The sequence below is a fragment of the Bombus impatiens genome, unplaced genomic scaffold (assembly GCF_000188095.3).
Source record: "Bombus impatiens unplaced genomic scaffold, BIMP_2.2 scf_0252, whole genome shotgun sequence".
NCBI classification, from domain to species: domain Eukaryota; kingdom Metazoa; phylum Arthropoda; class Insecta; order Hymenoptera; family Apidae; genus Bombus; species Bombus impatiens.
Window position 1 is genome coordinate 8,321 of NT_176671.1, and position 132,594 is coordinate 140,914.

The 132,594-nt window shown below is 32.7% G+C and overlaps 1 protein-coding gene across 2 annotated transcripts; it reads left to right on the forward strand.

Annotated features, from left to right (window-relative positions):
- Positions 1-20,711: 20,711 nt before the first annotated feature.
- LOC100740982 (mucin-5AC) lies at positions 20,712-118,341 on the forward strand. Of its 2 annotated transcripts, XM_012384340.3 has the most exons (12): positions 20,712-20,815; positions 67,612-67,862; positions 80,411-80,577; positions 81,393-81,593; positions 81,719-81,946; positions 82,016-82,282; positions 83,288-83,735; positions 85,045-85,891; positions 86,498-86,785; positions 109,536-110,178; positions 111,506-111,983; positions 113,871-118,341. In XM_012384340.3, the coding sequence occupies exons 2-12, from the start codon at positions 67,788-67,790 to the stop codon at positions 114,747-114,749; spliced, it is 4,521 nt and encodes a 1,506-aa protein (XP_012239763.1). In that variant the 5' UTR covers positions 20,712-20,815; positions 67,612-67,787; the 3' UTR covers positions 114,750-118,341. The 2 variants fall into 2 exon arrangements, with proteins under 2 accessions (XP_012239763.1, XP_012239764.1); XM_012384341.3 differs by having other exon boundaries at positions 81,719-82,282.
- The last annotated feature ends 14,253 nt before the right edge of the window (positions 118,342-132,594 follow it).

A 132,594-nucleotide genomic window follows, 5' to 3' on the forward strand; every position in this document is an offset into this window, starting at 1 on the left:
AATTTCTATACGTCCAATTGCTAATGGTCTGGCGACTCGCTGGGACAGACCTCGGCCTAGTATGAGATTGCCTTATGAGCGATTTTTCGGGAATCTAGGAATGCATAACTTTTCTTCTCCACAACCCTACTCCTTCATACCTCCATCAGCTGATTGCCACGCTACTATTTCTGCTTGACAACCGTCAGTTTATAAACTTGTTACGATCATAGACTTATACAGATAGACTGCACATACCTGTAAGAGGTAGTGAAGAGAATACAAGAGTAAGGGAGTAATCGTGGTACCCCTTCTACTCTGAAATGTATGTATGGGGGTAAGAGGGGAAAAGCTTGTTATTGTTGATAGTATATGTACCGCAAATCGCCCTTCTATTCGTGTTCTCCCCACTTTTTGCGCAATTCGAGAGAGAGCACGATAACCCGGTCCTAGTACTATCTTTGTCCTTCAATATAGTCTTCAGCTCGTCCGTAAGAACGCGCAGTCTATGTATAAGTTTGTATTTCGATTAGCAATCAAAATTTATTCGAATGACGAATAACAAAAAATACTAAACAATAAGTATAGAATTAATATTAAACACTTCATATTACAGTGATGAAAAAATTCATGCATTTGGTTGTTAACATTTGACATAAACACAAAATTTAATGACTTTATTTACGTTCTTCAATCATTCAATAATTAAAAGAATCGTGTTATGTTCTGTTGATTTTAAATAGCTTATATCCACTTAACCATTAAACATTTTAATTTTAAACAATTTTATTCGAATGACGAATAACAAGTATAGATAAATAAAACATTTGTTATTCATGAGTGACGAATATTTTATTTACTCGCAAAATTTATCCTTTTTCACCACTTTAAGAATATGAATACAAAGGGGATTCACTATCTATACGTTACTAAAACACAAATCTATACGTCACTAATAGTAACATAAATATTTACATATTGTTTCACGGAGCGTATTGTCTTCTACAAGAGACGATGTATATGATCCGAATATCTGGGCGTGATACTCCGCATTTTTAAGGAGTATCTTACAAACTCGTTTCACAGAAAATCGTACTTAATTTAAAACATAGTTTATTATGAGACGAGAGAAAGCAAAAGTAGAAAATTTGGAAATACATGCTGTTTATCGAAATCACTCCAAAGTCATCTACTATTTGAACATTGAACACTGAACACTGAACTCAAAACACTTGAAACTCACTTGTCAGAAAATAGAAGCGTTGCTGTCCATGGTTATCAGCACAGTCGTCTGTGGTACGTGTATCGCTGTGGATGAAACGAAGATGAGACGTTCTCCGATGAATCATCAACAGAGAATCAGTGTAAATTCGGCTTTACTTGTTACTTGAGTAAATTACTGGCTGTGTCTAAAACGATCTTTTAAGGTCATTCACTCTTTCCATGTTTGTAACGACGGACGATGTCACTTTGGAACCAGTGTCTTCGACTATCATATGAATGATCACGTTGAGAATTCCTCCTTCATTAACACTAATACGGTTACTGAAAAATTGGATGCGGTGTGCAATTTGCAATTCATTTAGAATTTAAAGGAAATTTGTGCAGCACCGTCCAAAGCTGTTGAGTGAGAGGTTCGTTTACCTCTCACTAATGTATACATTTCGAGGAATATAAAAATTATTTAAAAAGTATAATATACATTTACATATATTTATAGAAAAATAAGTTACTCTTTAATATATATATTAAATAATTAATTAATATATATATATTAAAGAGTAACTTATATATATATAATCATTATAATAATATATAAGTTAATATAATAATATATATAATAATATGCTTTATTATCCAATTTAATACTTCTTTCTATCACCAAATAAATGCATATGTATTCTCATAAACAAGAGGTTATTAAATAAGAGGTTTAATTTTCAGTAATACTTCTTCAAACATTATTGTCAATGGCTGTCCTTGATTCCTTTTCTAATGAAAAATTAGCAGTCTTGAATTTTGCATCATTGATCTGTCCTAACATTTATATAATCTTGTTTGAATATTAAATTTACGTTTGCAGTAACTTTAGTGGTATTTTCTCCAAATTTAAACTTATACAAGAAGGTCATACAAATATTATCAATACACTCGTATATTACATAAAATTCTTTCTTTAATGTAATTAGAATTAATAGTACGCAAATACGCTATAAAATGAATTTATGTCCTGAAGAAACATTTTATTTATATCCACTAACTTAATATATAACATAAAGAAGATTTATTTTAGGTGACTTTCTTAAGAATATGTTACTATTCATATGTATATTTTACTACATGCTATGATTTATAAAATATTTGATTATATTTTATCTGTTAAATATGTTAAAGATTATTTTTAGTCTGTAGATATTTAATTGAATATGTGTATTTTGAAGGTAATAATTTATATGCCACGGAGACCTAGACGAATAATTTGAAAATTCCATCTCACCGTTTTGTTATTTTTAACTTGGATTTTTAACTCCTTTATGATACGCTCACAGCAGCAAAAGGCTAGTTATTAGAAAACGTAATAGCTACGAATGGCACTAATATTCAGACAATCTAGTTATGGTGATGAATAAATAATGACAATACATAATGGTAATGAAGGCAAGAAATCATTTATTTGAGTCAAATATAACATTTATTTGCTTATACTTACTTTAAACTCTCGTAGTATAAATATGTTTGCGCAATAGTAGTATGGAGTATTCTGTGTCTATTATACCTATGAAGAAATATAATACTTAGATATGTTACCAAATGGCAATACTACATATTTAACAGAAATTTATTTGTTTTATATTTATAGCTGTTGCGTTATATTCATTTATGTAGAATATACATATATTATACAAAATTAAATTTTTTATTCGCTAAATTAACATTCTTTGCAACTTCCTTCGCATAATTACTAATTTGAGTGCATTAGAAAGAAACTTGCCAAGCTACATTGTTATAATAGCAGTGCTTAATTAACATTACCTTTCCAGGGTAGTGAAAGCGAAAGAATACGAATTATTCCGTAGTTCGAGAAATGATAAGTATAGAGGAATTTTATGGGAAAGCTGCTTTATCCATGGATACAAGTGTCGAGGTTAATGATGTCCGCGTTCTCAAAATTCAAAACAAGTAAAACTGGTTTTGACGAATGACCTGAAGGTTTAATTATCATTCCTGTAACACTTTTGGTAGGTTGATTAATCGGAGGATTTCGAAAAATCTATGTGTGAAAAATTTTATTTAAATATTTTAAATAAGTTGAAATAATTCTATTTGTTATTTTGATTTAACATATTTAATTATGTAAATTCATAAACTATGTAAAATTAATAAATTATGTAAAGCTCAAGATTTTATGATTAGTGAAAATTTCTGAATATTTATTTTGGTTTTCTTAAATGTTAAGAAATATGTATTTAGATTCTTTAGTAACTTAAATGTTCTAATTTTCTAGTAAATCAATTAATTATATTATATTCGTTATGTGCACACGCAGGTATAATAAAGCTTTTTTCCAAGAGAACATCTCTCTCTTATTTACAATATAATCAAATATTTAAATCTCCTTGTATATTTACATCAAATTATTAACGTAACTACGTAACAATAGATTCTCAACACTAGAAATAAGACATTTTATGAAATGTTATTCTACACAACTGATATTTTCCTAAGACTTGAATTGCTTCAGAAAAGAATAAATAAGTGTTTTACATCAGAATGTCTTACGTGGTTGCATAAACTTTTTTCTTTTTAAGACCTTTGCCATAAACGATTCTTATAACAATATGCATCAATTTTATTTCTTTCACATAATTTGTAATCCGATCGAGCGCAAGAATAGCTAATTGAAAGTGTGCGTTAATCATGAAAGTGCTTAGAGTAATATAACTAGCAATGTATTTTCGCGGACGTATTATAAAGTGTAGCTCTATTTCGAGTTTGGTAGTGACTGGGTCCGAAGTGCCACCCCTACAGTTATATTTAACATCCAAGAGGACTTTAAACACCGGAGTCCTCATGGTAACTGGACGAACATCGCTGTTAAATGTTTCAAGCTTTGTCTTAGAAACCGTCGACCGCGTATCTAAATGCGGTCGAATGCTTATGCTCGCTTATAGCTTGACGACGCGATGTCAAGGGCCGCTTAATATAGGTAAGCTTACGAGTTCGATGCACCTTTCGCGTATGCACGAATAAACGCTGTCTGGATTCAGGTATTCGGAAGATTATGCAAACACATATGAGCCAGTCTGTCTGGCTTCTCGGATAAATGAAATCTCTTGATCAACCACGGGTGCGTCTCGTACATTACGCGTGTTTCTTTATGTACAGAGCCAGAATTGTAGGTTTTTGTATGTAAGAGATGTTCACGAAGTTTTCGTTTTTAATGTACTTATTGATTTATTAATACGCTGTATATAGTGAAACGTAAATTTTAAATAAATTTTTTAACAAATTTTACTTTAATTAACATTAATTTAACATTAATAATTTGGTACATAAACTGTATTCAAAATTAACATCTTTGTTGTTGAAAATGGTTTAATAATAAAAATATTTAAATACTTCCACGTTATTGCAAATATATAAAAAATATATGTACTTAAAATGAAACTCTTTACTCTAGTTTTGTTTTCTAACCGCCTAATCTTGTAGTCTTACATTTTAGTTAATTGACTTAGTTAATTTAATGATTTAGTTAGTTCATTGATATTAATGAAGGGAATAGTATATATTAGTATAAACAAAAGAATAATAACAGAAGTTATTAAATACATGTTATCGGGTCCAATAATAGCTATTTAAACAACAGAAAGTTATATGCTGTTTCACTTAAAAAAATGAGCGTGGGGACATTTTGGGCTTGAAAGATTAACGCAAGAGAAGAAAAAGAACTAATGAATGTTCCCATGCAATAATTTCGAAATGATATTAATTTTTTCAACTGAAAATGAAAGTTGCGGTATTAATAAATACGTATTTTATTCAATCCCAATTCAATTTTTTATTTTATTAATTTCATTAATTTTTAATACTATTAAATTTTTTAATATAATATTTGCAAAAATTTATTATCGAATTTAGTTTTTCTTTAATTTAAGTTTTAATATTATTTTCGGACAATAAATATTGTAGACCGGAATAATTGTTATTCATCAATAGATCTATATTAAATTAACTATATTAATTTTTATCTATGAATTTATATTATAAATACAAGCGTTATATTAATTGTCAATAAACGATCATGATGAAACATTCATAGAGAATCAGAGATTCCTTCTAACATTGCATAATGGAGCATAGAATTTTTAACACGCACAACGGCTCGTAAAATCAGGTAAAAAAGAAAATTATTCTCGAAAAATAAAATTAACGAACATCTCACGTGAAATTTACTGAGGGGTTGTGACACAAGGTGTGAAGGCTACTAGCATCATTACATGAAATATAAAGAAATGTCGTTCCAAAATATACTACAGAGTCATTACATTTTCCAAGGTGTAAAAAGTTTTTGTCGTAACTTAAATGTAATTACATATAAAGACATTTTACATTAAATTTACTAAATTACAAGAGATATTAAACATTTAAGAAATTGTGCTTTTGAATAATTTACGTAATACAGAAGAAGCTACACCATGTATAAACATAAATCAAATATACAGAATATATAACCAAAGGTTACTAATGGATTTGAGAAGTACGGTTAAGTAGAACTATAGCTTATTTGTAATATGAATAGAATAACATCTGTGCGAGTACATACAATTTATATGTAAAATACTATCTGATAAATAATAGTAAAATAGCAATAAGTACTAATTACAAGTAAATAATGATAATTAACATAACGTAAAATAGAAATAATTATAATTACCATCATATATTCACCTAAAAAATGCATTTCAATCGTTATTGGACGGAACATAAACAAATTCATTCCTAGGTATATAAAGTATATAGAATAAAATAAAATATTAATAATAACTTCATAATATGTGTAAAAACAGAGATATTTTTCTACAATCTAATATCTACGCTTTTACAATAAAATGTACTAAATTTTGTGGATCACTTCTTACTTAATCCAAATTCTTTAAGGTACAGAATTAAAATTTTACATAAACGAAGTTAAACCAATTTCAACTCTAATAAATAAATATTAGAAATAATAAATAGCTACCATAATGAAATATTATGTAATATAAAATAGCTAGAGCATAAGCATATATGAATTTTTTTTGTAGTATTTGATATATTGTTCTTTCCTTGTTTATTTTAACATTACATAGTTAGATTCGTTATGAGCACGAGTCTCAAACTGAAATTTCTGTGTAATGTAACGTGACCCGCGGTGTTTTCGATGTTATCACTTTATAATTCATGACGGTTGCTGTGCCGCCGGCAGGAGACTCAATTTCGTCGTGCTAACGATTTACGATTGCACGTACAGGTAAAGTCGAAAGTACCAAGATGCCGGAACACTACGAATATATCCTTATACTTCATAACCAGAGAGCCATCTCTCAAAGAACACAATATTTTGAAACAGGACTTTTTCTGAATAATCATATACGTATCTCTAATGGCTCACGATCAGATCTGTTGATCTTTTTTAGTTTGAAATGATAAATGTCGATTTTGAGATTTTTGTTGGAGATACCTTAGATTTATACAGGTACATGTAACTAAAAATGATCGTGTTGAATTTGAGATTTTTAGTAACTCTAGTTTGTGACATTTTGTTTAGATTACTAAAACTTCTTCACATTCAACAAAGATGCCTGTATGTGAAAAAGATATAGTAATTTATTATACTTATGTACAATTTCCTTCATTCGACGTTTTGTTATATTTAGTTCTATTAGTTTTGTTCCCTTACTTTTGGGATGCAAGATCATAAATAAAAACTATTCGCACGATGTAATTAGTTTAGAAACTATAATTTTTAATACATACATGTTGCTACTTATATTCACATTACGTGGAAGTTCATAATTCGGAAAGTGAAACATGAAACATATCATCAGAAGAAGGTTGCACGCACCCTAGAAACTGACTTATGCCGGGTCAATCACTGTCAACACGCATTAATGTATTTTTCGTGATCTGTAAAGTAATGTGATTTATGAAGTAGAAGATATTTCATTTAATATAGAGGTATTAATTATGTTACTTTACTGTGTAGAATATGAAAAATTTTTTCATATACGTACTAAATGATTTTATGAAGTAAAATTCGCCATCTTCGTCAAATAATGAAAGAACGAAATTTCTATTGTTATACCGTACTTCATTTTGGATGAATCTTCATTCGCAGAATATTTCGATGACTAACTTTTTATTTTTAATTCATTACGTCAATGACATTCACGATTTTAAAGAGAATAAAATAAAAGACATAAGTTTATCAAAATAAAAGAAGTGATTCAGTTTACAAGAAGTTATTATTTCATTATGAGATCACTATTTAACATATTACAGGGGGCGGCGGAGACTTTATAAAATTTAAATGAAATTTATCTACTGACGAAATTGTAAATTATTGAATTGAACAACAATCAAGACTGTTTGTTCTTTATTATTATATCGCTGGTAATTAATTTATATATTTATATCTATTATACGTAGTATATATAAGTGCTGTGATCAAATAAATATCATTTGCCTTATTGGTATAATTACATAATTAAAGAGCATAACCACAATACGTAATTGGAACACAGGAACATTGCACAGTTAATGTTGGTAATTATTTAGAACGTTACCGCTATCTTAGATTTCGATGATCTTTTAATATGTTACGAGGGACATGAATCTGAACAACTTTTTTTTATACACGTTACCGCACTTCGGCCTTAGCTTCCAAAATACGTACGTATTTGCAAAGAGCTGTCGGTACCAGTACAGTGAATTCCATTTACGACTGTGCGTCCGTGACAGTATATGAGTTAATATCGGTTGCCGGCCGGATAAAATGCCACCTTTCCTAAACCTACTTTTTATCTGTTGTCTATAGTTTATATAGTTTTATATTTATTTATAATTATTTATGTAGTTTTGAATTAGGTGGCATTTTATCCCACCATCGCGCCATGACGCGGCTAACAACCAATACTAACGCATACATTATCACAAATGCACAATTATAGGCAAAGTTCACTGTAGCGATACCGAATGGTTTTGGCAAATTTCTCGAATATTAAAAGGATCCAGCAGTAACATACAAAGGAAGAAGTTCAAAATGTTAATTTCTACAACGTATTAAAAAAAGAATCATCGAAATGCAAGATGACGGCAGCTTTTTAAATAATTAGCCGAATTTGTTGTGTTCTAATAATCTATAATAGTATTTTAATTCTATACATACAAAATGTTCCTCTTTGCTTAGAAATATTCCTATACATATATATATTTTCTTAAAAACATTTTGTAATCTATCTTGCTAGACATCTGAGATTTTCAGTTCATAATGCGAGGACTCTTGTGGTATTTGGTTACATTAAATAGAAATATAAACGCTTAATGCAAATTGTCGGTGCAATCAACGCGCGCTCAGGAAACCTGTTATTTCTGTTGAAGATACAAGGAGACAGCAAAGGCTTCACAGGCTTCGTAAGCGATACGAAAGAACGAAACCGAGACTTTGCTTGAGTAAGCCTGAATAAACCTTGAGACAACCGGCCAAAACCCTTCTCTCGTTTTCTGTTTCCTCTCCTCTTTCTCCCGTACCTGCCTTTCGTTCCGAGTGTCGTCGTCTCTCTTCATCTGGTCAAACCTCCTCGAGTCTGACACGGATCAACCATGGTGTTCTGGATTTCGTTTCCTGCTTACGCCAGATTCTCGGATAAATCGGAGATTACTTGAACGACACAAATTGCTGCGAATCGTTAAACGCGTATTTTACTTAAATAAAAGCAACATAAAAGGATATTTCGCCTATCTTATACCTGTACTTATGCTTTGCACTTGCAGAGGATTGCTTGATTGTTCTAAAATCTAGAAAAAGAAATACAGCAGAATCCTGATTATTATAATACCGATTAAACATTTCACAATTAATATTGTGCATACACAATATGCATACATACGCATATTGTATACGCATATATAACATACTTTATATTTTACTAATTAACTAAATAAATGTATTTGTTTTCTGTTAAACTTCAAATGTTAGTACGTTACGTTTTTATGTGTACAGAAGTATTGGAAAAACTTGTGTTTTTATCGCTAATAGTTAACAAAAGATCATTTTTCCCAGAAGCTAACAAAATTGATTAATTCAAAATTTCTTTTGTCTTTTGTAAGAAAGATAGGAAACAAGGATAAAAACTAAAAGAACAAGAATCTTCTATAACAAAGGTTTTGTTTCTGTTTAACACTAATAATAATGAAATAGTTTAAAATAAATGATCGTCCCTTATGTGAAAAAGTTGAATTATATGAAAGTTATTGGATTATTCTAACGTTTATCATGATTAGTTGAAATAATCAAAAGTCCACTGTAAAGAGATTTTGTATTAGGATGTTTATTAAAAACAAACTTTGATTTACTTTTGAAACTGAAAAAGAATAATTTTGAATAAATTGAAAATTTTGTTTCGTTTTTTCGGCTAAAAAGAATTATAGTGTTTTTATAGTTATTACGAGAGATACTATTGAATTTGGAATTAATATCTTCTGTATATGCTTTTTGCTTTTATTAAGAAATAGACATTTTTATAATTTTTAGTGAGAAAAAGAACATTTTTCTTTGAATTATAAAATACTCAATGTGGTATGCCTGTTATACTATTCAATTTGGAGTATAATAGATGTTTCTATTAAAACTACCTCAAAAAACTTTAGAGTTGAAAACACAAATTAGTGTATTGTATTAGTGTAGTGTACAGAGCTTCCGGAATATTAATTGAAGTGAATATCACTCTTTAACTTAGGATTTCAATTTTGGAGATTTTAATTTTTATAACATCCCTTTCTATTAAAATATATTATATAATATACATATGACGATTTACTTTATGGGGATTTCCTTATTAATTTGCTTATAATTGTTCTTTATTTAAATGTACGATATATTACCATATTAAAAATAAACAATCTGCTGATGATTATTGCCGATTTCAAACGACGTAAAAACATCTGATAGACAAATTCCAATATGAAACTGTTCTTTTTGAATATAATATTGATCAGTTACTGCTTTCTCGTTTTCTTTCAATTGATATTTTGTTAATCTCGTTAAAAAAATTTGTTTTACAACTGCGTTACAATATTCATATACACAACTCAATTTACTTTCCAAAAAATGATTACATAGTCTTTTTTCTACCATCTACAAGGAGGAACCTACCTACGTAAAAAACGGAACAATATATCAATGTTCTTTTACTATAAGTTACAAATCATTACCAGTATTGATTAGAATATTAACAATTAACAATTATATTAACAAGTAACAATTTTATAAATTTTGGTCTCTGTTTTTCACAAATGTTACATGAACAACTTTCTAACCAAATATGCCAACAGAAACCAAGAATACATGGCAATTAATACACAGACACCTACTATACAGAAAGTCACATAAATTAGAAAATACAAATAATTTAATGTACTGTACTATCAGTTAGATTAGAATAGAAACATCGATTAAGACAGCAATCCTAGACAGTGCGAAGACAAAGAAGTGCGCATGCTGCGATACAGCATTTTATCTAAAATTCGCGATACAGGCACGCCAGCCGTTAATTGGGTGAAAGCGATGCGAACGACCGGACGACGAAATTAATTAAGCGATTAACTTAGGTAGGTCGCGAGACTTCGTTAAGAGGTTAAGTTTCGAAATTGGGGACAACCGAACCGAGGTCAGAGTTCCTAGCTCGAAAGTGACATATAACAATGTATCGTACGCCCACGCCTGATATTATAATTTAAGACGCGAAAGATACATTTGGTGGGATGCTGTGTTGCAATTGTGTGTGCTCATATTGATCAGCGAGCGATGCGAGAAAAAAATTAGCACAAGGACGCTGTGATTTATCGGCATTTAGTGGCGGGACCGATACGTTCGCGAATAGAGATGACATAAATAAGAATTATCAGGGTAACTTTGATCAAGTGAATCCTACTTTGGGATTGCTTAGTGTATTAGTTGAAGGGGTTTTATAAATATTTTAATTTTTTTTAAATATGTACTCACTTATGTTATATACAGATAATTAAAATTATTTCAATAAAAGTAAATACTAATATTATTAAATATTTTTGCATATTTCGCATATAATGTGCATTTTGTGTATTTTTACTTTTTTAAATTTCACATAAATTTCACATAAGTATCTGCAGTGTCGTAATTATAAAAAATTTGATATCACAGTCATATTGACTTGTTTGGTAGTCATTTTGTTAATTAAACGAATGAAGGTAATTTTCATATTTCAACCCAATCCAAAGGAGAAATAACAAAAAGCTGATCATTATATTTCATGTCCCCTTTGATTTCATACACCTTTTATTTCTAACGAACATTTTTTTGAATAGCAAGTATTCGAGCAATTTGAAGTTGTCAAACTCAATGATTATGACAAGTTTGGCTTAGAGGGAGATTATCATTATAGTATATCTTATACTATAGAAGCCATTAATCAGCTTTATCGTATAAATTAGAAATCCGAAATTATAATTAAATATGGTATGTATAAAACTAAGTAATCTTGTTGAAATTGTTATAGTAAAAAATACTATAATATTGAAATATTGATAGATGCTATAATATTTGAAAGCTCTTGGGGTAGTATAAACGTTCCAATGCAATAAATTTACTAAAATTTCCTAATTTCAAAACGTATAAAACACAGGAAGAAAAAAAATCATTTGCTTTGTTATTAATTAGTTTACATCTGATCCACAACTTTCTTTCGTATCGTATTATTGACTTTATAACTTTTTAAAATATATTTGTGACATAAATTGAAGTAATAGTATGAATAATAAGGTATAAATATCATAAACACACACACACAGAATCTTTTATTCAGAGTTATATGTATATGAATTTACTATTGTAGAATGATATCTAGTCTCGGTCTTTCGAAATACATTTTGTTGTAACAACTGATATACATAAAAAAATTCCGGGCCTATGTAACATTGCAAGCCATTAATCGTTCAACACGTCAACGCAAATATGTCCTCGACCAACAGTCGAGTAAAAGTAGCCATTTATACAATCTCTCACATGGCAAAAAAGTGAGTAAACGGTCAGTTTCCCTTTTAAGATTATTGATTGAAATATTTGTTTATAATTGGAACTTTAAAATAATTATAATATACTATGCGTAATATTTGCCTATGAAGTAGACTTCAAAATTCTTTTAAACAGTTCCTTCGTTTGATTGCAGTACTTTACTTGCGTTTCAAAATATTAATATTTTATATAGCCTATAATTTTAAATTTCGTCGTATATTTGTTAAAATATATTAAGCGAAAATTATTGTCATGTTAATAGTATTGATGGAGAATGAAAATACATACTCGTATTACGCTCATTATAGCAAATTAAAATTAATGTGTAATTGATTGATTAAAATATTATAATCCACAACAAATCGTATATTTTATTGTATCATATATTAATCGTATATTTATTTATTATTATATAAAAATTTGCGGGTATCTATAATATAAAATTATATTCAACTTATATTACATATATTTTTCGATAACAACTCATAATTTGCAGAATAATACTAAAGTTTAACATATGATACTATACAATTTTCTATTTAATATTCATGTTTATATTTGATTATATTATATTTATATTATATTTATATTTATCATATACATAGTTGGTAATACAGTTATTAATAAATAATATAGTTTTTAAGAATGAATATTTTTCACAGCAAAAAACTTAAACTTATTATAGTTTTCTGTTCAACGAATATACGAACACTACAATCTATCATTTGCAATAAATTAGTTTTTTATTACATTCATTTTTGCATTGATTTACACTGAATTTCTTCTAATGTAATCTACATACATATTGTATAAAATAACAACCAAAAGAGAGTTAGTTGTAGCTGTTACTTAATGGCCAACTTTATGACCCAATTTATTGCTAGTACACGTATAAGAATGGTTATGATATTTTATGCCTTGGAAACAAGGAAACAGTTTGTAAAAATAAAAAGTCGAACAGCTCGACTTTCCTCAACTCCTTTTATTATTGAGATAAATTTAATCATTTTTCGCGCAAAGAAGCCCCTTTCTTTCGAAAGCACGTAGTCCCTTTGACACTAGATATTTTCTTTAACAGCGTTGTATGGTTTCCTACCGTACCTGAACCCTTGTAACGGTGAAACAATCAGTCTGATAATCGAATATTACTTTTTAACTGTTCTATGACTCTCTATGTTCATGTACTGTAAAAAAGCAATACAATTCTTAATTCTGCTGCGTTCTTTCGTTCATATTCGACCCAACTGCATATTTCTAACTTTAATATCTCCAGCATGAAATATAAAAAATATATTATCGATATATGTATATATCTCAATCTTATGATAAAATTTTTTCTAATACAATAAAAAGTTATTCTTGTTTGCTAAAGTGTTAAAAGCAATATTGAAATATAAAAATTTGAGAATCGAGACAGGGTTTTTAGTGAAAATTTTAATAAAGTTCAAGAACTATGACAATTTTTTGGTATATAAGTTTAACTAATTGGAAATGAAGTTATCCAAAAAATGTTCATTTGGTATATAGGGAGTTGGGTATTATACAGTGCAAATAATTTGTTTGTAGGTGTAGTGACGGAAGAGATATCATAGTCCAGTTAATTTTATGATACCGTTTGTTGAAACGGGCACAATCGCAATCAACAGAATCAAAGATTAACGCAAATCGCTAGCTGAAGGTTACGTAACTGCACCGATTAGCTGTATCAAATGATGACAATTAGGCTGTGAAATATAAATAAAGACCGAGCTTCTTATTTACCCTTATGCTTCTTATGTATATGTACCTTTTCCATAACAGTGCTACATATGCATGTATTTATATTCGTACCAGGTCGATTCTTCCATTTTTGACCAAATATTCCTTCTGTGAAAATAATGCAAATATAGCTTAAAATTACACAGAAATGGATTTTAATTTTCACTTGCCACTATTTATCATGTTATGTAATTATCTTTCAAGGTGTGCATCATCATTAAAAGAACTCGTGTTTATCCATTTCAAAAATGTTCTTTTATCACTTTTTAGTAAGTTGTCCGTTTAAACTCTACTATCGTAATAGTAAGCATAAAATTAAAATGAAATTTGATAATTATTTACAACGTGAGCGACCTCACTAATTTCCATGACCTTAAAATATGTTGCTAAGGTCAACATTCTGAACAACCTTTCTCTATACATATTACGGTCGTTTGGCGTTAATTTTCGAGATATTCTTTCTCAAAAATCTTCTGTTCAATTTTCGTTACGATTACATTTCATTCTGGCATAAACGAACGCTTCACGACGTCCGTACATTTGTGTAACTCAACTGATATTTATATAATCCAATTCACGTTCGATAATCATTTTCAACTTACATAAGAAAGAAAAAAAATGGATTAGGTTTCTGTTAGATAATTATTCGGCTGTCAGGAAGCGTTCGATAACGCTACTGTGAAATAAGTTATGATATTAGATAATAAGCCAGATCAATTCATATTAATTCAATTATAATACAATAATGTGCAACTTTATTATTATAATGCATTTCATATTAAACTTTATATTGTATAATTGTTACTTGAAATTGTAAACATTACATTGGAAAAACGGACGACTAATCGATTATCAAAATCAGACATACTGTCTTTGAAACAGAAACTTTTGCGAATATCTCGGAAACTAAAGCCGGCCGACCGTAATATGTATAAGAAAAAGTTGTCCAAGATGTTGACCTTGAACAACATGTTTCAACGTCATTGAAATCGGTAAGATCGTCCCCTTTGTAAATAATTATCTGAAATTATTTTGAAATAAATTATTATTTTTATAGTTCGAATATTGTATTATTGCTTTTGTCAACAATTTAATGAAACGTATTAAATAAAAGAACAAATTTTCTATTTTATTATGCTGTAGAATACGACCTACTAACATGTTTTTGTATGATCCATAGTATCCATAATGTGTATCTATGCACGTGAAATGGTCGCATTGTTTTATTTGTTATTTGGTTTCAAATATAATCATGACATTCGTCTCTTATTAGAGTGTTAGTGAAATTTCAAGATGTTTCGTATACCACAAATAACATAGTTTATAAAAGACTTTTACAAATGTTCGAATATTTTCTTAAGGCACTGTACGTACTAGCGAATATCACCAAGATAACCATTAACCATTTCTTTTATCCTATATTATACCATAAAACATAACTACTAAATATCAATATAACTCTAACAGACAAGTAATAATCGATAAAAGAAATTTTAAAAACCATTAGAAGAAACAAGTTACATGCTTTCTATCAACGAAAGATCAAACAAAGTCAGGGTTTGATATAGAAAGCGCTATTGTCTCTGTGAAACGAATGGATAGTGCATTTAACCTATAGTGTTTCCGTTATTTGAAAATTGGTTTATCCTCCATCGCTATTCGTAGGCGTTTGCACCTATCTGGGCTACACCTACATTGACAATGGATGAACGTTGGTGAAAAACGAAATAGATAATGGTAGAACGGCCGACATTTCCTGTGCGCCGGTCGTCGCACTGAATTTTTATTTCAACGAGTTTTCGTACGTACGCCTTGCCACATCGCTGCATCGGCGGAAACAATGTTTGTCATGGTAGCAACGACTTCCTTCCGCGATTTATTTCACTCCTGGTAACAAAGCAAACCGTTGATCTGGAAGGCACGGTACATCCATAGTTGCTTACAAACTATCTCGACATATTTATAGATGCTGTTCAGTCTTGAAAATATGGCAGCCATGATGAGTGTGCATACTTGATTGGGATTGTTTGTTGTGTAGTTGTATGTAGAGTGTAGGATGGAATGGTATGATATCACGGTATGACTAAAAATCTAATTGTTTAGAAAGAATATAATTAAGTTATTCGTTTTTTGGAAGCTGCTTTCACTTTGTTTTCTTGAGAATATTAGATTTTTTTTTTAAACGTTACGATTTATAATTGTTAAAAGTCTTAAAATAAATCAATCTTTTTCGAAAATTCAAAAACTTAATCTACGATTTCAATTAATTGCTTAATAATCTATTTTACTGGCTAATGTGATTATAAATATCAATTTAAACAGAAACGAAAAGCATAGAGTAAAATTATTACTACTAATAATCGTAACGATTTACAAACATTTAAATAAACTGTATATGAACTTCACAGATAGCTTGCTACTAATCTATCTAATCGTGGACAAAAATTTTTTGATACTTTTTATTATCTGAGAAACTCTGAAAACGTATTTACGTAATCATGAGCATATTTTAAATTTTCAAAATATTTGTTATAATTATTTCAAAAGCTTAATCACATGGTAAATGATACTATATGAAAAAGTTAATCGATTTCTACTAGAAAATTCAGAATAAAGAAATTGGATAATGTTTATTCATAATACAACCTTATTTTATTAAAAGACATGATTTACTGTAGTTCCGAATTGCAAATGAAAAGACAAAATTGCATAATGTAAAAGGGACAATTATTATAAATATACATAAACATGAAATAGTATCGCATTGTTTAAGCAAACTATTGGTACATTTGGTTTCAGTGGAAAAAGCCGCAAATTTACCATATTCAGGAATAAAATTTCATTCTCTCCATAGGCGTGTTTAAATTCAATAAATGCATGCTATTGCAAAAGCTAGAAATTCCAGAGTTACAATTCAATTATTTTCCAATTCTGGCAATTGGTCCTGTGTATCGATTTTTCGCGGATATATACGCGATTACAAACGTGTACAGTTCATCCTGTAACAAGTCAGGGAAACAAGGAACGGAAAGGAAATGTAAATTGTCCGAGTTCAGGCTGTTGTGATGTAAATAATATAAATCAACGTTTTGACTGCATTCGTTGAAATAGCTTGGATCAAGCGGTATGAAACGACAGCGTATGGAAATCGGATTTATTGCGAATTTATCGCACCGGTTGTTTTGATTCAGTCTCAAGTTGTATTAATATTGACTTTTGATTACTCTTGTTAATTAGAAGAACAAATTATGTGCTCACAAATTTCAGAAATTTATACATTGAAAAATTTATTTTTCCAAACTGTGTACATTTTCAAACTTTCTATATTTTTAAAATACACGTCTCTGAGATTCCACTCATAATAAAATTTATGTATATTTTTTAATAAATATTACTCTTAATTGTTTTATTCTAATGTCATAAATTTGGACAGATTACATGGTAAATACTTTATAAACGTACACTGTTAAATTTTACTTAAGGTTCTGTACTTTTTAAGCCAAATCACTAATATTCGTATCCTGTTCTAAATATACCAATTATTTTCATATCTTTTGCTCGTTCATATTTTTAATTATAAATGATCTTGTCTTTATTTATTCTTGTCAATTTATCCAACCATCCATAATGCCAGATCTGCTTATGAAATCTGTATTGTAGTCAATTGTCATACCCTCAGTCATATTCGACAATCCATCAATTCTGATAATTTTCTAACGGTTTCGTTTTCAAAGATATTCTAACTTCAAAATTAACAGTATCTTTCAATATTTCTACCTTGTACATGAAATTACTTGAACTTGTACTTCTACCTTGTACATGAAATTACTTGAACACTTACCACTGGAAAATTTTATATCCATACTGTGTATATACGTATATGTGTTTTATATAAAATATTTTGAAATAGTATTATGATGAGACACTACTGTCATGATTATATTAGTAAAATTTAAGAGCGATTTGAAGATATATCTAAAAAATACAACATATTTATTGCAAACATTTATTTAGTAAAGTGGTAGAATACGGAATAAATAACCATTTTAGGTATGTAAATGTTAAAAATGGTTTTACTGAATATTGAGGTTTATTGATCTAATGGATAATTAGCTGATCAAATGTTTTGTGATCTCAGCGAAATACGTACTTGATCTAAATATTTTGTAGTTTCTATGCACATTTTCAGATTTGTTTTATATTTTATCGATATGTCCATGATAATCGAGTATCATGACAGCGCTAATGAAATCTCAAAATATTTCGTATAATACACATAACATATTGCACACAATACAAGTTCGAATACTTTCGTCAGTCTGTATATTTATACCTGACTAAATTTCCTCAAACATTGTAAAACTCTACATTAACGTTCCCTATTGCCAAATGGCTACGCTAATAACCAAAATAGGAGAACGAGAGAAGAAAGAGAAAGGGAAAAAAGGATAAGATCTGCCCGTTGACTAAGCAACGATTGACAGTTTCTTCTACTCTTGGGCGAAAGTTCAGCAAAGCGAGGTGAAGGCACGAAGGAAGAATTGCCATGAGTGAACAAGCAGGCCCCAAGCTCCGTCTGCCCACGTATTCGACGTGTACTCGTATATGTACATCGCATACATAGACCGCGTTCACGGGTACCTGCATGTATGGAACCGCGGTAACCCATGAATGATATTATGCCTTGCGGTTGCTTCACACCAAGCTGGATCTCATCGTATTATCGTCACCTTCTGAAAACCGGACCGGAGTACCGGTGACCCGTCCTTCTCTTTTCCCTTTTAGGCTGAGAGATTGGGTAATACATATAGTAATCGAAATCGTTTTCTTCGAGAACGCCATGACTTTATCCGGAATTCCTTCCTTTGACCTCCTTGAACGAAACTCGAGACTTTTATCATCAAGTGGAAGGCGTGGTAATATTGCCAACGAGTTAAGGCGGATTTGACAAATTGAATGCTTTCTGAGTTGTGTATCTTGAATTAATGTTTCCTCCTGTTAACGCGAATGGTAATTTAGACAAACTTGACGATTACTTGATGATTAATTCAATGTTTTAATATAAGATTGTCAGAGAAAGGACGTATATTAAAATCTAAGTGTTAACGCTGCAATTGTGTTGGGTTTTATATGTTAATTTTTAAGTTTTGATAGTTATTACTAATAACTTATTAGTAGGCTGTGAATGTTTATGTAAATTTGCACTTTTATATAGAATCTAAATAGAGATTCGTATTCTATTTTATTTTGTATATTTTACATATTTCTTTCTATATTATGTATATCTCATATATTTTCTAACATTTGAATTTCCCATAAATACGTAAATATTATTAGACTGCGGATATTTATGCAAATTTTTATAAACACGACTAACTAAGTTACTAAATGTGAATTATTTTTACCTTTTTTTGTGTATTATATGTTTTGCATCTTTAAATTTTGTATAAATGTATAAAAGTCCGAAATCTAGTTACTGTAGTTTGTTTCTGTTGTGTATGTCTTGCAAAGGAATATTTTAGTTAAAAATAAATAATAAAGTATGATACATACTTAAATTAGTTAGTATTAGTTAGATTAGTAGAAAATAGCGGTAAATCAGAGATATTATTTATGATAGAATGGATGATTTTTAAATCTTACTAGATCCTATATTTATGTCATATTTGAACTTTCTTAATGAGTAGTTTCATGTTATCCATTGTATATTAGTATTTATTTCATTAATTGTTGAAACAAAAATTGACTGACATTTTAACTGGTTGATTTTGAAATGTTACGATCCACATTATAGAATTCTTTGCCTGTCTTATTCAGTACTTCGAAGCTAGTGAAATATAACCGAAATTCATGAAATACAAAATAAGGACCAGGTTTGTGTACATTACGACCCACGAAATCGTTCCTGTAGTAAAGAAAGACTCGGTTATCAGAGTATTAATATTACTAAAAGTAAACCACGATAAAAAAGTTTATCAAAGTTCTTTCACTGATGAGAGCGGTATGCAGGAACTAGGGTTAAGATCAATGATGACTTTTACAGTTCCTCGGTAAATGAGAAATATAATTGATTGAAATTATTTACATCTCATCGGCCTCGTTCTCCAAATTACTAGTGTTCTCTCGCTACAAATCACAGATCACAATGTTTAGAGTAATCAAAACAAAAGTTTTTAACAGTGTTTCGTGGGATATAATTATACAAAGTTAATTATGAAAAGCATAATTGTGCAAATAAATAAATGAAGGGACTAATTAATGAGAGTAATGAAGATTCGAATACTAAAGGCAGCGAAGTGACCAACGATAATGTAAAGGAGAGAAAACATTCAAACTCTCCAGATACTTACTAAATAGAACAAAATTTTGGTGTTATCTATTGTATGCGCAGAATGTTGTATGTGTAGAAATGTTGTTGTTTATATGACAAAAGGAAAAAAAAGAAGAAGAAAAGGTCTGCTACGTATACAACGCTCTTAATGCCTGGTGCAAACGAGCAGTATTCTAAAACGCAGTGGCAAATTATCGCGGCGATGACGCTGCAGCAAACTGCTCGTCTGTGCCCTGCCTAAGACATATGCATAATAGAGATTAGTTACATCATACAGACGTTCGCATGATACTATGTAAATTTAGTAAAATAAAGCAAGTCAGTTATACTCTATTCAGCGAGAAAAGTCAGTAGACGTAGGCAGACAAACGCTACCAGAACAGGAGCGTATTCACAACTTTCAGATACCGTAACACTTTCTACACGAAATTCTTAAAGTGAGTATAATTGACAGAAAAGTTTTATTAACTCCTTTTATATGTAAAACAAATAATACAATGAATAATATATTTTCAACCATTTTGAGCAACTTTTCGTGAGAAATGGGTGTTTAGTATTACTTGATTAATTTTTTGTTACAATGATAAGAAAAAGATAAGCTACGTTTCAGTTCACATCATTATAGAGGAATTATATAATCATAATTTATTAATATTTTTCTGACAGTGTATTTAGACATCATTACATTACTATTTGTTTCACATCGTTTGATGTTTTTATTATTGAGTTAATGTTTCTTACCATTTACTAAAATAATGTAAAGTAATGCAAAGATTTGTTGTATATCCCTAACAAAAATAAAAAAGGATGTTACGGTTGTTTCAAAGTAAGCTTTAGAAACAGATTTTTTTATATGAATAGATGTACAGTGTCTATAAAAACTATTTAATCAAAATTGAATACTATGAATATAAAATGTAGAACCTGATAAGAAAATACTTCATTAAGAGATAAAGGCAAGTACGAATACTTTTTGTAGCCTCTGCATAACGAAATTAAAATCTTCATATCGCACCATAATCCGGGCTACGGTAATTGGAATATCAATCCGAGGTCCTTAATACCTAATTATTTCAACATCAAGCATTTTTCATTTTTCACGGAAGCGGATGTTCGATCTGTTTATTATCTATTGTGAATTACTTCTAGTGTGATTAATTTATGCAATTATGGGAAGAGTTTGAGTTAATACAAAACGAGGCAACCTTGTAAGTCAATGTCTATCATGGAGTAGCGGTTGCCCTGCAATTTACAAGGCTGATCATGATTTGCAGTGTAAATACATTTAGTTGCACTAAATAATTACAAGTAAAAACTACATCAAAACAATTTTAAAAGTTACTTTAATACTTTCAGTAAAGAAAAGCTTTAATGTCTTCAAGTTTTCCTGGAACAATGAGCGAAAAAATATATGTAGTACCAAATGCAATACTACTTAAAGAAAACTTCCTGAATAGAAACTTGATTATCAATCTTGATCGGAAAGAAATAATAGTATTAAATAGAACCAGAATACACCACATGAAATTTAATATGTAAAATGGATTCTCCAATTTGTAACATATATATATAACATATATATAGTGTATCTTAGCAAAATAAGATCACCCAAATATTTGACTTATTTACTATCATAGGAAAAAACTTCTTCGGATAAAGTTAAGCTGTTTGAGGGGGAACATGTAATGGTGAACAAAATTTTTTGTCAAGATCATTTTTTTATCAGATTTCAAGATTATCGGTATGTTTTAAGATAGAACTCTATATTTTTTTATTCATCAATTGACGCGTTTTTTATTTTATCTATACAAAGGATCAAGGTGCTTGTGTCTGCAAATGCTTAGTCTAAAAAATATTTCAACTTCAATTTTGTAAAACTTGACCTATGAAAGACAAGGAAAGACGCGAAGGACGTTCTTGTGCTTATATCTTTTAAACTATGCATTTTCCGAAATAAGTACCTTAATACTTTTGTATAGAGAATAAAACTTACAACCATTGATGTAAAAGAATACATAGAGTTCTATTTAAAAATATATCAATGACCTTGAAATTTCCTAAAGAAAATGAACTTGAATTTCTTTCCATCATTGCATGTTTAACTTTGTCCTGAAAAGTCTTCTCATACAATCGTAAATAAGACAGATATTTAGGTGATGAAATCATCTAGCTGAGGCACCCTATATAAAAACCAATTATAAATTAAAAGTATCCTCCTTACAAAATTTAATACTCTATAATAAAATTTAATTTTCCAAAGTAAATTCATCGTATTTATTGTAAAACGGAATTAAAAAGAAGATTAATTTTTATTTATTTCAATTATTAATTATTTAATTCAATTTTGATACAATAACGTTTTAAATTACTAAAGTTACTCGTGCAAAATCTGATGTCAACTAATCGTTTATTGGTACTTACATTAATCGGTAGGTACTTGATTATGGAAAAACGATGATCGGTATGAATTGGAATGTATTGGAAACTAAGTTTAATAGGCTTTAACGGGATGCCAGGAGGCCGCCGTCGAGCACTTTAAATATGCTGTCAGAGCAATTGGGCTTAATCTCATTTGAGTTTAACGACTAAATGTCCTCGGCTTTTAGCCCTTTGTCTGCCGTGCAGACAAGTGGCATTCACGGGCGCCAGAACTTTATTCGGTATGATCGATCGACGGATCAAGCAATGAAACGGTTACTGTATGGTGTCACACAAAATGACTGCGTGAATAGTTGCTTTGACCGGTTGATGACCAAGAAGCTATTCAAGAAAGTATGAACAAACTACTAATATCGAGATTTTTTTCTTTAAATACGAATGTATCTGGCAATCAATGGATTGCTGTGGGGAAGAAACTCATCTGACTCCAACTGTTATGTAAGGATAGCTTGTGTAGGATATATGTGCTATGTTTAAGAAATGATGATTCCAGAAGGAGTTAAAATACTTCTTAAAGTTTCAATGTTTCTAATTTCTTTTGTCCTTATGAAAATGATAAGACCTTTTAAATTTTCAATACTCTGACTTATAAATTTATAAACACAAAAATATAGATACGAGATGCTTTCTTTTACGTATATTAAACAATATGATTACAGAATATTGTTTACCAAGAAAAACGTTAATCAATTTGTACGGTTGATAAAATACAGTATTTTCGAAGAAGGAAAGATTCCGGTATAGGCGGTGTCACTGATATAACTTCTTTGAATTATAAGAAAAAACAATCAGTATAGAAAAAAAAGGATTTAATAAAAATTAACAACACATTTTGAATGAAACAAATTATTGTGAATTTTTATAAAAATAATGGAATTATAGTGAAATTCATATTAAGAATTCTAAAGAGAATTTTGAACTGTGTATTTAAAAAAAATATGTAAATTTAACCAACCATTAAGTAGTTTACTATTTCATAAAGATTTTAAATAGTGAAAGATCACAGTAGATTAAACTTTTGCAGTCGGAGCATTGGATACCTAATCTAAACTAATTCATTATTAATATGATATTTTTATAAGTGTTTTAAAATTTCAGAATATATTTTTATATGTATGCAATCAATAACTCATCTACTCCGACATACCTCTATTAAATTAGTATATAATATAAAATGTGTTTTATACATATATTGAAACTGAAAATGATTTAATATATAAAGGACCACAGAGAATTAATGATACTTAAATATAATAATGCGAAAAACTTAAACTACCTATAGATAGTAAAATGTATCTACAGGTATGTATGTAGTATCTCTTTTTAAAATAGTAATAATGATTTTTAAATTCGATGTATTTCATTCAAAAAGAAAAAGATTCTATTTCTCTAATCGAAGAATTTCAACAGAAATACCGTTGTTCAAAAATAGTAGTATAATTAAGTTATAAAGTAAAAGCACTTTGTAAACTTTGATAACAAGAGCAAATGAAACTTTCTGTCGATATTTCGAAATAGGTGAATAGTCGAGTACCAGTTGCGGTTCACCTAAGTAAGCATTAAAGCGTGTCGTGTACGTTACAGTAGTCTTGCGTGCCTGGAATTGTTGCTCGGTGTAACGCTTTGATCGGTGGTTAATGCGAATACGTATAAAGCTTGCAAGCAGAATTGGTACGGTTGCGCGTGCCGTATCTTTGCTGAATCCGTTCAGCCATCAGCTTATCAATCAGCCAGTAATCGATAAAATTGTGACTGAGAACAAGTTTTATAGATTCGTCAAACTTTCCGTGATAAACTATTGTTAGATTTCTACGCATCTCGTTTGCTCTTACAATTGAAATATTTCATTCGAAGCATGGCTTGTGCAAACGAAGATAATTCAGAGATGCAAATTACCAATAAGGAAATTATTTCAATTGAAATACAGCAATAAGGCTCATGCAAATTATTTTACATCTTAATTATTACTTTGGAAAGAAAAACTCCATTTTCTTCTAATAAAGTGATTTCTAGACGAATTTGTTATTATTGTACATTGATGTATATATAATTCATTAATAGAAGTCATACTGTACTGCTTCTGTATATATATACGAAAAATTTATGTATTGTTCATATGCATTTCTTAATAATACCTATTACTTAACATGAAAATTAGGAATTTTATACTGAATGATTAGATATGGTAATTAAGATAGAGTACTTTATTGCAACATTTATTAAAAGGATAAAAAAATGTTGACGTATATTATATTTGCAAAATTACAAGTGTTAGTATTATTTTATATAAAGACATATAATATATAACAGAGTTAGTATTATTTTATATAAAGTATAAATCGGTTGCTAGCTAAAGAATCGTTCTCCTGAAATTTAGGTCAGTATCACAGTATGATAATGATCATTAAGTTTATCTGTTGTGATTAAGTTTCAAAACTTCGTTTGGCCATAATATCAATGGATATTTCCAATAATGTTACCTATTGTTTTCCGATAATATTATCAATAATTATCTATGACCCTAATAGATCACATGGAATAAAACTAACGAACATTGAAATTTATAAAACACATTACTTTACAAAATATTTCATACATGTATCTTTGAATTAGTTGAAGAATTGATAGTAAAATATAATACACAACTTTGTTTTCTTATTTCAATTAAAAATAATATTTTAATGGAAAACTAAATTTTGGTTTTTTAAACTTACTGTGTATTTCAAATTGTTAAAAAAGAAATAAAACAAAAATATTGAAACAAATTTCCTACGTATATTGCGTTAAAAAAAATGACATTAGTATATAAATACTGGTTGATAGTATAATGTTTATGCGATAATGAGCCTTATTTTATGATTCACCAAGTTCGTTCGAGTGATATCTTACCAGTTATTTTCCAAAACTATGGATTTGCTATCGAGCTCATTTTCAACTTCAAAGTCTAATTCTGTAATTTAGTAAATAAGATATAAGATTATTTAGCTTTACTGCAAGTCTGTTTGCGTTCTTAGTACTTACAATTATTTAATGCCGCAAATTTCTGAACTCGAATTAGTCCTTGATTTCTACTGTGATAATACTCTATTTCATACGAAGCAATTGCCAGGTATAATACTCTTTATTGTTCAAGTTGCTACTCAGATGCAATTAATATTTATGGGATAAATAGGTAAGTAAATAAAGACAGGCAGGTTTAATATAATTGTTTTGAAAACTTATAATAAAAAAAGTATTATTAACTTTTGAAAGCAAATAATAGAAAAATATAACTTTCATATATTACACACATGTATATATTAATGATTCAAATAAAGAAAATAAAATTATAGCTTATTATTAGTAATATTGCAGGAATTAAAATTTATCGCATTTTTATCTACAAGAAATTTTTAAATAATATTAAAAATGTACAATATTTGACAAAATCATGGTCATTATTGCATTCAGAATTTTATTATTGGGCATATCCATAGGGACCGATAATTGATTGTAAACTAATATTTGTTGATGTACCAATTAACTATCTTTGTCGCATTTCTCTCTATCATAATCAAATTTTCATAATCATTGATGACACTATTCAGGATCTACGTTTCTTGAATCTTTGATGAAAGGCCACTTTTGCTCTTATAATCTGCTCTGGGATTATTCAGTTATTTCAGTTTTTTGGAAAAAGTAGAAAGCGTGAGTCTAATAACGAAATTTATTGATATTATACTGCGTATACACTTATGTATATATATTTTTATAATTTTCTCATTGTCTCGATTACAACTTTCTGGTATCAGGTGTTCATGCGATTTTTTGTATACAAGCAAAGCGCGATTTTTTTTTAAATAAAAGGAAATATCTTTATTTCAATAATGTATTGCCCATTTTGATTTATAATCTTTTCCCATCTTTCGGACAGTTTTATGATCGCATGTTTATAAAAATGTCCATCTTCCCCCCAAAAAAGCATTATACCTAAGTGCTGTTTCAATTGCATTATCTTATTGGCCAACTGGCCAATTTAATACATTGGTGTATCATGTATTTTATGTTCTCATTATTTCTCAAGTATCTAAATTTTTCTAAATATCTTCAACAAATTATAATACCTTATTTTTATGAATGTGACTTTGCAATTTAACAATTGCAATAATCTAAAACGTAATTGTCTAAATCTTCTAAACAAAAGTAGATACTTGTTAGAAAAAATGGTTTTTTGAAAAATCTACCTGATTGACAAGAGTAAACAAACGGAAATCGTGATTCCGTCGAGACCCTTGATCGAATCGGTATCGGTACTAAAATGAAATAGCGGCGTTCAACGTAAAACCAGTTTGACGACTTCAAACCTTTCGTCGGTCAGAAGGGGGAGAGGCACGTTTTGTCGCTTCGTAATACGATTTTTCCGCATGAAAGAAACAGGGCAAACGGAAAAAGGCACTTACTGGTTTAACAAGGCGCTCGTAAATTATGAATTATTCAATGATCCACAACCCAAGATGGAAAAGACGATGAACCGAAGCAGTTGCTGACAAGTTTACGTGAACATCGTGTTCTTTGCATCGACTCTGATCGTGAGAACGACGTTAAAACTTCCCGAAGGTGTACATGCCACTTTAATTAACATTACTTAAGACCGGCAATCGGATTTCGAAGATTAATCGAGCGTACTACGAATGGTGCATTTGCGATTTCAAGCAAAACATGAATCCCATTATATGATTTATTACAAATCGAATTGTTTACATTACCGAATTATTAACATTACCGAATTGTTGTGACAATACATTGCTTATTGCTTGTAATAAAGCGATATTTAATCTTCCTAACATTAAACAGTATTATATAAATGTAGTAACTTCTAAATCCAATGCAATTTTATTTTGAATTATGGTGCTGTAATAGGCTTTAATGTATTGTGATATATTACAAATCAAATATTGTTTAATTAATTCTTGAAATAAGAATAAAAGATTAGAATCATGCAGATTTAATGTGAGCTATAAAAATATAGCAGCAAAAAGTAACTTCTATACGAGGTAAGTTGGGAAATGTGAATGAATCTTCGAAATATGTATTGGAATTATGTCGAATTGTTTAATTGTTTACCGGTTAATAGTAACTGTTTTATAATATTGTCGCAGCTACAAGGGCTCATTTACGTTTCTTATGAAAATTCTTGATGAATACTCTAAACAGTATCAAATCTTTCTTGTTTTTTAACGCTGTGTATTCTAGTCAGAACTCGATTTAATAAGCTATTAATAAAATACTCACGTATTTCGTCTTTTCATCCCAGAATGACCCATTTATAAATTTACATACAACAAATTCAACAGAAAATTGAGGCCGCCTAATTCTGTCAATAAATAGATATTCTTACGGCTGATGCGGTGCTTGTGGCGAGACCGCAAGGTACATGATCATAATGAAGTTTCCTTTAATTAATTTCTTTTGCTCCTATATATGTATCTCGTTTCAGCGATATCGTAAAAGTAATCAGTCTTGTCTGATGCGGTTCTCATTATGAGCTAGAAATAACGTAGTCTTCGTACTTTAGTTCTTGCTAAAATCATTACACCCGGGACTCACTCAGTATTAAACTTCATAAAAATCAGCCACCAACCATATCGATAGAATTTTTGTTTCTTCGGCAGTTCCGTCATTTTGTTTCAAAATTATCTTGCGTTGGAACTATCATATCGTATTAAGACGAAAAAAAAATTATATAAATCCTTGTATACATAAAAAATTTGTAAACAATTAAATTACAAATGTCTATACATCCTTTCAATTTGAAATATTATAACAATGAGGTTCGGTTCAGTAAATTTTTTGACATATGTTTTGATTGAATCTAGACTCATATTTAGACAAATAATATAATTTATTATATTTTTATAAAGAAGAAATAAAAGAATACAATATACGATATCATAGAAGCATATGTACAACTGGTATAACAATATGAAATCATAAAAAAATTGACTTATATTGATATTTCATGGGTCCTGCGTATTAATAACGGCCTGCTATCTTTTTGACAATACTGGATTTTGTTAATTAATGGTCCAATCTTCAAGTATTTATCGTCTACCAATTTCTGTTTGAAAACTGTTAATTGTATTTAGCAAATTCAAGATCCTTTCATTCTGATATGTAAGTAAAAGATTTTGTGACAATGTATTTTTAGTATCTTTTGATAAATCATTTAATAACATTTAATGACTGTATGCTTATTTTTATGACTGACTGTATACATACGTATATATGCATGTGCGTGCGTGCGTGCGTGCGTGCGTGCGCGCGCGCGCGTGTGTGTGTGTGTGTGTGTGTGTGTGTGTGTGCGCGTGTGCGCGCGTGTATTGTATGTATGTATGTATGTATGTATGTAGGTAGGTAGATATGTATGTATATATGTATGTATGTATGAGTGTGTATTGTATGTATGTATGTATGTATGTATGTATGTATCTATGTACAGGTACGTCATGCGTTGCTTGCAGTCACGGTAATAACTAATTAGAAAAATCTCATATTATAAATATTACATTACATCCAGAAATGAATAAAAACATCAGATTCTTAACACAGTGGAGTTTCCCTTATCTATTATCTCTGTATTATATAAAATCATGCAAGTTGTGTCATTAAATTATTTTTAAATTACTTTTGTATCAATAAAGACATTATTGAATTTTTTTCATTCCATGATGTTTAGCTGGTGATAGATTTCATTGATTTTTACATAGGACAATCAGTAAACAATGTGTTACTGAATACTTATATTTATTTAATTCAAAGATATATAATTATAAATTCTGTATGTTTGATTCCTTCTGATTATTTTTCTCATTAAGGAATGATTTGATGATGATTAAAGAATGATTGTGTTACATAAAGTAACAAATTTCAATTCAATATTAAAGTTCATATAACAATTCATATGTCAAAATATAGAAAGTGACGTATGCTTAATATAAGACAATTTAATGTCGAAATTCTACAACGTAGAAAGATTAGAAATCAACGTTATTTTATTACAAGAGTATCAAAAATTATATATAAAGAATTTTTCTATTACATCGAATCAAACTGACTCGTCGAGTCCACAAAGATATACAAAATCCAACCTACTTTTATCAAAGTAAGTTACACGTAGTTCTCTCCTTACCATTACCAGTCATTACGCTAGGACTACACGGACATTTTATGCACCACATGTTGCACGTTGCGTTTTTTCCGCCGAAGTAGGATCTCGACTGGATGAGCGTTTTATATGCTGCGTGTTACACATCGACACTAAGTATTGTGTCGCATTGCCAGCGTGTTTTGTCTTCTGCGTGCAACACACGACAGACAGCGCGGCGACACGCGGTGTTTCGAGAGCGTTTCAGAGAGTGGTTTATATAGGCAGTTGCACTAAGGTATACAGTGCCTATTTCGGCGGAGAAAACGCGACGTGTAATACACGGTGTATAAAACGCCTGTGTAGTCCTAATCTTATAAAATAACTTAGTTTGAAAAAGCATGTTTGCCATAAGAAGCAAAAACTATATTTGAACATAACTAAATCAAATTAACGAACGAGGAGAATAATGCTCATAAAACACATTCAAGTGTATCTTTTTTCCATTTTTAGTTCTTTACGCTTTACGCATTTATAGAATACAGCACAGTGCCACATTAATTAGCAAAAACGAGGTAACTGCTCTCTATAACCCGAATTATCAAGATAAGTGAACGAGATTTTCATAATTGGTCGGGGAATGTCTCCGTAACGTTTTCATAGTGGCAACTCGGAAATCGTGTTTTTGAGTTGTGTCACTTTCGTCGCAAGTGTGCAATATGATAGGAGCATATCCCTATATGCTATTCCATAAAAAAGGAACGTATTTCTCATTTTATTTTGTATACAAGTGACAGAAATTTAACTGAACTAACTCAAGAACTCAAGAAGCCACGCATTCTCTTGAAACACCGCTGACAGTTTCCGATTCAGCTCTAAACGAAGCGTAAATATTTATGTAGCAGCATACGAAAGACGAAATAGAAACGAACGTTGACATGACGGAAAATTTATTTCATAATTTCCGGTCGAAAGATGCATCCGTTTCCACCGATGCTTACGCGACCTAATTTTCCATTCTGCAACGTGTCTTGAGATTTGTGAGATAAGGATATCCTTCTTTTGCGTCCGGCTCTCGCAGCGCGTTCACGCCTAAAGGCAGGAAACTTGAAAAATCGCGCGTAGTCATTATAAACTGAGGGAACCTATTGAACCTGTTTCACTATTATAAATGGCCGACTAACGAAGCATTCTGGCGTTACGTAAAATACGTTTCTCTAGCCGTGTGTCGGAGTTCGGTCGAAAGCTACTTAAGCCGTCAAAGAGACATTTTCCTCGAACTGCTCGTTAATCGTGATGGTCTTAAGGCATCGGCAAAGAGGGGCAGGGAGAGTCTAAATGAAGGAGAGAGAGACTCCTTTCTTGAATGCGATTCCTCTCGTACTGAATACACGATACCATGTGCACTGTACTCGGTTGCATCAAGGGTCAGTGTACTGTGTGGGCTGGAACTAAAAGTCACGATATACGTATACACTGGCATAATACGTCGAAGATTGTATGTCATCGGAAAAAGGAGAGTTAAGAAGAACGCCGGTATATGCAAGTAACGTTCTCCGTCGTGGAATGTCGTCTGTGGCGTTGCTTTCTCACTCTGGTCAACACGTATCAGCATATAGGTACCGTAACATTCGAACATTGTTGAAAATGGGCTTTGGATTTGAACAGTGTCGTTTATCCGTTAGCATTGTCGCGATCCAGGCTGCTATAATGATGTTACACGTGGAAGAAGTCCCTGGGATTCTTTTCCATGTAAACGCGTCTCGAATAATGCTAAGAATTGAGTTTTTCGCTATTAAGATCAAATATAGTAAGGATTATTTGAGCCACTTGAGCTCCAACACCTTACAATTCAATCTTCATTTTGTATAAAGTAATCAAACTTGTTGAAAAAATGAGGAAAGTTCCGTCAAAAGAAAATATCAAAAACAAGAGAATGACCCTATAATATTAACATTAAACGAACTTCTTTTCTTTTGATGAGTAAAAATTGTATCCTCGTGAAAAACTACTATGTACTATGGCCATTGAGTTGTTAATATAAATACACGATGCATTTCATTATTTATTAATAACGAGTCAAATAATTCATTGCTACATGTAGATCACTTGAAAGCTATTCAGAACCTAATTTGGCGAATTGCACTGCATTTCACTATTTATTAATAACGAGTCAAATAATCCATTGCTACATGTAGGTCACTTGAAAGCTATTCAGGACCTAATTTGGCCAATTGCACTGCATTTCACTATTTATTAATAACGAGTCAAATAATCCATTACTACATGTAGATCACTTGAAAGCTATTCAGGACCTAATTTGGCCAATTATATACAAGGCAAAAAATTGACATAAATAACCATATTTCCTAATAATTTTTCGTATTTGTGTAAAGGAATTTCGAAACAGACCAAAGCTATCCGGTGTAGTCAAAGACTAAGGCTTTCTTTATTTTATTTTTCAGTTTAATACTTATGTAATTAGTATAAAAAAATAAAACAGTGCATTATCTTTTCACGTTAAAAATTTCTATAAAATTTACAAAATCTATTTTGTTTGTATTTTTTGTTATTAAGATCCTCCACTTGACTATGGTTGGATCATTTAAAACCTAAAATCTTTGAATGAAATAAAAAGTGAATTTCACAGAAGATATATTAATAATACAATTGATTTTTGTTATCAGAGGATGCTTTAAATTATTAGTTAATAATAAAAGCGATAATAATGGTAGTAAGAATAAATATATTCTTTAAATCAACCTTATGAGTATAGTTTTTTGTTTTATAAGGTTTCTTGTTTTCCTCAAATGAAATTTCTTTAATTAGAAATGACCTTATCAAAGCTATTTATGATCTACTCTCGTTTCTCTCTTATAATCTTTGTCATTTTAATGGCCCATACATTCTCCCTTTTATCGTATTTTAATATGGTTGAATTATGTAATATGAGTAAATGATTACAAAGCGATTAACATAAAAAATGGTCCAATGGAAATGTAAAGAATTTCTATCTCTATTGTCTGTAAAGGCACTAACATGGTGCAAATTACAGTCGAAGATTAAGATTATTATAATAATAATTTATGAATAAATTGTATATATATTATTAGTTCTTATGAATATAATTGATAAATATTTCCTAATTCATACAAATCTGAGTGGTAAAGAAATCTATTTAGAAAACCAAAAAATGTATTTTTTCATTTTTGTCCAAAGTTTATTTATTGTTTTCACGAAATTTCTTACTGTAATATGTATATTAGTAATGTGTTTTCAGTCCTGCTTCTATCATAATATATCTTACAATTTCTAATTTCTCATGGAATATGATTTCATGGAAAATGAGGTCTTACTTTACTAAATCCGAGAATATTTTACGAAATTTCTCAAAATCGATTTTCTTAATAAAACAAATATATATCTTGCTCAATTATCTTATTCTTAAAATTTATGCTTGTCGTTCTACAAACTAATACCTTCTAAAATTTTACCTGTTGAATATTGGAGTTCGAGTCTCTTGGCCATTAAAAGAAGCGAATTTGAAAATAAAAGAACTATTCGCATGAATGAAAAAAGTTTCGGAAATATGATCATAGAAAAGTTTGAATAAGGAAACCGCCAAATAAAGTGCTAATTTCCCATCTTAAGTTCACATCATACGTATCACAATTACTAATATTTATTTCCCATAAAAAGTTAAATATCAAAAATGCAGAAAATCTTGATGATAAAGAGATAAGTATCTTCGAAGTAGTTCACTATTGAAACATTCTACATTGTTAAAAAATTAAACTACATTTAAACTTTATTCAGCTCCAGCATTACTACTTCCACGCAAATAAACTGAATATTCAAGTGCATCGCCTAGCAGAAGATAATCTATGTGTATCCTTTAACATGAAATTTTTTCCTACTACAAGTTGCAATGTAAAAATCGTATACTTGACTCGTTCATGGGTAGGAGAAGGGTTGAGGGAAAAAACGCAAATGAAAAGAAGAAGCCATTGCAGATGTGCATTACGTTAACGGTGTTAACAATGCTTACGCAGGTTGGCTCGTGCACGCATGTATGACTCAGTACACGCGCGCTGCGGTTACAACGAAGAAGAAGCTAGTCCCTGACTTTGTCTGCAATTAACCGAAGTCTAAACAGAGTTAATAGTACAATGCACTTCCTGTTTGCCAGTTGTTGCTGCTGGTTGTAACAATCAACGACGCGTAGCGTCTTCAAAGAGACTTCTTTGTAGTTTTTCTACTGGTACCGCCCTCGAACGGCCAATCGCCGCCGGCATTAATTATCGTTTCGATCGTATGTGCTTCCTATCGGTCAGTTAGACACGAGTTGTTAATCTTCGACGCTATAGCCGACCAATTTTCCGCGAGATACGTCATTTCGTTGCGAAACGCTGTGGGCTCTGTTCGCTTGTTTCGCGGTCAGACAAGGCCGATCGGGAACGTGGTCACTGTTTATTTAATGCACTAAGGAAATTAATCTTCCACGAAACACGGCTGAATAACATGTTACTCGCATGTATACATCGTTTCTTGTTTAATTAATGATTGATTTTTCTAGTTTTGAATTGATGAACATAGTACTGAAACTTCGTGTTACATGTTACAATATAAGAGTTTCGCTAAGTGGAGTTGATTGTTGTATCTGTGTATTCCGGAAGAGTATTTCAAAATGTTGAGCGAGATAGATGATGAATCTTTTATTTGAATTTATCAATATTAGTCGAGTTGTGAAAAATCGACGTTCAAGACATGAAACTTCTCGTTCTTACGAGACAGAGAGAGATGCGACTGTTCGTCTCTGTTTGAGACATTCATAGCATGTAACACGTGTATAGAACGCGAACCCTCTTGCCTTCCATTTTGATTTTTTACGATTCTATTTTTTCGAGCGGTTTCTTCTATGGTTTCGGTACGTGAGTGTCGAGACCTGTTTATATGATCGTAGTTTGGATCACGGTGGCAGATCTTTCCTCACTTGTAGCTTCCTCATTCACCAGATCAAATACCAGTGGATCCGACCTGCCCTTTGGAGAGTCGTAAAAGAAGTTGTTTATAATTCGGGTGGACGGATTATATGCATTGAACAATTGAAACTTCACACTAAATATGGTTTTCATCATCTAAAGGAAATACGTAATTTTTGGGAGTAGCTTGACCGGAATGAAGGAGGGCTAATCTGTAGCTGCTTCAAAAATGAGAAAGAAAGGAAAAAAGAGAGGAAGATATGGAATATACTATGAAGGTTGGAGTATGTATCTGGATTCATTTCGATTATTGCGAAAATAATGTTAGTGAAAAATAAAATGAAAAATAAAAAGATAAAAGTTGAATGATTCTAAAGGAAGGATACGATATGAAGGTCAAATTTGTTTCTTTAAATGGAGTCATAATTAAATATAAAATTGAAGTTTTAATTAGAGACAGTAAGTGAAACTATTTTAACTAGTAATAATTTTACAAAGTAGAACTGCTAAAATAGCTATTATTCATATGATAAAAAGTATCTAATACAAAAGTTACTAATACTAATATACATAAGTATCAATTCCACAATCAGTAGAAGAATGGGACAAGTGTACTTTCTTTCGAAAACGTAGCAAACAGTGTAGTAAACATAGGATGCCTAGAATTCGCATTCATTTTATTGAATTCATATCTATACAAGGTCATGCACCTAAATTGCATACATCAAATAACTTTAAAATTATGCGTTCGATGAAAAATTATTATCTACAAAAGTGGTATACCTTTAAAAGGACAGTAGATGTTAGTATCAACTTTCTTGTATGTGAAAGGATTTAAAAATTTTCAATATCAACTTTGTTTTTTTTTTTTTTAAGAAATTATGCATTTTCATGTTATACTTTGAAAGAATATTAGATTCCACGTAAAAAGATATTAGCTTAATACAATCTTAAATCTAATGGTTAACGAGTTATTCTACGCTGCTTCTCGAAAACTTTGGCGATGAAGACTGCATAACATCGTCGGAGAATTCAGTAAGTGTGGGTATATTAAAAAATAAGTACAATGAATAACGAGCGATTGTAAAAAATGTTTGTGTAAAATTAACCTTAAGTACGATTTTCAAGGTAAAAATTGTTGTATTGCAAAGTATTCTATTTATCACAAAGAACGAATGTCACAAAAAAACCATGGCTGGCAAATGAGTTCTTCTGTCAGAAAAAAATGTTAAAGTTTTACTAATTCTTAAACTGGTTTTATTCATGTGTTATATATAATATGTTATATACATTATGTTATATATTTATTTTATTTATACATATAATTATGTTATACACATAATTTAAAAGTTATTTGGGACATGCAAGTTAGGCGAATCACCCAGTATATTACAATGTATATTAATTAATGTAGGGCAGGCGTGACCTTTCGCGGGGCCGGGCTCAAAAATTTTGCGGGGCCTGAATACATATTCAAATCCTACACTTAAATTTTACAACGAGGAATCATTTATTTACAAATGCTGTTACATATATATTTTTTATACGATGAATATTAAATAATAATACAATCCAATAATAATATTAAATAATTTTTCTCGCGTTTTTCGACGCCAAATCTTTGATAACATCATCAAAATCGATTGAATTTGCTACTTCACTTTCTATTGACAGAATAGCTAGAGATGAAAATCTCTCTTGACTTATCGATGATCGCAGATAATTTTTTATTAGTTTCAATCGTGAGAAACTACGTTCTGTTGAAGCCACTAGCGTTACTAGCGTTACTAGCGTTGGTAACATAATTTGTAATGCGATTAATAAATTTGGATATGATTCCGAGAGATTGTTCTTTACAATGTAATTCATCGAATCTAAAGCCAAATAATTGGTTTGCGTTATTTACCGGAACATCTTAATTTCTTCAAACATTTCAGTTCCGTCGAAATCTCCTCCCAAATGTAAGTGAAGATATTGACAACAATTTAACAAATATTCATCATCTAAATTCCCAATCTCATTCATGTATAGAAAACCAAAAATATTTTGCATATAATTCGAATCTACTTTTAAAGGATACTAACGCGGTATCTATTATTTCTAAAAAGTAATGTACTTTGTCGCTGATCGTCGATGATTCATCCTGCCCTTCATAATCGAATAATTTCCGCTTTTTTCCTCTGTATGATGATTTGAAATTTGGTGTTATGTCCATTTCCTTTGCAACTTCATTTGCTGCGATCATACTAGCTTTGCTAAATCCTTCATTTACTGTTCCTTAATCCTTCCTTTACTGTTTAATGTAATCGTCTCGTTGCTTCTTCCGTTTCAGTCTTTCAGCTCCACTTAATTATTTCCATCCGCGATCTCTACCCCTGTTAGCCATAGTGGTTCTTAAAAAAACATATTTCTGTGTATAAAATTTTGTCTGTTACAAAAATAAATAGAATCGCGTGCCAAAAAACATTTATTGCAAGATAGGATAAACTACATGTTTCATTAATTTGTATATAGTTGAGACATTTCTCTGTTCTTGCCCGCTTTATCGAAATTTTAACATTTGGGGCGAAATTAATTTAGTAATAACGAATTCAAATTCTCAACTAGTTATATGTATCGGATTTCATTTGTATGAATGCCATACGTTTTTTCTGCGACGCGATTTCAGTTAGGGTTGATTTTAACTTAAAAGAGGGGAAATAATTGAAAAAAAATACTTACCAGAAATCAAACGTTTTGAAAATGTATATGTCACGGTTTATACCACAATATAACTTTCAAAAATATTCGTCATCTTAAATTTACCGAAATATAACGATCACAGTCCTTGCCACGCGTCGAGAGATTGACTAACGCTCAGCATCGAAGAGCGTAGCAATGAAATAACCTGATGCATTTTTGTTTAAAACATATGAATAGCAAGACGGCAACTGACACACAACTCCTAATAAATGTTAGACGTTGCTATGTCCAGTTCGTATGCAAGTTCGCAGGACCCGAGCTGCGACCCGTCGACAAACTTCCAAAAATTCGAGAGTCTTATCTCTATCTTTTGAAGCAGTTTTTTAAACCAATTGTTCCTCCGACGTATATATTTAATCATATTCTATTGCCCAAGGACCGATTGTTTAGCTGTGATTATTTGCATATGAAACGTTCCAACGTTCATTTATAATGTAAATCTCCTAGTATCATTAACAAAAATTGTTAAAATCAAGAGAATGGTTTTCCTATGAGACCTTTAATTAAGGGCTCGACAATTTCGCGTTTAGTAAGCTGGAACAAAAAGCGATTCATTCCACGTTACTGGTCGCGTTTCTTTTTCTTCTTTTGGGCGATGGCCCGCGCGTTTCTTAACCCTACGCTTCATTGTGATGTTATCGGTTGATCTTGGATTTCCAGTCATGTCAACCAGCCAAGCCAGACAATCTGATAGAACCGTATTGTCTCTCTGCTGTTCTCGCTTCGTATAGTTGCACGGTTTGCCTTTTTTAGGTCGTAATAAAACCAGACAGAGTGTAATCAAGATTTATGATACGAAGCATGGCACGGCCACGAGGGATCCAATGATATTGAACTTTTAAGAATGTACTTCTTGGGTAATTATCCGTGGAAATTAATCCTCTACATGTAATCGTTTGTTTAGTAAAATAAAATTCATAGAATTTTTGGAAACAATATTTAACGAGAGCCATAACGACGTACATTAATGGATAAGTATAGTTAAAAAGCCTAGGATTCTATATTTGCTTTTACTGGATTTCGTTATATTCAATCCTATACTTAATGTGTATAACTAGATTGGAGATTTTCATGCATTTAATCTCGTTCAGATGCGTCCAATAATTTAATCGAGTAGCAAGTACTCGTAGCTACTTACTAATGGACGGTTTGAGGTTCTTTGGGATACGTCTGGTAGTTTAGCAAAATAGTTTAGTCGAATACATTCAAATATCTAGACCTTTTGCTCTAGTAGGAAAACAAATGCCTCCCCCCCTTCCCCATTCACTGTTAACCAACCAAACATATCCGGACGCATTTCTTTAGTCGAGTTCATTAATAGCTTGTTACATTTGCGCTAGAATCGGAGCGCTTCCCAAACTTACAATCCGAGAGCCAACGACAGATGTGTTTAACGTATTTCATTAACTTTCTAAAACGGTTTTTCGTAGAATATGTATCCCAGTTTACAGATGGCAAGTCTGTCATGCGAGTAGCAGGACATGATGCGAGCGGAGTGTTTAAAAAATCTACTTTGAAAAGTTTTCAGAAAGAACCAAATGACAATGACAAATTTGATCAGTATGTAGATATCTCTAAAGCTTAAATCATTAAAATCAAATTGTAATAAAAGCCGATTAAAGGATGAGATTAGAAAAATAATCGCCTATATTGCGGACGATGATATGTACGCAAACTTTCAATGTTTTTCGTCTTCTACGCCTGTGCTATCTCCTGGAAATTTCCAATTGGCAAGAGATTTAAATACAACATGTGACATAAATGGACTATATTCATATATGTAATGTACAATTTTATAATAAAACACTAAACTTTTATTTTTATATAATACAATTTAAATTTATATAATCTGCTAGACGTTTTCGTAAAACTATACTTTACTTTCCTTACGACAGTGATATTCAGCCAAGTAATCATACTTTCTAGATATTATCGACGATCGTTGATCCTGAAAGCTGCGATAGTTTTTCTAAATTATAAGGAAATGTACTAGCTTTAGCAAAATATTACTACACTTCATTGCGAAGAAGCCAAAATGTCTAAGCAAACGGTGAATGATCACAACGTCATTTACAGAGCATCTATTCGTTCTTGGCAGTTCTGGCATTAGAGCATCACTAAAACCGTGAAACTTCGAAAATAAGAATATTTTATTCTTTTTACGCATAACATTGTAACAGATTTAAAGCTTTAAACATTTCTTTTGACGGTATTGACTGGAAGTATTACCTCAATTAATAGTATTTCTTGAAGCGTTAAGTAGGATTTTGCTAAAAAAATGGAAATTTCTAATACGTTTCTAACCTACGTTTCAGAGTGTGTAGCAAGTTGCAACCCAGTAATACAGGGCATACTTTAATTTTATAATTTTTATCAGATGTATCATACAATTAGTAGTTTAGTGCATCTTAAAATTCGAAACAAGGTAAATAAAAGTGATGATGTTATAAACCCCATTTTCCAAGATTTATCATGGAATTTAAGATTATCCGCATCTCTTTCCAATATATAAAATTACTGAAATAGGTTGTTTATTTCTTGAACAATTAAATATAGTATTATATGTATAATTGAACCAATATTATTAATATAATTTTATAGTTCACAACTTGCAACTTACTAGTACTAATAAATGCATAGAAACACATAAGAACAAGCAACTTGGTAACGAAAGAAATTAAATTTTACAAGTAAATTCTATAAGTTATAAGTTATCTGATTATTCTATTTAACGAGAAATCTATGATTTATAACGTTTACTAATATTATTCATTGGTAAATTATTACGCAAAGAAATCCAAGTAATGGAATTGGGAAATTTAAACAGGTAAAATTAATCAGTTCTGTTTCTGTTTACACTTATCAGCTTGAACATTCAAAATATTTTTATGATTATAATCGAGTACATTTTTTACCATTTGCTGTGATTATTCAAGTGATAGACAAATAATATACCACAAAATACTAAATTTAAGAAAAGTCCTATTTAATATTAACTATATTATTTTAATACTATATTATACCTTTTACTTACTCCGAATCGCTATATTTTTATACACATTAAAAGTATTAGTATTATTAGTGATAGCAACAATAAGCGCGTGAAGAAAAAAGAAAAGAGACACGTGAAACAAAGAAAGAAACAATCATCACGCGCAATTTCTAGGCACCATCTTTTTGTTTCAAGCAATTCATTTTTCTTGGTCATCTGAGCGATTCAAGAAACGATTAAGATTCCATCGAGCTGAATGTTGAGGCGGAGGCAAGGTCACGAAACAGAAGAAAGAATGGTGGAATAGAAAGGACGTAAGGGCGAATGGTTCGTATGCCTAGAAGAGGGTCAGGTGAAACGTCTACCTGTATCTGACAGTTGTATGTACAGGTTGGTCTTCGAAAACGATAGAAATCCATTCGGCCAACAGCGGTAAGTCATTGGTGAATGGCGCGAACAGATCCTCATCATGGAGCGTGCGCTCGCGTGCACGCGTAGTGGGGCCGCGCGGTTTTCGTTTTGCTCGTTTTCGTGGTCCCTGTCGGGCCTTGCAGGACCTGTACGGGGACTGGTCCGCGATCTACCGTAACCGCATTCCTCCTTACCTCACTTTGCTCCTCGCAACATCCCTTCCTCGGTTCGCCTCAGCCGCTTCAGGTGACTCCGTGTTTTCTTTTATTTCTTTCCTTTTTCCGTCTTCTTTCTTCTCTCACGGCTCTACACGCTGCTCTTTTGCTCGTCCCCTCCTCTCCTTTTTCACGAAACCACTTTTCTCGTCGCTTTTATTCAACCGATCGCGATGTTAACTCTTTCTCTCTTCATCAACTTTCTCTTCCAGTCCTCCTCTCCCCTTCTTTATCCCTTTTCCTTGATGCTTCTCTCTTTTTCAACAAACGCTTCGGACAAAAGAGTTCCGAAGCGTACTTACTGTGAAACTTCCCTGGAGAGACTCACACCGAACTTGTTTTACTCGCAATTACACGGAGCTCCAAAGCCGTACAGCGTGCTGTTTACCTGACTACGAAACTTGGATTGTGCAATGTCTATCACGGAGCATGTATACGTGCTCTTACTATTCGTCAGCATTTTATATCTCGCCATCGGGCGGACGCTTGTTGTTAGTTCTATCTCCGAGACTCTCACGTCGTGCACGTTCCATTTTCATAGATGGTTTGATGTTAAAACGAGTGTTTGATGACGGAGTATTGCTGGAAATTGCAGGTACCACGTTTGAAACTATTAGGTAATGAATTGAGGCGATTTATTCGCATATGCACCTATTTCACAATTTGAATAATTTTTTGGAACGATGTAAAAAGCTATTTAAAAGTATGTTACGTATGGAAAAGTTAGTTAAGGAACAATTTTCCATTTTTAACTTTGGAAATCCTTATTTGAATGTCACGATAGTTTCTTAACACTGGATTGAATTATTTTTAGTTGTATTAGGTTGCTGTATATAAAATGGTCGACTTCACAGGCGTGAAAGATTATTCAGAACGTAGTAACTAAAAGTACCGTTGAGTAAATATTTGTTAGATCTCAATTTAAGGCTTGTAACTATCCAAGTAGATATAATATGATTAATGTTTCATTTTTAAAAATGCAAGTTTTTTTTATCGGAAAGAACTATGTGTTAACAGTGAATTCAAATGTAGTTTTATGCAATTTCAAACTTTGATCTAACAACAAAAGTGGCTCGTAATGTTTAATAGAGTTTTCCAAAAAGCTACATTAATAATGAGAAAAATTTAAATCGTATTTGTGGGAGATATAAATATCAAAAATAGATCAAACAGTCATTACCTAACAATGATCAAATACAGGTTTTAATTGCAATAATTGTATTTGTAATAACTATAAATATAACTTTGTTTCATAATGGTCAAAACGTATTGAATCTGTTAAATTATAATTTAAGCAATATTATTATGAAGAAAGTTGTATGTATACGTTGAAAGTTTTTTTTATTAAGAATTCGAATACTTCGTTTGTATTGAGCTAAATTATTTCACTTTGTTATACATCTACTATTATAGGTAACATACTACGAATATACCATATATAAGTAATAAACTACCTATAATAGTAGATGTAGAGCAAAGCGCAAATTTCAAGATATTAAGAAAACCACCCCGACTGTTTGGAAAAACCAAATTTATTTTTTCGAATTCTCATATATTTCGAAGTATGTAGAATACCAACTCGTGACAAACTAATTTATCTACATTTAAAAACCTGTTATATTATAAGGATACGTATGCAAGAAATTTACTACAGAAGATTATATTAAAACTTCCTTTATATTTTTCTTGTAGGAACACATTTGATATTTTTCAAATTTTGAAGAAATATTCTGTACCTATAATGTATTCTACAATGTAGCATAAGACCTTTTTGGTATTGCAATTATTTAATTTTTTTAGAAACAATCATGGTTGATCCTTTTTTTTGATAAAAAAATGTCTTCTTTTCATCTGTTACTATTTTCACAATAAAATTATTAAAATTTTTGAAAATATTTACGCTTAATTTTAAATAATAGATTCTAATTTATGAATTAGAAAAAAATTTTCATTTCAGATAGACAACTGACTATATGAATAACTTCAACATTTTGTAACATATTTCATTAAACAAAAAATTGGAAAGTAAAGATAAAAGCTACAATAATAGCACATTTAAAATCTTAACTGACTATAAGCTCATCATAAATAATTCAGTGATAAACCAAGGATACTACTTAATTTTGATTATCATATCCGTGCTATGGAATTAATTGAGTTATTACTATATTTATAAGTATCATATAACATTATTTACGATCATCTTATGACAATCATGTATATTTTAGGATCGACTTGTAATTCTCGATTGCTGGTTAATTGACGAGACTTAAACGGTAATTGATTGTTGGTAAATGATTTTGCTTTTTATTGTACTAAAATAACAAAATACAAAATAATGAGCTTTGAATAGTTTTCGTTGTTAGGAAATATTACACTAATAACATGAAAAGAAATTCAATATGATAAGTTGCGCATTACAACAGTATTCGATATTAGAACATTATTATTTCATTAAGTTTATTATATTGTGAATTATATTTATATATAATGAGTCTATTTATATGCATGCAAATATGTGCTATAATTTCATATCTAAAATCATGTTTAGTATAAACATTGTTATCCTAAATTATATATTTCATTATTAATTTATATTTGTTTACTTATAAAATTAATACTACTGAATCGTAAAAAGAATAAAAGATAAGATGTGTTAAAAAATTGTTCAGAATTTTAATAACTTTTCATATTGTTTATTAAAATTTATTATTTTTTGACTGCTTACTTGTCTCACTAGCATATTCCGTTAATTTATAATTAATTTTGAATCACATAATTGAAAATATGCACTGTTAGTCTCTTTCAATATACAATAAAATTAAAGATAGAAGTATTCACATAACGAGTTTTACGAAACTGGGGTAATAAAAATTCGACTACGTTACAGATTAATACTAACCTCAATAAAGAACCGAAAGGGTCATGCACAAAGTCAATTGGACCATCACTCATTTCACGATCCACTGTAGATCTTCATCAAAAGTGTAAAAAAAATGAATAAAGTAAAAAATACATAGTACTTAGTACAATTATATACCTTGATCGGCTCATAACCAAAACGGAGTGAAAATTTATGCAATTCTATCTACAAAATATCGCTATTAATCTTCAAATTATCAAAGGTACCCCAGTTCAGCGATTGAAATTCTAAGAAATTATCGATATTCGTGTCGAAATTAGTTGCGTGGAATGATTTACGCTCTTCGCGGACCATAAGCGATATCGCTGATTGTAACCGCTCGATCGTTCCAAGTCTGTGATTAACCAGCTCGTTTAAACGCCACAAGCGGACTATGTATGTACAAATTTTGGATCGTTTAGTTCGACTACTTCCGACAGCTCGCAGAAACAAGCTGGGTATGTTTACACTAGCGAGGTGTAATTCCATGTTAACAAAATCCATTCAAAATCTTTAAACGATCGCATTGAAAAGTGCAACTGGCCGGCCGATAAATTTATGACTGCAAATAATAGGTGCCCGCTGTATCACTTTTCTTTCATCGTCGTTTTGTGTTAACATTGCTTTTATATTACGGTCATTTGCACCGCAAATGTCCAACTTTTGCATTACATTACATTATTCATATATTACATTATTTACTTACATCATACCATGATGCAATGGTGCAACGATGCAAATGCAACTGCATATATTCATTCATTCAAGAAACATTTTATCGTTACCTTAAAGATTCGATTCACGAATGCATATTTATTCTTTTATTTCTTTCCTTTAACATACATTTAAATCTTTAATTTCTTTTTTTATGCACTAAGTGTATGAAAAATAAGCGTCAAAACCATCGTGATTCCACACCTCTGTAAAAAAAAGTTTGTGCACAATTGACCTTGAGAATGACTTTCAAGGTCAATATTTTTTTTTATTATAACACATTCTATTGATCACGTGGAACAATAATTTCAGGAGAACGATAGGTTGCAAATAATACGTTTTTCTAGAACAAAAATGTCAAAGTTTCGATAATTCTTAAACTGGCTTTATTCACAATATGTTTACATTGTGCAGTCAAATGCAGGGAAAATAGTAGCTATTATTCTACCTAATAACAAAATCCGCAACCATTTAGTTGTCAACCCAATAGATGCTCCAGTTCCACGATTATATATCCTATATTTTCTTTCTATCTTGTTCTTTTTCTGTTTATTGAAGCAACCCAGAAATCGCATTTCTATATTTCCACCAAGTTGCTCCTCACGATTATGTATTGATTCTATACGGTAAAAACCACATTGAATCGGATATTGTAATTGTTTGAGGAATGTAATCTGTTTACTTAAATTATGAACAATTCCTTCTCTCAAAAAAAAAAAAAAAAAAAAAAAAAAAAAGATATATCCTATATTTTCTTTCTATCTTGTTCTTTTTCTGTTTATTGAAGCAACCCAGAAATCGCATTTCTATATTTCCACCAAGTTGCTCCTCACGATTATGTATTGATTCTATACGGTAAAAACCACATTGAATCGGATATTGTAATTGTTTGAGGAATGTAATCTGTTTACTTAAATTATGAACAATTCCTTCTCTCAAAAAAAAAAAAAAAAAAAAAAAAAAAAAAAAAGGAAGAGGGAAAGGAAGTTTACTACCGTCAAATCTCATGAACAAAGAGATCGCATGTGAGAAGCAGGTCTGCATGCTATCCACAATGACCCAAACTTCTTATTAAAAAATTAGACACCCGTTTCGTCCAAAGAATTTAAGCATCTTCTAAGCAAACATTCGCAAATATGTTGCACTTTTTATTGATGTAGACAAAAAAATAGGACTAATGATATGATTTTCAATAATTCCTGCCCACACGTTTATGGTGAATCGTCCTTGATTAAATCTTTCAATCGTTGCATGCGGATTTCTGTAAGTCCAGATGCTGGCATTTTACAACTGGCGTGTTACAACTTCAAAAACTGCTTTACAAATGAAAGCAAAAGCTTCGTCGAGTAGCATAGTCATTTTATCGAAGAATTTGAACGCGGCGAATCTTGTAGAGTCGTGAACCTTCTTCTCGAATGATTCATCGCATTGTCATATGATAGATTCTCATTCAACGAACTATTTTATGTAAGTTCAATAGTGAATAAGTACGAGATAAGCAAAAACAATAATTAACCTTCTTATTCACGTGCTTTTTCTTTATTCCAATTGATACGGGGACGACTTGCATTCAGATGTTGTAGTATGAATACTTAATAACCAAATTGTTAATATAGCCGCTGAAAATCGAATTGTCACGGAATGTCTTCTGCATAAAAAGATCTTCCATTAGTCACGAGCTAATCTCTAATCTCTTGTTGCTTTGTAAATAACACGTTAATTTTTCATTAAATGTCAATATAAATGTAAACACATTGTGAATAAAGCCAATTTAGGAATTATTAAAACTAACGTTTTCTTTCAGGAGAAGAAATGATTCGCTACTCTTGGTTGCCATCAGACTTCTGTTCCTCGTGAAGAGTAGAATGTATTGACCTGGAAAATCATGTTCAAGGTCAATTTGCCACGAATTCTTTTTACAAATCTCCTTAGATCTTGAGGTGTAAAATCAGGCTATGGTGCTTTTCTCACTTGTTATACACCCTGTACGCTGATTAATATCTCCTTTCTCCTATTCGCGGTAACAATAATGACATATGTACATTATCGTTAACAAACACGTTTAAAAAGTAATTCCAGAAAGTTTTTAAAGAAAATTTTGTTTTCAAGTTAGAATATCCGGAAATAAAATCTTGGTGATTATCAGGAGAATAAGAATAACCAAGTCAAAACAGTTAAAAAACGGTTAAAAAACAGTAAAAGAAACGTAAGAAACGTGCCATTCATATTAACATTTCTAAAATGTTTAGGTTAGGAAACTAAGGGAGAGCTTACACACAATTTTGCTTCGAACATACAATATTATATGACTATCTCAACATGATCACAAACTTCCGATCTATTAGTTATATTTTTTTCATATGTTAACTTATCTGTCATATTTCGTATCATACCAACAAGTAATTTACAAGCTATGAAAAGTATATGAGTAATCGTACATAAATCACAAGATACGTAGTTCACTTAGTATAGACACATACATATTAGTATAGACATATATAAAAAAGAAGTCGAAAATATAGAATAAAAATTTTTTTTTAATTCTTTTTTTTTTTAAATTTTTCCATCGAAACAACGATCTACAGTGAGATCCGTTATAACGTACCGCACGCGTACCGAGCGAAAATTCAAAGTCGATTTTCTCGAAAACAAAGCCTCAAACGAAAAATTGTTATTCTATATTTTCGACTTCTTTTTTCGCGTAAAATCACCCCCTTTCCGCTTATACCACCAGTTACCAGCCACCCTGTGTATAAATCATAAAAAAGTTAAGTTAATATGTGCTTGTTATGTAATTAATAATTAATAATACAAGTCTATCTCATTAAAGTTTATGTTTAGAATTTGAAAGTATGTCTTCTGTGACATATAGATGTGTCTGTACTTATGAATCCGTTTCACATACGACGATATGTGTAAGATAATTCCTTATATTCTATTTTGACTGTGTACGCGTGCGTGCCATTTTATGTTTTACGTAATCTCTAATTCAACCCATATAGTACGAGTTACCGTTTATCATATTATCACTAGCTGCAATCGAACACATTCACAAGCGCGTATCGTCTTCGATCGCGAATTTCGTTCAAAAATCGGAGTTTAACGCGCGTTTCTATCAATGCGACTTGCGCAAGCGTGCGATCGAAGGTACGACTGGTTTCTCTAGCCATCGTAGTCGCAGCAACTCGATAGAATTTTCCTTTCGCGCATCAATGACATAGATCAATGCGCTGTCATGCTAATCGCCAATCCAGATCCCAACGGGAAGTGCGAATCAGCACATTTGACATTGATACAAAAGAATCGATTTTGCGTAGTTAGACAATTTCAGTTAATTCAGTAAATCTCCATGTCCACAGAGCCGCTTGGGTAATCATGAATTACGAGTATTCTGATATCTTGGTTTGAGCAGTTTCAGCTGAAGGCAGCCGAAGCAACCGGTGAACCGGCTGTCGTTCTCTGTGAAGGCTCGCGCGAGCGACCCTTCGGGGCACTTTACATAGCCAAGGCTCATCGGTTACGCTGGACCTCCCACAGGCCGGCCAGCTCTTTATCATTGGATATCTACCTTCTATACCACATTCACCTTTTGAGTTTATTCTTCTCTTCGCTTACTAGCTAGTCTCCTTGTCCCCGTTTCATGTTTATTTGACCTATACATATTTTGTAATTTTGTTTAGGAAAGTTGAGATGAGAAGAGTTTTTCTGTTTTAGTCCTTGCCATCCAATGGTTGAGTCATATTAGATCCGGATATTTTTAAAACAATTGACAGGAAAATGATCGATCGTATAAATAAGCATGATCTTAAGAATCATAGAATAACTTATCATAAGCATGTTATCAGCGTCATAGAAACGAGCATGAGAATAATTATAAAAATAATCCTTGAAAAAGAACCCGAATGTGATGCGGATGATATATATGCATTGTAAATGGTAATAATTATCACACATTATGTAATAATTGTAATAAATGTATTTATTTGTAAAATTTGAAATTTTGCCCATTTTCATGGAAATGGACTGCGTTTCGCCTGTTAACTGCGAAATTTCAAACATCCCTTACGGGGTGCGTATTTAAAATCAAGCAATGACGAGTATACACACCGAACACAGAGCAAGTTCTATTATATTACATTAGAACGATTACATTTTTATTCGATAAAAAATTAATAATTCACTGTTGAAAAAGGTATCGTTATTAAAAACTTAAAAATTGCCAAAAAATAATAAAGTAAAGCACACAAAACAATTTGGGGAATAGCCGATATACGCAGTAAAGTACACAAATGGGGATGCATTGGGGAAAATAATCAACTCAATTTATAAAAAGGAGTACATCATACAGAACATAACCGATATACCAAAGGGAATAATCAAACTTTTTTTTATAAAATACGTAATAAGTTTACTGGGAAAATATTTCCCATTTTTTAAATATTAATATTTTAAATATTAATATTTCATATAAAGGAATTTTATTACGATTTTGAGTTTTTATAGTAAATGGTAAATTTTTATTTCACACGACGAGTATACATGTCAACCGCACCGAAATACAGTTTTGGATTCACGTATATACACGTTGAACGCAGTTAAATGGTTAAGGGAAAATATTTATTAATATTAATTAATCATTAATTAATTATTAACTTCTTATTAATAAATACTAAATTACGACATAAAAATTCCTAAGTGCCATTAAAATTACAAAATTACAAAATTCAAAGATTCATATTTCTTAAACTGAAACTAGTAAAATGATGACTTAAACCATTTCCAAAATTACGTGGAATACATCATATGTACCTTATTTTACAAAAATTCAGGACACCGATTATCAAATGATCGATCTGACATTTAGTGGCGCTATATATTCATTTGTCAATTATTTTGTTTTCCTGAATAAATTCAGGCAACTTATAAATTTTATTGTTCCTAAATTTTGTCTGCTCGCTCTTTTATTGAGTTTAGATATTTTGTATATTGTTTAGTAGTCGTTTGAAGGTTTGCAGTGGAAATGATGTTAACGAATGTAATGGAGGAGGAAAGTGGTTGCGTGGGTGAAAGGCCAAAGTAATAGAAGTCACTATTGGAATTTATGTATGTTTAAATATAGTACATAGAGCGTGTGTATATTAAGTATAGAACGAAATTAAGGGCGTACATTGCAAATCGATGAAGTTCAGAATGTAGCTGTATTATTTAGATTACAGTATTGAGAATATTAAATAATGAAATGCAGTTGCAACAAAACTTGTATATATGTTTTAAAATATCAGTATTTAATAAATATTTAACATATTTAATAAAATATCTAGTATTTCATTCTGCTTGATGATTGATACTGATTGAACATGAATTGCTCTGTAATTAAATTATATTAGATTACTTATATAGCTGAATGAGATCATCTAAATATGTGTCTTCTTTATGATTGTATGAAAAAGCTTTTGAGAACAGAGTTAAGCTATTTCAAGGGATACATGTAATAGTGGTAAGAAGTTGGTTTTCACAACTTCATTTTTTAAGAGATTTCATGGTCATCGGCCCATTTTTGAATAAAATTCTACACATTTTTTTACACAAGTAGATGCGAATTTTTATTCTTTGAGCAGAAATATTAAAATTGAAGTATTTATATCGGAAAATGCATAGTTTAAAAGATATTCCGATTTTAACTTTATCAAATGTAATATATGAAAGGCAAGGAAATCATAAGAGTATCATTTTTTGTCCTTTGTCTTTCATATGCTAAGTTTTACAAAATTAAAATTAAGATATCTTTTAAACTAAACCTTTTCAGATACAAGTCCTTTAATACTTCGGTACAGAGAATAAAAATCACATCCACTGGCGCAAAAAATACATAGATTTCTATTTAAAAAAATACCAATGGTCCTAAAATCTCCTAAATAAAATGTACTTGAGAAAAAGTTCAATATCTTTATATAGAAAATAAAAAACGCATCAATTGATGAATAAAACAATATAAGATTACATTAAAAAATGTCAATAACCTTGAAATCTCGTAAAAATACGATCTTCAGAACAAATTCTTTCCACCATTACATGTACCCCTGGAAAATGTTTAACTTCCTTTTGATAAGCTTTTTTCTACAATTGTAAATAAAGCCGATATTAAGGTGATCTCATATTGCTGAGACACTCTGTGTATATTTATAAGTTACAAATCGGTAACGGTAAAATGTAGTCTATTCTGAATCTATTTAATTATCAATTTAGAATACTGTATGTTAGAAATATCTTTTTTCCTAATATCAAATTTAGTATTGTAATAAAATTAATATAACATCAAATTTTGCAGAAATCAATTAATTTAAAAGTAATATATTGATGAATTCAATGACATAAGAATGTGATACTGTTTTCTTTTGTAACAAAAAAATAATTTTCCGATAGAAACAAATTCATGCCATCATTCGATTTGTTTAATATAAATCAAACTTTATGTTTTAGGTAATAATTATCGAGCATTCTGACGACCTTTATCTTGTGAACTATTAAATGTGCTAATAAATATAAACAATAAACATAGTTAATAGAATTAACAATAGAAACGATGGAAACTTAGATTATAAACTTTTGTTAAAAATATTAATCACTTAACATTCTGATATTAATATTTTATATTTTTTTTACTAGAAGTTTTCACTGTACTCTATATCATCGAAAAGTAAAAATGATTAAAAATCTTATCAGAATTTCTAATCCTCTGATAATTATCAATAATCCTCAATAATTCAAACCTTTGTCAACATCGTACTTGCTCTCATTTTCTCAATAAAATCAACAGGGTCTCAAGCATGCAGCCGAAGTTACTGAAACAGTAATACCAATCAATATTATTCGCTGATTTCAATTCTTCATAACAAAGGGAAAAATTCTTTTTAAACCCAAATCGTTAAAAAAATCTCGATGTGAACGGTAACGATAACTTTACACATAATCCTTTTTGATACTGGTATCAGTTGCTCACAGTATGATCGGATAATCATTTAGAATGCATTGATCCAGTTCAGCGGAAATATTGCGTCAAATATCCAATTCGAGATCTATTATTCAATTGTAGACGCGATTTGTGGCTACTAGCGTGTGCAACTATCACCGGTAGATATATCTACCAGCATTTCCAGTCATATTTCTATTCTCATGACTGAACAACCTGCGCAGCCGACCTTGACTCGTAACTCGCTCTCTTCTGGCGTCTGTAAAAAGTACCATTGCCCAGCCCTCTTTTGCTAACAGCCGTACGCGCTTAATGCTGTTCCTCGCGCATTTATCGAACCAAGTACCTAGATTTAATGCTATAGAACCAACTATATAGTAATCCCTTGACGTAAACAATATTGAATCGTTAAACACTTATATGAGATAGTTCGTGCAATTTAAGAAAGAATAGTATAGTTGTCTTATTTGTCTTGCCGATCACGGACTGTAATTTTTAATTTGTAAAACCTATCCCATGAAAGATGTAAGGTAGCAATGTTATACGGAAGTAGTTCTGTATTTGTTTTTGTTTTTTCTTTTGTTGTAACAAAATAAAAGTTAAAATATCTGTTAAACCACTGGTTTCTCAACATAAATAGGTCCATAACATTATATAGTAAATACAAAGAGAGAATTTAATGTATTAAAAAGATATGACTCTGTGAAACCAAATTAAGCTGACCTTTATAAGATTTTTACGGCTCCTAATTACAAAAAATTACTAATATCAAATTATGTTCTCCTGAAAACCATTTAACTTTTGTTCGAAAGATATTTCAATGTTATGAATAATCTTGGTTGTGTTCCCAGGGATCGATATTGTACAACACAGACTATAATATATGTATAAAGATTCATATGCATAATATCCAGTACTCGGAGAGTTAAAACTACGTACATATTTTTATTTGATTTCCTTGTTACACAATGAACTCTAGCAATTATGCAGCTAAGAATATCGTATAGCCGTACTAATAACCGTATACCTTCGTTTGTTAAAGACAATAATTAGAGCGCTCATATATAGTACATAAAAAAAGTTATTCTGTACTATCCTGTATAAAAAAGTAACGTACCTATCATCCTTTGCAATACTTTCTCTCCTCGTGTTTATTCTTATTAACTCAAATAATTTTTTTTTTCGTCTCTATTCACGAATTTCGGGTTTACCCGAAATACGTAAATTGTAATTCGTGAGCTTAAACGTGTACAACTCCTAAAGTTACGGACTATTAGGAATTCTTTACGGACGATTGTATCAAATCAGATTGGATCGGAGGACGGTATTGGAGCCCTTGGAGCCGAACGTGTATCTATTACGTATGAGTTACAAAGCGTGACACGAACGCCCAAAGCGATCGTGCAATATTACCGTTTTTCCATGGCAAACGTTAACAGAACTCTTAATTCATTGAAATGCGATAGAAGCCTGTTACCGTATGTAAGATCGCCAATAATAATGGCTAATGAAACTTGTTCTCATACTCGTTCTGATCGCTTCGTGTATATCTTCATGTATATATCAAATATCGAATAACCATGTTGTTTATTAAGACTGAGACGTAATAAATTTACTGATTGCAAATGATAGATAAATTATATCTAGTATTATTTCAAATTTTTACTGCATATAATCTCTAGAAATTATAGATATTTAGTGTATTTCCTACTTTTTCGATCATTATAATTTAATACTTTTTAAAGAATTTATTTATTAACATATTTAAGTTGAGAATAAGAATTTATAAAAATGTATTAAAAGATTCGAATCTATATTACGGAGTTTAAAAGAGTAGGATAATTCGATGTAAGTGGTAGTAAATGAAAAAAGATTCTAAACAATAAACATGTAAAAGGCACCTAATATAAAGGTAACGATATACCTAAATAAATGTATTTTAATTGGTTATAAAGTACACTGAGAAAAATATTTATTTATGTACGAAAACTCTTCGGGAAAAGGCCTTGAAATAAAACTCTTTTGCAGTGTATTGCTCTCTACGTTGTATATAACATTATAGTTTTTGCTATTACAATTGGAAAATGTATATGAGCCGTTCAGAAGACATTGATCAACTTCACAAATTGAAAAATAGAAAAAAGTGATGATATAAACGTTATTTTTTAAAATGATGTTGACATTTACTGTTATTCACGCGATTTCCTTATGGAAAATGGAATTATTGTTTCTTGAGAATTGACGATTAGTTATATTAACCATGTAATGAAATTGAAAAATTTACAAAAAGTGCAGCTTATCACTATGGCTTGTGATCACTTGCAACTAAATAATTTGTTTCCTTTCATTATTTATAGCCACATCAAGAGAATGAAAAGTTACGATTAAAGACCTGATTTTGTAAGTTTATCTAAATTAACATTTTTAGGTATTATATTTCAAGTTACTTTATTTGTGTCTTTCAATGAAATTGAATTTACATTTTAGAAACTACTTCACTTTACTTCACTGTTTGATTTTTAATAAGCTAACAAAATGCTAATTTTATAAAAATTCATTACCTTCAAGTTTTTTTCAATTTCACTATCAACTTTTGAAATAATCCAATACATACACAAGATTATGAAAGCATTTCAATAAAGCCGGTATGTTGAGCACGTGACAAGAATGGTGATAGTGGTGTTTACACTGATAATTCGCATGATTGCAAACTAGCGGTACTTTCCTGTACGAGTGTTGAGTATGAAATATGAATACTTTCATGATACTTGTGAATACTTTCACGATGAGACGATAGGGAAATGGTATTTAAAAAGAAGAACTACAAAAAAGTGAAAAACCGGTCACTGACTTGTTTGGTTACGCAACGGTTTCTGATATGCAAGGACGAAAAGTCGATCGGACAGAAATGTATCGATAGATGAGCGACCAATAATCGATAATTTGCGAAAATTAGCGTAGATGCTGTATAACGCTTACATTTGTAATACATGCGTGTTAGACGAAGTTGTCATTACCAGCAGGGTTGCATCGAGGTGTGAAGGCACCCTGTTCTTCTTTTTTTAATAATTTACACGCGATTTCGGGACATGGATATAAAAGTTTTCTATGATAAGTGTTTAGTTTTCGACAAACAAGGCAACAAATAAAATGTTTTGATACAGAAAAGCGACCTTATGTGACGCGAACATCGGATTTAACAACCGATTCCAACCGAAATCCGTGTTCCCGCGGATTCATCTGCGACGCAAGGGAGAGATTGAATGCTGCATTTGTCAAAAGAGTGCGCGACCCTATCGCGTGGCTGGAACAATGGCGATTGATCCTTCGCGTTATTGTGCAAAACAAAACGGAAAAGGAACAACAAGAAGCACACAATACTATAATGGGCACAATCCATCGTGGCACGAAGGAACACGCCTCATTGCCCGGGTGCACGAATCGTTAATCGGCCGACTTCAAAAGAGTCAGCAATTAAACATATAACGAACCTAATCGTGACAGAACGTTGTTTACGTTCGTGCATTGTTTAATTACAATAATCTCCCATGGGCTTATGCGAATGATGAATGATGAAAGCAACAAAGAATGATTCACCTCACGTGAGATTTGATGGAGAAAAATTATCTAATGACACGATTCTTCCATGGATTTCATTGTTGTTGGAAGGACAGAAGTACTGATGGTGATAATATTTTCAAACACATTAACGATGTACAATTGATCCAGAAACTTAAGTGCAGCTTATGATGAAACTTATTTGATTATAACAAGGCTCTATAGAATTTCATAGCAAAATTAATGTATTCTACGTCAAGAAGAGTAATTAAGAGTTATTTCAGAGCTCAAACAGAATTCTCACAAAATATTAATATAATCTACAACTAATGATAAGACTGCGCGAATACTGTTCTTCTTTCTTCTTATCTGGTTAAACAATTGAACTAATATTATTAGTGAAATTTTACAAGTTGCAAGTCACAAGTTATTAATATTAACCGATTATGTTACATAGCAGCAACGAATTTTATAACAAAGAAAATAACATTTTACAAATAAGTTTTATCAATTACAAACCATTTGATTATCTTTTTTGATGTAAAATTGTGAAATTATAAGACTTAGAATTTGTCAATTGGCTAATAGTATCAATTGGCAAATTATTGTGTAAAAATGTTTCTGTAAAATAATATGTTATGAAATAAATATAATATTACATGAAAATTTGATTTACTTGACGAAGATTTCTGTACACAACAGTATGTCAATTACAACTAAGAAGTAATCATGTACTACTTATATCATGAACTTTTTTGTGATATAGTAGAGTAAGAACTATATGAATACCTACTTACAATAATATTTTAACGTCACTAAATTAGTAACTTCTTGGAAAGGTACAGAGAAGTATGTATTAAATAATATGTTGCAATTACGTGTTATACACATGTATAACGAAATATATCAATATTCTTTATTGTACTGAATATGTATTTGTGAGGACTATAAATACTTGGTCTCAAGTTTCTTTTTCCAAACTCTATGCTTACATATTGCTTGAACTGTTTTCTTTGAGATAAGAGAAATTAGAGTCGTTACACTGTATCATGTTTCAATTCGATGACAGTTCTGGGTGTGTTTATTAAACGGCTTAGCTTTTAGTTTGAGGTGTGTCATGGTCGAAAGCACCGGAAACGTCGAATGAAACGTAACCCCAAGGAAAATAAAACATGAGATATGTTCTTTTGATTTAATTACTACGACACCTAGATGATCTAAAATTATGGGTAACGTTTGATGCAACATATATTAATAAGGATTATTTAAATTTTAAGCGATACATAAGCTTAGATAATCTTTCCGACACGCCAAAGATAAAAAAATATTATTCCTATGTAATAATAAGTAGAAAAAATATAACGTTACTTAGGCCTTATATATTGGACAATTAACTTATTACGATTTTATAGTATTGTATATATTTAAAATAATTCTTATTATTTGTTACAAACTTTCAGTTTTGGAAGTTTTCATCTTCTTTCTAGCAATTTGTACTCCTCATTAGAGCCTATGTGTATTTAAAATATCACAAATAAAATATAAATATAGTGTTTGTACGATATATACGAGTATTTTAACGATATTTTTCATTCCAATTAAATTGTACAAAAAATCTAGTTATTAAAAGTATGAAAAGAATTTATGCAATAAGTTTACACCAGAACTTCAGAAATTTTATTAGTTTTATCATATACTGTTGCCTAGAAAGTAAATTAACGCGTCTGCTAAATATTTAAATGTAAGACTGTTAATTTACTTTCTGAGGCGACTGTAGCTTAAGTCATGTTCAATAATTTAATAATTTCTTTTGCTATTTTCGTAATTAACAAGTTTATGCTTTATTAAAATATAACACAAAAATATAAAGAACAATCAATCAATTACTTTTATATGTAATAATCTTTACAGAAAGTTGATTGAAGATTAGACTGCAATTATAAATGTATTTTATTTAAAATTCTGCAATATAAACATATGATGAACTGACTAATATACAATTACAAAGAAATAACAAATTTGGATTGATGCAGAGAGAATTTATTTTAATAAAAGTCATAAGTGAATTGTTTTCTTTTATTTACATACTCTCTCACTTTAAAGAAATTAAAATTCATATATAAGCAATTGCGAATATTTTCATATTCATATTATATAATTATCATATGTTCTTAAGAAACACAATATAATAACAACTTTTGTACCTTATACAACGTTTCCGGTTTACCTCGAAACGCTGAAATATTTCGAAAAATAAACACCACGAAAAAATGTTTAAGACAAAAATTGTATGTCGAGAGTGATATACTATACTCTTGCCTATTTGGCTTTGCACTTATCAGGCAATGATCTGTGAACGTTGTATTAAAATGTTTAAATGGGAACCTGATTTTTTAAGCCTCTCGACCAGTTATTTCAAATTGAATTAAGTAGCTCGAAGATGGCCCAAGTATCTCGATCAGGCTCTCTTGAGCAAAACCATAACTGCACCGCTCTACTTCCTCCGTGGCAAAAGGACAATATATCCCTCCTTCCAACAACACTAACAAAATAAAAAAAACGTAAGCTAGAAACAGTTAAAATAAATGCAAACACTAGCCAGAACGACCATAACTGCACCGCTCTACCTCCTCCGTGGCAAAAGGACAATATATCCCTCCTTCCAACAACACTAACAAAATAAAAAAAACGTAAGCTAGAAACAGTTAAAATAAATGCAAACACTAGCCAGAACGAATCGTCAACAGGCCGTATAACCATTTACAATAGATTCGCAATATTAGAATCCACAAATGACTCCATGGACGTGGCTGAAACACTAACTAATCAACATACACAAAAAATCCCCCTCCCCCGCCTATCTTCATTGATGATGTCATCGACATTCAAAAAATGATAAAGTCCATTGAGGAAGATATCGACAAAGAAGATACAAACAACAAGAGGATACAAACTAAAAATAAATAATAACCAAGTTAAAATTCTACCGACTAACCCAGACTCCTATAGAAAACTAACAAAGTTACTAAAAACCTTGAACGCAAACTTCCACACATATCAACTCAAACGAGAAAGACCTTTTCGTGTGGTACTACGCAACATCCACCAGTCAGCTAACTTAGACGAACTGAAGTTCGAACTTCTAAATCATGGCCATGAAGTAACAAACATTAACAACATAAGGCATAGAATCTCGAAAAACCCGCTATCCTTATTCCTCATTGACCTAAAATAAAAGCCAAACAATAAACAAATTTACAACATCAATCGACTAATGAACTCAGTAGTAAAATTCGAACCTCCTTTTATAAAAAAAGAGATTGTGCAATGTAAAAGGTGCCAAAGGTACGGTCACACGCAGAAATATTGCAACCATAATTTCCGCTGCGTTAAATGTGCAGGTATTTACCCTACTGATCAGTGCACTAAATTTCCAGAAACTTCTGCGAAGTGCATCCTCTGTCGAGGAGAGCATCCTGCGAACTATAAAGGTTGCTCAGCCGAGAAGACCTTGTACAAAAATAAGTATCCTAAACTCAGAGTCAAGGAGATAACCAACCAAGTACTCGGTCCTCAGAAATTCTCTACTCCTTCAATCTTCTATGCCCAGGCAGTTCAAGGAAATCAAAACAATCCGAAAATCCATATTGACCATTCTCAAAATAGTGTTCCCAGTTCACAAAACACGGATAACTTCTCTAGACTCGAAAAATTAATCGAGAAACAATCAGAACAAATTAACAACTTACTATCATTATTAACACTCATTATAGGTAAATTAATACGCCCCGACGCAAAATAAAACCAATTCGCATAGCTCTTTGGAATGCCAACGTTTTAGCTCAACACAAATACGAACTAGGACTCTTCATAAAACAAAAGCAAATTAACGTAATGCTCATATCTGAAACTCTCTTCACTGACAAAAATTATCTGAAAATAAACGGTTATAACTTCTACCATACTTCTACCATACGTGGAAAGGCCCACGGCGGCATCGAAATTATTATCAAAACCAGCATTGAGCATTATGAGCTTCCATCGTTTCAGAAGTACTACCTCCAAGCTATAAACGTAGAGATAAAAGATTGCCATGGTACAATCACCACTTCAACAGTATATTGTCCTCCTAGACGCTCCATTTTTAAAGAAGACTGTGATAACTTCCTTGATGCTCTGAGCAATAGATTCATAGCTGGAGGAAACTATAGCGTCAAACATCCCCAATGGGGCAGCAGACTTATCACAGTAAACACCAATAGACTCAGCTACCTCACCACATATGAACCAACATACTGGTCCACTGACACTAACAAAATACCTAATTTACTTGACTTCTTTGTAACTAAAAATATCTCGCCAAGATATGTCCAAATCAACTCCTCGACGAAACTCTCTTCAGATCATTCCCCCGTTATTGCAACAATTAGCTCAACAATTATTGAAAATCCACATAATGGCTTTATTCATAACCAACTCACCAACAGGCAACTCTTTAGAGAAGTCTTCAATCATTCAACATCAGCCTTAATTTCCCTAAAAACAAATGAAGGTATTGAAACAGCCACGGAATACTTAAACACCAGCATAATAAACGCTATCCGCTCTTGCACACTTACTAAGACTTCTATCAATAAACATGAATAACTCCATCACATATTAAAAAAAATCGCAGAAAAACGTAGACTTAGAAGAGTATGGCAGAGTCATAGAACACCCGACGACAAACGCAAACTAAATAACGCAACTGGGAATTTAATCAAAATTATTAGAAACTATAAAAATGACTGTTTCCAAAAATGTCTCGCCAATCTGTCTCCCACAGATAAAGCCAACTACTCACTATGGAAAGCTTCCAGGAAACTCACGTGTCCCCTGCAAATAATCCCTCCAATTCGCTGTCCGCAAGGTGGATGTGCGTGTAGCCCTATAGAAAAAGCCAACCTGTTTGGTAATCACCTATCTAACGTATTTAAACCTCATTCCTCCAAAACTGCCGCGGAAATAACTGAATGCCTGCACTCGCACTTTCAAATGTCTCCTCTTATTGAACCTTTCACTTCTCTAGAAGTTACAGAATTAATCCGTCGCCTAAATCGCAGGAAAGCATCGGGGCATGACCAAATATGTATTAAAGCAATCAAGGAACTTCCCATAAAAGGTAATGCACTCATCACATCAATTTTTAATGCAATTCTTCACCTTGAATACTATCCTAAGTCCGGGAAAATATCACTCATTACTCTCATCCCTAAACCGGGAAAACCAATACACGAAACTAGCTCCTATCGCCCAATTAGTCCTCTACCTACTTTGTCAAAACTATTCGAGAAGATGCTAACGGACTGCTTCTACTCTTAGAGGATTTGAAAACATTGCCAGATCATCAATTCGGTTTTCGGAAGCAACATTCTACGATAGAGCAAATTCATCGAATAACACATAATATCAGCCAAAACTTAGAAAAGAAAAAAAATACTGCTCTGCGGTATTCCTAGACATTCAACAGGCATTCGACAAAATGTGGCATGAAGGACTTTTGTTCAAACTAAAGAAAATCCTATCACACACCTACTACTCCATCCTAAAGTCCTATCTAATCAATAGACAATTCATGGTTAAATACTTAGACGCTATAACCGCAACATTTCCAATAGAAGCTGGCATCCCCTAAGGTAGTGTCCTCGAACCCCTGCTGTTCTCCATCTGCATTGCCGATTTACCAATTTTAACAGAGATAAATATAGTGGCATTTGCTAATGACACAGCGCTATTAGCATCCCACGCAGACCCGATAATTACATCCTCCACTCTCCAGCGAGGTCTCGACTCTATGGAAAAGTGGTTCCACAATTGAGACTTAAAAATTAACGAAAATAAATCCACACATGTAACCTTCACGTTGCGAAAGTAAACCTGCCCTCGGGTGACCATTAACAATATAACAATTCCTAACAAGGATTCAATCAGATATCTGGGCATGACCCTGGACAGGAGAATGACATGGAAACAACACATCATAGACAAATCGAAGCAACTCAAGGCTAAACTTAAAAAATTCTATTGGCTCATTGGCCGACGTTCCAACTTAAGCACGCAGAGCAAAATTACGCTCTATAAGACTATAATAAAACCTGTCTGGACCTACGGAGTTCAACTATGGGGAACAGCAAGTAATTCTAACATTGAAATACTTCAACGCTTCCAATCGAAAACTCTAAGATCCCTAATACATGCACCCTAGTATGTTACCAACGAAGCAATACATCGCGACCTCAAGATACCCACAGTCAAAGAAGAAATAACAAAATGTAGTAATAGATATATCATAAGAGTTAACAACCATCGAAACCCCTATTACTAAATTACTTAATACGTCGGATCAGATCCACAGGCTAATAAAACAATATCCTTTAGACCTAAACACTAGAATATAAATAATTAGTCATGTCACTGCGCCACGCTAGAGAAACTTACTCAAAATTCTCAATGCGAGAATTGATTGTAAAGTACTTGTAAATAAAAAAAAAAAATCTTCTCCGCTGTGTGTAGTGTCACGTAAACTTGAAAGTTGGATGATAAAATAAAATAGCTGAGTCGTAACACAACTATCTATTTTGCCTTTATTAATCTTTATTATGAATTTAGCAATCACAATGAAATACACATTGAATTAACACACATAAATCACAATTCATTCCAACAACTTTATGTAAAACCTAGTTACACTGATACGTTAAGTAGAACTAGGGTTATACGTTACGTACGGATACGTTAAGTAGGGTAGAAACTCGGTAAAAAAGATGTTGACTACTTTAGAAACTGAGTTATGTTTAGTGACGATGTTGTAGCGGAGGAAAGCTAGGGATGGGTGTGTCTGAGGCCACGAGATGAGCTGATTCGTTAAGGACAATTTTGGTTAGTAAAGCAAGGGCGATGGACATTGCTTTTAATTGCAGCACACGAACCCTGGTGGACTAGGAAGGATCTTAGCCACCCTTGAGAAAAAGTTGCTAACGGAAAATGCCGAATGTGAGAAAACTAACTTTCCCGTATCTTCTCGTAGTAAACAAAAATGTAAAGAACACTGGAAATAGAAGATGTTTGTTTTTGGTCTGAAGGACCTTAACTATGAAAATGCCAAGATTTATTGGTGAGTCCTTAAGACTATTGGGGGTACGTAGTAAGGATGCATAGACATCTGGATGTCATCTTGCTCTCGGCTTGGTCTCTGTTGTGGATTGAGATTTAGTTGATGTTACAGTAGCCTGGTCAATGCAGAGAGTCGCCAAACGTAACAATGTACTTTCACATTCGACGGAACAATGGAAGAAACTAACTATATTGACTGATTGTTTTGGAAACATCGGAAACCTATTACTTTGTGTTCAAGTAATGTAATACCATTAGTGCAATCCCGGACAAAATGATAATACATGTGTGCTATTTTTATATTCTCAGAGACAACTTAAGATGTTTGTAAATGTAACAAATATTGCAATTTAAATATGACGACGTAGGAAAAAGGAATCTGTTACGAAATATGTAGTTGTTCTCTCCAATATTCAAATGATAGCACATTAACAAAATCTATTTGTCTATTTAAATGTATTTATTTTTATACTTTTCCCGAAAAGAGAATTTACATCATGATTAACATAAAATGAATAACGTGTGGTCAGAATATGTATAATTTTTAAATGATATTCTGGGACAAATCATTATTTTTATATTTTTATTCTACTGTAATAGATTCCTTTAATTATTGAATATTATCGTATTGTTTTCCATTCTTTCCCCAACAATTTTCAATTATATTCAAATCTGGAAAGCGTGTAGACTGATATATTTTCTCTTGCAAGAAATGTTTCTACAACCTTAGCTCGATGAACGACAGTATTGTCACACTGGAAAATAAACTTGTGTTTGATAATACATAGAACGCATTTATTCATGATTTGTTCTAAGATCAAATTTATTTATGTATCATTTTCTTTGGCCATTCATTTTCTCTTTGAATCGATTCGGCATCATGTCACTGCTGTCCATTTGTCGTCGCTTTTTTACCATTCTTCCTTTTTCTATGTCACGGTAATAGAATTAAAATCCATCAAGGATACCCATATTAAATTTTTTTCCTCAGTAACTAAAATACGTTTTCATTTCTTCTTCCAGTGAACACGTACATTTGTGAATGTTAACCGTTGACATTTATGTTGTTTTGTTGGCGCAGGCTTTTGCTTCATTTTTAATCGTTAAATAAACTTACACTTCTGAAGGACGCGGAGGACACTTTTGATATTTGGAATAACACATGCATTGCGAGCAATTTCATGTGATATTAATGTCGAATTTGAAGCAACAAGTATAATGAACCGTTTCTTCTGCTCTGTTACTATTGGCGGTCTTCACGATCTTTTTTCTTCTCATAATTTGTATTCTTTTAATAAATTATGCATTACTTTGAGATTTTACTTAACGATCTTTAACAGTAAACCTACCAGCGGCGGTTAAATTGACCGCTCTCGAACTTCTACACAAAGTTAACCATATTTAAACTTTATCATATCGTTTCATAATTTCTGACTTTTCCTAAAACATACATACAATATATTTTTCGGTATTTACTTTTAGTTTGCTCTTTCATTTTCTGAGAAAAATTTGTACTCTTCCTTGCCTACCATGACGGGTCATTTTGACTGCCCGAGAAAATATTTTAGTTATTTTTAAAGTAAATGCAATCAGTACAAAGAAAAGGCTATCTCAAAGTCAAATGACAAACAAAATCAATAATAACAAATAACAACAGCTGTTACACCCGTGATCTTGTTATAAAACATAATCCATCCCTCGATCAAGATGGCCACCAGCTGCCAAGACATATCAACTCCGGCCCATAATAATCTTAGGAACCACCATAACATTTAGCATTTTTTACAGTCCATTGCTACAAACATTTTAAAAGTCGAGAAGTTTCTCAGGGTTATTGGTCATTGAGATAAAACACGGGAAAGCTTTCCCAACTCCACCCTCGAGTAACCCTTAGTGGAGAACGGCCAGCACCCATCAATATTTTCGTATAAATATCGCCGTCACAGACCATATTCTTACTTGCTATCGTCCTTTCGACCAGAATACATCTCAGTTTGTTAGTCAATTAGTCGACATCTAAACTTGTTATCTTTAAAACTCAGACAGAGAGACATCTCAGAGCGTTTTGCGTAAAGTTGTTATAGAAGAAAAAGTAAAGCATATCAAATTTGACAATAATTTTGTATTCCATACATGGTATTATTCTGTGATAAATATTTAGCCTAGAAATGTCAAAAGTTTCCGAAAAAAAAAAATTATAAAAAGAAAATAACTGACGTAGAAGAAAATTATTCAGTGTGCGATGAACAAGAAACTTCAGCAACTGAAAACGGCGTGAGAGCACGTGAAAAACTATTTACAACCGAATCAGAGTTGAATATTATAAATAAGCATTTACGTAAGGGCAAAAAGGAAAGAAATTATCGTTGACAGCAAAGGGTCAAATTGATGTAGAGAACGAACGTATCGAAACTGGGCCCAATGGGACAGTTTGGAGCGAAATAAATGCAAGTCCCAAACATCAGGCAGGACATCAGTTCATAATATTTTTAGAGATATGCTAAACGGCATATAATGAAAGGACAAGTAAAGATGGCATTTTATCTTATCATTGATAACCGTATAAGGGATCATGTAATGAAATGTACGGAAAAAGAAGCATTTAGAGCATTGGGGACTAACAGCTAGATGCAACAAAACTAGATGCATTTATTGCTCTGCTATATGCCCGCGGTGCATATCAGGCAACAAGTTTAGATATCTCATATTTGTGGAATAAAATTTGGAGACCTGCATTTTTTTCAAAAACGATGAGCAGGGATGACTTTGCAGAGATTATGAGGTTTATACGATTTGATAACAAGAGCGAAAAAAGCCAACGTTTACGAACCAATAAATTTGCAATGGTATCTACAGTATAGGGCCAATTTACAGAGAATTCACAAAATTGCTAGTTATAAACCTAGTGCATACATTACTTTTATATAAAGAATCGCGGGAAAATCAGATTCATTACTACAAAATACTTGTCAAGTAAAAAATTGCAAAGATTACAAAATTATGAAAATTTGTCTAAAATGCGGGAAATATTTATGCGGCAAATGTTCATTTGATAATAAGATAATTTGTACAAAATGCAGCGAATTTGAATAAGATATATCTCTATATAAATAAAAGTGTAATTCTATTTAAGTCTATAATTAATATTAAACAAAAATAAATTTGAACGAAATTTTATGATAGTTCATTATTTTATATACATTTAGTTATAAATTAACCATTATCTAAGTTAAATCATAAAAACTATTACTTCTTTAATCACCAGTTATCTTGACAGCACACGGTAGGAATAGGTATACACGAAGTGTTAGTAGATTTAGTGTAAAAATTTTGGAAGCAATTAGGTTTTCAACTTCTGGTTTAACAATTCTTGATATCGCGGTTTCTCTGTCTGCGGCTCACATATCGGCACTTACATGGTTGTGATACATAGTACTTAACATAGTACTTAACATAGTACTTAATAACAGATTCCTTCTTCTTGGGTGGTGGCATTTACGTTTTACTTTACTGCAAAAATTTATGTTGTCTCTGAGAAATTAAAGACAGGACACATGTATTATTATTTTGTTCGGGACTGTGGCATTATAAGCAGTATCTCATTATGTGATCCCGTGGCGCACCTATATCGGGTAACACTGATGCCGTGATGCCGGCAGCATATCGAACTCGAAAGTTTATATCTTGATAGTTGATGATGTGACAAACATATGATTAATGCTAGTTAAAAGAATATGCAAAAAATACAGGTTTCCATTAAAAAATGTTAATATGATCTTTATAGGATGTTTCAAGATTATCGCAAACAAATAAAAGTACATTCTCTTTAATGTATAGTATACATTAATCCCAAAATCTCAAGACATATCGTATATTCTCCCCACTTTGATACAACTTTGTCTGAAACATTTTTTCGTATAATTCATATTTGTAAGATATTTGAACGCTTCAAGTTAAACCGGACGCACTATATATACATCTCAACGAAAATGTGAGAAATAGTTGCCCAAATGATCCTTTTCAAAATTTTACTGTTATATTGTATAAATTGACGTATTTTAATAACATTAACCTGACTTGTCCTAATTACCAAAGTTATTATTATCTTGATAAAAAATACTCGATTATAATAGATAATTAAAATATTAATAGATAGTATTTTATTATGTTATGAGGGTACACCATTTTGTTGGTTCAGTAATTCAAAATAGCTCTTGAGTCTTTTTTTTAAGTATAATTTAATTATTTGATTAAACCATTAAATTCATTAATTATTGAAAACAATTGCACGTGAGATCAGATAAATTGTTAACTTAAAACTTTTCAATCTATCCTATTCTTTTCTATTCCGTTCTATTCTACTCTATTCTACTCTATTCTACTCTATTCTACTCTATTCTACTCTATTCTACTCTATTCTACTCTATTCTATTCTATCGTACATATAATCGGGATAAAGATAAGTGAACAGATAGTGGAAAATATTAATCTCAGTTGTAAATAATCTATATACTATGAAAATATATGCATAATAAATGAAACTTAAATAAATAAAACTTTTATTAAATTTCATTGATACCTATGTTTACTATCTGTCCGATATCTGATTTTTTCTATATGTTAATTTTAATTAATTCTTATTATTAAAAGAATAAATCTTTTACTTGCACAAACCTTATTTCCATTTTTTTGAATTCATTACAAAATATATTCAGACGAGATAACAATTTTTTAATTTCTTTGTCTTGATTGTTTACTAGACGCGAAGTAATCAAATTTTAACAAACACGATAATAAACAATGTTGTATAACTTCATAATCTTAGATAATAAACAATGTATAAAAATAAAGCGAATAATGCACAATAAACCATTAAAAAAAAGAACGTTATTTCGCAGAATAATTACGTACATCCAATAAGAAAATTTTTATTAAATGTACTATTATAGTGTATCCTTAGTTATCTGATATTATATAATAAAATCTTGCATCATCGAATCAAATATTTTAAACGAATTTACATAATGTTATAGCGGAATCGGATATTTGCACGTTTGCGACAAGAACGGAGCATTTTCACATCGTTAACAAACCATCGACGGCGCTGTTCACATCAAACACCAGGCCAAAACCATTGCGGGAATTATACGAGGCTGCTGGTATAGTCGCTGTCAGAAGTTTGGATAGTCTAAGAAGGGATGGAAGCTCTATGGATATGTTCCTCTGCACGCCCGTCCTTGGGAAGAGAAGGCGAGACCAAAGTCTCGACATCGAATCCAGGATCGTAAGTATACATGTGTATTCTCGAGTATGTGGATTTGTGTATACCTTGCGTATGTTCGAGCATGCTTATTATTAACTATTTTAAAAATACTACTTAAAAAATATACTATTTGAAACGAATCTAATCCTATAGTATTTTCAGCATTTATCATCATTGCTAATAGCCACATACGTGCAGCTGATGCAATGTTAAACACCATTTTAAAAATACTATTTAAAAAATATATTGTTTGAAACAAATAGCTTTTAATATTGCATCAGCTGCACATATGTGATTATTAGCAACGATGATAAAGACTGAAAATACTGTAGGATTAGATTTTATTATACCACATCTTGTAAAATCGTCGCAGCTTTACCCCTTCTTTATTTTTAAAGTGTGCATTTTTAGTGTTTATTAAAAAGAAAAAAATCCTTTTTAAAAACTGTACTAATAATTTAAAGCAAGTAGCTTTATTTCTGTATATCTTCACAGAGTAAGAAATTCTTTATAAGATACTTTTTGACTTCTTGCAATGAAATGACGCTAATATAATTATAATCTTTTTTATAATGCATAATTTACACATAAATGTGTTTTTTGACTCTCACATTAAGGAGAATATTCAATAATTTCTAACACCATATCAAATATATGACACGCGAAATTAAAAAGCATGGATCAACATTTAATTGTATGTAAATCTAGTCCAAGCAATAGAAATTCTTAATTCTTGAAATTTTAGGTAAAGAATTCAAAGCATTCAAATAAACATTTCATATGTATCATAACATAGTACATATATGACGAGTTAATTGAAGGTTTCTATATAATTACAAATATATTATACGAAATTAAATGGTTAAAATATTTGTCCTCACAGAAATATGAGAACTTTCGTCTGAAACAAATTCTCATATGTAACAGTAGTGTTATTGAATCATAATGATCGTTGAAACTTTGTAATTTCGTGATACAAGTTCGGTTGCGGAAAGCTGCCTATCTATTCACTTACGGTTTATAATTTTCATATTTATATTTTAGATGTATTTATTTGATTTCGAGTGGAAAGATTGTTTTTCTTAAAAAACGATATATATTAAAAATTATGTTTGACGAATTTAATATGCGATGCGATGAAATATATATGAAACGCTTTATAATTATTCAATAATTACTACTTGTGTTGGTAACTTTTATTTCAAGCTATTTTCCTGTGTTTTAGGAATATGAAACCTCAAAATTATTAACCACAACCAGTATACATTTTACTATTAGGAGTTGTAACAATATTTATATCTAAATTCCGTAGTGCTTTATAAATTATCACGAAACTTTCGGCCGAGATATTGTTTCCACTATTTGCATATTTCTTATACGTATACTAATTTTCTTTTTCGCCGGATTACTACTGCAACAATAACATTATTTCATTTCACAAATACAATTGAATAAATATCTATTTGTTTATTTATTTAATGTCACACTCACCGTAGAGTTATTAGTAAGTACATTGCAATACATAATTACATCACATTATACCATAATAAATGCATTCTGTGATGTAGATTATATTATATAGAGCAATAATAATATAAAGATAAAAATATGTAATACATGTACATGCATATAGCATATATATACAGTATATCTGTATGATGATCTTGGAACATAATGGTCAGTTATTTAATGACGCTAGACTTAATTAATTATGTTATAATCCATTACATATATGTATGTATATATTTTGTCCCTTCAATTAAAGTAAAAGTTTTTAAAGACAAACATAAAACCCTTATTCGTAAAAAAATGTTCTACAATTAAGTAGAGATGGATAATTAAAAAAATATAATAATCGTATAAATAATGTTATTGAAGTTATATAATAAATTAAACAATATTGTACACGGTAAACCTTTACAAACAATCCAAGACCATTTCTAACGAATTTTTTCTTAAATAATATCATAATAATGTCTGCAAAGGATAACAGCGATAGTTTCATAACGCAACGAAACACCTGTGCGAATCACGAACATGATTAGAATGTAGTGGTCAGAAAGGATTGGACTTAACTAGACTAAGAGTTTCGTATCTATAGGACTTGGTATATGATCTTGTTGGTATGATCACATTATGATAGGATGGCCCAGCATAAGCAGGGCTGCCGTTGCTAGGCAGACCCGCGTAGAGCTGACATTGCTCCTGCCCGGGGTTTGATTGTTAATACAACGTGTGTCCCACAATATTGGCACTTCTTTGTTAGGTAAAAACGTTCATCCCGTGACCGTGGCTACGTTCGGCGACTAGTTGCGTCACCTCGAGCCCAAGCCCACCGTCACAGATCTCGGGCAAACATAATAGGATTGAATCATAACAACTATTTCTAAGTTTTATCATTTAAGTACAGCTATAATAAATAGTCTAGACTAAAGTATTGGTGATCTTTTCAAAAATTCCAAAAGAAGGGCCTCGATGTCTCGTCATCTCCGACACGGCCATCCTGACAATCACCCGTCCTCGGGTGTATCTAAAATATTGGGTTTTCTAAACATTAGACTCAAAACAGCTGACGTTATTTACAATTTAACCAAATTCCCCAATCATCATTTTACCACACTGGGCGTGTGTGAAGATACTGAATGTTAGTGTATTGTTCCAGTAGGCGTGTATGGAGACACTGAATGCTAGTGCACTGTCGCACTAGGCTTGTGTGCTAATGCATTATCGCACTAGGCTTGTGTGTAGAAATACTGAATTCTAGTGCACTGTCGCACTAGGCTTGTGTGCTAGTGCATTATCGCACTAGGGTTGTGTGCTAGTGTATTATCGCACTTGGCTTGCGTGTAAAAATACTGAATGCTAGTGCACTGTCGCACTAGGCTTGTGTGTGGAAATACTGAATGCTAGCCGTTGTAGTCATAGTGCTAATGATACTCTGGGATCGGTGTACTCATATTCTCATTGTCACTGTCATCGTCATCGCTACAGACATCCAAATCAGCAGGAATGCAACTATCTGGTATTTTTCTCAATCTATCATGACTATATTTGTATGATCGTTTAGCATCTAATGTTTTTAAAATGTACCTACATGTCTCCTTCCAAAATCTCTGCTATTACAAATGGACCCCTGAATTTTGGATCTAATTTGGTTTAATTTCTCTCCTCATTTTTGCGCAATACAAAATCACCAAGATTAAATCTAACTACTTTAGCTTTAGTTTTGTCGAATCTTTCTTTATCATACTTAGCGTTAATCTCTATGTTCTGTACAGCCTGCTGTTTTACATCGGAGATATCTATTTCTCTTTCTTCAATATTGTCGGGTAATAATAAACCGTAGGGTCTTGCTGTTTTACCGATTAGTAATTCTAACGAACTCAATTTAGTCACACGATTGGGGGTGCAATTCAAAGCCAATTGTATTTCGCCAATCGCGCCTTGCCATGACCGCCCGGTCGTTTCTACTGTTGTAAACATATTTTTCAACGTACCCATAATACCTTCTACCTGCCCATTAGCTTTATTAGCACCGGTTGCTATTAAGTGAAGCTTAACTTGTTGACCTTATCAGAAATCTTAGAATTCTTTACCTGTAAAACATCTTTCTGGATCCGCTATTATCCGGCAAGGACCCCCGAATAAAAATATAGCAGACTTAAGCGCTTTAATTGTATTAAGGGAATCTATTTTACGCGTATGATGCAGGTATACAAATATAGTGAAAGCATTGACCAAGACAACAACATATTCTTTCAGGTCACTCTTACCACTTAACTTGCCTATTATGTCTATGTGAACGGTATGCCAAGATATGCTGGTCTTAGGTATAGGATGTAGTCCGGCTTGTATTTTACCTGAACTTGCCTTAGAAACTTGACAAGTATGACAGTTCTCTACGAATTTACGAACATATTTCGCTATTCCTTCGAACCAGTAATACTCGTACAGCTTCTCAAGCGTTTTATCCCAACCTAAGTGCGTAATTGACTGGTGCACATGATTAATAACAGACCATCTAAAACTCCTAGGGACAATAGGCAAACAGAGAGTTCTGCCTTTTCTTTGTACTCTACGGTAAAGGGCACCAGATCGTAATTCGTATGTATTTGCGATATCTTCCGCGAGCTCATCATTTTGCAATTTAATAACGATTTCCGAAATTTGAGGATCACGACGTTGTTCCGCTAATAGCCAATCTTCTGAGATTTCTGCCAGATTAATTTCTTTTTCTTTAATTTTGTTAATTTCCGTATAATCAATATCTATGAGATTCCGCGAAAAGAAATCTACGTGAGCCATTCGTTTACTTTCTCGATACATAGTGTTAAAATTAAAGGTTTGTAGGTAAGCCCATCACCTTTGAACCTTATTACTGGATGCCTTCAAGGAATTTCAACCAGTAACAACAAGGAATTCTCATCCATGCAAATAGTGACGAAAATATTTAACAGCGTTTAGAACTGCTAACGTCTCTAATTCATACGAATGGTATCTGGAATAGTTCTTTTAATATAGTATTCTACTACTCTGTTTTTACCTTCAACTTTCTGCATTAAAATAGCCCCATATCCATTCGAACTAGCATCAGTATGCAACTCTATAGGATAATTAGGATCAAATATCATTAATACCGGCGCATCAGTCAGGACGGAAATTAGCTTTTGCCTTATCTTTTCATGTTTATGTGTTCAAGTTATGTTTTTGTTACCGGAAGTAAGTGCATACAGAAATTTCATTACTTGCGAAAATTTAGGAACGAATTTTCGGAAGTAAGAAGCTAAACCTATGAACCGTTTAAGCTGTGTGACGGTCGTTGACGCAAGTAACGAACTCAAGACCTGTATTTTACCCTGTATCGAGACCTGTATCGAGTCGGCAATAATTTGAATATCGTCCAAATAAACAACAACGCACGAATAAGCGAGGCCGCCTAAAGCCTTGAGAATGGCTCTCTGAAATATGGATAGTGCATTTTTCAACCCAAACGGCATCGTTACGTATTGGTATTGTCCGTCGACGGCAACAAACGCTGTATACTCTGTGGAATTAGGATGAATAGGGATTTGTTGAAACCCACTGGCCATGTCCAGGCTAACAAAATATCTCGCCTTTTGCAATCTCGCGATTTGATCCGCAATAAGGGATAGGGAATACCGATCCGCGACCGTATTTTTATTTAATTCTCGAAAATCTACGCATAGTCTATCTGAGCCGTCTTTCTTCTTCACGAGTAACATAGAGCTCACGAATTACTAGGTCTTATATTGCTTGCTTCAATTAATTTGTTTATTCTCTCATGTACGATTCTTCGCTCTTCTTCGCTAAGTCTATAAGGATTTCTTTGTACAGTGACGTTAGGATCAATTAACCGTATTGCTAACTGACCTGTATTTACGCGAGCACGTGGGAAACCCGTAATGAATGAATCTTTGAATTTTTCGAGAACAGAAATCATTCAGCTTTTATCATTACCAATTACATCAGTATCGACCTCATTAATATTGACTTCGTTTTCGGCAGCTTTTATTACATGTTACAGTTTATTACATGCATTAATTATTTTTGTTTTACAAATAGCGATGCTGTTCTGTGTGATATCTACGTCAAAATCTTGGCTTAAAATTTCACGACCAATCATTATATCATATTTTAAAGAAGTATCAGCAAGGACATGAAAAATTATCTCCAATGTATAACCATCAATACGTAGAACGGACAAAATTTGTGATGTACATTTAATACAAATATTTCCTATTCCCCGCATTATTATTATATCAATCGTTCTTTTGCCGGAAAATTTCAAGGCTACGGATTCTTTAATCAACGAACACTCTGCTCCAGAATCGAAGTAAGATGGAGACGACTTATCCAGATGACTTAATCTACCAGTTGGAGCTTCCACTACGCAGGAGTCGACTCTATGTTCGTTATTGGAATTATAGTTTCTTTCCCGCAATAACGGACAATTAGGCGCAACATGACCCTCCTCATGACACTTGAAACAAGACACCTTTGACAATGCGGCAGGTCGATTTCCTTCTGGGTTTCGTATATTCTTCTGTTTCTCGAATTTTATTCTCTTACGGCACTTCGCTATTTTATGTCCGTGGTTACCACAATAGAGGCACTTAATTCGGTAGTCAGAAGGCTTATGTCGTTTAGCTTCAGAACCCGCTGATGAATTGTCTGACGAAGACGCCGGCCTCTTCTTCGCGTAAGAGAAAGCTCTCATTTCATTTAGAAATTGATCCTCGGTCTTGATATCTCTCGTAAGTGCTATTCGTTCAATACGCTGATCTTGTGAAGCCAATTGAAAAAGGACGGAGGCGTTGATTACCTCAGCCATAGTTAAATTTTCCCTCCTCGCCTTCAGGAAGGAACGGAGACGAATGCCGAAAGCTCCCGCGGTTTCGTCTCTCAGTGGTTTTTTATTGGACATCTTCATTAGCGCTGAGGTTGCTGTCTCTTTGCCACCAAAACGCGCGATAAAAAGTTCTTTAAATTTTGACCACGTGATATCTCCACCAACAAGCACTTGCGTAAGCCATTGCGCTGCAGAACCTTCTAGAGCACAAATTAAAGCAGAAAGTAACGCACTGCCTTGTAAAGGATTTTCCTTCATAATCATACTAACAACTGCACACCATGCAGCTGAGTCGGAGCCCGCGATTTCAGGGTTAAAACGCGGTAGCGATAAATTTTTAGGTTCCGCACTCGGTTTTTGCTCTAGCGTCTGAATTAACTCGCGCATGATAGCCATATGCTCTTGCATTGTTATAACCGGCACTGATCCCACTTCTGACGTCGGATTATCATTAGGTTTATGGTCGTGTAACGAATCTTCATTCGGACTAGCCATCATTGTTGTACAATAGAGATTATATGTACTGGTATAAGTATTGATTTTTACAAAGTTTGACGAATAACCGTGATGATTAAACACTCGAGATATTAGTGATAATGTTCTTAGGTTCAATAACGAATCCACGGTCAACGGGGTAGCTCTTTGTTAAACGTAGAATATATTTTGAAGCACAAAGTAACGTTTGCTGCGACGCCCGGTATAATACTGCCCGTAAAGACGATGACCAAACTCCCCAAGATGATCGCAAGAATAAAAGACTGATGGAAATTTTCCTCTCCTTACGATCGCGTTTGTTCGTTGCATATTGGCCGGGGATATCAACAAAATTCCAGCTGTCGTTGCTAGACAGACCCGCGTAGAGCTGACATTGCTCCTGCCTGGGGTTTGATTGTTAATACAACGTGTGTCCCACAATATTGGTACTTCTCTGTTAAGTAAAAACGTTCATCCCGTAACCGTCGCTACGTTCGGTGATCAGTTGTGTCACCTCGAGCCCAAGCCCATCATCACAAATCTCGGGCAAACATAATAGGATTGAATCATAACAACTATTTCTAAGTTTTATCATTTAAGTACAGCTACAATAAATAGTCTAGACTAAAGTATTGGGGATCTTCCCACAAATTCCAAAAGAAACGCCTCGATGTCCCGTCATCTCCGATATATACAGGGTGGTTGGTAACTGGTGGTACAAGCGGAAAGGGGGTGATTCTACGCGAAAAAAGAAGTCGAAAATATAGAATAAAAATTCTTTTTTAAAATTTTTTTTTGTAATTTTTTTAAAAATCTACAGTGAGATCCGTTATAACGAGACGTGATGAAGTGCACGCGTACCGAGCGAAACTTCAAAGTCGATTTTCTCGAAAACAAAGCCTCAAATGAAAAATTTTTATTGTATATTTTCGACTTCTTTTTTCGTGTAGAATCACCCCCCTTCCGCTTGTACCACCAGTTATCAACCACCCTGTATATATTGGTGATAGAACGAAACCTTCTCTTCTTAGAATAAGATCACCGAACCATGAAAGTACAAGTTAAATTTGTCATACACGTATATCAGGTCACGTTTTCGTATTTTCGTTTCTGTTACTATAAGTTCCAAGTGGATTTTACGAAATGATATTGTAATTTGTTTCATTACCTTGTATTAAACGGTTAAATCATTCTGTGCAACTGGGGCCATAAATCCGCTACTCGCATTACAGCTCTCTACTTCGATATGCAGGATTATTAACAATGAACTATTAACAATCGACCATTATCGGAAATTAATCAACCCTTGCGGCTTCAAAGATTTCCAAGCCCGAATTTCGGTCGAGATCCTCTTTGTCTTATTTTTTCCGTTTCCTCTTATATTTTGTAGTCAATTACAAACAGGTACAATTTATAATTGAATCAAACTTCGGTTGGCAAAACCGAAATTCTCTGTCCAGATCGAAGTTTTATTAATTATGTATATAAAATGTGGCACAACTTGTGGATTTCAATGATTTTGAATTATGTTGACAAGATCAATGTGTTGAATAATTTCGCCATACAGGGTGTTAAACAATTTGGCTCAAACATTAGTATCACGTACTATATTGGCAATTAAGTGATGTTGTCATTACCGCAATCACTTAGTTGCCAGCCCAATATAATGGCATTCATCAAAGAAGCAAAAAAATCCTTAGCGAACAAGCAAAAAAGCTACCATATTATAACTCTGAAACTTATGACATTTTTGGACTTATGTTTATTAAAACCTGTTTGTTTCTTATGATAAGTACTAGAGTATATAAGTTTGATCCTGAGATTTCATCCCAGCTTTTCAAAACACTGTATATGTAACTGCTATTCAATCTTAGTTTCAAAGGCATGTAATGTACACACATGTATTTTGATGTTAAATTTTGTATGTCTAATATTTTGATGTTACATTTTGTATTTCTAATATTTTGGATGGATTTTGGATAGGCTTTGGTTACATGTATATATTTGGTATACTGTCCCATTATATAGAGATAGGTGATAGATTTTAAAGAACCAATTTGTAGCAAATCGATATAAATTTTCAATCTTCACCCATTAACGCTTTAGACAATAATACTTTATAATATTAATACTTTTCTTGTTTACGTTTGTGTAACAGAATATTAAACTTTATTACATACGTATATTCATGAAATTACTTAAGACTTAAATTTGATAATACATATCTCAGGGTCATTGAAATCAGTGAAATGTGCCTTATTTAATATAAATATCGAGGTTTCTTTGCAAAAATCTTGGGATCCATGATTTCTCGAAGCTAAACTTTTCAAAGCTCGATTCGAACACGAATCAGCTCAGATACTTTTCTTCTCTTTCTTCTTTTTTCTTTTCCTCTTCGCTTTATACTAATTTTAACCGCCTTTTATTTAAAGGCTGAAATCAACACGGATTACATTCCCTTGTATAATCAGACTGATATCAGACATATAGAATATGTGATCCATATAAGAAACACTGAGTACGTGGCCGTACTGGCTTGATCTTTTATTGAATTGTGATATGTAAATAAGGAAATAAATAAGCCATCTGTTTCTTCTGTTCCTAAAGAGATATGTAAGTGGTATTAGGTGACTACATATATGGAATATTGTTATTAATGGTGTATAGAAAATATTAATTTGCTTTGGATCAGCTAATTGTATGCTAAGAAAAAATTCGTTGTATAAATTTCAACGATAACTATAGAGACATGCATCTTACAGTATAGACTCATCACTATATGATCTTTATGTCTTTGCCTAAATGAAGAAAGATGAGTTGAAAAATATGGTGTTATAATAGGATGATGTTAGAAAGTTGAATGCAAATTCTTTGAAAACGCACTTTATGAATTACTTGTTGCTAAAGATTTTTGTAGATGCCAAGGAATGATATTCAGAAGCGATAGTTGAATGTCAATTTACATGAGCTATAAAATATACTTTCCCGTACTACATTACGTGCTCGAACTCATAAACATACTTGAACGAAACGATTTTTCCATCGCACGAAAGTCGACCGAAAGAAAAGAAGAAATTTTTCGATATATGGGCTCGGATAATTCTCTTCTTCGCTTCGATACAAATTACGTAGTGCAAATACTCCGTAAAATATTGTCTTTCTCTTTCACGTTCGGCGAATCGGTTATCAACATTACGCTCCACAAGTAAGTGACGGCCTTAACGAGTCCTTGATTAATCCAGTCGAATTCAGTTGAAAAAAGGTGAATCCAGAAAGAAATTGATAATAGAATAATAGAAATTATTTGCATTATATGATTCGAAACGATATTTAGAATAAAATAAGCGACTTTCAAATAATTTTCCTCTTATAAACAAAACACGTGCCTTATAAACAAAATATTGTTCAAGCAAAAAACACGATATTTTTTTACATTTCGCTTCATATCTGAAAAACTCTTTGTCATACGTGAAAAAGTTGCAGTAAAAAGTTATAGATTATAAGATTATCTGTAAAATAAGACCTGTTACGTTACAATAAATCCAACTCTCAGGGTAAAAAGTACGAGATAGTTAATAAAAAGTTATAAGAAGTTATAAAAAGTTAATAAAAATAGTTACGAAAACGTCCATTTCTGTAGCGATTTCGGAAAAGAGGGAAGGTATCTATATTTGATATGCATATTTCTTTTTGTATTCATGTATATATTCGCCGATTACTCCAAAATGGCTTTTCTAAGACTAATCGGAATTATTCCTTTTACAGGTTGTGTTTTTATCCGTTAAAAACTTTCTTGGTCATAGTAAACTATTTTTGTTTAGAGAAAATTAATATTTTTGCGCCAACTTTGTATATGTTCATCAAAGTCTCCGGAATGCTTTGACTAACTGAGATGATTCCTTTGTATCTCGTAGGGCATGTTTTACCGCTGGTTCAGTTACAAAATCTTTTTGCCCTTGTTTTTTATAAACTATTCTTTTGCAAAAATCCACTTTTTTTTTATGTATGTTCATCGATTAATCAGGATTGAGTTGAGCTACCGGAATGAAACCTTCTGTATCTCTTAGGGGTAGTCCACCGATCAGTTCTGTTGTAAAATCTTTCTAGTTTGTTCATTATTAACTATTGTTATTGTAAAGAATTTGTTGTTCACCAATTTCATTTACGCGTGTTCAGTGCTCGCTCTGCAATTGTTGGACTGATATCGACATGATCCCAAAGCAGAGGCCTGGGTGAGTGCTTTAAAATTGCTTTTTATAATATAGGGTTCTACTCGTTTTCTCTTCGCAGGAAACATTGTTCTGCGGATTCGTTTTCCCACATAAGTATGGTGTCATTGCGAACTGATATATGATACAATATCAAGTTATGGAAATACCCTTATCTATCACTGTTCAAAGTATAATATCGGTAGCAGTGTACAGCTGGTTTATTCCTTATTCGCATGCGAAACTTTAATCATTAATAAGAATTAAAACTTGATATAAATAATAAATTTTAAATAATAAAATAGGAATAAATTGCCTTATTAGTGACAACGAAAACTATTTTACATTGGCTCTGTAATAGTGATATTTAGTATGCTGTTTAGTAAGTAAATGGTTAATCTAGCCGTTGTTACACATATGTGTAAATAAAATACAAATAAATATAAATTATTTCATATTTTCTAACGCTTTTTGAAGTCAGTAGTATTTTGTGGACAAGAAATCTTTTCCATTTATTACCTTAGTTAAACATGCCATACAATATCAAGGCTCTGTGATAAGTATATACTAGTCATACCAAAATAGACGATCTGTTTATTAGCTTTGTATAATTAATTTGCCTACTTACGAAACGGAAAATTTCATATTTGCATTAAAAGCGTATAACGTTATCGTAGTTTATCCTTCGAAATTGTACGCTATCTGAAAGACCTAGAATGCGCGAATTATATGTTGCCGTAAAAATGTTTCACCCAAAAGTTGCATAATTTTGCAGGAATCATTGTATAGTATAAATATTATGTTGCATAAGGTTAACAAGATAAAAAGGTTAACTTTGTTTGTTTGTTGTGTACAGATACCCTGTATAAGTATCTACTCTGAGAATGATGGTATTTTGAATATTTCAAGATCACCTTTATTTTTTAGAATAGAGCTATAAATTTTATACATGAATTAGCAGATTTTTATATTATCTGTAAAGAAGTATTGAGACACTTAAATTGAAAAATACTTTAACTTTAATTTTGTAAACCTTGTTATATATGCACTCTGTGCACTTAAACAATAATCCATAATTTTTTGGAAAACCAACACATCGACACGTCAGTACATAAAGGGTTGAAGCAATTGAATTTCGTTGGTGAGCCACAAACCTGTTTGGGAGAATCGAGAACGTGAAAAATACTCAATCCACTTTTAGTTGGTAAGGAATACATCTCACTAGAGTAGAGAAGGGCCAAACTGAAACGCAATCCGTTCCGTATTCCGTGCGTGAAAGCCGCTTGGTCACGAGGTGACATCCGACAATGCTTGCGCCCACGCAGTGCTGTAGAGCATAAAACATGTTAGTTGCTTTTCTCCACGGCATCAAATTTCTTAGAAACAGAAGCGACATAATAGCAGTAGTAGTTTCCTTGTCTTCGCGCATTCGTTCGTTCGCTTATATTCTCTTCCTTAACTGTAAGATCGAAAAGGAAATCCGGTGATTCTGTCTCACATATAATTCGTCATTACAGCCAGCTGCTATCGAGGATCTACGAAGATGGACATCTACGGAAGCGCTCGGAGACGTTACTGTACCACCGGATTGCATGTCCAGAATCCTTGGAGATACAACGACTGACGATGCCGTTGATCACAAGCTCCCTAGCCCCGAAGAACAGGTTCAAGCAATCGCTCTCAAGTAAGCAGGAAATTTACGCCACCGTAAAAGTGTAATGAATACGAGCGAGTCAATTTTTGTCGATCTTCCCGACTGTAAATCTTCTATAGCTTCACGGAACTATGAAGAACATCGAGTTCATTAAAGACTCGTTACGATAACTCCTTTTAGTGACGTTTAATTTGGTTGAACTTCGTTTTAGGGTATCCCGGATTTGTGACTCTTTTTATAGCACATATTAACTTTTAACGAATAGAATCAAAATACTAATTCTAAGGCGCTATTTTGAGTCGTTATTTTGGAAATCATGTATATATTGTATAAAGTTTATGTGTATCGTGCAGTTTACTTGAACACACATACATATTTTATGACTTATGTGTATTATTTTAACACAATTAACAGAATGAATTGGTATGGATCTAGGTTTGGAACAAGGTTAATTAATATTATTTAAAAATATGTTATCAACGAATAGACACAAGGGAATTCGCGTTCTTCGAGATACTGCTTGCGCAAAAGAGGTCGCTATCATGACGATGATCTAAGTTTGTCAACCAGAGTTTATTGTGCGGTATGCATAAACTTTATATAGGAGTAACTTTTGAAATAATGATCTCCGTGTCACGTGAAATTAATATTTTTCGATTCTACTTATTAAAGTCACATATGTTATAAGAGACTTCGCAAATTTCGTGTGCTCCAAAATTAAGTGTGTGCCTTCAATTTCATTATCTGCGACATCTTTCATGTTTGACCATCGTTAACATCTACATTGACTTTCGAATTTTGGTTTCTGGTCCCGTTTAGTAACGATGACACAATGTGTGTTGTAGATTTCCAGCGGAAATCGTGGCGGTAGATATCAGCGGAAGAGGATTCGAAAGAATGTCGATGAGAAGAAGATCTCTGCTGTCTAGTCAAGAAAATCAAGAGACAGCGGTGAAACGACGATCGAGGCCTCGCAGGCCCAGAGGAAAAAGACGAAATACGATCGCTGGTACCGATCAGAAGGAAATTCGACAGGCTATCGGAGAGTGAGTTTATACGTATATTATCTCTACCGTGTTTGATTTTGGCTATTCAGGGGTAGTGAAATTATACGCGATAGCAATTGACTAGATTCAAACACGACAGTGCAAATCTTTGGCTTTATTTATAGAGAAACGACTGGAGAAGAAGCGGAAGAGACAATGACAAACATAGCGTCAAGGGCTCATCGATCAGCGAGTACGGATATATTGGGTTCGTCGAAGAAAGACTCGCCGACGGAAAAAAAATCTCACTTCAATACGTTGAAAGCGTGGGGTATGTCCAGATTGAAACTAATCAGTCCGAAATCCAGTCAACAGTCGGAGCAACAGGAGACAAGCGCTTCGGGTACAGAGAGGTCAGAACAGGATCAAGGTCAGTCGAGAACAGCCGAAGAAACAAATATTTACGAAATGGTAATAACCAGGCGCAGGAAGGACAAATCTCACGAAAGGAAGCCGAGTTCCTCGAGCTCGAGCGGGAAGAGCACCTCGAGTATACCGGTATCCGTCCCGAGCACCGACAGACAACCGAGCGTGAAATTGCGTGAAAGCGCAGCCCAAAGAAGAGAAAGACGAAAGGGAAGCAATCGCGACGAGCCGCCTCATTCCAGCTCTGGAAACTGGAGTGCATCCTCTGAAAGCGGAAGGGCGAGTATCGGAAGCGAAACCACCACTACCACACATCAACCGAGGTATGGCTGTTGCTCGTTTCGAGATTACGACGCGAGCTAATGCGTTACGAGAAAAACGAAATGATACTTTGGTATTGAATGAGAACTTAGTATTAAAGCTCGTATATCGCAGGAAAATCGTTCTTTTAATAGCATAACAGGAAATTGAAAATGGATAATGAAATATACGTATATGTTTTTATTCTTTACTTATTTAAAGTAAAACAAGTTCTAAATTACACTAAATACTTTTTTTTTATTATGCTATCAGAAGAAGGTTTCATATTTGTTTGCATTAATAAATATAAGATGTAACTTTTGTGTTCTTTAAAATATATATTAATAATTATGGTTAAATTTGTATTAATAGAAACTGATATTAATTTCATAATTATTTTTATAGAGCGCGTATATAAACAGAGCAGAACGATTATAATTTACAATTAATTGCATTTTTATTAGTAGTATGAAATATACATGCAGAATGCATGATTTGATCTCCATAATTTCTGAATATCTTAATTTGTATGAACGAAATAAGTAGGTTAGTAATTTTTTGTAGAAGCTACCGAGCTGCATCGACTGATCCATTAAGAAGCATATGATTCTATTAAAAAAAAAACAAATTAATCTATACCTACAAAAAAGTCCAAAAAATTGAATACATTTTTTTTCATATAACCCTTCGTTTTTGAAACAACAATTGAGTTTGAAAATTTGTTAAGCATATGTGGTAGTATGTATATAATTTGGTATAAGTATAATTTACTATTTAAAAATATAACCGTGGTCTTCATAGAGCTTTTCAAGGATTTTTCGTTGCATAATAAAATAAATATCGCTGCGACATGTCCCCTTCGAGCCTTTGACATTGTATAATTGCTTGAAACCGTTAATTGTTTTAAACATTTTTCCATATCATCTATAGTTTTGAAGCCATTTACACGTTTCCAGATATATAGGACACACTGCATATGTATATTCATATACATATATTAACAATACATATTATCACAATATGTATAGATCGACGACAACAGCTTCAATTGGAACATCATCGACATCTTTGAGTCACGCAAGGCGGTTTAAAGGACGAGATACATCAACATCATCCTCGGTAACGTCAGAGGGTACATTAACTCCAGATATTATACAAGATATTACCGTGATACCTTTCTCGGACGATGGTGAAACATCATCTGTGTATTCTTGTGATACGGAGGGTTATTACACCTCCTTCCACGTGGACTCTGGCTTAAAAACTCTAAGGGAAGAGGATCCAGCTCCGCAGTGTCCATTGATGAAATCTAACGATGTCAGCTCCGATCCTACTTCACCGGTTGTCGAAAATGAATACGAACTGTTTGGAAGGGGTTCAACATCAACAACGACGAGCTCAGCGGGCACAGTCTGCACCGCTTTAATGGCACCGCCGCCGCCAGAAAGGAAATCTAGCCTAACTGTTGTCGCTATGGTATAAAGAAATTTTTGTCTTTATTTTGTAATTTTTTACTTATTGGCCTTCGCTCGGGGAAGGCTAGATCAAATCTGACACGCGCAGGTGTTTCATCTCTATTTCTTTTTAAATTACATACTAATATTCTAGCAAGCTATATTGAGCTGTCATATAGAACAAAAATTTTCTTAATTAGTTCTTTGCTATGCTCTTATAAAATAAAATATTCAATGCTTGCGAAAACAATGATCGAGTTTATCGAGGATAGTTGCATTAGAATCTATGTACACATATTATAATATTCATTTGATAATTCATTACATTTCTTTGTAAATTTGTCCTAAAGTTTATGTAACACCAGAACAATTTTTTTTTTAAATTAGAAGCTGTGATTCACTAATGGATGGAAAAATTGGAATAGTAAGTTGAGATGATTGAGAATGGTTGCTTATAAGATAAAAATATATAATGTACCTGTTTTTATATGTGCTTTAAGTAACGATAACTAAATGGTCAGTGAATAATATTTTTGGTACTTTAGTGTTATTATTTTTCTAATATTTATATTGAGTAATGGCGTAAAATTCCTGGTACAGTTCCTGCAATAGATCGTAGTTCGAAAGGTTAAAAAGGATAATAGCCTGTATCAATAACAAATTAATGTACTCATTAAGTCACTTTTTAAGTATGACCCATTTGTGTATGTATAATTAAAAGTCAGCTCTTAAACAAATTAATTCGTCTTGGCCTATGATGTCATTTTCACGTATATGAGAAACATAAATATTATAATAAAAAATTGAGGCATTTAGATAATTAATTAACAAAGAATTTACTGAAACAATATTCTGTTTGATAATATGAGTTTTCATTTTATACATTATTTTATACATTTTATAAAAATAGATTATGTATATAGAAATAGAATCTTTTATATGTTATAAAAATTTTAGATATAAAATATACAAAAGGGTCAATAAAATTGTTACAGAAAAATTAAATTGCTAATTGTAATTGTAATTAATTGTATTCTAATTCAAAAATATATTATACAAATATATATGTACACATATTATTTAACACAAAGGAGAAAAACTGTTTTGTCCTTTATAAGATATTGTTGCATATATACGAATAATATACTCTATTTGTAAATATATAATTAATGAATTTTGACGAATTACGTAGTCATTTTATAGTAGCTAAAATGATTCATTCTCAATTTTCTCTTTCATTCTTCTTTCTGTGAACTCTATTTCTTTCAAAATTCATTCAAAAACAATTAATTAAATAATTTAATTTTCATAATTTAAATAATTTTCAATAGGTTCACGGACCGAACCAGAACGGCGGCGAATCTCCAGACAGCGGTCATAATACCTCGTCATCGCCTGTGGAATCAGCCTCGAGTCCAGCATGCACAGGAAGGTCATGCTCGGAGTTCGAATACTCTGAATCGAGCGATCTCGAAGGCTGTGAGAGGATCGAAAGGATCCGTTCGAAAACTGCGATCAATACGAGCCGCATACCGTCCATGTGCGTGATTACGCCACCAGGTTCAGACGACGAACATGCAAGAGATTCGGATCAGGCAAGCAAAAATGCCGAGGACGAAAAGATCGATCTGCAAACGGGAAGTTCGGTACTCATGTCTGCCACGGTTGGCACTTCCAAGATGGAAGTGATTAATGGACAGGACAAGAACCTCTATGCCACGATTCAGGTATTATCTTTGCCTACAAACGAGAAATCCACGGTTGGACCGAATCAAGTGGGCAAGATCAATCCGCTAAGCGGAGTTCTAGGCAAACTTCGAGGCGTACTTCCGGGCAGGAAACAAGTGCCAAAGAGTACGATGCAAGACCAAGCGAACGCAGACTCCGGCGACTATGTCACCATAGCCGACGTGAGAAATAACAATGACAAACGTCAAGATTCGGCTTCTTGCTCGACTAGCGCGACTCCTGTTCGGTCACCTGTTACTTATGCGAACTCAGATATTTTTAAGAGAGATGCTGAATATGTTAGCCTAAGCGAGTTGCCAAAGAAGCCTGATTCGTCTTTGGAAAGAAAAAGACAAGGTGCCAGGGTTATGTTGGATTCGGAAGGCAAAGTCGTTTATTCATCCGATAGCTTGAAGAGGAGGAAAGGCGCACATACTACGTTTAATCCAGGTTTAATCTATGTTTAATCACATGTTTCATCGTTTGCTGGACATAACAAACTCATTAATATGCTAAAAAATCATAACATTGTTGATTAGTAATAGAAATCTAAAAGATAGTCTTTGGTATATTTCAAACACAAGAACAGCTTCTGTAGAGATAGATATTCCTTCTTGACAATTTGGAAAATATGTTGTATTTCATTATGTATGAATTAAATATAATATGCATATACAATCTAATATACAGGGTGTTTTGGAACGGGTATAGCTGGATTCCTTATGAAAAAGTAAATCGAAGATATAGAATAACGATATTTCGTTTGCAGCTTTGTTTTCGAGAAAATTCAATTTGAAATTTTGTCGTGTACTTCGCACACAAAGAATTTTCAAACATAACTTTCTCAAAAACTAAACCTTCAACAAAAAATTGTTATTCCATATTTTCGATTTAATTTTGTATAAGAATCCATGTTCGTTTGCACTACCTGTTCCAAAACATGTTTTAATATAAAACATGTATTCAACTTTACAATCTCGTTGTATTTCTTCTATCAACTACATCTTCAAATATATTTAATTAAATGACTTCCCTCTCCTCTGTATAAAAATCCAGGTCCATTTGTAAGAGAAGGAGTGTCACCAAGTCCATCACCATTATTGCACCGTGCAACGCCGAACGTTCGAGCAGTGACGAAGATCAGCGACACGGTGGATGGTTCAAGCAAATCCACGCCACCTACTTCGCCCCAATTAGGCAAGGTGATCATCAGAGCGGCGAAAAGTCCCGATCGCGCGGCCAGCCCGGATTATGTACGAACCCCTACGACGGTGGTTGGTCCAACGAGTCCGACTCCTCATCGACAAGTTCGCGGGGCTTACGTCAACGTGCAAGACGACGAAGGTAAGGCGGCTTCTGATACGAGCACTGACGAACGCGACTGCACTTGCTGTGCTGGTAGATTAGAAGCGCAATGTACACTCGCGATGAATCCTCAGCCTAACAAGTTGAACGCACCACTGACCACCAACGGAACTTCGTTGCTTTCGGCCAAGAGCACCTGTCGAACGGCATCTGGGGCAATAGCACTGGCACCGAGTAACAAGTTGTTAGATCTGAATAAGTCCAAACTCTGCTTTAACAAAACGTTCACAGAGAATGTAATAGTTAGGTCCACAGATGTAATTAATTGCGATGAGAATCACCCACCGGTGTTCGCTACTGATAGTTTGATTCAAAACGCTCAGAAAGATTATCAAATCTTGAATAAAGTAAGCGCGCCTGAGTTGGCTTCTAAGGCTACAAATTTACGCCTCGACTTTGAGAAATCGGCTCTCTGTCCGAAAAATTTGAGGTCGACTGGAAATACTCCGAAGTCGAGTAGGAAGTTGCTAGTGTCTGACTTGGACACGCCAAACTTTCATAGAAAAATTGCGAAATTAAACTCTCAGTGTGATAGCCAAGAGATAGATGTTAAAGAGAATCATAGTCATTTGAGAAATGAAGATAAGTTGTTTTCTACTACATCTGTTATTAGCGAGTTTAGGTTAAACGAAAGAGACGCGGTTGTAGATTCAGATATTGGCGATATATCTGACAATAACAGTTGTACGAAAAGAACTCCGATATTTAGCGGTAATGATAGAATCGAACGTAAAGTGAAACGAAGTGAAAGTTATCGAATGGCGAATAGTCCCATAATGTTTATTAAAAAGTTTTCTATTAACGGGGAAAAGTCTTCGAAGATTTGTAGAACACCGTCGGAAGAATTGCAAGAGGAATTGTTAAAGGAAAGGATCAATTATCCTGACACAATTTCTAGTCCTGAACCTCCGAACGTAAATTTTGATATGAACGTAACGATCTCGATTCCCGTTACGACTGTTTCAAAAAGCCCTAGGCCCAGACCCATGGACATTGAACCTGCTAGAGTTCTTAAATATTCTGGCAATGACACTGAAATTTGGTAATCAATGAAATTTTTTATTAACTGTTGACATCTGTTTTTATCAGTTACAATTAAACAAATCAATTTCAGGTATATCGGCTTCTATTCTTATAAGGGCAAATATGACATAATGCGTATAAAGATAGGATAAAGAAATTATGCCTATGAAATTAACAATAGAATAATGAGCGGAATCGTTTTGTAAAATTAATAGGTTAAATGGTATTAGTGAAATTATATTATTAAGTATAATAATTGTAACATTTCTTGATTTTTAATAATCCAATGATTTTGCAATTATGTATCAAACAGCCGTGTTATGTGTTTTATATTCAGAAGGTCATCATTTTTTAAATTTTCAAACATCTTGTTGGTAATTCTGATTATAAATAAAATTTCTAATCTATATAAATATCAGAACATATACAATTCAATAGTTCCAGTACTTTGTATCTGTGATACTATGCAGTAATACATATTGTTAAAAGTAATTGCAATAATAATTTTGGTTTCATTTTGTCACAATCAACGATTTAGGAAGGCTTTTACATTAATAGTGTTTCATCAATTTAAGTTTGCTACTCCAATACAGAAATTTGTATGTACTTGAAAAATCTTTACTAATATTCTTATGAAAATATTTTTAAAAAATTGGATATTCAAATTGTATGATAAATTGGTTTACAATTTTCTTTATACAAGTTTCATGATGAAGAAAAATATTTTAAAATAAATGACAGACAAGTACAGTTAGAAACTTTTGATCTGATAAGTTCTATTATCGTAAAATATGTGTTATTAGGTATTTTTTGTGCTACGAGTTACTTTAAATGTTACTTTATTAAATTGTCGATGTTATTTAATTATTCTAAATATATAGGGTGATTACACGTAAATGCCTAGCATCAAATAGGAATTAACACTAAACCTACCAGCGGCAGTCAAATTGACCGCTCTCGAACTTCTACACAAAGTTAACCATATTTAAATTTTATCATATCGTTTCATAATTTCTGACTTTTCCTAAAACATACATACAATATATTTTTCGGTATTTACTTTTAGTTTGCTCTTTCATTTTCTGAGAAAAATTTGTACTCTGCCTTGCCTACCATGACCGGTCATTTTGACCGCCCGACAAAATATTTTCGTTATTCTTAAAATAAATACAATCAGTACAAAGAAAAGGCTATCTCATGGTCAAATGACAAAACAAAATCAGTAATAACAAATAATAACAGCCGTTACACCCGTAATCTTGTCATAAAACATGATCCATTCCTCGATCAAGATGGCCATCACCTATCAAGACATATCAACTCAGGCCCATAATAATCCTAAGGAACCGCCATAAAATTTAGCATTTTCTACAGTCCATTGTTACAAACATTATAAAAGTCGTGAAGTTTCTTAGGGTTATTGCTCATTGCGATAAAACACGGGAAAAGCTTTCCCAATTCCACCCTGGAGTAACCGTTGATGGAGAACGGCCAATACTCATCAATATTTTTGTATAAATATCGCCGTCACAGGCCATATTCTTATTTGCTATTGTCCTTTCGACTAGAATACATCTCAGTTTGTTAGTCAATTAGTCGACATCTAAACTTGTTATCTCTAAAACTCAGGCAGAAAGCATCGCAGAGCGTTTTGCGTAAAGCATATCAAATTTGACAATAATTTTGTATTCCATACATGGTATTATTCTGTGATAAATATTTACCCTAGAAATGTCAAGAGTATTTGAAAAAAGAAATTATAAAAAGAAAATAACTGACGTAGAAGAAAACTGTTTAGTGTACGATGAACAAGAAACTTCAGCGTCTGAAAACAGCATGGAAACACATGAAAAGCTATTTACAACAGAATCAGAGTTGAATATTATAAATAAGTACAGGGCAAAAAGGAAAGAAATTATCGTTAACAACAAAGGGTGAGACTGATGTAGAGAACCAACGTATCGAAACTGGACCCGATGGGACAGTTTGGAGAGAAATAGATCCCAAATATCCCAAGTCCTAAACATCAGGCAGGACATCAGTTCATAATATTTTTAAGGATATGCTAAACGGCATATTATGAAAGGACAAGTAAAGACGGCATTTTATGATTGAACTTCGTATAAGGGATCATATAATAAAATGTATGGAAGAAGAAGAATTTAGAGTATTGGGGACTAAGAGGGAGCTAGATGCAACAAAACTAGATGCATTTATTGCTCTGCTATATGCTATATGCTATAGAAAAAATTTAGATGTCTCATATTTGTGGAATAATATTTGGAGACTTGCATTTTTTTCAAAAACAATGAGCAGAAATGACTTTGCTGAAATTATAAGGTTTATACGGTTTGATAAGTGGAGCGAAAGAAGTTAACGTTTACGAATCAATAAGTTTGCAATGGTATCTACAGTATGGGGCTAATTTACAGAGAATTCACAAAATTGCTAGTTATAAACCTGGTGCATACATTACTTTTATATAAAGAATCGCGGGAAAAAATCCATGCAATAAAACTATCAACAAGTTCAGATTCATCACTACAAAAAACTTGGCAAGTAAAAAGTTGTAAAGGTTACAAAATTACGAAAATTTGTTTAAGATGCGGCAAATGTACATTTAATAATTTGTAAAAAATGCAGCAAAGTTGAATAAGATATATCTCTATATAAATAAAAGTGTAATTCTATTTAAATCTATAATTAATATCAAACAAAAATATATTTGGACGAAATTTTACGAAAGTTCATCATTTTATATATATTTAGTTTTAAATTAACCATTATCTAAGTAAAATCATAAAAATTATTACTTCTTTAATCACCGGTCATTTTGACACCGGTGAAAATCATTTTGATTTTACCGCACACAGTAGGAATATGTATTAACGAAGTGTCGGTAGGTTTAGTATTAAGAGATTTTTTAAAGTATAATCTAGTTAAAAGGATATAAGGAAAATTATAACAGTTTTAAAAAGTATCAGGCACATAACAGACACTTTCTGTTTATAGATATCATATCTTCCAGTCATTTTTGAACAGAAGATTTAAAATATTTTCTAACTAGCAACAAACCTGAAAATAGAAAATAAATTATTTTGGTTAATCTAATTCTAAATTCAAAACAGTAAAACGAGAGAGAGAGGGGGGGGGGAGAAAGAGAGAAAACTATTTGCCATTACCCAATAACAAAATAAAAAATGACATTTGTGATATCTATTCATTCTTTTAATTTTATCCTCGTTATATGTATAATACGACTAATTGTTAATAAAAGGTATTTTAAGATTTACCAAAATAGGATAAAATTATATACTTGACAATATTTTGATAAGTTCATTGTTCGATATGAAATAGAAGAAAAAACTATACCTATGAAATAAAATTATTTTAATTAATTCCGAACTGCTTCACGTTAATAAACTTATAAAAATTAATCTGTACTTCTCGTACACATAAATATTCTTCAATAGACATTTAATTTACAGTTCATAGACAAAAATACTTTATATAAAGAAATTAATATTTTTTTGATAGAAATTCTTAAATATAAAAATATCGAAATACTTCATAACTAATGAAATTTCTAGAGTATATAACCAATACAATTCCATTTTACAAATTCACTGGCAAAAAAACTCGTATTTGGTATCTTTCTGATACATTAAGAATCAGTCCTGTTGCACAAGTATCTTAGAAGATCCTCCATTCCTTGTTGTTCGAACAGTTATGTAAATCGCGCATTAGATAATTGCTGAAGCCAGGGCATCAGAGCAGTAAATAGATCGATCAGCGGGAGATCTCATCAAGGACCAGCTGGAGCGGGAAAGAATAAAAGAACGAAATACAAGAAAGTACGTCGATGTGGAAGTTATCAGTATATACACGTATTCTAGCTCTTGATTCTACGAAAGGAGAGTACAGGCTAACGGGAGAGTGTCATTTGCTTGGAGATTAATGAGGGCAAACGGCAAATGATCCGTTCGACGGTCGCGATAACGAGATCGAACAATGTTTTTCCGCGTTAGCGTAGACACGATAGAAAAGTCACGTTTCCTGTATCTACCGACTCATTCGTTCGATTTATCGGCAGCTGCCCCTAACTTAACATTGCGAAACGATAAATACGAATTCTCTCCTTTTGTCGTCTTTTATGACGTACGGAATATTTCAGAGTTCAATAGTTTCGATGATAAAATCCTATCGAACCAGTCCCAACCGATGTATGTACATAAGTGCATGCTTTTCGCAAGGTTAATAGATAACATTACATGCGCATTTCCATTAGTTTCTTTACTTTTAACACGCCACGGATTTCTTATTTTTCGTCCATAAGCGACCACCTGATTACAAGTATTGATATCATCAGATAAAGAATGTATTTTCTCCTTGTCGTCTATAGACTCCTCTTTCGTAGTCTTTCCTTCTTCAGTTATACATAGTTATATATAGTCTTCACTTATACATGTGTATACACTTCATGCGAATAGAGTGAGTTGATTTTTCTGCAGAGTTTTCTATCTGCTTTCCAACACTTCTACGATTTTACGCACGTTTAACCCTACTTCTCCTAATTTCTTGATAGTTAAATGAGTGTAAATTATTGCATTCTGTAATACCACGTTGGATGCAAAATGTGATATTATGCAAGTACAATGCAACTGGTAATACAATACAGGATGGAGTGATTCATCATGGAAAAATAAGTAAAGGACATAGATTTTCGTATGTAACTTCGTTTCAGAAAAATGTAAAGATTTGTTTAGAGTAGAGAGATGCTTTACTTTGGATATTTTTCATATTTTTATATGTGATGTACATTTTATATAAACTATATACATAGAGTGATCGATAACATGTGGTAGAGCCGGAAGTGTATGTAACAAATAAACAAGCGGTACAAGCGGAAAGGGGGTGATTCTACGCGAAAACAGAAGTCGAAAATATAGAATAAAAATTCTTTTTTATTTTTTTTTTTTTAATTTTTCCATCGAAACAACGATCTACAGTGAGATCCGTTATAACGAGACGTGATAAAGTGCACGTGTACCGAGCAAAAATTCAAAGTCGATTTTCTCGAAAACAAAGCCTCAAACAAAAAATTTTTATTCTATATTTTCGACTTCTTTTTTTGCGTAGAATCGCCCCTTTCCGCTTGTACCACCAGTTACCAACCACCCTGTATATAACTCTGATAAGTGTTAACAGACCTCGCTGTAGACTAATATCTCTACCTATATTTGTATTTATTGAATTTAATAATGAAGAACACATGATGAAATAGGATACTTATATGTGATAAATTTTATTATTTTAAAAATTGTTAAATTGTTTCCTATTTAATTAAATACCAACTGATAAGTTTATATGCTATTCTTCCTATTAAAATTAAATCTTTCTATTTTAAAGTCATTGAACTTATTATTCTGTTACATTGTGTGTTCTCCACTATTGCATTCGATAAATAAAAATATAATTAGAGTTTATAGCGAAATCTGCAATACTTATCAGACAAATACATAAATTCAGCTTTTCGAAAATAGATTTATTTTTTCACGTACCATCATCCTCTTTTACATCCTCAGTTACACCACAGGTCACCCTATATATAATCTATATTGAATACACAACGTGTGTAATATATAAAATAACCAAAGTGAACATTCATTATACTATTTGGTGTGTGATACGTATCTCTATTCAAGTTCCATTTTTTAAATTTCATATAAATTTCATATTCATAAAAATATAGTGTTATAAAAACGTCTCCAATATAACAATTTATATTTATTAATTTTTACTTTGAAGACTTGAAACTTAAGATAAGGCTCAAATATTGCTACAAATAAAACCTGCTATTTGTCAAACCAGAACCATAATTCACGAAAGGAGTGTAACTTCATATTATAAAGCATATATATATATATATATATATATGTATATATATATATATACATATATATATATACATATATATATATATATATATATACATGTGTATATATATATTTTTTCTTCACATTTATATAATATATATATATGTATTACGGGGTTAGGTTAACATAAATAGTTCGGTGATTTAGAGTTCAACGGTTTAAAATAACCCTTTACGATTGCGGTACATTTTCATTAATTCGTTTCATTTTTTCAACCGGAACCTATAATATAACTAAGATGGAAATTATAAGAAACATCACGGTAGCATAAACGGTTGTTTATGAACCATTGTTGAAACGAATCCTTCGTAAGCAGCCATTATGTTAGGGAAAGGAATTATAATGCGTTTGATGACGAGTGAATAGGAAATTTTTCGCTTCAGTGTATAGCATACAATAAAGTTAGCAGTGAAGACTGATAAGCTGGTAAATTCCAGGGAGCCCCCAATGAAGCCTCACTTTGTTAGCCCTTATCAGCATCATTAGCCGCTGGCTCAACAACTAACGGAATTGCATCAGACGTGATGTTTATCCCAGTCGATAATTCGAAATCGAGATAAACAAAATTCCCTCCTACTCGTAGCAGACGATTCAAATACTTTCGAGCGGATGCCACCATCCTCAGTTCACTTCGATCTGGCCACGTTCACGCCCGGCAGTCGCCTAACTCTACCGATTAAGCGATCCATCAACCCCTTCCGAGCTTCGTCCCTTTTCGAAGATTTCTATCTATTTCACGAACTTAAGTCATCTGACTTTATTATCGATAGCTGATGTAACTTTTCGTTGATTTTGTAGGCATCTATCCTTTACCTATCCCTTAAGACCAACTTAATTTAAAAACTAACACCGTAAATTATTTGTCTATCATAAGAATATGCAAACTTAAAATAAGTCGATATTGAAGTTGTTCACGATTTTCAATGATTGTCCGTCGTGTTATTGTTCGGACATTGTATGCAGGCCTGTGCACAAAGCATCAGGAAGTTGTTAGATCTTCACGCGTGAATGCGTTGGCAGTGAGCTGGGAGGGGAAGAAATTCGCGATTTTAACAAGTGGCGATGATAAGGCGGTATCAGTCTAGCAACGAAGAGGAAACCTTGTCGCTAGACAGGCAGTCGCCAGCCTTGATGGCTTGAGAGAGAACTGATTGTAAGACGAGCGTGGTCTTTGCGATTTGACAATCGTCGTAGGCTACGGTTGCATTCCAACATGCTGGCGAGGCATTTGCTTTTTATTGCGACCAGACGACATCGTAAGTCAAAAAGTTTCTATTTTTGTTTTCTTTTTTTTTTGCTTTTTATTTCTAACTTGCCACAATATGTTCTTTAATTTAATTATCGGGGTTTTGTTCTTTTTCTGTTTGAGAAGTCGCAGGTTTTAGTTTGCTTAGGAAATATGTATGTATGTACATGGACGCATTGTTCCGACAGTGAATTATATTTTTTTGAACTTGTTATTGACATAAGTACTGTCGTTGTAAATAACGCATTTTGCTGATTGTTAAACAATAGATGTTTCATATTCGAGTGTTAATATCTTTTGTTACAATTTATTTTCGTTGGAATTAATTTCAGTAATAAGTGAAAAAGTTTTAAGCTGGCACATAAATAACATAATTTTTCTACCGGATTGTTACTTTTTATTGTAATAATTTTTATTTATCGGTATTTGTGTTTTATTTTATCGTCACTGTTGTCGAAAGTTTGTTCGTGAGATATATACACAAGAGTTCGCGTTATATATATGTCTCCATTTAAAAAATTTTCGACGAAGATTGTTATTACAAGCACATTATGGATTATGCAGAATAAATACGAATAACAATTGAAACCGAATTTACAAAAAATAATATGTTACTATAAATGTTTGATTGGTTGCATTTGCAATGCATGCATGTTTGGTAACGCATGAGGATAATTTGGATTGCTCTCATACTGCTGCTATGATTTTAGGATTATTATGCCCCATTTCGTTCTCATTTTAACAAATGAAAGGATTTTTAATGTTTTATTGAAAAGATTTACCATAGCATTGAAATGAGTCTTTCATATATTCTTAAGATTTAAAAATATTTTTAATGATATAGAAAGCCAATTAAGTTAAAAACAATCCAAATGATATAACAGGATTAAGCTTAAATCATCTTTAATGTTTTCAAATATCTTTTCGGTATCATGGGATTAATCTATTCAAGTTTCCTGACACTTCAGCAGATACTTCATTACATCTTACATATAAAGATCCAAATCAAAGGAACAGACATTAACTCCCTAATCTTTTCTATCGTATTTATATCGTATATATATCGTATATCGTATTATATCGTATATTATTTTGTCAGATCTGTTTTAAGTGCATATATTTCATTATCTATATAAAACACTTTTATATAAAATAACACGCTCGCAACCAGCGATACATATATATGAGACTTTCAGATTGATTTAAATTTTGTTTTAAGATGCAAAATGAGTGAATATACAAGTACATTTAACTAACACGCGGATTGACACTTGCACAGTTGATTGCGATTTGTTTGTATCTTCGTTTTTAAAACAATATCGCCTTACATACTTCGTATCTGTACTTTCTCCATTATTATTTGGTATAGTTTTATTATATCACAACACTATTATATATGTAAAAAAATAAAGTTTCCTAACCAATCGAGTACTACCATAAACAAAATCACTCCATTTTCTATAATAATTCCTATAAGAGAAATAGGAATCAAAGAACTCAGAAATTCGTTCCAAATGTGGAACCGGTTTACTTTTGCAATAATAATTGTGTTCTGACATTTGTATTTCTTTATTAACGACGTTTAATATCAATGAAATTGATAATCGTATAATATCAAACGATACAATACAAACATTATGTATATGATTAAGTAATTATATCAGATGAAGATTTGCTAATATGGCTTGCGTGTGAATAGGATATCTCTTCCATTGATAATTAATCTCTGTTTGTATAATATAAAATAATTTAAATTAGTCTTAGAAATACAACCTGAAAAAAAGAGAGAGTGGAGAAGATTGATTAAAATCAAATATTTAAATTTAATTTCTCAAAAAATATCTACATATTGGTACAAATATATAATTTGTTAAGTCCTTCTCTTTACAAATTTTTTCTGTTTGAATGTAAAACATGTAGTGTATACGTTTATAAAATTAGTTATACAAATAATAATATTTAAAAATATTATTGTTACTTGGGAAATATTGGAAATATCATTTAAAGTGGAGCATCTGTTTTAATCCACTTATCAGCATCAAAGGAAATGTATGTTATACCTTCTTTACGAATCTAAAATCTAATTTTATTTAAAGTTATCAAAACACGTGTCAAGCTTATTTGAGCAAATGTACGTCCACATATATTTACTGTAAATTATATCATTGCTGAATTTATTGCCTATAAAATGAAATATTGTCATGTCGCTAGTTGCCATTGATAGTGGCACAATATAAAAAATTTGAAATTTCCTTTTATTGAATAGAAGGTCTACATGATGTTTTTATTTTTATCATGTAAAATGATATATTTATAATTCCATTAGTTTTGCCTCAATGGGAAAAATTATTACCTATGCCGCTATCAACCTGGTTTTAGTTTTACACCAGTGACATTTTCAGTTGTTTTGTGACACTGCAAGTGAAAGGTTTTAGTGCTTTCGCTAATAGTGGCATAGTTTGTGTTAAGTTAACTTTATAATGTCATTGAAATGTCCCACAAAGATTTCTTTGTAAAATTTAAAAAGTACCTCCTGTAAAATATACATTTTTTGAGTTGTAACATTATCCGTGCCAAGCAGTGATGTTATAAAACAAAGTCATTCTTGGCGACAAGTGTGATACATAAACAAACATGAATAATACAAGTTGCTATCAATGAGTGATTAACTTTTATGAATATTTACGAAATTTTATGAAATACAGTGTTTCGTCTTGAATTATGTCCGATACTTTTTACAATTTTTGTGTTTTCTTTTCCTGTTAATATCTGCTTCACGAGCAACTTGTTGAAGAGGGATAAATCTAGCGCAAAAATGTAATAATGATGTGAGGGGACAACGCATTCATAGGCGCACGCTTTCAGAAGTTTGATAATTATTCCTGTGAACCTATACTGTATGATTTATACTGTATGATCTACTTATAAATGGTTTTTAGAGTAGAAAAAACGCGTGGATTGTTTTTTCACTTTGATTATTACATACATATTTATTAATACAATGATATAATGAATATACAGAATCTTATGAGGTGTATTTATCTCAATTATCTCCATTATTTCAAGTAATAAATGAAAACTCTACGCAATAAAAAAATTGCATTATTGCGGGCAGGATGTAACATCATGACCAACGGTACCAAGTTATTCGATATCGAATTTTACATTTTTATTAATTTCTTTTTTCGTTTTAACTAGATTTGATCTTACCGGGCGTAGTTTCGAACATGCTTCATAATGAAAGGAATATAACAAAGAAAGTCGAATATTCCTGAAATGCGGTTTGAAATAAATAGCATGCCTTTTTAACACGTTCAATGCTTATGGTAATAGAAAATTTTCATACAATATCTATCTGTGGTTATATTGGGAAATATAAATTATTATAAAACACTTTTCCATAAATTCGGGATTTTTAGTTCACGTGCTATATTTAAGTTGATCACATGTATAATTTAAAAGTATGTATCGACGTGAATAGGTGTGAAGTAGGGGCAACCTGACCGATTTCAATGATCTTGGAATATGTTGTTACAGTCAACTTTCTGAACAACTTTTCCCTATATGCACATATAACCGCCACAACTCGCCCCTTGGCTTTAATTTTTAGATACTGGTCTGGTTCAACCTATAATCCATCGATTCTTCTTTTTTATTTATACAATATCAAAAACGATTATATTTCTCATTAATGAGTTAAGCTTAGGTTGGGCTGTATAAAAATGTGGACACCTATTCCAGGATAAAGTGGAATCATAAGTTACATTTAATTGAAAGTTTTTGCAAGTATCCTGAAAACTAAGATCCAGCGGCGCGGCGGTTATACGCATGTAGTTGTAAGAAAGTATGGTTCAGGATGTTACTCATGATAACAATTCAAGGTCATTGAAATCTGTTAATAATTGTCGAAACAATTTTGATTACTTTATGTAAATATTTATTCCAAAATTCAACTGATGAGACGCTTCACATATACATCGAACAAGAATGGAATTATATAGTATATCACGGAATTTATTACAAGAAATCTAAAACATTTAATCTAATATTACCCACTATCATCTTCAGACAACAAGCAATTTTGCAATACAAATGTAACTTTCTTACTCGGCGATGAATTTTACGATAACACCCATTAAACTCATTAAAGTATTTTTAATACTTAGCACTAAATAATGTTTAACATTCAAATAATTTTGCACGTATAGATTCATATTGTATTTGTAGCTACTTTCGTTTCGTATCACCATTAAATGCCTTTGATTCTAAATGGCTTCAGATTTAAACTGAAAGATTACAATTTATTTAGCAATAGTGTAAGATTTATTAAAGTTTTATAAAATATATTTAAAGATTAGATACAAGTCTTCTGGCACATATTCTTTAAAAAAATTTTAGTTCATTAACGCAAACATTTTTCAGATTAAATCAAATTTCTGGTGCCCTTGTTAATAAGTTAAAAGATATCTATCTACTTCCACACTTCCACTTTAAACACAAATATATTCACACATATAAACACAGAAAATTAAGTTTCTAATTTTTAAGGTATGTTCAAAATTATATACATTGGAATAGAAGATGATAAAAATTAATTTTAAATTTAAATACTAACATACTGGTTGACATTGTACAATATAAATGTAATTTTATTACTCTCGTTTATAATCGGTTTCCTGCTGAATACTTTTCAAGTTACGTCACGGAAGATAACCATAGGTCACGTACCGTTACTTACAAAAGTGGAATTACTAATCATATCATTTGATAACCGATTAACTTATATGTTTGAAGTAATTTTATTTAACTCAATGGCAAGTCACGTCTAATCGACAATGGAAAGTTTCGTGATACTTTTGTCCTAATTCTATCCTTTTAATATTTCATCGGAATTTGTTTTTTTTTTTAAGATTCTAGTAATAAATTACTTTGCAAGATTTATGTATACGATACAGTCGCAATAAACATATCGCATATCACAACAAACATTTTGCAATTATTTTGTAGATGTTGTTTTGAAAAATTTACAATTTAATTTTTCCATCTAGCCGAAAAATAGAATTTTTTATTCTTTCTACTATAAAAATATTGGTATATTATTGTTTGGTATCATTCAATTCAAATAACTTTTATGGAAAATAACGGCTTCAATAATATTAAACGCACATAAATTATACTTTGCCAAATTTAAATGAATCCTTTATTAAATGTTAAGAGTATGACTGTCATTTTATTTACTATGATAGGTATGTTACTGAAAACTATGAAAAAATTCATTTGTAAATTTTTACAACATTCATTTCTTTGCCCATTTTAAAGTACTTATCTAATTACATTAAATATGTAAATACATATATATTTATTTTTCTGTACTTTATTACGTAACAATGAAAAATTTAAGGATATATAATCAAATTACTACGATATTCCTATATTACATATTTCAAAACTTTATTCACAGTACTAGTTAGTCAAATAATGTGTTTAATGTAGTATTGGTTGATAGTTTGAAAATAATCGAAGACAAAGGAATTAAATAATAAATAATATATAATATAAAACAAAATTTAGGAGATATTATGATTTATAGAAATCAGTACGGAGTACCAAACAAAAGTCTTAAACCTACCAAATAAAGATGTTTCATTTTTATCCTCATTTTCAAAATAGTAAAATGTTAGTATCATGAATAAATAAATAGATTGCAAATAAAATTTGTTTTCTATCGAAAATGCTATCGAATATTTTTTTGTACTTTTTGTCATTCTGTTTTCACTTTTCAGTATTTCAAAAGAATGATTTTTAATTTTTACTTGATTTTCTCTTCTTGCGTGTTCTAAATAATTTCATACATATTATACAATATTTATATCAAGGCTGTATCATCATTCATAATACCATTGAATAACACTAACCATACAAGTGAATAACACTATGAAATTTCTAAAACCAAACTTCTATTAAGGACATCATTCACAAATTTTGGAACAATTCGTTTTCATGTTATAGTATTATATCTTAGAAAATTCAGTTGGGATTATATGACCAGTAACGTAGTGTAATTGTAATCAAGGCTTTTGCACAATACTGTAGGGTTCTTCATACATACACGCCATTCTTCGTTTTTTCTTTGGCGTATAACATAAAATACGATGATATTAAAAAGAAAAATTCGTAGCGATATCCTGAATACTCCGTTTAACCGAAGAAAAGAAATGTTTCATGGCGCTATCATTTTACATTCTTGATAATCGTCTTGGCTGCCGCATATATCATAGTAGTTACTGAAAAAGTGGAGCAACATGACATGTTGTTCGATAAAAATGAAATCCACTGTCTGATGCTATAGAAACTTACTTTGTTATTAAATCGTTTCAAAGAAAAACATATCTGTCTCGTCAAATTTTACGCTGTAGAATATGATGAACGCAAGGAATAATTAATTGTCGTGTGCAGCATTTATCTATAATTTTTATGTTTTTAACATATGACGTGTATTTACTGTTTGAGTTTGAACGTCTAACAGTAAAATTTATTGTAAATTACTGTCTTTTGGAGATATAAAGCAATTTTCGACTATCAATTGTGTTAATGAAAATAATTTCATGATATGCAAAATGTAAATGGACAATAATATTATACATACAAAAAGCTTATTATAAAGATTTTACATAAAAAGATAAATTTTAAAAAGTGGGTTAAAATTAATGTATACGAGACTTTTTAACAGCCACGTTGAATACACGAAGAATATTATACATATATGTATGAAACTTAACTTTTTTACTCTCGATTGGACTAATAAGTTACTAATTATTTAAACAGCAAATGTGATTGTTTTTGGTAAAGCTTAATATATTGTATATTCTTTATAAAATCATTCAGAAAAATATGTTTCGATTACTTATTACCTAAAAACTAAATTTTCTCAAACGGTAAACAAATTGGTTCTGAAAAGGTTAATAAGTTAATCTTGACACACATGCATGACATTTTCGTGTTATATGTGTTATTACGTGTATTACAACCATTGCTAGACATCGATGGTAGATACTAAGACAAAATATCGCATTATTAAATCTGTTTAGCAGCTTAAAGGTTATTGATCAATGCCGTTTTTCTTTATTTCTAAAATATTAAAATAATCTGTCAACCATTAGTATCAATTTCATAAAAATCTGCAATAAGTTTAATAACTGTGCAAAGAAAAGTGTAATGAAATCCGTCCGTGTAAATAAATAATTTATTAAATTTAGAAATATAGATAAATTAAAAGAAAATATCGCTTTTAATTTTAAAAAGTGCAACGCCTTCAGGCCGCCCGATCAATATCCATTATTAATTCCTTTAATTTTTATTTAGTAAAAGGTGCTACCTGTTCGAAAGCAATGACCGTTGAAAAAAATCTGTCGAAACGAAAAAGGACCTGAAAAAGTGTCGAAACTTAATAGGAGAGCAAAAGAAACATTATAAGAGATTAAGCGGAATATATCGATACTTCGCAGACAGTGTTCACCAGCTGGAGATTATAGCCATTGCCCATCCTGCTGGCAGACTAGATTAAGTTACTATACAACTTTTTCATATATGTACAATAATGTACATATATGTATATATACGTTCTCGTATGTGCTCGTCGTTCTTTTCACCTTTCCTTTTACGAGTCAGAACATATTGGATTACAGAAACTTGCACGTAAACAGTGGATTCGATCACTTTCATACGGAAGAATTGCTTGTTCTGTAAGTATTAGTGTATGCCGCGTATATGCATCGAAGAGAGAATTATAATAAAGTCCTGTACACGATATACGGGTAAATAACTGCTCCTGTTATCGTTTTCTGTTTCTTCGTCGTTGGTCGAGGTAACGAAACACAATGAAAACAAAGAAATGCAAGGAACACATGCAAAATCAATTGATCAATTGTTGGAAATGCAAATTTTATGTGTGAAATACAAAATTGTATCGTATTATGTATTTTTCTTAAACTTTCATTTAATTTGATTGCTTTCTTATGTTGAATTTTTGCAATTATTCATGTTAGAAAAATATCATCGTTGTAATGTAAATATACCAAATCGTATTATATATACTTCTGTTAATACTTACTGGGTGTCATCAGCGTTTACTGTGAATTACGCGCGTCATAATAAGCAGCGATGTATGCAAAGTTAGAACAAGAACAAGAAAAAATATTGTGTAGCAAATATCAAACGAGTTCAGGTTTCGGCATGTGGTGAAAACGTGTGTGCCTCGACTTTGCCGTGTCGCATGTTAACTGATGCGTGCTCCTTCTTACCCCTTGTTGTAAGTAGCGCGTAGCACTAACATTCTAGTGACTAACTTCAGATAAGGGATTTCATCCATAATCAATCTTTCATCCGCCATCGGACACTAGGATGCACCGCTTATCAGTAAAACAAGAATATAATATATTGAAAATTTTATATATAGTGTTTTAAAAATGTTTCGTGATACTTTTAGGGGTATATTTTGGTAGCTAAAATGATGGAATAATATCATGTAAATACAGGTTCAGTTGCAAATACTTTATTTTCGAATTATGACTTTTGAAGTTAAATATTAAATAAAATTTTTAAAGCAATTAGAAATATTTTTCTTATAATACTGCTTTGCAAATATGATCTTTGTAAATGACAAGCTTTTGCTATGCTTATGTATTTATTAGAAATTTTAACGAATACTTTGTTTTTATCCGGTTTTATCTGAAAAATTGCGTAGGATAATCTATAAGTGAAAATATATAAAGAATGTTATGAGAAATTTAGTAAACGCTTTATTATAAAATCTACGTTTCATTCATTTTTCAAAATTATAAGTAGATATTGAACGCAATATAAAACATACATATATAGTGTATAAATAGGAAAATGTTTACTTATAAATTCAACTAATTGCATTATGAAAAGCTTATAAAAATTATAAATATATAAAACAAATTCCAAACTTTTATTTTGAAAACAAAATAATTACAAAATAATTAAGTCGAATTTTGTATAAGGTTTTTCCTATCAATTTGCTTGCTAGTCAAAGTTTAACTTTTACAAAAGATATATTTTTATATTTTGTTGTAGAATATGAAAAATAGCTGCAACTATAGTTATTGAATTATTTTAAAACTAAGAACATAATATGAAGGTAACTTGTTACAATAAACACGATTGATTTTTCGTATCCTATAATGAAAAATTTGTAGTTACATGTTTCACATAATATTAAATATTTACTGATAATTCTGTAATAACATGTTTGCAGCCAAATCTAATGTTTCCTTTATTTTCACTTGATAATTATATGTTTGCAGTTTCGTAACAAAAACGTAAAACATTTTGTATATCGAAATACGAGAAAATCCAGAAAATTCGATTTTTAAGACTTTATTATGAGAAACACTAAAATACTTATAATTGTGTAGGTTATGCTATGGCAAAATCATATTGATATTTTATTGGAATATATTCTTTAATGAAGAACTTAGAGAAGTTATAATTGAATAACCCATCCAAGCGCTTGATGCGACATTAAATAATACAAATTGAAAAAAAATAAAATTTTTCACTAATATGGATAGTACAATATAATTTTAAAATTGAATAATTTGTTTTAAAAACACTCTTAACTTTATAATTATTACCTGAGTATCGATAATTAATTTGTATTTCATATTCGGGGTCATCATTTTAATCAATGCAATCAAATAACACACCACCAAATACCGCATATTTTCATATTTCTCTCGCTACAGCAAGAATTAATCAGCTTGCGACTAATATTTAGAGATCTACTTACAACCTGGGTAGAGGAGCATGCAGTATTTTGTACCGTACATGTACGTATATACGTACTTATGTGTTACTATATAGTTTATAAGGCTAATTCCTTACTTGTGTGCACTTGTATGTTTATAAATGTGTATATTTCTCCTCCTACTTTTTTTTGTATTCGATCGATGATTAATACAGCGCATCTTGCCATTCGAATGTACATACCGAAGAACTATGTCGTTAAACCTTTATGAGAAATGTATGGTGTGAATAGAACTCATTTTTTATAGAAATCATAGTTGCATTTTGTTATTTGTTCTTTCGGCTCACGTTCACGTTTCACCTGTATCGTATCATATATTGTCCATCCTTCACTGTAAATATTGTAGTTCACCTAAAATCGATCAGTTACTTAAGGCTATATTCTCGACTACGAAGAAACTGGCAATTCTATTTTTTTGCTACAATACCTTCACTTTTGTATTTTATTCGGAGGAGTAGAAAATTTCTGAACTATAGATTCAATAATACTTTTTTAATATGTTTAGTACTTTAATACTTAAATATAGCTTTAATATTTAATTATTTACGAATATTATAATTTATATTATAATTTATATTTATATTATAATTTTAAATACAGCCGATACGATGTAACTGTCGCCACGACTTTTCGCATACTAAATTTGACAAAAAAATACTTTGGATAAAAGTTAATCAACTTTCAATCAGCTACAAATTGCGATATAAGAAATTTTCAACAAAAATTGTTTTTTTGACGAAAACTCAAGATTACCTTCAATATTTTGGAACGATGTTACGTATTTTTAAATCGATATTGTTGTAGCTAATGTTAAATTCAACAAGGTGAACAGCCTACTATATCACGACCTAGAAACAACATATCTAAACCTTGAAATATTGCCATACTCAGGGGAAATCTTATTGTTAAAAATTATTTTACGTCGACCAAATTGTACATTTCAAACTGGTGAGCTTCGAAAAGAAAAATGTTAGTCATACGCATATTACAAAAGGAGTATAAACAGCGCGTAAATGTAAACATACATTGTATAGTGTAAGAGTGCGGTCAATTATGATGAATATTCCAATTATGGTTTACAATTTTCTAACCACAATTCTGAACTATACAGTACTTTTGTTTTTTTTTTCTTTGTACTGATTACTGCTGCAATGCCGTCACAACGAATTTCTTGGCATGTTTTGCGACTACGCTGATGTTTATGCCCCTTTTGTGATATACATATGATTAACATTTATCTCTTTGAAACTCACCATTTTTGAAATGTGTAATTTGATTGAAATAAAATAATTTTTAACGATAACATTTCACGATTCATGGTTATTGCAAAGACAAAGTATAGTAGGTCGTTGAACTCGTCTTAACATCAGCTACGGGAGTATGGAATCAAAAGTACGTAATGTTGTCTAAGACAATCAAGGTGGCCATGACTTCTTGTTGAAAAAAACAATTTTTTTGTTAATTTCTTACATCGCAATATGCAGCTAATTGAGCGCTGATTAACTTTTATTCACAACGTCTTTTTGTCAAATTATCAGCAGTGCCTGAAAACTCGTGACGACAATTATATGGACAGCAATAGTATTTTAATTAATAATATTCTACTTTATGTAGTGCATTATTGAAAATTTTGAAAAAATTATATTTGGAAATTTGCATTTTTCGTTTACATAATGTACATAAGAGACAAATTTCTACTAATGAATAATGTAAAAATCAATTTTGTTAATAATATAGAATTCAATTTTATGTTACATAATTTTTTATTCTTTATATGTTTGAGGTAATATCGTACAAAATATGATATAAATCATATATATAATAAAATAAATCGATAGCCGGTTTCATAATTTCGACAAACAAAAGAAAAGATACAAAATAGTTATTCTAATCGTTCAGTTCTAATAGTACGATATTTGTGTATAACTTTCGAATAAAATGTTTGCAACCAAACTTACTACTTTTTTTTATATTAGTTTTGAAGTTATATGTTAGTAGTTTGTCGAGATTCATATATAATTTACGTATACGTTCAGGATTATATCTCAGTGGCCTTGAAAATTAATTGATTTTAGACAGACTGTAGTCATTATTCAACTCTGACCTGTCCCGATACCTATCGTTTACCTTCTCTCTTTTTTTATTCACTCTCGTGTCTATGTTCGCACTCGTGCACTTAGTCTATGTACATATGCATATATTAGTTTTAGAGAAAATAAATGCACCTCACATGCGTGTGGCAACCTTGCTAATAGCTCACGTACATATCGTAGTACTATAGTTCATATTATGGTGAGTACATTTTGTTTTTAACTCCATCAAGAAAAACTCGGGTCCGATATATAATGTTCATTATCATCCTTCGAAAGTACATTCAATCAAAGAGAATAGTAATTTTTAACTTTTTCGTGGATACTAACGAAACCAAAGTTAAAATATTTCAGGACTACCAAAAAAATATAGTAAATTATTCGAACACGTACAAAGACCTTTTATGAATGTGTTATGTGTAGTATACGAAACATTTCGAAATTTCATTTGCATTGCAATCAGTCCGAATTATTATGATTGCGTGGGTAAAGTTTGAACTAATTTAATAATATATATATATATAAGGTACAACATATTTAGCGCTATCTATATATATATGGTTTTTAATTATTTTTAATTTTGAATTATTACAATAATTGTGATATAAATATACACCGTATAATAATTTGAAGTACTCTCAGAACTATTTTTGTATGATAACATGGAAATAATGAAGCTGCATTCTATATCGGACTTGAGTAATTGATCGATGAACTACAGTTTTCTCGTGCTTTTGCCGAATGCTTGCATATGTAAATGTATCTTTGTATCGTGCTTGCTTTGCTTTGATCTTACTAACGATAATGCTATTAATGAATTAATTTATCTTTTAATTTAGAGTCACTTATCATGGATTATCTAAAAAATTTAAATATCGTTTGTATTGACGTGAATATATAATATTAGTATGAAAATCGAGAAGATGAATTACGAAAATAATAGTTTTTTGCAGTGAATCGAGACTGACGGTAATATTTATTAACGGCAAGATTTTGCAAAAATTTAGAAACAAATAATACGTGCAATTTCTGTAATAATTAGTATCAATTAAGCGAATGTCTAACAAGTAGCTTATACGATCTAATTCTATTTAAAGCTTAAGAAAGATCTTCTTAAGTTTTATTCTAATTAGCCAAATTCTATAAAAAACAACTTGAATATAAAATTTGTTATTTAGTTGATTTGGCCTATTCTTTCAAGTTTCCCTGCTGCTCTCTATTAAACAATTTTGTCTTCAAGTCATTTGTATTTCAATCACTAAGTCATTTAAATTATGAAAACGCGTTATTTTGCTTGACTTTACACATACTCTGCAGTTTGCAATGAAATTTTAATTCTTACAACCATTTCTTGACTTGAAGAAAACAATTCTTAGATAATGTGCAGTTTATCGTATAAATTATATTTATCATACATTTATACATACAGAACTTCGTCTATATGAATTAAACGAAATTTTAATTAATGCTTTATTAATTATACCTTTACCGATTGATATCTGGATATAAATTTTTACTATACGAAAAATCATAAATAGTAGGAGAATCAGTAACCTATTATAGTAATTTCATTCATATAAACTCCTTGTCTTTCGACAAATTCATCAAATGCAGTTTTACTATGATGTTATTCCTATTTCATCGTTTTCCTACATATCCTTCAGCGTAATTTTAGGTATTCATTTTTAATTAGATGTACACGTATAGTAAGGATATTTATATTCAAATGCCCCTAAGTGAAGAAACTTGATTTATATACATTGCATCTCATAAATATAATTTTTAATTCTGTACAACATGATAAAATCTAATTAAAACTGTATAACTATAAATTAAAACTAACTATATAAGAAAGTCAAATAGTAAAAATTATTGAAAATTAGAAGATAATTAATAAAATATTCTGTTATGTTTGTTCTATTATGAAACGAATATAAATTAGATTTCAATCGCTTTTGTTTGTCTCAGTCGATAGAACCTATCCCTTAAAGAAAATGTGGAGAAGGAAGAAAAAAAAATTGTTTCTCAATACAACTTCAAACATTGCAAACTTCGTTCCTTATCACATTAATCATGACACACAAGAATTAGAAATTTTTTGACGATTTTATAGCTATGAGACGCAGTGTATGTTATATGGATTATTTCTTTCGCGACAGATTTATACAGGCGAAGTTCTATTGTAATGTTATTCCTATTTCGTGTCTTTTTCATCCATCTCCTCCATTTTAACTTGACTTTAAGTCAAATAACTTATCATGCGAAAAGTTTTTGAAGAATTGCGGCATAAAAATGTAAAATAATATCGAAAAAGCTTACATCTATACACAATGCTTTTTGTCTATACACAATTATTGTAAATACTTACATGTATAACTAAAATAAAATTCGCATGAAGTTTCAAATGCTTAATGATAAAAAAAAATACAAGCTTGAAATTAGATTACTCGAATTCAAATATTTTGAATAATTATTAATCTCAACTACAGCAAGGCGTTAATATCTGCAAAACTCTTATAATTAATCGTTAGATAATACAAAATTAAGCTAAATCTCAAATTGCATTGGTCACGAATAAGCGAAATGATTAATTATTTTGTTCCAGACAATACACTATTGGCAATAGACTCGGTGCCTTCTCATGGGATAGTCCAACTTCCACCTTATATTTCATCTCCTAAACTCGATGAACCTCAGAAGCAGAAAATCCAAGAGATCTTGAAGGCCCCTCCCACATGCCAGAAGATACAAACGTGTGATAAGCAACAGACGACTGTCAGCTATGGCCAACAGTCAGCTCATCCTCCGAATATTTACGCTCATGATATTCGACGAAATCTGTGCAACAGTAACGATAAATTTTTCGAACAGAGTAAAACATCACATTACAACGACTTGCAACACGACTGTGACCAACGTCAGATCGTGTATATGCGAAATGCCAGAAACCAACAATACTATGCGTCTGGAAAAGACGTTAGTCGACAATTTTACACGCTACCATCGAGAAGATTACAGAGGGACGTCGAACCACCTCGAAGTGTCACGCCGGATATCACGAGGGGTCTTGGACGGAGTTCGTTGAGTACGATGCATGTGATTGCCAGGCATGGCCAGAAGGTAGAACAGGATCCTAATCGCCATGGCTCTCAGATGGAATTGAGTAAAAGAACACCAGAGATCATCGAAATGGAGAATAGATTAATGCAAAGTCGGGAGCAACAACAGATTGTGGATTTCAGAAATAGGTGGGTAACGGTTAATTGGGTAAATAGATGTGATAATACAGCAGAGTCTTAATTAGCGGAATGAAGAATTCACTGGAGATTAGCTCAGTTTGACACGTTATATTTGACATTCGACAATTGAACAAGAATAAGAATTGAAACGAATTCTTACATCTTTATTCACAAGTTTTTATTTTTGCCGAATACCGATACTTACCAAATAGTTCAGAATAAACAGTTTTCTCTCATACGAAAACAAAATTACTCGGTTATAATTATCGGAAACGGTCGATTATTTAAACGGTGTGTGTCATGCTTACTTTGGATAATTTCGAGATTCTATTATAAATGTGGCAACTAGTACGGAAAGTACAATAAATAAACAATAAATTTACTGCATAAATAGATTTCAAAGTGAATGTTATGATCAATGCAGGAAACACAATTTTCATGAATATCTTTATTTTCTATATTTTATATAGAAACTTTTATGTTTATTTTGTTATAATCTAAGAATAAAATATTTTTTATATTTCATAATATTTTTAAGTTTCTATATTTTTATAGAATCTTTTTAAGAGTGAATATTTGAAAATGTATATTTTCATTCATTATACACAATGAATGTGACATTATATTACATGTGACATATTATAACGTTATATACGTTATATAGTTCATTAAAGAAGTAATTTATACGGAAGTAAAAAGGATATGAACTATCTGAATGAAATGACCAATACTAATATAATATTTCATTGTATTATTTTCTAAAAAAGAAATTACAAATTAGCAGATAATTTTTAGCTTATATCGTGAAAGTAAATAAGAATAAGAAAAGTATTGTTTAAAATTTGTTTTAAATTTTAAGGGAAATATGTAATATGATATAAACAATGTGAAATATAGCAATATTGTAAGAAACAGGAGTAAATTTTACTTTCATGACATGTTAAATTTATGAATCGCTTTTTAATGATGTCTTTTAAACATTTATTTAATTAATTATATATATATTTTATATGTATATATATACATATTTTATTTTATGTGCGTTTTATATATTATATATATACGAACTATACATATGTACATATATGTAGTGATATATACGTATATGCAAACTTTTCCTGGTCTTTCGCGTCTCAGCTCTTTTACAATATCATCCACCAAAGGATTGAAATAACGCAGTAATATTTCCCTAAATTTCCAAACGTATGTAGTAAATGTAAATAAGTTCGTAGTAAGTGTAACTTATCGATGTTTATAACAAAATAATTCAAAGATATCAAAAAGAAACACTAAAAGGAATTCATTCTAAACTCAAATCTTCTTTTTCTTCACCCAGATTCGCAACACCATTAGGGCTAACAGCGCTTGGATATCGATTCTTTGCGTCCTCGCCTGTTCGTGATCCCGTTACGAAGTCTCCTAGTGCTGATGCGTTAAAGTACAATCCAATTTCTCCGATCGGGCACGGCTACGGCAATAGTTTCAAGTCGTCCACGCCGACTGGACGTAGTATGCCAACTGTTGCCGAACGTTTGGCTCAAACCACCAATAACTCGTTGTCGATGCCCAACTCCGGAAGAAGCACTCCTGTTCAAAGTTCGTCTGGTCGAAGTACACCAACGAACTTGATCCTTTCGCCGACGAAGAGTACCATGTCCAACGAAGAACTGTTCGCTGCAATACATAAATCGAAGAAAAGGTTGAATATTAAGGAAGATAACGAAAATTCCTCTCCCTACGGATCGACCAATTCGTTGGTAAAGATGATATCTGGAAGTGGTAATAACTGGAGTTCCGAATCACAAAAAACATCGGTATGTAGAAATATGAAAAGTTGTTTGATATGGTTGATATACAATATATATACTAAATTACCTGGAAGTTAAATCGATCAACTCCATTTCTTACCATTATAATTTCATTATATAAGTACACGATTAATATTCAATTTTCAGGAAACAAATTACTTACTTTCAGAAGCTCAAGCTATATATATATATATATATGTATATATATATATGTATATGGAAATTTTTAGTGATGACTATGATCTTATTACTCGTCGTTAATAAGGCCTGTTTACTAAAATTGACTCATTTATTGAGTCATATTGCGACATTTCTTCTCAGACATAGATGAAAAAAAGTTTTGCTAGTCATTTTTTAAAATATTAAACTAGTCTGATGCACTTTGAGGATCATTGAAATTGCGGTTACAAGTTATAAAACAATTTCTTGGAAATACAATAATCTTACTTTTGAATCCAAAATATCTGTGCGATATAACAAGGATGTATAATATAGACAATACGTGGAAAGTATCGTTACCAAATTTATTTTCTCATATTTGATGTTTTTTCATTATGTTACAATAGTATTGTTTTACCCCAATGTTTTATAAGATGAATTATTTATTCTAAAGATAAAGTTACTCGCACAACGCACGATTTAAACTCTCAAAAAACTAAGTCAATATAATTAAACTACATATTAGAAAGTTACGTGTCACTTTTATTAAATCAGTAATATACCCTATAAAAAAGTCACGGTATTATTGAGGATAGGAGCAACCTCGTTGGTTTCATTGACTTTTAAATATGTTGTCACGGTCAACATTTTGAACAACTTTTATTACATTTACATTTATATTTGTGACTATACATATAACCTGCGCACTGCTTAGCTGTAGCTTTTAGATATATGCTACTCTGGTTCAACCTATAATCCATTTATTTTTCTTCTTATTTAGTTTAGGTCGGGTTGCATAAAAACGCGGCCGTCTATTATGAGAATGAAGTGTGATCGTAATTTAAACTTAATTGAAGTTTTCTGTGAATATCTCGGAGACCAAGGTGGAGCGGCGGTTTCATGCATTAGAAAAAGTTATTCAGAATGTTGATCTTGACAACATATTTCATTGAAATCAGTGAGATCGTTCTTATTCCTAATAATTATTACATTATTACATCGTATCTTTGTGTGCAATATATTCATTTACTAACATATGAATAAGTTGTAATAAAATATGTCGTCCTGGTAAAATATCAAAACAACTGCAAAGGAGAAAATCGTTTAAATAGTTTCATTATTTTAAATAATTCTGTCACAAGATTGTTTTATTTTTAACGTCGCTCCTGATCATAGTCTTTTTGACATAAAATACATTACGTTGGGGGTAAAATTCAGTAGAATTTTATTTTAACAACAACCTTGTTATAGAATGTATGAAAATTTTTTGACTGACTCTATCTATTTAATTATAATCGTCATAATTACCATATGTTCATACTTTGTATGATTTTTACCAAAATTTTTACCAAAATAGTAGAAATTTTTTAATTTACTGTACGTGTTCCAATATCTGTATTGTTATTTTTAGCTTTCTTATTATGCAACTAATTTGTTGCTTTAGTTAAAATGCCCTATCTAGTATTTTTTCTAAGATATGTTGAAATATTTGGAATTCTCTCCATGTTTTACCTTGGAAGTGATGTCGAGTTGCAATTCGTAGAAATTCGTAGAAATCGTATGGGTTATTATGAACTAATAATTAGATATTTTTAATGAAATGATGCGAAACAAAGAAGGCATAAATAACAATACAAGTTTTCTGAAATATTATGAAATAGTAGATAGAATGCCTTAACTAAGGAAGCCAGTGATATCAATAAAGATCAGTTCATCTTATTCATCCCATTTCAGGCAACACAAAACGTTCAACCATCCTCGCCCGCCACATCGCGACTGGACTTCAAAAGGCTGCTCCTTCAGCAGAGCGTGAAGACCGGGCCTGTAAGGGTCTCGGCGGCAGAGCAGTTGAAACTATCACGACAGCAGAACCAACAGCAGCAATCATCAAACGTCCAACAAACGACTTCGTTGGCCAAAGTCCTTAGTCCTCGCTCAGTCTGGAGGTTCCAAACGCCACGAACGGACGTACTGTCGTCTACGATAATCGAAGACACAGCTGCTGAGGAAAAGGCCATGAAACCATCTCCAGAGAATACTTCTCCTGTATTAAGACTGAACGTTAGGCGACAATTGGAACTCTGTAGCGATGAAAGCAATGAAGATTCCATCGTGTGTAACGACAGATTAAAATTCTCTAATATAAAATCTTCAGATACGAAAGCTCCTGATATAATAGAAACAGAATCTTCCAGTAAAAATGTACAAACAATAAACGCGCAACAAGCATTCACAAAGAATTCCACTGTGAATAACAATAATAATCGTGAGACCAGTGCTTCAGTTCCTTCATTTCCGAGTACTCTACCGTCCGTTTCAATTACTTCAGACACACATGCGCAAAGCAAGACTACCAATTTCACGACTATCTCGTATCCTGTAAATTGTTCACAACTTACCCCTTCGTGTCAGCAAGCGATAAGCGCTTTTGAGTCGAGAAGAATCAGCAATCAACTAGCTAGGGCCCAGTTCTTATCTGCTACATCGACCAATCAGGAACAACACGCTTATACGAAGAATATGTTCCGCGCGAGATCAGAGTCCCCTCAGAATCCTACAATGCAAAACGTCGCTCGTAGTCCTAGTGTTCCGACCCTGGAAACTGCTCTGTGATCGCAACATGCGTATTACGTGTTTGTGTTAGAAGTTTGAAATATTTTGGACCAGACTATATATATAAACCGTTCCTTTCTGTTAACCCTTTGCGTTTGGAAAGTATTTTAACATCTCTTTTTGTCAAGTCGATGATTAAAAATTTCAGAATTTATGAGAAAAAATGTATGATTGCTTTATTTACGTTTGCGTCAATTAAGAAATATTAATTAGTATCATTTATTCTTCAATATATTAATGTGTGTATACTATTGCCCGTAGTTTACGAAAAGCTTAATATACAATACTTAGGATAGATATAAATGAATGTTGTAATTACGAAACGAATTTGATATTTATTAACCACGTGTACTATAATGAAGACTAAATTATATTCTTTTCTGAAGATTTTATTAAATACGTATTTTATTAAAACTTATGTTAAAAGTTTGTAAGTGTCTTATGACTCACGGAAGGAAGTGTACATTTATATTTTGTAGTGTCTTAAAAGTAATATTTTCTCAAATTGCCTAAATGATTACGCGAAATAATTATGGAATGAAAATTACTCCAAAATAGATAAATACAATGAAATTTTCTTCGAAACTTTTATTTAAAAAATCAAGATAATTATTGATTGTCTAGAGTCTTATCGTTATTTGCAGACTTGATTTCTTGTTAAAGTGCTTGTAAAATTTACATAAGGAAGAACATATTTTTCAGAAGAACGTATTTTTAAATATAACATTTGTGATTAATAATTTTGTGAACTGAATACATTTCAACTCATGATATTAAAACATTTGTAAGTGCAAAACGTTAATAGCATCTTTGGAATGTACCTACAATCAATAATTGGGTGATATCGTATTGTTCGTCGATTGTACTTCTGTTGCTAGATGCGAAACTTCATTAAATTTTTGGAGTTATTGTCGACTTAATCACGTTTTTCTATTGTTAAAGAATATTTTATCAATATACAAGTGTGATTGTTCAAGGTGTCATTGTCAACATTGTTAACATTATGATTTCTTCTGTCAATTTTATGCTAAAGTATTTCTTAAAACATTGTTATATATTATATTATTGAAACGAAAGTAGGATTGAAATTGAGATTAGCTGTAGAAAAAAATTATGTGCTTTTATAATCGAAATGTGTCTTTATTTTTAAAAAGTTGATAAAATCTTGATCATTCAAGTATTTCTCATTTCGATTAATATTTATTTCTTTTGTTCCGATTCTTTCCCATTTTGAGCATATCGATAATGATTATTCTTGATGATTTTAATAGTCTAGTGATCATTTTCGATAATGATGATACAATTAATAATTGGTGCAGCTAGAGTTCGAAATTTTATTTTCGCTAAGGGACGACTGGTTTTTGTAGTCAAAGTATCGTTTGAAATATCTCTAATGATGATAATAGTTTTTATAAATTTTGTAAGAGTAAAAGAATAATTTCAGTAATTTCTGTATAATTTTTGTTAAAGTGAAACACGAAGAATACGTAATTTTGAGTAGAGCTCTTCGCTGCCATTGTATTCATATAGAAATTTGAATCATACAAAACTAAATTAAGTGATAATTTAATAACTATTTACCTATTTTATATAAATATACAAAAAAGAACACACAGAGATGTCTTAATTCGAAGTACTTCTGTAATCTGTAGAAGTAAAAGCACAATTATTTTCTAAAGCTAATAGCATCGTTATACTTGTTACTTATACTTCTGCAAGGGTATGTTTCATATATGTATCTGGTTTATTATAACTTACATTAAATGAAAATTTCCCTGCAGATACGATTCAGAGCTATGACTAAAAATATAGAAACCAATTAATATAGGTTAATGCAAAAGTTCATTTGTTTCTGTAAATGAAGTTTCGAGTAAGGAAGAAAGTACTCATACTTCAATTTGTCTTAAGAAATATACTTTACTTTGCTATCGTTTTATCACATAGATCATATGGCACTGATAATTATTGCTATTCTTAATTTTTTGTTATTTGAAAAAAATATACACCTAATAGTGCGTTTAGAGTTTACATCGATCGAACAGATGCCCGCCCTTCTCCCACTCTAATAAAATTAATAATAAATAAAAGTGGAAACGTGTATCTGTTCATGCTTTCTTGATGTACGCGTGCGAACATTTATGAAGATGCACGCATACATCATGAAAGTACGAACAGATTATATATTTCTACTTTTATGTTTCTATTTTTCTAGAGTGGAAAATGATCGAGCATTCATTCGCCTGGTGTAAATATACTATAATACTTTCCACACGACCGAATAAATGAGCAAACGAACCTTTACGTTGACTTAATGTAATAAGTGACCGTTCGTACTGCACTTGACTAAGAATTCCTTTGTTAGAAAAGTTAGAAAAAGGACAATAATTTATTAAAATCTATTAGTGTGATTTCAAATTTAAATTAGTATTATACAGTATTGGTTAGCTTCATTGATGCGAAAATAGCACGTCGAAACATTGAAAGTTGAACAGAATCGCATAAGAATTGATAATAGAAATACTATTGATTCGTATCGTTGATATTGACTTAAGCTGTTAATATCATGTAAGTGATATCGGAAACTTTCATAAAACTTGGATTCCTATAAATTATTCTATTAATATATTAAATGCTAATTCGCTGAAAGCAATAAATCACAACGCAAATAATCTTTTCGATAATTTAAAGTGTAATATAAGCACATACATGTATCTTATGCTTTGTGCTGACTGTATTGAAGAACATTGGCTGAAGGGAAGCTCAAAACTAATATATGAAATAAAGACTATCATAAACATTTGTACATGAACAAATATTTAAGAGAAGCAATCTTAATTCGCAATATTCTTATATTTACAACTATTTGCCATTTAGAAATAGGCTGTATATATTTATGCAGATTCATATTTTTTCAAATACAGATAAAATATCCCAATTTGAATAAAAGCATGTTTTATTTTCTCTATGTATATACAGTCTAATTATCATCGCGCATTCATCATTTTCCTATTTTCTCTTAAATGAAAAACCATAAAAAGCCCACAAGATTTTTGTTTCCTTTTCTGTTCTTTTTCTAGGAACAAACATATTACAGGAAGTTCATAATCACTATTTGGTCATTTAATGCAATTTATTCCTAATATATTAATTTATTCTTTATAGAAAAAATATTAGCAAGACCCTAGATGTACGTAGAAGGAGTCTGTAAATAGTACATAATATTTGTAATACAAATAAACGCATTCTGCTTGAAAAAATCGCTTGCTTATCTAGTCGGAGTAGTTTGTCATTCAAAATTCCGAATGTTCTTCGCATTTTTTCTTATTATTCGTAATCGTGGAAATAACGGGCATATAGAAAACGTATTATAGCCAGTCGGCATATAACAGGAATTAAGCTTTATGATTTATCGGATGATGAATAGTAATATATTTAAAGAGGACTAATGCATAGATTTACGACAGAGTTGCCTTAATTAAATTATTGTGAGCTATGTCAAGATGCTCCGTCGAGCATTCATGAAATGAACAATGATGTTAGATTTTAAGCTGAACTTTTGTACTTTGCTCAGAATAAAAAACAGAAACATCCTGTATTGGAGTATGTCATAAACAATTTTTTTCATCAAAAAACTCTTTTTTCTATAATTAATATTATTTTTTTTTACCTCTTCCACCCTTTCCTTTTTCACAAATGATATTATAATACACAGTGAATGAATTATTACTTCTGACTTTCTCTTCTCTCTTTTTCTTATTTATTACAGTTTAGTATTCCATCAAAATCCAATCTTTGATAAAATCATTAAAGGAAAGAAAATATAATACTATATGTAGCTATGTATGTAGGAATGTAGTATAGTGCAGTATCGTAAAGGGATTGCCTGGGAGACATCGGGTGTGTGTTGTCAGTGATTGACGGAACATCAAACGATATTGTAATAATCATACCGTTACGAAACCTACTAACACTATACCATTTCCTACATGTATATATAAGAAAATATACTATAAAAAAGCATATTCGTCGTATTATATTAATAACAATGAGTACTATTTTAAGGTTTTAAAATAGTTTTCTACTTTAAGTAATAGAAAAAAGAAGAGATAAAACACTTTTCTCTTTACCATAAATTGTCTTCTTGCAACATTACAAGTTGTTTATAATAATAAAAAAAATCATCATCTTCAACTATTTCCAAAAATCACTTTATGATTGAATATAAAAGTAATTAAAAACTTTTACTCGTAAAGAAGCAAAACTCATATGTATAATACCTGTAGAAATAAAAATTTTATATGAAAGCAGGTTTCGTAAAAACTGGGAAAATCTAGCCATTTGGAAGGTTTGTACTTTTTAAGTAATTGAGATATCAGCAAAATTATGAATTAACTTTCTCCTCCTCTCTTTGAATTTGAATAAAATACAAGTACAAAAATGATCGATTTAGAGTAAAATAGTCCATCACGTCGAAAAATATTTGTATCAATAGTTAGTTATTAAAACAATTTAAATTATCATGTATTTTGTCCGTTATGTTTCCTATTTCTTCAGTGCCATTGTTGAACTTGTGAAAATCTTGCGAAATGTATTTTTGGTAAACATGTATCTTATAGATTCTGCTGTTGAACAGATCATAGTAGTAATGAGATGGTAAGGATATATTGGGTGTTGTTACGTCGCGTGAGACGGTCCGTGCGACGTCCTTCATTGTCTGACCGCCAAAGGCTTACGCACTGTTATACAGACCCTTAATAAAGCTAAGAAACCACCATAAACAGAATCTTTTTAACGGAATCTTTAATTCTGCAAGTATTTTCGGTTCATGGCTGGTTCTTAGAACAATCCTTAGGTTTATTATTCGCTCTTAAAAATCACGGAGAAAGTGGGTAGTTATCAAACGGGAAAAGCGAGTATTTACCTAACGGGAAAAGTTGGTTTTTCCGATGAACAAGGTCACCCACGAGCTACGTTGGTAGGAGGCTTCCTCCTCCTATCTTCGTTCATTAACGTTGGCTATAACCAACGGGCATCGCGGATCGTTACTCTCATTTTTATAACGAAAAATGTGAACAACGAATCCGCATGCTTAGTTCAAAAGGCACACCCACACCGAGCTTTCCTCCGTGATAACATGAGAACGAACTTCACTTGTGCTCTGGACTTGATCTCTAGACCTGTCCTCTGGACTTGTTCTCTAGACTTGATCTCTAGACTTGTTCTCTGGACTTGTTCTCTGGACTTGAGCTACACTACAGAACAGTCACCACATCTCTAGACTTGTTGCACAAACAGTTCGAGTAACAGTAACAGTCAAGCTCAGAAGTAACAATCAGTCATCACAGTCACCAAGTCGAAGACAGTCAATCGACAGAAGATACATCGACAGAAGATCACAGTCGCCAATACGAAAGGAGTCTCAGGCCGTACTCAGTCGTAGTTTGGCAGTCAACATATGCACCATTGTATCAAATATTGAAGTTGTTGGATTGATGAAAATATATATTATAATCTGTTAACATCAGCGTCATACTCATTCAGCCACCCTTATTATCTTAATCGAAATAAGGGATCGATCGATTCGTGGCGTCCATTATTCGTATCGTAATGGGAATTTACGATTCCCGTTGGCACGCTTCTTCGAGATCGCGTATCCCCGCGACTGGTCGAACAAACAGATATAAAAGGACTAAACACAAACAAATTAAAAATAACACCCAGTCTTGAGTTTAGCTCCGATCATGCACCGATAATAATAGAATACACAAGCAAACCAATACTTTATAGCAAATCAGAGCCACTTTGCAATAAAGGCAAACATGCAAAGAACTAATTGAGAACAAAATTAACTGCAATATTCCACTAAAAACACCCGAACACATCGAACAGGTAGTAACATTGACAGAAATTATACAAGAAGCAGTACGGGCAAATACTATTCATGAACCTGAGATGTATGTGTGTCCGTGATAATTGTAGCTGCTGGCTGTAGATGTCGCTGCTGAAGTACTGCTATTTTTCTTCTAATTTAGATGCGTGGAAGAAAAATAGGACACCGGCACCGGGATTCGAACCCGAGTCCCGAACGTTCGTAACCTAAGGCGCTAACCACTGCGCTATCGTCGTCCAGTAGTAGTTAGTAGGCGGTATTTGTTGTCGAGTGTCGCCACAAACCAAACAACAGGCAAACAAAAATAATTCCAACAGGTATCCTTGACGAAATCAGAGAAAAAAGGAAAATGAAAGCAAAATGGCAAAAACATAGAACACGTGAAAACAAAAAACACCTAAACAAACTTGCAAAAGAAATAAAAAGTAAAATAAAAGATCATAATCATAACGAATTCTCAATATTCATAGAGGTACTCTTTGCGCACGAGAATGCCAACTATTCTCTATAAAAAGCCACGAACAAAATAAAGAAGCCAATAAAACTAATCCCAGCAATCAGAAAAGCAGATAACACATGCGCCAGAAGCAACGAAGAGCAAGCTGAAGAATTCTCCAACCATTTTTGTAACACATTTACTCCAGATAATATTAGAAACAGCAAAACCAAATGTCATTCAGTTCAAGATACACAAAATACTAGTACTGCAATTAACAATCACTTTTTTCGTGGAGGTAACGTTCATAGGCGCCCCGTGCCCGCCGGGTAGTGCCGGATTCGTACCGGCTAAAACCTCCACGGTGATCGTCCTGACGATTGGTAGGGAAGCCCCGGGACCATCTTTTTGTATTGCTGCTGGGACACTCCTTCATCTTCTCCCTGATGGTGCAATCGGGAGTCATCCTTGGTTGATTGGGCCGTTAGGAGGGACCACTCCTCCTGACGCCAAACTGCCTGGGACGTTGTGCAAGTCCGAAGGAGAGATCAGACCCTCTTCGTTGTGACAACACTCTCGATGGGTGTTGTCCTCTCACCCTTTCTCTTTCGGCGCGGACCTTTGCGAGCATGACTTGCTCGCAGTAGGAGCGGACGGCGATGTACTCCTGTTGCTCCTTCAGCATGGCTTCTACGATCACCTCGGGGGCCAAAGTCACGCCGATGGCGAGTTGTAGGACACGGCGCGGTTCCACCCACGCCGGACAGAACTCCAGTGTGTGCTGTGCCGTGTCTTCCTTTTTCTCGCAGCGGTGGCACGTGCTAATCACCTCCCGCTGAATCCTTAACAAGAACTGCCTGAACGCTCCGTGTCTGGTGAGCATCTGCGTCATTCTGTACGTCAGCGGGAGCCCGCCACGATCCCTCCAGGTCTTCCAGTTCGGTAGAACCGCTCCAACGTTCCGATGAGGCCGTACCGTATCCTCGAGGACGAGTTGACTGCGCCATACTCTCTCCTTCAGACACCTTGTAAATAGGTGACATAGTCTGGGGGCCATGACCGTCATCGTCTCCGCTCATATCCGTCCAGAGACTCCGTCCGGGCCCGACGCCTCGTTGCGGGAGACCATCTTCTTCGTCGCATCCAGCATCTGCTCGTCCGCAACCCCTAGTTCCTCTTTCCATTTCACTGTCCAAGTCGAGGTAGTGAGTGGCTGTCCCGGGCTGTCCTCCAGTGACGAGAACAGTGTGCGAATGACCTCTTCCAGCACTGCCTGATCCATATTTGCCATTAGTGGTGGAGCCCTTGGACGCAGTTTCTTCATCACCATCCTTTACGGCCGCCTCCACGGGTCGGATTCAACTGACTGGACGAGGTCCATCCAGGCTCGGGTTTTAGCGCTCTTGATCCTCCGCTGTAAGATATGTCACGACTCTCTATATGTCTCGTAGCAGAGGGAGGTCCCTCCCTCGTGATGAAGCCGACGACGGGTCCTCTGGAACCGCCTGCGCGCCCGAATGCACCTCGCCCGTAGCTCTGCGATTTCCGGGGTCCACCAGTACACATTCCCGTTCTGTCTACCCCCAGGTACGCAGCGCGGCATTGACGCATCACATGCCACTTTCATGTTCTCCGCCTCCTCGTCCACTCTTGTCTCCTCTGTACGGGCGTCCCAGTTCCAGGCCATGACAATTCCTGGTGCCTGGAGCATCTCGTTGTCTCTATTCTTGAGGCGCCATCTTGATGGCGAGCGGGAGCGCTTCGTTCTCCTAATGCCTCGCGGGCACTGTCTCCGGGCCGACCTCCATGAATGGTCACAGGTGGTCTGAGAGAGTCTTAACCCCTTCGGTTACTCTCCAGCCTGAGACCCGCCGGAAGTCACTGGGGGTACCCCATGTAATATCGACGATGGAACACCTTCTCCACGTCACGCATATGCCGGTCGAGCCTCTGTTAAGTAAGAGGAGCCGGGGCCCGCAGTCCAGTCTGACAGCACCCGGTCACGAGCATCTGTCCTTGTGTTCCCCCATTGCAAGGAGTGAGTATTAAAGTCTCTCAGGACGAGGACTTGACATTAAAGATATTGTCTCATACAATCGCCAACTCCGTCCAGGAACTCCTCAAACGCGACCAGGCCACTGTTGACAGAGACATATACGCCTACCACCACCACCCCAGCCCACTCGATCGCGGCGTACCCCTTGCCCTGCTCAATCAGGTTCCCTGGGGCGGGTGTGCCCGGTGCTGATGTCCACGTCATAGCGACTGTGGCGGCACTTGACAGTAAACTTCCCAACAGTTTACGTCGCGTGACGGACGACACAAAGACCCTATACCTGCGGACAAAATGATTGCCAGATGTCGATACATTCGTACCGAATATTTCCAGCTAGCCTAAGGACCGCTATAAATCTTAGGACTTATTTCAGCTAAGGTCTTCCAAAGAGACAAACAGTCTTTGTTTATCAGTCTCGAAGTCGACCACCTACCACGGGGACACACGAGAAATCTGCTATCTCTCACGTACGATGCTTCCCGCTAGCAACACTACACGAGAAATCTGCTATCTCCCACGTACGATGCTTCCCGCTGGCAACACCCTCTCAAGAGCAGCTAGCATCCTTTTCCAACGACCAACACGAATTAGCCAATAAACATTAACGTACATTTCCCTCACCTTCCGAAACAAAGCTTTTCTCAACGAATCCGATGCCTTCGCATCCTTAGACACATCCCAACGCAGTCTTCCTCCGCAGCAGCATCGCGACAAAAAAGTCAGTCTATTACCGCGAGCCAACATACCACGATCGTTATACTTACACGGTTCGAGTCGAATAATTATCTAAGCTCTCGACATCTCGTGTAATCATTGTGCGCACTCGCAGCGCATCTCGAATCGTAGCTATCCAAGCTCTAACTTATAACCGCGCATTCGCGAACCGAATACAGTCGCGTGTCTTGCGCCAAGTGTACTCATTGACATTACAGAGAATAAACATTTATCGTTCAATAAATCTGAGTTTTCCTTCCGACCCTATCACGACATATCACCTCACGACTAAGCCGTCCAGGTCTCCGATCCAGTTAGGGGTGTCTAGTATACGATAGGGGTCAGCTACCACTGCCAGGGCAATCTTGCTGTCCCTTATCGTCTGGAAGAGCAGGTCTTGTGACCGTTTCGATCGCCCCAAGTTGGTCTGGAGGAGCCTCATGAATCTACTTTACTAAGTCCATATCCATGGCCTCCCCGGCCATCTGCCCCATTCGTGATCCTTTCCTTTTCTTGCGGTAGGTCTCTCGCGTTGTCGCCCTCTCTTCTGACCGTAACAGGCTCCCGAATCCGGCTCGTCCCTTTAGTTTTCGGCGGAACGCATGCCGCCCCTCCCATTCTGTGGGTGGCGGGCGCTCCAAGAGACTCATAGGGCGGGCACATGGGCACGGAGGCAGAGCACCTCTTGGCCTGATGACCGATGCCTCCGCACCTGTAGCATAGCTGCCCCCGGTTTACCGTAGATCCGCAGGTCACTCCCACGTGTCCCAGCTTTAAGCATCTATGACATCTTAAGGGCTTCTTCGGGATGGCTTCGACACTCGCCACTGACCAATCCACAAGAACTCTTCCAGCTTGGCTTAGTTTCCACGCTGTTGTTGTCAGGCATCTTATCCATGCTGACCCAAGGCCACCTCTGGAAGTCCTAATGTCTCCTACTCGAACTTCCAGTGCCTTGCATCCTCCGGCCTTCGCCAGGATGTCCCGAGGTGCTTCCTTGCCGACTGAGATGTCGATCTTAGTTACCCTCAGCTCCGCCGTTTTTGTTGGGGCCTTCCACCGTGCTCGGATCCAGGGCTTGTGTCAACTGTGCTGCAAGCGCAGGTGCCTTCTCCCTCTCTTTCTCTCCGGGAACTTCTAGAATGATGCTCCCAGTCATTGCCTTCTTGATTTTAACTCGTTCAATGCCGAATTAGACTAGCGGGACTTTGTGTCTACCGATTGCCAGCATTTCGGCATATGATGTTTTCGTCCCTTCGCTCAGCGTTAGCGTCACCGCAGATGACCGCGGAGGGGGAGGGAGCACCATCATCATGGTCTCTTGCACCGGCCCTCCTGTTGGGGTTCGTTGTGCGGTCCTATGCACCTTGGCAGCAGCTGGTCTCTTCGCATCCTTCCTCTTTCTCTTATGTTCGACCACCTTCCATTCACCACCCTCTTGCCCCTTTGAGGGCGACGATATTTGGGTGGCATTGCCCTCAACCGTGGTTGCCTTTCTCTGCCTTGTTTCCGGACTATGACGCCAGTCCTGTAGGCGTTCTTCCAGAGCCCTCATTAGTGAAGGCCCGAGCTCCTCGAATTTCCTCTCGAGGGCAGAGAGACGTTCCTTCTCTCCTCCGTCATCCTCCTTTGGGTGTCCCAGCTCTGAAGTGGAGGCGTAACACCGTTCTCCTGACGGACACCCTCGGCCTTTCCTGCTTGCTCTTTCCGGAGGACCTCGATCTCCTTTTCTAGTACCCACCCGCATCTTTCTCCACCCGCATCTCCGCCATCCTGGCAGCTCCAGTACCATAGGTGGGCCCCGTTCTCCTTGTCAGCTCCACCATGCCGGCGGCAATGGCGCTTGCTGCCTCCTTTAAGGTCTTAATGTAGGTGTTTCGACAATTCGACAATTTGACGATGTTGTCGCCACCTTCGTTATTTCCGCTACTCGCCGAATTAATTCGCTCTGAGGTGATATGTCGTGATAGGTTCGGAAGGAAAACTCAGATGCATTCAACAATAAATGTTTATTCACTGTAATGTCGATGAGTACACTTGACGCAGGACTCGCGATTATATTCGGTTCGCGAATGCGCGGTTATAAGTTAGAGCTTGGATAGCTACGATTCGAGATGCGCTACGATGATTGCACGAGATGTCGAGGGCTTAGGTAAATATTCGACTCAAACCGTGTAAGTGTAACGACCGTTGTGTGTTGACTCCCTGTAACAGACTGACTTTCCGTCACGATGCTGCTGCGAAGGAAAACTGTGTTGAGATGTGTCTAAGGATGCGAGGATATCGGATTCGTTGAGAAAAGCTTTGGTTCGGAAAGTGAGAGAAATTTACCTTAATGTTTATTGGCTAATTCGTGTTGGTCGTTGGAAAAGGATGCTAGCTGCCCTTGAGAGGATGTTGCCAGCGGGAAGCGTCGTACGTGAGAGAAAGCAGATTTCTCGTGTGTTCCCGTAGTAGATGGTCGACTTAGAGACTGATAAACAAAGACTGATAAACAGAGACTGATAAACAAAGACTGTTTGTCTCTTTGGAAGACCTTAGCTGAAATAAGTCCTAAGATTTATAGCGGTCCTTAGGCTAGCTGGAAATATTCGGTACGAATGTATCGACATCTGGCAATCATCTTGTCCGCAGGTATAGGGTCTTTGTGTCGTGTGTCACGCGACATAAACTGTTGGGAAGTTTACTGTCAAGTGCCGCCACAGCTCCTATGTCCGCTGTGCAGAATGTTCTCATCTCCCAGATCAGTTCCATAGGTATGTTTGGAGCTGTGGGTGTCAGCTTCCTTTTTCTTCCCCTGGACGTCTCTGATGAGGATGGGGCCCCATAGGCCATCAGCTCTTCGATGTTTGAACTCGCACTTCCCTGCGTGTTTCCTGCCGTGGTATTTCTTGCATCTGATTCGGCCCTTGGAGCCATGACCAGATCCATGCCTGAAGCCTCTGGTTTATCCATCCTACTTGCGAGCCTCATGAATTTTCTGGTTACCTTTAAAGCAGGCTCCATTCCTTTCTCCATATCCTGCTTTCTACTCGCAATTAACAATCACTACACCGCATCTAATACAACAGCACAAGCAATTAGAATCATAATCGGGAAAACATAAAACAATAAAGTACCAGGAATCGACCTAATCAATGGTAAAATCTTTAAAAATCTTCCTCCAACAGCAGTACGTTTAACAATAATATTGAATGCAATTTTAAGAATCCAATACTTTCCTAATCTATGAAAGCTAGCACAAATCATAATGCTATCTCAGCCAGGCAAAGATCCACACCAAACAGCACCTTACAGACCAATATCACCACTTTCTGTGTTTTCCAAAATACTGGAGAAATACTAGAGAAGTGCCAACAACAGGAGAAGAAAAGATTAATACCAGGTCACCAATTTAGATTCAGAAACAAACACTCCACGATAGAGCAAATGCAGGTTCGTCAACGAAATTTTACTAGCAATAGAAAAGAAACAATACTCTTCATGGACATCAAGAAAGCATTTCACAAAGTGAATCATGAAGGCCTCTTACAAACAATCAAAAAACATTCCCTGGAACAAATCCACCACTTACTCAAATCATACCTAAGCAACAGAATCTTTGTAGTAAAAATAAAGGATATATATTCTGAAGTAAAAGACATGAAGGCAGGAGTACCGCAAGGAAGCGTCTTAGGACCAATATTATACACACCATATATGGCACATATACCAACGACTACCAACAGTAAAATACTGACATTCGCGGACGACACAGCTGTACTAGTCAAGCACACTAATCCAGAAACAGGAGTCACATTATTACAAGAGCACATCACAGAAATAGAAAAATGACTACAAGATAAACAAATAAAAACAAGCCCCAGTAAATGCAACCATATTACATTTACACTAAAAAGACGGAAACCACCGAATATCCAATTAAAAGTATAAACTAAGAATCGTAAGAGTGCCGGGGAAGAGAGAAAGAGAGAGAGAGTGTGTAATGAAGAGTGTATACCTTGGTGACGTCAAAGCTAAATGAGTAAGAGAGTGGGAGAAGAATGCGAGGGTTGAGGGTCAGCGTTTTTTGACCTGGGGAGACAGAAGTTGTGAGCCAAGTGTGAGGATAAGACGTACGACGATATTGTAGTCAGCTATTGCATTGGGTTGTAGCGACACTCAACAGCAAATACCACCACTCGACACTAAATAGAGTCGGACGACGGCAGCAGTGGTTAGCGCCTTAGGTTACGAACAGCCAACAGCTACAAGTATCACGGACAACACTATATCACCTCAGGGTATTGCTTGTTAAAATAGAACTAAACTTCACTTCAAATAGAACATCCTTTCTTGTGCTTACTCTAGACCATTTAAGATACTAAAAACATACTAAATCAATTATAGACGAAATACGAATAAAAAGAAGACAAATGTATTGGTTAACTAGTCGAAATTCTAAACTCAGCATAGAAAAGAAATTAAAAATATACAAAACGATAGTAAAATCAATTTGGACGTACGGAATACCTCTATGGGGGACAGCAGCAATGAGCGACACAAATAAATTAGAGTCGCTACAATCAAAGACACTGAGAAGAATAGTCAACGCACCATGGTATGTCAGAAACGAGGATATACGTAAAGATTTCAAAATGCCAACGGTCAAAGATGAAATCGGCAGGTATGCAGAAAAATACAAGGAAAGAACGACAACACATCCAAACCAACTAGCTGCTGATGCGGGCAAAACTCTCATAGAAAGAGGACTAAAAAGAAAACACCAAAAAATTTACCAATTGTCCAGCTAGACAAATTGTAAAGTACACATTAAATAATAATAATAAAAAAAGGGTTTGAGTGTAATTTCAACACAAATCAATGTCAGATTCACGGTTTGTGTTGGGCTTGGAGTAGTGCTTTTGTTCAGGCGGTTACAAGGCGACCAACCATCAGTTACCTGCAGCTAGTTAGTTACCTATGCTAGTCGTACCAGCCAGTTAAAGCTGTTGCTAGTCAGAGTTGCTGTTGTCTGTCAAATCTTGTATCGATCAAGCCTGCTGTTGGTGAAATCTGATTTGAATACGATCCATCAGAATAGATTCATCGAACTTAGAATTTGCATGCAATATATATTCTTGTTTTATCTCTTTTCCTCTTTTCTTTTGTACAAACGCAAACCGTATGCATCGATATCGCCTAAAATCATCTCGCAATCTGTAATTGCTTGCCGTACCGAGCGACAATGAGGATTTCGTGGATATATAAATTTAATAAGAAAAAACTTGTGTCTAAATTCGGGAAACTCGGTTTGGGTACTGAAGCTAGAATCGTGGAATCGCAGCAAAGACCACTCGACTACGTCCCTCGGAACGACATTACAAAGAAAATATGTCGATCTCGACGACTACAACGAGGAGGTGGATAAAAGCAGGGAGTTAGAAATCGATGCACTCGAGAAAACAATTGGACAGGGTACGGGGACATCAAGGTTCTCACACGCCGCCCTCGCAAAGCCGATGTACGTACACCCGCTGCCTATCACATTCTTGATGTAATGAAAAGGATGTCTATTCATTCCTAAAGCGCGTGCAAGAGTTTCAGAAGGCACACGTCTTCACAGAAGAAGAGTTCCTCAAAGAAGCATCCGAATCTCTAAGGAGTAATGCGCAACATCGGTACCGGAATTGCACCAACAACTGCTACTCTTGGAAGGATTTCGAGGAGAGATCTGCAGTTAATGCCCACCCGCAAACGAACGACGACACTTAAGTTATCAGATTATTGAGCAACTCCAAGGGCCCCACAGTCCGATCAGGATCTACATCACAGTCTTCTCGACGCTTATAAGGCAGGAAATTATTTACCAAGGAACAGCAGAAACAAACTATTCTGCTCTTACTGCGGGAAGAGCGGCACGCCGATTCGCTATTGCCACGGACAGAGTCCGGGAAATGCCGAGCTGGACTAAGTGGATAAAACCAGGTCAATTTGAAACATTTGCTACTATGTCGACTTCAAGCTAGGAAACATGCGTACACGAGCCTTCGTGGACAAGGAGGCGAAGATCTCGTGCGTGAATCAACAAATGGTATGAAAGTGCCAAACTACGAAGATCGCAGGCGACAAACGCAATATTGGCTAACGACTCCGAAATATTCTTTTAACACGTAACCGGGGCGTGAAACATCGACGAAAGGACTATAAGGCATAGTTTCTTGTAAGTAAATAATACTCAACAGAAAACACGATTTTATAGCTTTTCTCCGTGTTTATCTTACAGTTTGCAGAAATGTCTGCTTTTTGCGTGCTATGGTTAAATTTTCTTCTAAACATTTAATTTTTTAAATAAATGGAGAAATGTAAGCAAATAGTGATACGATATCCTTTGCACTTTGATCATTGTCACGTTCTGTACACAAACCGGACTCCATATCTTGGGCAAGATGGTTGCCAGATGTCTACACACCCTTATTGCGGACTCTCAATAATCTCAAGGACCCATCATAAATCCTAGCATCTTCATAGTTAAGGTCCTTCAGATCAAACAAGTATGTTTTTAGTTGAAGTATTCTTTAGATTCATTGCCCATTTAGAGAAAACACGGGAAAGTGGTTTTCCCATGTACAATGTCACCCACGGGCGACTTTTGATTGGGGGCAACCAGCACCCATCCTTACTCATCAGCCTTCTTCTTATACAATTAGAAGCAATGACACTTTCCTAGCCAAAATTACCATCAACGAATCCGATAGTTCCATGCGCTAAATACACCCATCAATAGCTTTTCTCCGCGACAACACCGCTACCGAACTTCACTGATTTTTCATTCTTAGATCAGTCACCATCTCTTTGACTGGTTTTCCGTTCATTGACCAGTCATCAGTTTAACTTGTTACTTACACTTCGCTGAGAATACATCCACACGCATCACGCGTAACTACTTACATCTACATCTACATCTACATCTACACATCTACTACACCTACAACGTTGTTGGAATAAAGTATATATTGTAATCTGTTAAGTGTTATAATCCATTAAACACTACTATTATCCTAACTGAAATAGGGAATCGACCGACCCGTGGCGTCGATTATCAAGTCGTAACGGGAATTTACGACTCTCGTTGGCGCGCTTCTTCACGATCGCGTCTCTTCGCGAAACGGTCGAACAATCATTATTCAAACATATTTAAATCTTTATAATGCAATAACAATCTATCTCATTTTATCCAGAAAGAGTTCACAGAATCTTTTCGTGTCAGCAACAACCGAATAATTGCTGTTGGAAAAACACAAAACATCTCCAAAGTTGAAACTTTGCATTTTTTTTTTTTTTTTTTAAGAATGGTTTGCAAATTCGTTTTTAGGTTACAAAGATCAACAAGAATTGTCTATTGAAGGATGTAAAATCGGAAAAAGGTCAAAATTTGGTGATCAGTATTATATAAATTAGTACTCGAGTAAATGAATTTCTATTGTTTATTCTACTCATTTAAATATGAATTCTTATTACCTGAATGAAAGATCATCAATAATAAAGAGAATCAATGAGTTTGTATTATATAAGCTCCAGTTACATTCTTGCGCTCTGATAAGTTCATATAAACCAAGTTTTCCTGTAAATTATCTGTGTGACTAGGATATGTCTTAATCTGCTGTATTCTTTTGATCATTCTCGACTCGATCATCAAATATAAAAATATGAAAGAATTTTCCGTATAATTTTTCCTTTCATGTGTATACTATAGATTTACTTAGAATATTAAGTCTTCCTTTATTTGCTACAATGAGAGCAATATTGAAATATATGAGAGAAATTCTAAAATTGTAGTAGACTTAATGTAAAAAATGTAATATAATGTAAAATGGAGACAATAGCTAAGAATTTTTAGAGCACATATAAAATTCTAATAAACTTCGAATCGCTATGTGTTTTATAGACTTTAAAAATTTGAAAAGGGATCAATTTAGAATTCTTTTATCTTAAAATATTCCTTAGTCAAAAATTGATTGAAGTAAAAGAAATTATTATTGATATCTGTAATATTAAATTCGAACTAATAACAGAATCAGTGTAAGACTCATTATAGGTACAACTAAGAAATTGATTCTAAATTCTTTTGAAATCAATGTATTCATATGGATAATAGGAATGAATCACGGATATTACATTAAATGGACTACTATATAGTATAGTATACTATACTAAACATATATTAAAAAAGCTAAAATTTTTAAAATTTCCAAGCATGCTATGTATGTTGCATATGTAACGTCAACAAATATCTATAACCAACTCAGGAAACCTGAACCGTCTTGCACACGACACGAACTCTCAAAACAAAGGAATATGAATTCGACACGTAGGCATAAGATAAACGAACATCTAGAAGGGCTGGGTCTTGATTGAGACTTCAATCTTTCGGTAACGATTTAGTCGTAAACTTGTACTGTTATTATAGAATAAAGGTATCTTGAACTCTGGTTCAAGAATCCAACATTTTTTATTATTATTTTCCTATCATTTTTACGTGACATTTTGGCGATTCTGCCAGGGTCCATTCGTTTCGGTGTAAACGAAATTACGATTTCGGTCTACGGACATCATTGAAGATCGAAGGATTCGGACCACTTGTGTTGTGAACTCTGTTACCAAAAATTTACCACAGAAAAAGCACTGTTTGGCGGAGGATTAGTTGGAGCTAGGTGAAAAGAGAATGCGCGTTTCGTCCCGGGACTACCGGTGGACTTGTCAGTAAGGC

Coding starts and splice junctions, on each gene's coding strand:
- LOC100740982 (XM_012384341.3), top strand. CDS start 67,788: ATGGATATGTTCCTCTGCACGCCCGTCCTTGGGAAGAGAAGGCGAGAC. Junction 83,736..85,044: donor GCCTAACTGTTGTCGCTATG/GTATAAAGAAAT, acceptor AATTTTCAATAG/GTTCACGGACCGAACCAGAA. Junction 110,179..111,505: donor ATTGTGGATTTCAGAAATAG/GTGGGTAACGGT, acceptor TTCTTCACCCAG/ATTCGCAACACCATTAGGGC.